This window comes from Rhipicephalus microplus, chromosome 4 (genome assembly GCF_043290135.1).
Source record: "Rhipicephalus microplus isolate Deutch F79 chromosome 4, USDA_Rmic, whole genome shotgun sequence".
Lineage (NCBI taxonomy): Eukaryota > Metazoa > Arthropoda > Arachnida > Ixodida > Ixodidae > Rhipicephalus > Rhipicephalus microplus.
In genome coordinates this window covers 97148094-97270580 of record NC_134703.1, presented here as the reverse complement: position 1 = coordinate 97270580, position 122487 = coordinate 97148094, and the positions used below count along the sequence as shown (strand labels likewise).

The window sequence follows — 122487 nt, the reverse complement described above, 5'->3', positions numbered from 1 at the left end:
CGAGATTTGGCAAATGACTTGTTTAAAATGGTAATATTAACTGCGGTTTTGTTTAAACACCATTCTGTCCTATATCCAACCCCACTCTCCTCCCTCACCTCCTCTTTAAAATTATTCAGTATATCAGTCCATCGGGAAAATTAATGTCGTGACTCTGGCCCCTTGCTGAGGCGAGTTTAAGCCATTCTCACCTAACCATAAGACAACCATCTTCATAACTTTTTTCATAATAAACGCTCGTACATTTTCCTTCTCCGTACTCTTCACTGTACCCATACTCTGATAGGTATGATGGCGGCAGCCAGCACAGCCACAGGGCTATAGTGCGTTACTGCGACGAGCGCTGGCAGGAACCGTTGATAAGATCCAAAAGAGCAATTATTAATTAACTGGGAATATACGCCACATGAAAGTAATGTTCTCAGTACGTGTGCGAACCGCTTAAGCAATCGCGACACCTATATTGTCAATAATTCTTGAAAAGGGTTGCTCGCGGCTACGATTTATGCGCTCCCACGATATCAACGTTCGCCCGCAAATAAGTGAGCCGGGAAAACATGAATTCGGTACTCACTCCTTATATCCATTGATTGCTTATCCATGCATTGCTAATCTGGAATATCTTTTAGATACGCCTGATTAGGGCACACGCAACGACGCTGCCCGCCGCGGTGGTCTAGTGGCTAAGGTACTCGGCTGCTGAGCCGCAGGTCGTGGGATCGAATCGCGGCTTCGGCGGCTACATTTTCGACGAAGGCGAGAATGCTGTAGCCCTGTGTGCTCACATTTGGGTGCACGTTAAAGAGCCCCAGGTGGTCAACATTTCCGGAGCTCCCCACTACGCCGTCTCTCATAATCATACGGTGGTTTTGAGATGTTAAACCACATATATAATAATCAACATCACTAACGCCGCTTTTAATCGTTGCCGCACAATTGCCAAAAGGTGGACCCCATAGAGTTTATAGTGAACTGAAAGACAACAAACTCTTCATTTTCTGTTATCTTCGCCTCTTGCATTCCCGTCATCAACGATGCAGTACCAATTAACACAGACTAGGGCATTCTTAAGTAAGAAGATGCCTTTTTTGAAGCTTTTTCTACGCACGCCTTTTGTTGGTGCATCTATATCGGTTGTTCAGTGCCCATTGCTATAGCTTATTTTGCACTCACTATTCGCACTTGGTACGGTGCTTACATATTAGGAATGATTTCAATAGAATCTCATGCTTCAAGACAACTTACAAAAACTCAGAGAAACAAGGGATGTGACCATCTCACAAGAATATCATGGGCAACCTAGAGGAATGCTATATCATTAGTGAGAGAGTGCCAAGTACTGTAAGTGAGGTAAAAAAGGTACAACATAAAGGTGGTACAGGCCTACGCACCTACATTGAGTCATGATGATCATTGAGTTGAGCGCTTCTATGAAGACGTAGTCAGCCATCATTAATAAAGTGAAGACACAGTATACCATTTTGATGAGTGACTTCAGTGCCAAAGTAGACAAGAAACAAGCCGGAGAGCATGCAGAAAAGGGTGGGGGGTGGGTTTGGCGTCGGCTTTAGAAATGCCAGAGGGGACTTATTAGTAGAGTTTTCAGAACGTAATAAGTTACGGATCTTACATACCTTCTTCAGAAAACGGGCCAACCGCAAATGAACGTGACGAAATCCTAATGGCGAAACTAAAAATGAAACAGACTTCATTTTTTGTGCACACCCCGGCACTTTACTTGATGTAGAAGTCGTTGGCAGAATCCAATGCAGGGACAATAGAATGGTAAGGGCTCGTATTCACCATTCACTTTGGTTTAAAAAATCAAACGCATGAACTGGTACGCAAGAAACCAAATATCGAGCCAGCGGTGAGAAGGAAAGTAGAGCAACTAAGAGTATAGCTTCCGAATAGAGTCGAGGCTCTAAACGAGGCAACTGACGCTAGCGTTGACACAGTTAATGGTAGTCTTACTGGTATAATCGAAGAGGTTGCAAGAAAAGGCGTAGGCCCACTCACTGAAGATGACACTGGAAAACTATCTCAGGAGACGAAAAATAGCATTAAGAGAAGACAAAACATAAAAGCCTCAAATGCAACCGACAAAATAGAGCTTGTGGAGCTTTCAAGGTTAAGCAGTAGGCAGGCGTAAAGTAGCAGAGATCAAAAGGTACAACATGGAGGGACTTGAGCAGGCTGTAAAAAGCATCAGAAGCCTAAAAGCTATGAAGGCAAACTTGCGCATAGGCAAAAATCGGATGTAAACTTCAAGGAACAAGGAAGGCAATGTCATAATCAATATTATTAGAATAGTTGACGTGGCGGAGGAGCTCTGTAGAGAGCGGTACAGAAGCGGAAACAACCAGGAAGGTATCGTAAGAGGTAATATTAGCCCAGAGGAATTCGAGATCTATGGAATGCAAAGAGGCAAAGCCGCTGGTCAGGATCAAAAATAACAACGAACCTGCTGAAAGATGGCAGAGAAATTGCGTTAAATAGACTGGCTACTTTATGGACGAAGTGTACCTTGACGGAAGGGGTACCGGAGTCTTAGAAGAACGCCAACATTATTTTATTCCATAAGAAAGGAGGCGTACAGGACTTGAAAAATTACGGGCCTATCAGCTCCGTTTTCCACAAACTATTTAAAAATATTAGCTAATAAAACTAGGGTGACATTAGAGTTCAATAAACGAACGGACCAAGCAGGGTTTCATACAGGCTGCTACACAACAGACCATATTCATACTATCAATCAGGTAATAAAAAAATGCGTGGAATACAAGCAACCTCTACATATAGCTTTCATAGATTACGAGAAGGCGTTTGACTAAGTCGAGACATCAGCAGTAATGCAGGCACTACAGAATCAAGGCATCGACTAACCCTACGTGAACATACTGGAAGAAATCTAGAGTGGATCCACAGCCACCATAGTTCTCCATAAATAAAGCGACAGAATCCTTGTAAAGAAGGGCGTAAGGCACGATCTCTTCAGTGCTACTCACCGCGTGTTTACAGGAGGTTTTCAGGGCCCTAGATTGGGAAGAGGTAGAGATAAGAATTAAAGGAGAGTATCTTAATCACCTGCGATTCGCTGTTGGGATTGCTTTGATGAGTAACTCAGGAGGCGAATTACAGCTCATGATTAGTGAGCTGGACGCGGGAAGCAGAAGAGTAGGTCTCAAAATTAAAGTATGCACTAAACTAAAGTGCAACAGTCTCGGCGTAAAACAGCAGTTTGTGATAGGTGGAGAAATGCTGGACGTCGTGAAGGAATATGTCTACTTAGGCCAGGTAGTAACCACGGAGCCGAAGCATGAGAGTAAAATAACTCAAGGAATAAGAATGGCGTGCATTACATTCAGCAAAAATTCTCAAATCATGAATGGTAATCTGTCACTAACCCTCAAGAGGAAGGTATATATAAGGTAACAAATAGCGGGGCGAGTTGGTATGCATTATTATTATAAGTTTTTAGGGCACACAAAATACATAAAAAGAAAGAGACATACGAGTGCTAACTCTCAATTAATTTATTTTTGAAAGGAACAAAACAAATAAGTACTTCGGAACGTGGATAGCACGTGTGCAAGTCATGTGACAGGCAAAAAAAAAAGCATGGCCAAACAGAATTCTGAAAAACACTGTACTCCCTATCCGTTAGAACTATCGAAGGTTGACTAATGCATTTGTTTGTACACCTATGTGCATGGAAGGCCTCCGTAAGCTCACGCGTTAGTTTGTCTCTATGCGAGTTTATATCTATGTGTTTTGCGATACAGGTATTTTGTTCTTTCTCACATGATAAACTTACGGAAGCCTTTTATATAAAAAGGTGCACAAAAAATGCATTAGTCAACCTTCAGTGGCTCTAACAGAGAGGGAGTACAGTTTTTCAAATTTTGTTTAGCCATTTACTTATGTTTGACTTTCACATGACTTGCACATACGCTATGCTGGTTCCCATGTACTTATGTGTTTTGTGTTTTTTTCAAAAATAAACTAGTTGAGAGTTAGCGCTCACCTGTCTCTTTCTATTTTTGTATTTTGTGTGCGCTCTAAAGGAGTTATCATAAGGTAGGTATATAACGGCTGCATTTTGCCGGTACTTACTTACGGAGCAGAATTCTGGACGCTTACAAATAGGGTTCAGCCTAAATTGAGTATGTTGTGGCGAGTGATGGAAAAGAGAATGATAGGTGTAACATTAAGTGACGAGAATAGAGCAGAGTAGGTCAGGGAACAAACAAGGGTTAAGGATATCATAATTCAAATCAAGAAGAAATGAACATGGCCCGGACACGTTGCACGTAGTCCAGTTAACCGCTGGTCCAGACAGTCAGGACAACTCACTGAATTCTCAGGGAAGTGGAGACAGAAAAAAAGTTAGGTGGGTTGATGGGATTAAAGAGTTCGCAGTTATAACGTGTCAGCAAAGAGAACATGACCGAGATGATGGGCGGATCATGCATGGAAAAGGCCTTTGGACTGAAGTGGGCGTAGTCGGGCTGATGATGACGATGACGACGAATTCTTGATTGTACGTTCTTTTTCGTCGCTGGCTTTATCACGGCAGTTCGAGGAACAGGATTCTTCTCACGCGCCGTATCCGTAAGTGAGAATGGTAGAAGCGGCACGTTGGTTACAGTCAATAAAGTCGCCGAAATATGTTGCTGAGTTGAACACATTTATTCCGTGCTCACTGTAAGAGAGACAAGAGGAGTATGGTATCTGCACCTGTAATCACGTTCAAGTTAAAACGACTCACTTTTTCTCGCATCTAAACACCTCTGGTAATAAAACCGGAAATAAAACTAGAGGGGTAAGCGTATTTCTTTAGACGTCGTGCATAACTGTGCTCAGGTAGGAGTAGATGGGCAGTTACTCTCATAAGTTGCACGCCTAAAAACACGTCACTCGGCGACACGTGTTGTTCAGTTCATCGCGGTGTGCATTTGCTTGCAAAAGAAAATGAATAAGTGGGGCGAAGCTTCTCAAGGCACAGAATTTGGTATTTTGGTGCCTTTTTTGCTCCGTCACTCTAGCCTATATGTTTTTTTCACATACAGAGAAAAGCGCCCGAAGAAAGGACATACTCAAGCATTTTTAACAACTGAATCGTGTCCAACTCGTACTTTGTCCACAACTTGGAGTTTGGAACGAATAGAAGGTTGGCTTGGTTTGTATACACAGTAGTACCAGACAAACATAACATTCCTCTCTTTATTTCTCGCAGTAGTTGCTGCTATGAGCGCAATGTAGGCGTGATAAGAAAAATAAAAGAATATCTCCAGCGCAGTTGTATGCATATTGCTGTGCGTCTTTTGTTCTGATGTTTTTGGGTGTCATCTGCCAAGACTGTCAACAACACGTGGCGCAAAAACGCAAAACATGCGGGTGGTACACCATCTGGTTCCCTACGACACATGTCACAGCAAGGCTCGCTAGCCTAAAGCAAAACACGGAAATGCTCTTCTGGTGATGAGTAAGCTACGCCTCCAACTTAAGCGCGATATAAAATACTAAGCAGAGCCACACATGCTCTCCGTCGCGTCTCGTGGTGCAGTACAGAGCTATCGTTGCAAGGCCGGCTTCCAAAGGTTTCTCAACGGCTAGCCACTTACACGTTGGTGGAACGCGTTTGTCAACAACAAGGCTTCTATTCATTAGAAAATAGCAACCACCAGCCACATCTGCAACGACTTCGTCGACAGCCTCAGAAATTTTTCGAGGTATGGGCAGTATTTTATTTATTTATTTATTTATTTATTTATTTGTGACATTCTGAGGCCCAGCTGAGACATCAAGCAGGAGGAGTTTGGGAAATACAAATTAAGGTAACAAGAGGCAAACAACATTGTAAGTATGGAACTAAAAAGGGAGAACAATACAAAAGTAGGTTTATAAACTAACCGTATACCAAAAGTAAAAAGACTAACTAAAAAAAGAATTGACATCGTAACTGCGCAATAGTGTCAATATTGGACAAATGTTCACAAGGCAAGTTGTTGTTGTCGGTTACTGTATGCGGAAAAAGTGAATATTTAAATAGGTTAGTTTTAGTGCTATAAAGCGTTACGGATTCAGCTTGGCAACGCCTTATGCGGCGTGCTTCGAGCGGAGTTATGAAAGGCTGCGAGTAATGGGATAAACGGTTATTTTTCAGAAAAAACAAATTTTAGATCGAGAGTTTCACACAGTAGTTGCAATGTTAATTGCAATGCTTTTAGTTGGCATTTTGATCAATGGGGAGTCAGTTGAACGGTATCTGAAGAAAATGAATCTTATTGCTTTTCGTTGTGTCATTTCTAATGCGTCAGTGTTTCGCTTGGTGTAAGAGTCCCACACAGTCCATGCATATTCCAATTTTGAACTGATTACGAGTAAGAAGCTCTTAGTCGAGTGTTGTGGGAAGCCTGTTTTAATTTATGCCTTAAAAAGAAGAACTTATGGAAAGACGACCTAAAGATGTTGGAAACATGCGTATTCCAGGATAAATTGCTAGTTATAGTAATACCAAGATACTTATAGTGATTAAGTTCAGTGAGAGGTTTGGAAGCGATTTTATGAGAAAAGGATAACTTTTTAACCTTTTTGATGAGTTTAATATGGACAGATCTTTCTGCATGCATTTTCATATTCTGTTTACCACACCAGGATACAGTGTTTTGTAGGTTAAAATTAAGTACAACATGGTCGTTCTTTGCAAGTTATTTCATTGAACACCACATAATTATCAGTGAACATTCTGATTTGTACGGGATCTGTAATTGTGTTAGTAATGTCATTATTGTAAATTAAAAATAACAAAGGCCCTGAAAATAACAAATGACTTCTGAAGTTGCTGGAAGTTCACCCGAAAAATTATCCTCGAGATCAACAAACTGCTTACGGTTAGTCAAATAGGCAGAAATTCATACACATAAGCATGCTGGTAGTTTATTCAATTTCGATTTTTCGATTTTTTTTTCACGTTAAAGTTTGAAACAAGGTCAAACGCTTGCCTAAATTTGGATAAAACGACATCGATTCGCCAAGAATTGTCGAGGACAGAAGCAAAGTTGTGAACGATGGAAGCCAGTTGGTTAACCGTAGAAAAGCCTTTACAAATACCATGCTGGTAGTTAAAAAGAATAATTCTACCAGAAAGATATTTGTTAATCTCCTTTGCTATGACATGTTCAAGCAGCTTGCACGATGATGCCAATAAAATCGGAAGATAGTTAATTAAAAGTGTTACATCTTCTCTCTTGGGCACAAGTACGACCCGTGCCCACAACCGATCGGAAGAACTGCAGAAGAGGCATCAAATATGACAACTAAAAAATGGGAAACCTTCTCTGCATATGCGCAGAAAAGCATTTGGTAAAGCATCCGGACCAGGTGATGACTTAGTTTCCAGATTGCGCAGCATAAAAACTACCCCTGTTTGCGATAATACACCAGGTGGTACGATGTGAGGCATACGTTTTATCATTGGCAGATCGCAAGAACAAAAAAAAACACACTGAAAATATTTGTTAAAACGATCAGCAATGCTTTGTTTCTTGACGACCACGTATTCCTCGTGTATAATTTGGTCAACTGACCCTGTTGTTTCTCTAGGTACCTGCAAAACTTTTCAGGGGCATTGCGCATAAAACCTAGCAGGATATGCTGAAAGTGTCTTTCATTTGCGTTTTTCGCTATATAATTTCGTTTAGGTCGTGTCTTTAAAATAGTATTACGAGGTGCACCTTGTCTTAAGGGTTTATACTGTCTTTTTCATTGCAGCACTTCGCGCGTCATCCAGATGTTTTGCTATTTCTTTTGTTTTATTCAGAAATAAGATATTGTTGAGTACATGCACATGTTCATAAACGTTTCGAAGGACTAATAACTTCGACACTGTGAAAACTGTCGAGACAAAAATCCAGGAAGTCCATCACACTCTCGTCTTCAGCGCACAAGAAATCTGTAACAATCATCCTTTTGCATCGATTAGTACTGCAAGACTGTATTAGGCAAAAAGAAAACACCATGTAGTGATCAGATATACCTGGTTCAACCGATACAGAAAAATCACTCGCTGAGAACCACAAGATCAAGCATCGTTGTTGACTAGCCTTGAACACGTGTCGGTTGATCGACAACCTGCGTCAAGTTGTGGTACAATGTGATGGTAATTATGTAATTAGAATTGAAATTTAAGTCGGGACAAAGATAACTATTCACTCAATATATTTTCAGCAGATGTAAATCTGTAACTATAAAAAATTTGTCATTAGAAAATGAAGACATATGATCGCAGAGGTTGTGTAAGAACTGAGGGATTGAATCAAGAGGGCAGTACAAGCCGAACACCAACAACGACATATTCCAGCATGTAGTCTTGAAAGCAACGCATTCTATATTTCCAGGCTGACGTAAAAGCACGACTGAAATATCTTCTTTGACTAAAATAGTTACCCCTCCTCCTCTCGTATTTCTGTCACCATGAAAACCCCGATAAGAAGAAGGGAAAACAACATCATCAATATCTTCCTGTAGCTATGTCTCGCTCATTCCCACTCTGCAAGGGGCGTACTTTAAAAATTTCCCCGATTTGGTCACTTTCATTTACAATACTGCGTACGTTAATATAGTAGTCGTAGTTTTTCACAGATTTAAGGGCCAAGTCAGTTATGTTTAAAAGACCCGTGGATCAGAGTGTTAATTCTTGCGTTTGAGGTTTTGTTGCAGATAAATGTGTCATAATTGACACGTAGTTTGCCATTATTTAGACTAAATGTTTTTCCCCTGCTGTTTTTTTAGATTTCACCCTGTCACTCAAGAGCCAGCGCTTTCTTTATGTGATGTACGAGTAATCATTTTGCGAATAAATGGCAGTCTCTTTGAGTTTGTAGGCATTCTTTAGAATTTGTTGTTTTTCCTTGAAGTCTTGCAAATAAGTTACTACAAGAAGTTTTTCACCGGGTCTACCAAGAAGGTGAAATCTGCCGATTGATTCACACTGAGCGTCATGTTTCTTGGAAAATACATCGTATGAGACATAAAATCGGTCTACTGTGCTTCTTTCTGTATACCGAAAACCGGCAAATCAGAACGCCTACCTTTGTCTTCTTGACTGTTCTTTCTAGAATACCAACACGTGACACTTGCTTTTATAATTCGAAAAACTAGCGACCCAGTTAGCTATGACCTTTTCCATATCATCCTAGAGCTGCCACATCATCAGCTAACCTATTTTTACCAGCTAACAATTCACTTTGCAAGATCTCAGTTGAAGGAACGGGGTTTGACAGTACGTCAACACAAATGAAAAGCAAGCACACACGGAAGACATCATTTGCACAGCTAACTAAGCGTTGTGGGCATGGTAGAACCAAAAGACCCCGTTCATCCCCCTTACTCGAGCTGAAGTAATCACCAGCCTAAACAAGACAAAAGAATGGCTTGTTAAACCACATACTCGCTCCCGGTTCACCACACTTACCGAAAGAGCAGTGTCGATGCTTCCTTACAAGGTGCTCTGTAGCAGTTTTATGGGGGGGGGGGGGGCTGCGTCGGCGCACAGGTGTCAAGACGCACGGATATCGCACTGCTGACGCTGTCACGATGTAGCTCCTCAGATGACGCTTAATATCGACAAAACTTGCCGAATTTGGTTAGTTCAGAATGCGGCTTATTCCGGAAGGCACACGTTCCCGTCGATGCGTTAGGCCGGCGGATCCAAGAACAAGCACCTGAATAAGACAGAAAAATGGCTTGTTGGACCACATACTTGCTCCCGGTTCACGGCGCCCAATGAAACGTGACGAAAAGTTCACGCGAATATGTTTCGAAGAGAGAAGCTTGCTCAGCCGCTGATCTTCTTGCTCAGGCCGTGCTGTTGTGAGAAACGTGAGCTAGAACACATGGGTGCGTGGGAAATAGCCTCAAAACCCAGACAACTTTGATGGTGCTGCCGAAACCGGAGGGAAAAGGAGGGCATTCTTCGCTGACTGTTGGCGCGTATGCATGCTCGTGTCCGAAAAACGGCACCTGATAGCTTGACATCGGCCAGTAGCAATGATAACGCGAAAAGCAAGCGCACGAAAAATAATTGAAAGATGCTCATCAAAAAGACTCAGCGAACACCCCACAGATGTAATATAAGTGGCGGGCTACGTGATAGCCGATATCTTTGTAGCTGCCTATAGCCTGATGGGTCGTTGGTTGTGACTGCGCGTTGATGTGAGCTCACATGACTGCAAACAGCCCCTGACATGCTATAGGCTGTGCTTTGCAGGAAAGATATAGAGGTGGTTGTGCCAACAGTTAACGGAAGCGTGCCACCCTTTCCAATTTGTTTCCAAGTGGCCGCTGCGAATCAGCCGACGTAGGGTTCGAGGCTGTCTGCCACTTCTCCACAAGTTCGAGTGCACTATAGTTTTGAAGGTTTTGCCCGTTTGGAAAGTTTTGGTACCCAAAGTCATCACATCTAGCCAGAGTTCTGCGTGAAGTCACCAGAATCAGTACTGTAGCTTGACGTCAAGGTGGTTCCGATGTCGGTATTTGCGCCATGTAAAAAAAATTACTTCAATATCAAAGTAAAGTATCAGCGTTTTCTGACCTTAAAACGAGCTGATAGTCATCTCTACATACAAGGGACTGGTGTGGCTGAGAAAACTCACTTCCGAAAAATGGTGTCAGTATCCCTTTACGAAATACTTTAAACGCCTTGGCTGTCATCTCATGTCGTCGCTTAGCGGCATGCTCATAGTACAGAAATAGGTATTGTAGTGAATACAAAATAAGTAAGGAAGTATCGCAGTAGTAGTGGCAAAGTGAAAATAATATTACGTGGGCTTTAATACGTCCCAAAACCACCATATGTATATGAGAGACGCCGTAGCGGAACGTTCGAAAATTTCGACCATCACGGGTTCTTTAACATCCACGGGCTACGGGCTTACAACATTTTCACTTCTATCAAAAATCAGCTGCCGCAGCGAATATTCATTCCCGCGACCTGCGGGTTACCAGTTTAACCCCTACACAACCGTGGGGCGTGCCAAGGTGAAGAACGTGTGTGGCTTGGCAGCCTTATTAGTTTCTTTTGGGTTTTCTTTACCTTTCCTTTTCTTACTTTCTTTTGCGATTTTTTCTGTTTCTCTCTCCAGTTCTGTTCATTTTTTGGTCATTATCCATTTTTATATTTATCGCTCTTTTTACTGTTCTTTCTTTTTCGTTTTTTTCTTTTTCTGATTCGCGCTTGCTTCCTCTTTTTCCTGTTTTTATACATGATTTTGCCTGCGTTAAGACAGGTGCATTAGTTTTGTTTTTGCAGCTGATGATAAGTGACCATCATAAGGGCGCTCGAAGCACGAAAGGAAGAAGGCTACACCTTGGTGCGAGCGCACACTCAAAATGCTACACACAGAGTGTTATGCCAAGTGACGACGCTTGCACATGATAGCATACGACAGCACGGCCTCTTGAAGCACTCCGCGTTTGACACGTTGCGCTGTAACACAAACGAAAGTTTCCGCCCTGGTCTTCAACCAGGCTGCAAGTTTAAAACGCCAGCGTCCGTTTGTCGGAGCCAGAGAAGGAATAACAAAACGCCAGCGCCAGCAGCCAGACACAGATCTAGGCAGATGTGTGCCACTGCCCATCATACCACACCCAGCGACGTTGCATGGAAGCCGAGCTTCATTACCTGGATTCAAGGTCACTGACAGAAAAGAATATCCTAGGACCTTGGCCTACGGTTTCGCATATATATGCGCAATGCCGCGGAAGCCCTCGTGTGCTTCTCGAGAACCACCGGACTTAACGGGTGCCTGTTTGCTAACAGCGCGAGTTTGTGTTGTCCAGTTACACGCTAACTGTTCATCCATCTCTTACTTTTCTTCTTCCTTCTATATTTTTTATATTATTTCCCTGTTTGCAAACCCAAGTGTAGGGTAGCCAACTGGATCAAAGCTTGGTTCAATTCCTCTTCGTTTTCTCTCTCTCTCGCTCTCTACAGAAGAGAGAAGAGAAAACGAAGCACTGGCAAGTGCGAGGTAACCCTCACTTTCGAAAGACCCAGACGCGAGCTAAGTTAAGTGCCAACAAAGGCAGGCAATCGCGCAGCTTCGCCTCATATATATATATATATATATATATATATATATATATATATATATATATATATATATATATATATATAAACGCATGCCAAGTGTTAACAAAGACATGCAATTCCTCAATACTGCTGCCGAGTTTGCACACTTTTCGCGGTGTGGAACTGGTGCAATTCTTTTTTGACACGCTCAAAAACACAAAATCGTGTAGTACTAAAATATACGTGATATTCTCACCCTGACTCCAGTATGACAGTTTCAGTCATGGAATTCTCATTCGTCATGCTTGTCTTTGTAAATGGGGATACTTTGGATGACAGGGAAGAGCGGAGTGGTTCGCAAATTATTTAACCATGTTCTTTAATGTTCTAAAGAACATTAAAGAAACAAAAGCAAGATAACTATAATATATATCTTGCTTTTGTTTTAAAGAAACAAAAGCAAGATAACTATAATATGCGCATACCTAAATACGTCCCAGCTAGATCGATTTGCTTTGTCAAACACATAAATACCTATTTCATTCCACCATGAAGCACTACTGGAGTAGCATACATATTTATAAGATGTAGCTATGGATGGCATTTACACCTATCGTCGCGTGCGAAATGTAGTGCATGATTATTGTTTCAGCTTATAGGCATACTAATATTCCGGTTACCAAAAGCTGCTATTCCCAGAATAATTGCTTAGGCTTAACGTCCCAAATCCACGACATGAATACGAGAGACGCCTTAGCGGAGGGCTCCCGAAATTGCGCCACCTTCGGTTCTTTACAGTGCACCTAAATCTAACTTCACGGGCCTCAACCATTTCAGCGGTATTGCGCAGTGCGCACTTAGCTGGTAACGAAAGCACGTGGAAAGTTCTTAGTGTTGAATTCGGTATGTCGATGTTTTTCATTGGAGCTGGCATGCTGTTCAGGTATAGAGGAAAGTACCGGAAAAGCGAATTGTTCAAGTATCCGTTACAGCAGCATTTCCAACTCGTACACTTACTTAAAACATAGAGTTTGGTTAGATAAAAGTGCCTTTACCGCCATGTAACCTTTCTCCATGCGCTCGTCAGTTACTGTTGCGTGCGCAGCTTCGGCGTTACAAGAGTGAGATGAAGACAAGTAAAAATTCGCTGTACCACACCTACGCTCATATAAGCGCAAAACATGCCAGCGGTTGATATGTGGTGTTTAACGTCCCAAAACCACCATATGATTATGAGAGACGCCGTAGTGGAGGGCTCCGGAAATTTCGACCACCTGGGGTTCTTTAACGTGCACCCAAATCTGAGCACACGGGCCTACAACATTTCCGAACATGCCAGTGGTACATCCACTGAAAAGATAGAGCGCATGACACAGCAAGGCTCGGTGGCCGAAAGCAAAACACGGAAATACGGCTGTCATAATAAGCTATCTGCGACTCTAATTTTAGCGCAATATAGAATGTGAAAAACAGCCGCAGATTGTTTTTGTTGCTTCTCACAGCGCCGCGCAACGCTATCGTAGTGAGGCCGGTCCGTGAAGGTCTCTCAGCGGCTAAACCAGCCGCCAGAACGCGTTTCCCAACAATTGCGTATGAGGAGAAGAGAAGAGGCCGTAGAGGGCACTTAGGGTGGCAGTAAAATACATACAAAGGCTGCACAGACCTTGTTATTACGGCGTTTTTGCTTCTCTCTCTTTCTATCTCGCTGCTGGGAAAGGGCAAAGGCACCTCCTCCTCCCCCGAGATACCAAACGACAACACAGCCTTGTGGTTGGATGCCCATTCGCCTTCCAAACACTCTGTAGACGGACTTCTGCTCTGCGGTGTGCGTGTGTGCTGTGTGGAAGTGGGCACGTTGAGAGCGATTCAAGATCGTTGAAACATGGCTCCGACACGTTGGGGAATAGTGGCCGCCGGCCGTATCTGCAACGACTTCGTTGACTGCCTCAATAATTTGCCGGATGATGAGCACCAGGTGGGTAGGAATCGAACACCATTCCTTGTGCAGTAGGTGCTTTATCGCTTCCGACGGAGTAGTGATGCAAGAGGTAAGACGTTCATTATTAGCCCCGAGAACGAACGCTTGCGTCGCTTGTGGTAGCGGTTGTGTGAAGTCACAGCAAGGACTCTACCACTCCTTCGCCGTTTATCGCCTTTTCCTGCAACCACCTCCTACCCGCTCTTTAGAGATACGTCAGTGATTACTCCTCAATTTCGAGACGCAAATATTTCGAGATACAAAGTGAAAGGTCTCACAACTAGTGCAAGCAAGATATCCAAGCCGCAAAAAGTTTTCAGAATTAAGCTTAGGATAGACAGACCTACCCGAACGGAATATTACTGTGCAAATTGTGATGCAAGGTAAGAAGACGTTGTTTTCATTGCATACACCAAAAACTCCCAAGCATTTCCCCGAGGGTGAACATGGTTAAGTGCGAATGCACGGGGTGGTGCCATGAGGGGGAGTAAAGTTAAAATCCGTTGGCATTCGCCAGTGAGTTAACGTTAACGCCCCCGTGTGATCACATTACGATTCAGAGGAACCATTAGACCCTCTCGGGAAATCTTGGTGAGATTACGCGCATATGTGAGAGTAAATTCGCACTATAATGATGTTTATGTCCGCAGCCCGCTTCGCCCGCTTGCGCTCGGCATCACGGGCCCTTCGCCGCGCTGCCTTGTCTTCAATCGGCGCGATATCTTCAACGACGCGTGCAATGCTCGTATTCGATTGCGTTGTACTCGTTGTTGGAGGTATCGCAGTCGAGGTTGATGCCTGCGATAAATTCATACCTATGACGACTTGCCGATCGCGAGCAAGTCGTGGCTGCGCAAGTGCGCGCAGCCATGGAGCGGAGGGCGGAGCGCGCGCAATCACGTGGTGTGTGACGTCGCTGCTCCGTTGCTACGGACGCTCCTCTCCGCTCCTCGCGCCGTTGCTAAGGCAGAGGACGAGGCGCAAAGCGGACGGCGGATTCAGGGTCGCTTATAAAGTGCATTCGCACTTAAAAAATAGATGCTAAAAATGTGCTAAGTTGTGCTAACGTGATTACAATTAGGTTAGACTCCGGCATTAGAACATATGCGTGCCGAGCTACCACAAATTGCATTAGGATGTGTTCTGTTCACTAGATACAATAAGCTTTACCATTCAAGCTATGCTTGCATCTGCGAGTATTCTAAATGATATTGCAGAATTGCGCTTTCCACAACGAGAAACTTTGCATGAACCCAACTATCATAAGCACTCACGTAACATGTATAAAAAATAAACAAATCAATACTACCACATACACAATAATTAGGTAAATGCTGAGATATGTATGTTTACTCGGATCATTTGCGCAGAATTTTTCTCACCAGTTGCCAGCGAGTATGTAGTCGTATACCCGGATTAGCCTAAAAAACTGGTGTGATCTATCAATGCCTCACAAATGGCAATGTTAACTTCACCTGAAACTACGGCCAATAGCAACAATTGCAAAAGAAAAATCAGAAGTTTAATTGAACTGGCACACTCAGCAACTTGGCCCAAGTAATAATAAATGACCCTAACCTCCATAAGCTGATGACTGGTCTGCACGTGATGTCCACTTACAGGTAATGAACTGCTAGAAAAAATTATTTATGAGGTGGCTTTAAACTGGTGACAGAACCATTGGTGCGATTCTGCACGACGACTGAATGGGGCAGCTATAAAAATTTCGGCGCTTAACCTCGACCGCACTTAAGGTCAATAATTTTGTAACAACTTTTGGCGTGTCTATGAATGTTGTGTTCTATCGCGATGTTCTGTTGGATTGTAGTGCATGTTCACTGTCCATGAGAATAAATTTCTCTAAACACAATTTCTCTTAGATGAACCTTAAAAACTATTGCGAGACACACATAAAACTAAAGAACGCGTTGAGTGAGCAAGTACACAAGAAAAACACACACAACAGTGGCGGTGGTATCCTAAGACGAGGGCATTCGACATATTTTGCGAAACACGATACTGCATGAGAACGCGGTGCTTGGCACACCTGTCAAATCACTCTCAGTAGCATAGAGTTTCTTAAATATAACTAGAGGGAACTTTGGTTCTAGTGTCTATGGGTGCTGCTCATAGCACTTCAGTGAGCATGGGAGTTATGGGTATGACATGAATTTGCCAAGTCTTCGTACTTTACGTTCATTCTGGCATCACCTGGTTTGAAGCTGCTTTTTCATGAAAGAACAATCAGCAAATGTTCAGCAGTTACGGTTCACCACCTTCCTCTTTTAGGATCACCATACGAAATGAGGTCACGAAGTGAAAAACGGTGTGTTCTTTCCTTCATAACAAAACCAAAACACAGCAATAAACGAAGTCACAAGTACGTTCATCACTCGCAAGCAGGAGGACCAGGCTAATCCATGTCATACCCGTAATTCCCATGGTCACTAACCAATCAGTGTCCCCTCTAGCTAGTTTTAGGAAACTCAAGCATAACTGCGATTCGGCCTAGTTGGAATCTATCCATCCTGAAAATGTATGCGCAGGCGAACAAGGACAAAGAAAGGAAGACAAACTGGCGCCAGTTTGTCTTCCTTTCTTTGTCCTTGTTCGCCTGCGCATACATTTTCAGGATGTTTAGGAAACTCTATAGTCTTTATATGCATGAATTCCTCCGATACAAATAACCCTACAGAGGACGGGAACCCTCATCTCCTAAAGAACTCACCTATAAAAGAACTCCACCCACATATGTGAATATAGTGCCATGCACTTCTAAATCACATGATTATGCATCATTGAGTATATTTTATCCCATGAGAAGCATGTTCTTGCTTTTCACAACCGTCGGAATGTGCCAGGAATGAAACCCATCGTCGGGGCGTGGCACAGAGCTGTTCACTCATTTGAAGTTGCCTAAGACCGAGCGTGCGATAGCGCAGAAGCAGAAGCAAACTTTTTATTGTTTTACCAAGAAGATAACTGATTTTGTTTTCCTTATTCATCCGCAGCTTGAGACAAGCAAAAAGCGAACGCAAACAGTGGAACAATGCAGGAAGCGAGCTCACCATTATGTAGGGCGCCACAGCGCGCATCGAAGAGCCCTGACATAACCCATGCCTCCCGCCAGGTGGCGCCAAACCAGCTTCTCGGGTCTCATACTATAAAGCACGCGTCGTGGAATATACATACAAAGATTGCTGCAGTGGGGACAAGTTGATGATAACTCACAAATATGCCATTCATTCCAACGTCTTCTAGTTTCGCCCTTTAGTTTTCAGCTTTCATTCACGTGATGCAGGTTTTGGGCCTCTGTTATCCTCGTGTCACTGTCATCGTTTATGGGATAACATGGCGTGGCTCAGCGACTAAAAAATGTTTTGTAGGTTCCACGTACCTTGGGAATTGTTATTATGCGAAGCATGCGCATGAAAGATGACTGTGTTGTAATTTTTTACTGAGCGACATATTACGAAATGGCGTTAAATATATGTACAAGTGCAAGTACAGACACGCGTCAGACAGCTAGACACGTTTTATATAGCTGGTTGGTCGTAGTTGCGTAACGGTCCCAACAGGAACATAGATATTGGCGACACTAGAAGAGGTAAACTGATATGAAGCACTGGTGCTCGCGAGAATGATAGGTCTGGGCACTGTTACATAACCCAACTTCAGCGGATGGCGCTTAAGTAAAATGGACGTTAACCTGACGTGACAGCTGTATCAGAGAAGTACATAGGTAATGTTTATAAATTTGTATAGCCAGTACTGCAATCATAATTGACGTCACGAACATGAGGGTCTGTTTTAAAACTAGTTGCGATCTTTGGCGCGGCTCCGTGGTAAATTATCTGATTGCCACACAAAATTATGGTGTTCGATTCTTGCTGGGCCCTGACATTCCATTTTTGCATTCGTCAGGTCAACGCTGCCGATGTCAGATTTTTGTTGACGCTGGCGCGTTAAAATTACCCCTGTCTGTTCTCGTCATTCCTGTGCATATATATATATGTCAATAATCTGTGGCACATACCCGCCCGCGGGTATGGGCCACACGTTTGGCCGGAAAGCTTCGAGGACGTATGTGACGTGGTGGTGACATTATTCATGTCAGGACGAGCTAGTCATATTCTTCAAAACATCTTTGCCTTCCCTACTAATTTTGGTTTACCACATGTTAAGATTGTGATCACGAGAGCCCCCAGACGTAAGCATATATACAAATAGATAGATAGATAGATAGATAGATAGATAGATAGATAGATAGATAGATAGATAGATAGATAGATAGGCGCTCAAAGGGCTTGGAGTATGCAAAGAAATGCTTCCGATTGAAAAATAGGGCACCTTTTCACTTGTGCTACCAAGCCTCAAGGAAGTACGGTGCTGAACAGCTATTATTTGTTTCATCTAAGAGTATAGTAGGACGCATACCGCCTCTGGGGTACTGGTCAAGAAAGCATAACATAGCCTTTCAGTGAGAACAACTATTTTTATTAATAAAATCAGAAAAACAATAAAAGAATGCAAAAAATGTAAAAATATCCGAGAAGAGAGAAAAAAAACCCAGCAAAAACCGAAATTCTGGAATTTAACCAACAAAACTGCTTAATTTACTTCACTAAACAGTTTAGATTATGTGTTTAGTGCTTAAAAATTTATAGTACTCGGTACTCTGCTATAGGAGAGCATAAAGCCGTCCCATGGGCTTCGCAATTGATGAGTCCCTCTTGACAAAAATTACGCTATGAACGAGCTCCCGACAACCACAGTTACTCATTCGGCCGACGTTAGAGATTGGCGCGTAGCTCGAAATAACTTACACCAAACTCGATCCGCTCACCGTGTCTTTGCGTTTCAAACAAACATTTACTCGTGTAAACGCTACACCGAGTTTCGCTGCGAACCGTTCTTCCAGAACCCGCGTCGACGCCCGTTTCAACCGGGTCAACGCCGCGCACACCGCTGCTGTTTCGAATCTCATCAGGGTTTTCTTCAGAAAGATGATACATAATGTTCTGGCTGCCCTCAGGTTGTGGCTGTCGCTGGAAGAAACTTGGACAATGCCAAGAAGTTTGCTGCACTTCATCGCATCAACAAAGTGTATTCCAAATACGAAGATATCGCAAGCGACCCGGATATTGGTAAGCAAATGGAGACACTCATTAGAGGATATAAATAGTAGCGAGGCTGCGGTAAACTTTCTCTGAACGATGCGTTTTAGTTGCTCGACACTGATAGCAGTGAAAGTGCTTTATTTTTGAGCACAATAAACTTGCACAGTTTTAAGGTACTGAGGTGTGCAAATGTGTTTATGCTACGTTCACTAAAACTACTTCACTGATTAACAACCAAATATATTAAAATGTTAACATCCTTATGTCGCGCAGTGGGTTGGTAAAGCGGCTTAAGGGAGGGCTGTGGATCGTCTCTTCGACTTCTGGTTTTTAAACCACGTGGGGTACGTGGTACGCCAGCTCTTTACACAGGGCAAACCTTCATGAGTAGCTGCACTTCCAAACTTAGGTGGACAAAGAAGTAAGGTTTTCGTGTTGACCGTAAAAAGTATTAGCCATTTGAGTTCGTGTAGCTGATGAAAACAAAAAAGGAAGAAATTGAGTTATTACGCGGAGTTCTAACTTATTGCACTGATTTTTTGATAGCGCTTTCCGAAACTCTCGTGAGAATTGAGGCAATAACTTGGATGTACATTTATGTATGTAATTTGCCTTTCTTCAGATTTCTTGTCTACACATTTCAGTTGTCGTGGCGTCCCTCAGGGTGGTGTACTGAGCCCCGTGCTATTCAATATAACACTAATTGCTCTCCATACGCACCTACCAAACAATATTTATCTATCAACATACGCTGATGACATCTGCATATGGACATCTGCGATAACTCGCCTGCAGTTACGAGCGAGAATACAGAGAGCTGCTACTTCAACTGCTTTGTATCAACGCAATTGAGGCCTGGAAATTTCCTCCGGAAAGTGCGCTCTTCTGGAATTTACGCGCGAACCCATGTCGAATTACAGAGTGTCAATTAACGGTCAAAATATACCATATCGTCGATCTCACAAATTTCTGGGTGTCATAGTCGACAGAGACTTATCATGGAGCCCTCATGTGTCGTATTTGAAAACGCGATGGACAGGCATATGCCATCTTTTCAAGTTTCTCGCTGGAAAGACTTGGGGAATGCAGCCTAATGCTATGTTACGACTGTACAGGGTGCCTTTCCTTGGCTTTTTACGATACAGTCTGCCTGCATTATCAAACGCCAGCAAAACAAGTCGACGCATGATACAAAGCGTTCAGGCACAGGCGCTTCGAATATGTCTAGGTCTGCCTCAGGGTGCCTCAACAATGGCGACTATAGCTATAGCCAAAGACCACCTTGTGCAGACCCATATTGAAATTGAAGCTTTGAGGATACACATAAGGCATGTGGGCCGGAATCCCCATCACCACAGCCTCTCTACCAGTGGATAGACCTCATACTTCCTTTTGTCGAACAATAACTACACATGGTGACTCCCTACCAACTGGTTTTACGCCCGCGGCGAGACCTTCAATTCCTCCATGGTGCCTCAAACAGCCAGTCATCTACCTGACAATACCAGGCATTCAGAAAAAAAAGGTGATTTCTCAATACCAGCCCTCAAGCAGCTCGCATTACTTCTGCTTTACGAGAAGTACCAAGACTGCACCAACGTCTACACCGACGGCTCCGTCCTGCCAAACAGCTCAACTGCGGCGGTCGTTATTCCAACGCACGCCACAACCATCAAATTCAGGACAGCTCATGCAACCACAACAACGGCAGCAGAGCTTGCAGCGCTTCACGCTGCGCTGCGTTTCATTAACGACCAAAGCACGCAACGGTGGACGATTTTTTTGCGACTGCAAGGCGGCACTGCAGTCACTTCTATAAAATCTACGCCGTAGTCCACACGAGCAGTAGGTCTTTGAAACAGCAGAAATGCTACACCATATAACAGAGAAAGGGCACCACGTTATATTTCAGTGGTTGCCAAGCCACTGTGGAATTATCGGTAACGAACGAGCTGATCAAGCAGCCCGTTCAGCCCATACAGAAGACAACGACCAGTCAATACCTCTCTCAAGAACGGACGCTGCTAGGAGGCTCCGAATGCTTGCTCGCCAACGCTCCATGGCTCTTTGGAATGAGCCTCTCTTTACGCATGCAAGATTACAATCCATTGATCCAACGTTAAGCATGCAGCTTCCAAGAAAAATTCGACGAGGCGACGCTACTGCTCTGTGCAGACTATGGTTGGGAGTCGCATTTACCCGGGCGTACGCGTTCCGCATAGGTATGGCCGACTCCGCCGACTGTGCACACTGCGGAGATGAAGAAACAATTCGACATATCCTGTGTGACTGCCCGAAATACAGCCTGGAAAGACAACACCTTTCTAATAAACTAAACAGGTTAGATGACCAGCCGCTGTCAGAAGAAAGGATACTGCACCATCGTCATGACTCATCGTCACAGAAGAAAGCCGTGCAAGCGCTACTGGGCTTCTTACGAACTACTGGCCTGTCGGAACGCCTCTGAGTGGACTGATTTTGTGTGTGCGTGTGTGTCGGTGTTTTTCTCTTATTTATTTTTTTAACTCTCCCTTTCTCTTTCAACCCCCTATTCCCCAACCCCAGTGTAGGGTAGCATACCGAATACTAGCATCTGGTTAACCTCCCTGCCTTCCTTTTTTCTCGTTTCTCTCTCTCTCTCTTGCCTTTCTTCGGTGCCTCAGCAAATTATGTTTATATCCCTGCGATATGGGTTGTTACATTGAGCTACGTATTTGTAAACCTCGTGCTTAAATGGTTGGCCACTTCACAGCATTAGGGAAACTTGTAGCAACGTTGTCGAAACTAAGCGATAGCCATGCTCGTGCGGTCTCAAAGATATGTTTTTTTTGCTTTTAAAGGCAATGTTATTCAAACTCGAGCTGGCTGTTTACACTTAAGCTTGAGCTGCTGTTTACAAAAACAATGTAAAGAAGGACCATGAGAAGACCCCGCTGAAACCACAATCTATTCATAGGAAGGCTAATTTTCTCGATTAATACAATTTCTGTGTATTTATGTGTAAGTACTGGCGATCATCGCAAACTAAATACTTTATTTATTAATACTTCCAGTTAAGGTGGTCTAATGTTCGAGACACAGGGAAAAAAAAGAAATTGCGCGCTTTGTGTGCAGACGTGGCGTACGTGGGCTCCCTTCACCCGGACCACTACCCAACGATGAAGGTCCTCCTGGAAAATGGCAAGCACATTCTCTGCGAGAAGCCTCTCACCATGAACCGCCGGGACACCGAAGACATCTGCCGGATGGCGAAGGAGAAGAAGCTGTTCCTCATGGAGGTATGCACCACACAAAGCCTGTTCCCATATCCCCTCACACATTCGAAAGACCGCTGCACACTTCAGGCAGTATACTTCTGCCGCACAACCATGATCACCACAGTGATTGCTTGCGCTTTCTTCTGTGAAAACTGTGTGCTTGGTATTTTTCGATGTAGAGTTTAATTCACGCTTATTTGTGCAAGAAGCTCGTGGCATGCCGAAAGTAGCGGGCGTGTGGCGCTAAAACAAGCAAATCTACTCAAGCCAGATGACGTCTGTCATTGGGTGACAAAATATACCCCGAAAGGAGCCACGAAGTGCAGTGCTGGTAAGGCTGATCGAATCGAGCATATAACAAGCACTTTGTGACAATCGAGATGGGTGGGAAAGTTAGGCCATCGACCGAGATTTGTATTGAGTAGTGTACAGCCATACACGCAGATCATACGTAGACAGGACGCCATGAATAAGTCACTCGGAGAACCGAAAAAAAGAAGAACTCAATGAAAACGAAACAACTTGAGACCAAGTCTCACGTGATCTCTGATTGTTCTGACGAAAGTTAAACGAGGAAAAGACGAACAAGACGACCCCGAATAAATAAATTGGTAGTACCGCCATACTATACGCATTGTTCGCTCCATCTCGAACGCCCTTTGTTAATTATATATTTATTTATTTGATTTGCATACACAGATACGCAAGTACACAGAGGAAAGAGGGAGAGAACTAGCTGGCAACTGCCACCTGGAGGGGTACAGCAGCATGAATCGACTAACCCAACATAGAGCTCGCATTTAGAACGCCATTGCGTTTGTCAATGGAAAGGCTGGTCATCTGGTCAATGACACGGGGGAAAGTGGAACACACTGCCGTCATTAAACATATGTAAAAAGGATTCAGGGCCCCTTCACTACTGTGAATATATAAGCCTGTAGTGAAGCAGACCCGCAGAGAGAGAGGGGTGTGCCATATCACCCTCCACTTTAGAAGTAAGGGTTGGAGGGGGTGTTTTACTGAGAGCCAATTAGGAAAAGAGTGCATTTCAAGACCACGACTAAGTGCACTCCTTCGAAAAAAAAATTCACAGCTTTGCCACAAAGGCGAGGCAATAAATGTGATAGCCACAAATTGAAAGGTCACGCACAGAATGGCAAGCAGATTGAAACGTGCCCCGAGTTTCTCACGCACAAATAACGCATGAAACGTACTCACAGGTGCAGATGAACGCGAATTAGTGTCTCAGTTGTTACTTCACTGTGTGTGAAAAAACGCGCCCTTTTCGCAAACTGAGACTCTGCAACGATTGCAGGGACCTCTGTGCGCCCTATCACTACAACAGAATCATTCCGGTGGAAGCCCGAAGTCAGTCAAGACGTACGATCCTACCAACTGCGAGATAAGGGCGCACGAGTGAGCGTAAACCTACCTCCTTTCTGCGGGGAAAGTACGCGTAGGAGACGATAGCGTGCGCTGCCGCGTCGTGAAGATTTGGCGACGTGGTCTCATTGTGCCATCTTGCTGGTAATGATGAAAACACGATAGTCCTTTCTACTCCCCAAGATGCCCGTCACCAGTGGTAAGTGGAAGACATAAATCACCTGCCGTTGGAATGTTGAAGGACGAGCTCCTCGGTGGCTCAGTGGTTAGCGCCTCGCACTCACGTCTCATGGGTCCCACGTTCAATTGCACGCGCCGGAGTCTTTTCTGCACTATTTTACTTTCTCGTGTCTTCGCATATAAAAATACGCATACATATACACTGAGTGACGGCGATGCCGGCGGCGACATCTAGCCGAGTGTGTCCAATATAAGTCCTATGGCAAAAAAAAAACAACTTTGGTTGAAGGCGTGCTGCGAAGCCAGAGCCTTCAGCAGCAATTTCGCGTTGTTACCGCGCCCATTCGCAATTCTGTGTGCGTTGGCCGTCCTTCGATGCCCGCTCGTCTTCTTCCAAGCGAACTATGCGTGTCACTTCTGATGCTAGTTCAAAAGCAACAGCTGATAACAGCGTTGGTGCTATCTCTACGTCCCGAGACAAAGCAGCACAACCATAGAGTAATATTTAAAGTTAAGAAAAGACACTTCTATAGGGAGACTCGCTCGCTGGATTCCGTGCTAACCGGTTGTTCCCTCGCGACCTCCGACGACAGCGCAGCTCTGGCCGACTGGGTTGGTCCTACGCCACCCGCTGCCGCCTCTCCCCGACGACGGCGACAGCGCAGCTCTGGCCGAATGGATTAGCTCTACGCCATCTTCTGTCGCCGACAAGAGTTCTCGCAAGTGGTGCCCCGTCCTCCGACTCTTGCAACCGTGTCCATGTTTCCTGTGTTCTCCTTACTTCCGTCGCTACCTGTCGCTGCGTCTTGCTCTCTCCTTCCTCTCTCTCTATCTCTCCCTTCGCTAGCCCCTTCCCTCGTGAGCTACTGTTGAGGTGTGGGGGTTTGTCTTCTTTTCATTTATAATCACCCCCCCCCCCCCTTCCATAGGCCCCTGTGGCTGATTTGGGTTCACAGCGCACCAAATGGGTGTGGGCATAGAGTTTCATACAATAATGCTTAGAGTAGAATCTGGCGCTAGTGTCTACGCAGCCTTCTTCAGCGGCGCTTGTACTCGAATGGGAATGATAGCAAGTACAGGATTCTGATTGATTGATTGATATGTGGGGTTTAACGTCCCAAAACCACCATATGATTATGAGAGACGCCGTAGTGGAGGGCTCCGGAAATTTCGACCACCTGAGGTTCTTTATCGTGCACCCAAATCTGAGCACACGGGCCTACAACATTTCCGCCTCCATCGGAAATGCAGCCGCCGCAGCCGGGATTCAAACCCGCGACCTGCGGGTCCGCAGCCGAGTACCTTAGCCACTAGACCACCGCGGCGGGGCAAGTACAGGATTCTGATCTGCTTCGGATGTATCCCGTTATTTAGATTCGCGACGCTTCTTTTCCTAGATTGAAACAAAGTAATACGAAGTTGTATTAAATTGAAATTTGCTTCAATCTTTTGTGCGCAAACTTTATTGCCAAAAAGGTTTTTTGGCCATGGCATGGAAGTGAAACATAGACAAATTTAACCATCAGGGTATGTATTGCTCGGCCATTACGTTCCAGATTTGGCATTATTTTTTACAACACTTGAAAAGAAACGTGCTTGTTTTTCTCTCATAAGTTCGCATTATCTGTTCATTAAATAACGGCCCAGTATTAAGTGAGAGACACTTATCGTTTACTCTTCTGCGACGCTAGGTGCGTCTGTCCCAGTGGTCTGCCCCCAACGCACCTCTGATTTTCTTTTGAAGTCAAGCAGCGGAGCGTGACAGTGCGTCTGCTTAGCTTCGTGATCGCTTTGCAGTCGATTTAAAACAAGTTTAGGCAAGACGCGCTCGTGAAAAGCATGAAGGCGAGGCAATACCCTGTGGCGTCTCATGCCTAAATCTGGCATGAGACGCCACATTTAGGCGCAGTGGTGAGTGAACGACGTTTCGTTTAAACTGTCAAATACGACTCGCAAAGCTCCAATATCGCAGCAAATGAGGAGGTCTAGTGGTCGTCAGCCTCTTCGAGCAACAAAGGCACTGAATCAGCCTGTTTTACCGCACCCCCCTACCCACGCACCACGAAGAGCGAAACCGAAACTCTATCAAAATGTCTGTAGACAGTTCACTAGCTAACCCCATCCAATAAGAAGCCTGTACTTCCCTTAATTCCCGTGAGAATATACGATCGCAGCGCCAGATTCTTCTCTAGGTATTATTGTATGATACTCTATAGGGTGTGGAAAACTTTGCAGCCTCAGAGATAGCTGACCACAGAAAAGAATGTCTCAGAGGCCATTTTGAGGTGACTAGGAATATTATACAGCCTCCGAGACCACTTTTACAACGTGCTTGTCTCTGAGGCCGTACTTTTTTTAACGCGTCGTTTGCATGCATCGATGAGCTTCGTGTAAGCTGCACCACTAGAGCGGCAAGCACATGATGCCAATGTGCATATATGCACACAATTTAATTAAAACATAAAAACCCTTTCAGGAACAAAAAATTTTATCTTCAAGTAATATTTTTGGCAAGCAAATGCCCACTTTGTTAATGTTCGATGAACGCAAGCACAAAGAGAGGTTCGTTGCACTGCGAGACGCGAAAATACAGCTGTCATATGATTATAAACTACACACATGAAAGAAACATATAGGCAACAATATAACAAGAACCGCAGCAGAATAAAGCTGAAATACACGCACAAAACTACACACACAGGGCACAACGCGACACGGCAGTAGTTGCCTCAGCAATTGACTCCGGCATGAACCGAAAGAAGAAAAGAAAAATGTTGGCTACGTTTTATTTCCCACCTTTGCACTAAGTTTCCCCTGCACATTTTATTTCACTCTTTCGCAAAAAACAGCCACAAGCAGTTGCCGCAGCAAAATCAAAGCAATTTTAGGTGCCACGCAAGCCGTTAACGAAGCAGGAGTGTTTACTCAAAGATTACGTCCTTGCTTTAGCTAGCAAACATTTCTATAGATTTACCACTTCACTTATTGCGCTCGTTCGAGCTTCAAGCTATTTACGAATGGCACAAATAACGATACTTAGCATAGCTGCACTTTTCATGAAAATCTCACTCATGCAGTAAATTTGATTACATGTAACGGCACCAAGAAAACCTAATAATGCGAGTGGTGACTCAATTTCTTGAGCCAATGAAGAATTTTCTCGCAAACTTGCTGTGAAGCATTCCAGACTGTTTTCTTTCGTGTGAAGCAATCCACGAAAACAGTACGTGAAGTGAAGAGCACAAATAAGATCTCTGCGCTGAACAGCACAATGCCAGAAGCGTCAGGCTAAGGCTTCAATGACGAATGCAATACGAAATTAACATAGTATTGACGGCGTTCGTACGTACCCGGAGCCAAGCTGAGAGGCAGACGAAACAAGCGGAGAACACGACACACGCCAGGCACACTATGACACATCTTTTATGGCATCTCCCTGCTGCTGCCTGTACTTCTTCGTTGCCACAAATGCTCATGAACACGGAGCGTGAAAACGTTGCCGTCGAGTCGACGCAATATGGACTTCTCTCGCGTCCGATTCATGCCGGATCTCAGTCCGACGTTATCGCACCGTATATATACAATCGCAGACAATAAAAACGGATTCAGGCCCCTATCACATACGCAAAAACACGTAGACGTATAATGCACAAAAAAGTTACTGTAAGGTTAAGAACTATACGCGTGTCTCCTTGAAACAGTAATTGATGTGTTGCCATGTTACAGCTGCGGTGAAGCTGCGTAGCTCAACCACTTTTTGGCCCGAGTGACCACTCTAGTCATTTTTATGTTACTCTATGGCACAGCGACTGCTGGTAAGTGCCGTCACCGAGTATCGCGACACCTGTGAAGAAGGCAGTGTAAAGGGGGGAGGGGAACCTGTGCAAGGGGGTGAAAGGAGAGAGGAGCCCAAAATGGTGATTCCGTACGCACCTTTCTGCGAACGAAATGTGCAAGAACGTAGCCACAGATGACTTCGCCGTAATAAGGACCCAGTTTTAATCTACATTGGGACCAAACGAGCACAAACAGCGATGACGAGCGCAGAACTTTCAATCACATTTATTGAAAAATCGCACGTATACTTATGCTGTCTGATAAAGATATGCGTAGACGTTCCATTTCTCTACCAATAAGTGTTAGGGATGCCGTGATTACACTATCCTCCATCAGATCCGCAATGCGTTCTGCTTCGATAAGTTCCCGGATGATCCACGTTTTGCTAATTCGTTAGTTAGGGAAAGCAATCTTGAAAGGTTATATATTGACTAGTTAGAAAACCTTCAAAATATTTCCCATAACGCGCGTTTTTTACATTGTTTTGACGCTCCCGTAGGCTACCGTTAACGCATCTCCTAGTGTTTTCAACATGCACGTTTCCACACTTCAGACAATTTTTTAAACCGCCCCTTCTACGCAATCCACAAACAGCCTACAAACTCAACAAATCGAATTCGCCATTTCATTGTACCAACAAGCCCAAATCGACGCATTAATCATTGTATGAGGCGGAGATTATAATGTGGCATTCGTTGCAATAAGGTATGAATGCGCCTCTAGAGACATCATAAGGTGTACAAACAGAATATATTGTACATTGAGATGAACGAAGTTTGTCGCTAAATTCGCACCAAATTGATGAGAAGGGGATTTTTGGGTGTTCAGCTTAAGCATATTAAACTTAAGAAAAAGAATCTACAAAGTCAACACGTTGGGCAAGGACTCACGTTAACATATGTACTATTGCATGGCAAAAACCTACAATCGAACCATACGTCATGCCATGCAAATTGCTCAATGATTGCGCATTTGAAAGCTGCCCACAGTTTATAAAGCGCTAAGCTATAATTCGTCACCGTTGTCACCACACACAACATTAAGAAATTGTGGAATATATATATATATATATATATATATATATATATATATATATATATATATATATATATATATATATATATATATATATATATATATATATATATATATATATATATATTGCCTGACAAACAAGTAATTAGCAACTGTAACAACATAACATCTATACTAAGGGGGGCATAAAATTGGCTTTGCATGACCAGCGACATAGAAAAAAAGAGAAATTTGATGAAAGTGCGAGAAATAATAATAAAAGGATACACGACAAGGTAAATAAATGACGAGAAAAGATTTAGTGAAAGGTTCCTTGAATGGCAAGAAAAACATTTGTGGGAGAATTTATTTGAGGGCGAGGAAGTTAAAGCTGCTTTGGTTTTGATATCACGTGGGACAGGCCTCAGGTGATGATGGTGATGATGACCAGTATGTGTTGCTCATACCCACTCTAGGGAATGGAGCTCGGAAGTTTCTTTCTTTTACTTTTTGTTGTAGTTGGGGGATTTCTAATCAGTTTTAGGAAAATTCTCGCAGAACCTCAGTGAAAAGTTTAACGAAATGTTACCATGGGGGCGGAAACGGCTTGCATCGAGAGGCCAGTATAGAGCCACGGCCGTTAAAAAAATGTGATAGAGTGTTTCCACTCCATGCGGACCGCAGCTAGAACTATTTGATGTGTGTATCGTCTGGAAATAATTAGCAAAAAATGAAAGAAGACGAAAAGAAGAAGAAAACTGCACGCTATTGAGTGCGTAGTTTTCACCAAGAATATATTGTGTAGCTTTTTCTTCACAAGCTCATGCTTTTGTGTCTTTTTGTCTTTTTTGAAAATGGACGAAGATATGCAGATAGTGGTTTACGTACGATCGACAGCATGCCTATACTATTACAGAGAGAAAATGAGAGAGAGAGAGACTCTTTATTATGGATCAGAAATTTTTGCCGACGTCCATGTATCGCTGGCATGCTACTATAGTTATAGGGATGGCGAAGGGAACTGAAGCATTTCAGTAGAGAGAAAAGAAAAATTAAGTTCTGCCAAAGTGAACCTGATAAGACTATTTACAATAATGGTATCAGGTAAATGAAGTCTTTCCTATGTGAGCTACTCTGTCATTAGAGCCTTCCGACAAGGCCGATTTCAGAGAACTAATTGATCAATGACGGTAAGACCCGACGATGTTTTGAACGTACGCGCAGAGGTACTTATATGTTGCACAAAGTTAATTGTTCGTGAGAGTTAATTGTTCGTGGCATGCCCATTTCACGTTGGAACAGTTGCCTCTCGTCGCAGTACGCGGGGCGTTCTAGTAATATCTGCTGCACTGTTTCCTTGTTGCTACTGTTATCCCAACATGGACTCATGCGGTACAAGTAACTGTTAGTGAATGTCATGTTTGGTTGAAGATGACGTAACGTCTCTAGGTGGCGAGGGAATGAGCAGGAGAGTTACGCGCTCACTTTTGGGCCAATAGAATAAATTTATCATCGTGAAGTGGTGAATTCGAAAGGCGGTCTTTTTCTTGGCAGGCATATCTTTGCGCGATGTTCCAAGTGTCGGCTTTTGTGAAAAAGTATTGTTCTTAAAATCACTGTTGTTGAATGTTGAGAAAATAGAGATGACGTTTAAAAAGCCAACACTTGGGGATATTTCTATGTAGGCCTTGTGGAGCCGCTACCTACCTACATACAAGCACTTGGAGGAACTCCTTAAAAACGGCACCATAGGAGACGTGCACTACGTGCATTCAACGTTCGGCTATCCGATGGACAAGCTGAACCGCGTGTTCATCAAGGAGCTCGGAGGATCGGTGCTGCTCACGTTGGGAAACTACTGCGCCAGCCTCGTATTCCAGGCCTTCGGCGCTGAGCGTCCAGTGAAGATCAGTGCGTGCGCCGATCTAACACCCCAAGGTCAGTAATTAACCTAGCGAAACTTATTATCAAGTTATCTCTAAATATGTTCCTTAATTTTTGGCACCTCAATCTCATACCTATAAGATGTGGCCCTTGCTGGGACTATACAAAGTTGATAAGCTTGTGGCTTCTATTCTGCTGCGTAACAGTTTGAAACTGATAGCGCACCAGTAACGAACCCCTTTTGCACAGAACGAACAGTCACGTATTTAGGTCTATGGTGGTTTATACGCTCTTCCCGCAGGCGGACGAGTATCCGTGACTGCGCTTCAAACGTCAGGCTATCTCTTGACCTCTTTCATATAGATGCGATGCAGCTTATGGCAGAGTCACATCCGGTGTGCACGTCTATTTTTACTGAGCATGTGAAATAGCTGTCCCTAGCACTGCTAGTACGCGCCCATGCTCTATATATTGCGTTCGGGCCTGTGTAGCTGGCTGGGTGAGACGCTGAGGCCTCTCCCCCTTACCCTCTTTCAGCAATCATGTGATGGCTTCGAGGAACGAGGCTCTGCCATAGAGTTTCCTAAAATTAACTAGAAGGGACTCTGTCACTGCGATCGTTTTGCGACCCTATGAATGATGGGTAGTACACACATTTGCCCAGTCTTCGTACTTGTGGCTTCGTTTATTGCTGTGTTTCGGTTTTGTTTTGAAAGAAAGATTCAGCCTTTTTGAACTTGGTGACCCAATTCGGAAAGGTAAGTCTAAAAGAATAAAACGGTGAAGTGCTACCGCTGAACATTTGCTGATTTTTGTTTCGTAAGAAAAGAACTCCAAACCACACAAACCCACACAGAGCCAAAAGCAGGCCAGAAGTACGAAGATTAGACAAATGTGTGTACTGCCCATCATGCCCATGCTCAGTGAAGCGCTGTGCGTTGAAGCTCCAATACACACTAGCGCTAGAGTTCCCTCTAGTGTATATTACGAAACCATATGGGCTCTGCAGACACACCATAAGCCCACGTGCTTCTGCGTGGATGAATCCACGTGGCGTGCTCCAACAAAATTTCGGTACGAGTAACAGCAGCAGAAAAATGCCGTCCACATCTTCTCACGGAGAGAACTCAAGTATATGCATCGCAGAGTGGTGGAGGGTATCACGTGAGTGCTGCGTCATTGGGTTTGGTTTGGGAATGCCTAATTGTTGTTTCGTCTTTATTATTCTTATTTACTGAATGAGGGAGAAGCGTTGCCTTCAACGAGTGGTGGGACGTTGATGTACGATCCAGTGCCTACATATGCGGGGGGAGGGGGGGCAGTGAACAGTTGGGCAGCTTGAGCTGTCAGTTTTTACTTGCAGACCCTGCCTGCGTTAGCCTTGCGAGGCAAGAAAGGAGGGGGGGGGGGCATACAGTTGGCATGAGATGTAAGCATGTGGCAATACACGCTAGCATGCGCTGTGGGGGTGTGCACATCACCGCCGACGCAGGAAGTGTGGCATCGTGCGGATGAGAAATATATTAAACTACAGTGAAATCATGATGTGCTCCATTTGCAAGGACGAGTAAACCTCGGGCAAGGTGCTCGGGATGAACAAAATTTCAAGTCGACCCATGCACTACTTCGCATGCTACTCATGGTTCCCTTTAATGGGAGATGGTGTAACTTTTTCGGTACATTGTAAGGGGGCCACGAACACAAACCTACGGACTTGGTGAGAAAACACACCCTGCGAATAGCAGACTGTGTTATAAACAGATAAGTCAAATCTTGCAGTCTTACGTGACAAGAAAAGTTGAAAAGCGGAGTGTGAAGTCCATTTTATCAGGCACTCGGCATCTTCATACCGAGGCCAAGGCCTGACTCCACGTGCAGGTTGCAGTACCTCAGCGCGCGGTTTGTCGACTGGGTGCCGGATTTTTGGCTTGTTTTTTTTTGGCTCTCTAGAGAGAGAGAGAGGGCGAACAGCTTCGAGTAGTCACTCGCGCTCTTCGGTAGGGGAGAGGGCTCAGCAACGAGTCAACACGCACCACACAGGTCAGGCCTTCATTCTTCTCTGAGCAGCCGGCGCCTGCTATTCTACATCTAATAACACATGGGCATGAAACAATAACCTAATATATCCAAGCAACAAAATCTCTTTGTGTGGTTCAAATATGAATTTTTAGAAACGAACAACTTCACGTCTTCTACACTGTGTACATAAGTTCACATGTCCTCTGCTATTCATTGGCTGTAGATAGACAAAATGTGTCGTCACTTGATGAGTCGTCACTTTGAACACGCATACATGCACAGCCAGTGAACCACAACCCTAAGCAACACTATTTTTATTTGCTGTGCAACACAAGATAAAAACATACTAAACATCTCTAAAGTTTCTTTACTATCAGTGTTGAGTCACACACAAATCCTAACTGAAATGATATTGTTGTTCCTCTGGTAAAGTCGACAATATATACTTCACATAACGGTTCATGACAGCAAGCAGTATATGCTCCCCCAACTCATATCACCAGAAATATATGTCAAGTTTTTTTTTTCTTTCAGCGTGTCAACAGAAAACATTAGTTAGTGCGGTAAACTACGAATGTGCGTTGTTTAGCGCATCATCAATCACATTACAGCTGTATGTAGAAGGGAAAGATGCATACCTCCCGGACAGTCAAAAAGGGTAATTTAATACTGTGCAGCTTGAACGGCTCTTTGTGCGCATTTTTATTTAACAGAGCATACATGAAGGAAAAGAAGTAAATAAATGTTTCGTGCATGTACAATTATCACACTTCTGTAGAATCACATGTGTGTTCCAGATTCACAGGAGCACTTTAATCCGCGTTGAGCTGCACCTGAAAAAGAGAGAAAGCGGAGGAACAATAGGAAACATTAACAATGCACACAAAGTTATTATGAACTATTTGGAGTCTTTGACTTTGAATGTCAAAGCTGTATAAGGAGTCATGAACCCTTTTTCAAGCAACAAATGACCTCAGTCCAGATTTGGTTGTCTCGCAGTTGGATTGGCAGAAGAAGTTTCCTAAATCCATGCAGAACAAGCGGAGAGATAAAGGTTCAGCACGCGCTTTAAGGGCTTTCTCTCTATTCGCGTCTCTACACGAAAGGGATGGCAATAAAGAAAAAGGTTACATCAGCGAGTGTCACGAAACGCAATCTATTTTTGCTACTGTAAATTCTTCACGCTGGTGGGGCTCACTATCTAACGTTAGGAGGCTACGGAGAGCCGCGCCATCACACGGCAACAGCCTGTGTCAAGAACCACATCTGATCGAAACGCCGCATTTAATTCATGTCAGCTGTTGGCAAACAACACACTGGCCAATGTTCAAGCTGGCAGTTTCGAAGCCTGTGAAGACGGCCCACTGCATGAAAAGATCGCCTGGAAAAATGGCCACGTCGCACTCTGCTTGTCAGCGCTCCTTGACGGGTACGACTCTTTAAGATTTGGCCAAGATGTTCATAGCAGTGCCTGCTATACGCGAAAATTGTTTTCTAACCAAGCCCAAAACGTGATTTATGACGCCTTCAGATATTAAAAAAAAACGAATGAAAGATTTAGACAATGCTGCTATAAATGTGTGACCCAAATCCTTGTGGCCATACTCTTGGATTACCGAATGTACCAGCCGTATTGGTCATCACCTAAAATTTATTAAAAAATTGTGGTGATCTCTTTTATTGAAAAGAATGAGTTCCCAGAATATTTCACAAAAAAATGACGTCTTGTGAGAGGCTTCCAAATTTTGCAAAACATTGCGTGAGTGATGTTTGTCGGAGAGTTTATTCTCAAAGTTTTGTTTCTCATTTCAATTGTGAATTTGGTGTATACATATAAAGACAAAGGGCTTTGCGCAAAGTGATGAAGTCTGAATGATACTAATGTGATTTTTTTTGCCTCATATCTGCCCCCGAATGTTCTGCCAAAATGTTATGTGACTGCATTTTTTCTTCACAGAATATTGCGCCATATATCAACATCTGAGTAATCAATACTTGCTTTGCAGAAGATATGTAGTAAAATCTCATTATATTAAGCTCTGTTAATTCAAACTAATGGATATTTGAACTTCAGCACAGCCCTGATTAGTTTATATGGGCGAAAACTAAGAGGCCCATGGCTTTCATTTATTCTTTATAAAATGGGCCCACAGTGATCCCAATGTGTTGCAAAACGAGACGAAAACCCAATTTGCTGCAGGTACAAAACAAAAATACAGCAGCGTTTATCCATAGAGGAGAATCCGAACACTGCGGTGCAGCCCTTGGGAAAGCGGCAAACGATACTCATGTAGTCACGACAAAAAAAAAAAACGCGAGCAAATGAAACCTACTGAATACTTTTATTTTCATTGCGTTACTTATGCCTGAGAAATGATGCATTTCGGTAACTTTTGGAGCACAAATGGCGTCATATATTTAGTGATTTAGGCTCATTGCTTGAAAGAACGCATGTGACTGCTTGTTTCTGGCGTATCACTGACTGATAAATTAGTTATGTTCGCTTTTACAGCTACGTGAACTTGATTGACAAATTCATATACCAATAACGTGCGGTACACGGCACCTAATTCATAATAATATGTAGGTGTTTTTTTCAATTCTGCCTACGCAGTGTGCCGTGATCTCTATTCATTCTAACGCCCACCCATTAATTCGCACTCCGTTTTTCTTCAAACTCGTTTACAGTTTTCTCAGAGTTCAAGTTGACAAACTTTTACAGTATTTCACATTAAAAATAATTCACAATCTGCAAAGTTTCTGAATCGTGCGAGAAAAAGAAGCATCATATATCTGAGAAAACCCTTTGATTCACATTGACATGCAATTTACCCCATGTGGTGCTGCAATGAAAAATTAAATTGATACTGCAATCGAAAGTAATCAGATAGCTTTCCTATATAGTAAACTTGGTTAAATATGTGTTTTAAGGAAGGAAACACTTTCTCACAATCTCCATTCACCGAAATGGGGGAACTATGAGGAGGAAGCTGCCATATGAAAAAATGGCAAGACATTCATCACAAACACACCACAGCGCATGTATTTCATCAACATAGTCATGCAGCAACACCCTTGTGCTGTGTCTAAGCGTCGTAGGTGCTGTCACATATAGTCACGCACAACACCGCACCTATGTTCTGTAAGAATGGGGTGATTAAAACTTCGTGACTGTGTTTTACAGTGCCTTCGTTTCTTGTCACATTGTTGCCAAATAGTCACGCAGGAACGCAGCACCTTCTATGTTTGTGAACGTGTCTATTGTGAAGTATGTGACAGTGCCTTAGTCACTTGTGACTTCGTCGTTGCCTGTTAAATTTGCACAGTTGCTTCAAAAGAGCACGTGCAACTAACTAGAGTACAAGTATTTCCTAAGCACCACAATTGCATATCTGCAATACCTAATGCTGTTAAAGACGCCGTTAAGGATCAAGTATGTGCTTTACAGTACCTTTTGAAACGCCTGACGTAATTCTTCTTTAAACATGCCTTTGACGTCTTTCAGTCCATCTTTGATGGCAGCAGAAATAAACTTCAATACTTCCTCCTTGAGAAAGAATAGAAAGAGGCAAAGCAGGTGCATTAGAACTGAAATGCCTTGAAATATATTGCACACATTCAGAAAACCCAAATCACAAAACCCAAGTCTTTGTAAGTTAAACCAATGAGAAATCGTGGCGTGGCACAATTTTTCTTCTTCTAAGCACTCAAACACACAGAATCGACCTTCAAACTTTTGCACTCAGCAGAAGTTAATAAGGGGTGTGCACTTTCTTGAGAATAGCTTATTCAGAAGTTTTTTATGGAAGTGCCGCAGCCGCCGCGATGATTCGAAAAGTGTTCGAACCATTCAAGCTATCACAAAGTGAGCTATAAATATGAACATCACTATAAGCTAATCAGACCCGCCACATGGTGCACAAAATGAAGCAGTTCCTCGCTCCCACGCAACGAATTTGTTAATCAATAAAAAAAGGTGCCCAAATCTTTTAATTGCTTCAATCAATAAATATCAATAAAAAACTTCAGATCGTTTTAATAGAAAGCAAGATGAGATTCTTCCAGCACAGTACACACAAAACTGCAAGGCATTTACATTATTAAATATGCACGCAGTAAAAATCCGGCGTGCAGCACGAAAACGACACAACTCACGTCGATATCGCTACTTCCAGCGTCGGCACCACCTACAAATGAAAAAAAAATGAAGCAATATATAGGGAGAAGAGACGACACGAAAACGTACCAAGAATACTTAGGCATAAAATTTTACATAAAAAGTTTCACTCCACCCCTCTGGCAACAAAAATGTTGCGAAAAAATCCCACTTTCTCGAAAAATGATTGACTTACCACGGGGCGAGTTTAAGTACTGTTCCTTTTGTAAGATTTCTAAAGCTGTAAAAAGCGGTAAAGCAAATGCTTCTTTAGCCTTTTCCTGCAGTTGCAGGTTAACAATGTGAGCTCCAGTCCACCGTTAAAGGCAATTCAAATTCACCGATGACCACCAAAACAAGGTAGAATGACTCCGAGAAAATTCTTCATACTTAAATATAGGCATAGTTAATTACGCCAAGCGCTTTTTGTTGATAGGTCGTAAACAAACCGTTTAACTATACTGATGTTAAACTGGCTCGGTGTTCGCTTCCATAGTGCTCCTAATTACATCCGGTGACAACTGCTAGAAGGACAGTAGATTCATAATGAATGTGAATTCCCATTTTTTGTTTCAATTGATGCTTCAAGTTTAATGTATTACTTTCTAGGTTGAAAAGTACTAGAGGTAAAGTTTTAGACACACTAGAGAGAAAAAACTACAGCAGATTCTATGTGCTTCCAGAATCGACGTTATGCAAATCATGCGGAGAGAGCTTGACTGAGTTGTATCATCATCATCATCATCATCATCATCATGGATACACCCACTGCAAGGCAAAGGCCAATCCCATGATCCACCAATTAACCTGGTCTTGTGCTTTCCTTTGCCACGTTGTAACCGCTAACTTTTTAATCTCATCGGCCCATATAACTTTCTCTCTCTCCTTCATGCATTTGCCTTGCCTGGGGATACAGTCCGTGACCAGTGGTTATGCTGACTACGTACTGCGTGTCCGGCCCATGTACATTTGTTTTTCTTGATTTCAACTATGATTGATATTCTTAACACCGGTTTGTTACCTGACACACTCTGCTCTCTTCTTGTCTCTTAATGTTACACCTATTGTTTTCCTTTCACCGCTCGCTGCAACATTCTCGATTTAAGCTGAACCCTGTTTGTGAGCCTCCAGGTTTCTGCACCGTTGGTAAGTACCGGCAAGATGGAGTTGTTATATACCTCCCTCTTGAGGGTCAGTGAAAGATTGCCATTCATGAGTTGAGAATGCTTGCCGAGTGTCGCCCACCTAATTCTTATTCTTCTAGTTATTTTACTCTCATGGTTCGGCTCCACGGTTATTACCTGTTCTAAGTAGACGTGTTCCTCTACAACTTCCAGCGTCTCTTCACCTATCGAGGAGTTGTAACAACGCCTCCTTTGTTATTTTCAATGCCAGTGAAAACGCGCACTTCTGAACGGGAGCCGTTGATTCGCCCTAATTATGGGAATGGCCGTGATGCGGTGCTATATGAGGGGTCGTGCTGCTCGCATCACACGTGCTTCTGAGCGCTTTCCCCCGGAGATGCGACCGACGTGTTTCCCACTCCAGTATCACACGTCTGTCAGATTTGATCCTTCGGGCTCCTTCTTTGTGGCTCGAAAAAATGTCGCCGCTGCATCACAGTGCTCTCAAAGTCGGCACATGCAGTTGCGTTGCAGTAACGCTTCCCCATTGGTGACCAGCACAGCACCGCGACTGGTGACAGACGGTCTCAAAACACTGCATCTTTTACAGAGTCATGAAGCGTGACATCCAAAATTTTGATCACGGGGAATGCAAATGCGGCCCCACGGTTCTGTATGCGTTTGAACAAAAAAGTACTTCATATGATATCCGTCGTGGGGAGCTACATGATGGCCTCTTTCCTCCATGACCAAAAAGCACTCACGAAGGCTAGGCAATGGCCGAGAGGAGGAAGGGGCTGGAAGAAAGTGTGGTGAACGGCTGGATCGGGAGCATCCGGCTGGCATCGATAATCTAGAGGAGGCGCTGGTTGTAATCTTTTTATTGAGTGAAGCGTCACAAAAATATGTTAAAGTTTTCTACAATTTTTGAACCCACAGACATGTGTTTACCAGTCACATGTGTTTTATATAACCAGTTTACGCTTGCGGAGTGATGCCAAGAGCAACATAAGTATCAGAAACACCTGAAGCGTTAAGCTGATATGCAACGCTTGTGCACGCGAGCATGGTAGTCCTGGACACTGCTACTATATATATAATCAACTCTAGTGTGTGACACTTCACTGTAATTAACGCCAACCCGAGTACACAACTGTATCAAAGGGATACTAGCGTGTGTAATATGAGCTCGAACACGTGAACGTGTGGCCAATAGCCTTGAACACCTCTGATTCGCAGAGGCTCCTGTGGGAAACACAGTGGGAAGGATGGCGCGCTTCTGCTAGCTGTTGACACTCCCGCCTCAACATCGCTGCTACAAAACACAGCTTATAACTAGCCAGTGGCTGCTTGCAGTCATGTGAGCTCACATCAAAGTGTACAGCCTCAACCAATCACACAGCAGGCTTTGCAGCTACACAGATATCGGCTGTGATGTAGTGTGATGCACAGGCCATGGTTTTCCTACATCTATGCAGTGTTCGCCAAGCCTTTTGATGCATATCTTCAACTTATTTTGTTTTTGGTGCATTTACTTTTCATGTTAATACTGCCACCAGCCAATGGCACGCGATCAGCAGCCGTTTCAGAGCCATGATAAGGCAAGAACGCCAACCGTCAGCAGAAGAGGGCCATCTTTCTGCTCCGATTTCGGCAGTGCCATCCACCTTGTCTTAGTTTTGAGTCTATTTGCCACGCGATCACGTGTTTGAGCTCGTAATGCTAACGACAGTACATAAGTAATGCTTACAATGTGGTGTAGCCAGCACTGCAACCACGATTGACGTTTAGCGAACATCATGGTCTATTTGAAAAGTAGTTTTGAGACCTGGCGTGCCTGTGCGGTAGAATTCTTTATCGGCGCGCAGTCTGCTGGGTTCGATTCCTGCTAAGATCCTGACATTTATTCTTTGCAATAATTTAGTAAACGTTACCGATTTCCGCTTTTCTTGGCGCTCAGGCGCTAAAATGACCCAAGTCTGCTCTCGTTGTTCCTCTGTAGTTATAAACTGTAAACTGGCAGTCACCCGTGGCACATACCACGATACTTGTGGCATATTCATGTCCTCCCCAGCCAGTGATATCCACTAAAGCATTATGCCCCCCCCCCCCGTAATAATTTTAGTTTACCCCAAGAGAAATATGGTTGATAAGGTGATCACGAGAGCGCGCACGTGTAGGTGGTAGTCAATATATATATATATATATATATATATATATATATATATATATATATATATATCCTGATGAAGGCCAGACTCTAGGCCAAAACGTCGAAATAAACCACGTTGTGACCGCTCACGGAGGATCTACTGGACTATATGCAACGCTACGGCCACTCAACCACCATGCCTGCCTATATATATATATATATATATATATATATATATATCAACAACAGTGAATAAGATAAGACCGAAAAAGGCAAGACACATGTGATCCTGTGCTTGCTAATGAGTTGATTGGAATAAAACGTGCGTGTAAAAGCCAGATAAAAAGCTTATGTGCATGCTCATTGTCAAAAACCACATTGTTAAGTGCAAAATACCTAACAGACGTGTTGCGTATATTCATGGTCAAAAAATGCTGTGTACTCCTTTAGACAGCAGACCTATCTCTTTAATAGACAAGGCTAACTAGCCCAACTTATTACTTTTCTTGAAATGTGAAAGGCTTTCGCAATTGGTCTAGCATAGGAAACAAAAAAGAACAGATTGCCAGTATGGACAAAGGGTGGTATAAACAAACATTCAAGGTAGTATACAAGTTGGTTGATTTTTTTTGGTAAGGAATTCTGGTGCTCAAGAGGTTTCACATTACGCACCTTACTATTGCTCTTATATGTGCCTGCTTCATCAGAGAACGAACTTATTTTGATGTTTTATTTTACACCTTACACTTTTACCCATTCTTTCATGTTTTCTTTAAACCATGGCTCCCACTTTATCCAATTTTCGGGAGTGCTAGACAGGGCAGTGAGACAAAATATTGTCCTTATTTTCTTAAACACGTGGAAGAGCGCATGCACGTATGGAATCACGACTGTATTTTTACAACCGCCATGCACACTAGTACGTCTACATCATGATTTCTGAAATTCATCTTTTTTTAGAATTTTGCCTGTACATGAGACGAGAATCAGCATGTTGTACATATAGACAAGATAGCCATTTGCCATTAATGGTTACTGATTTGATTCTAAAAGAACCAAATTCTCCCACCCGGTGCCAAATTCTTCCACCCGAACCAAGTTGACAACTCGTAGATAAAAGCTGGTACTTCAGTACACCACAAATGTGTTTTTAAAAATTCGTGCGAGCAATAAAACGGCCCAAGAAGAAGGCAAAACTGATGTTTTGGAGCAACGTGGCGCACTATAGTCATCAGTAAAGTCTGATGAATTGAAGCCGTCTTGCGTATCTGTGCTGGTACCATCCCTCATGGTGTCATCCACTGGCAGATTCGGAATGGCCGACAGACTCTTTGACGGAGCACTCTACTCTGGAGAAGAACAACAGGAGAGAATCTACCAATGTAACACACGTGCTTCATCTGGAGCGAATGACAGGGTCACAATGGAACGTGATAAGCGCGTCTCTCTTCTTCAGTAGTCTTGCTTTCCAAGACATGGGGTGTTTGCGACTTCCGGTCGGATCCACCAATTTTCGAGAAGTAGAAAAAGTTACTCCGTGGAGTAGATCTCGCGACGGAGCTGCTCCAGGTCTGCGACCGGAACATACAGGGCGCACTCTCAATCTGCCAGTGGAATAAACTTGTTCCGCATGGAGCAGAAGAAAGTATTATCGGAAGTGCTCCGAATCTGCCAACGAATGACACCATCAGATATCGACGCTCCGATTAGTCAAGCTCCATCAAAATTCACCCTTTTCATGGAGCACCCGGGACAGGCGTCGATGCCACAACAAATACCACGAGTATTCACCTCAGTGATTGCGGAGACTTAAAACTTTATCTGCGGCGGGAAAAAGAAAATAAAAATGAGATATATAAACTACTGCCTCATTTACGCTTTAAATGACGTTAGTTGCTCAGAAGTGTTAAGCGAACGCCGAGATGTTACCAATAATTCCTTGTTAATGCCCGAACAATGTGAAATATTGCGGTTACAGAATTGTAAAGAAAAATGATTAAGTTTCTTAAAAAACTGTCTCAAAAGATGCACTTACAATTGTTCCTTGAACCGAATTGCGAAATCACAACATGGAAGGCAATTACGTGATGACCATCTTATAATCTCTTTCTGTAGTGGCAAATAGGATGTTAGAAATTAAAAAAAATTGGCAGATCCCACACACAGTGGGAATCAATGTTATGCGAAGCATGAATGAGAAATGTTGGTATGTCACTTTAAAATCAGCGCAACGTTACGAGGTGGAGGTAAATGATGCTGTACATGACTTCCATGTCATGATTATATTTGGCTGCATCGTTCACCTTCGTAATCTATTCACGTGACGTGATACGAAATTTAGTATATGTGGAGCTAGCGAAATGGCCGCGAGCACGCTATGAGCGTGGTATGTTGTCATGTTCTTACATGGCACGCGTGTCAGGATTATCATGTTTGCACCAGTCATATATTTCGTCATCCATTGACGTCACGTAACACGAAACTTGGTATATGTGGAGCTAGCAAAATGGCCGTGAACGAATCATCAAGGGCCCAGTATACTCCAATGTAGCGTTGACGTACGTGCACGCTGGGCACAGCGACGCTACGTTAGCAAAACGCGGGCACTCTTTAGTCTGACACCAGGCGCGACCAGCGTCCGTCGGCGCGGCTCGACGAGAACCGGCGCGAAATGCGTCATGCTGCATTTTACTTCAATGGGTTACCCAGAAAACACCGCGTCTCCCTCTTTTAGTGACGGAGGGACACCGGATGCGCTGAAACGCGCATGCGTCAAAGCAAGGCAGCGCGGCGCGCGCCTGCGAGTATATGGCAGGACCGGCGCCGGGCATGGCAACGCCGGCGTGTCGCGAAGAAATGAACGCTGATTGATTGATATGTGGGGTTTAACGTCCCAAAACCACTATATGATTATGAGAGACGCCGTAGTGGAGGGCTCCGGAAATTTAGACCACCTGGGGTTCTTTAACGTGCACCCAAATCTGAGCACACGGGCCTACAACATTTCCGCCTCCATCGGAAATGCAGCCACCGCAGAAATGAACGCTGGCGAGCATGCTCGCCAAGTCACGTTGAAATGTATTAGCCCTTTGACTGTGAACTGTAGTCATTTCTCACATGCAATGCATCTCATGATTATCATGTTTGCGCCAGTCACATACCTTCGTCATCCATCGGCGTCACGTAAAACCAAACTTTGCATATGTGAAGCTTGCGAAATGGCCGCGAGTGCATCGTGAGCGTAGCTAGTAGTCATGTTGTTACAAGACACGCATCTCATGATTATCATGCTGGCACCCTGCAGTCACATACTTTCCTCATCCATTCACGTACCGTAATACCAAATTTGGTATATTTGACGCTAGCGAAACGGCCGCGATCACACCATGAGCGTGACATGTAGTCATGTTGTTCCACGACACGCATGTCATGGTTTTCATGTTAGGTTTGTCACTTGTGTTCGCCATGCAATCATGCCATACCCTACCAGTTTTGCAACATGCCATGTGAACAAAACCACCGCAAGAGCTGCAGGATGATGAAATGTAAATCATGACATTTATGACACACTTATCATGATTTTAATGTTATTACCAGTTAAATATCTTCTTCATACAGTGACGTTATGCCATACCAAGTTTGTTATCGATACCATTATTGAAACGGCCAGGAGAGCTAAATGCCGTAGGCGGCTAGATAGATAGATAGATAGATAGATAGATAGATAGATAGATAGATAGATAGATAGATAGATAGATAGATAGATAGATAGATAGACACGCTCGAAGTCCCCGAAGTTTGCTAAGAAATGCTTTTTAATAGGCAATACCTACAACAGAGCGTGAACGAGCCTTGAACAGGGGTGTCACAGAAGCTTTTGTTAAATGGCCCGAGGACGAAGTGTATATATACGTGGCGTTGCAGTTGTGTACGAGTATGCAGTGAACGCTGGCGGAGTTTCACGCGTCTCTTCGTTGCGCTCTTTCCTTCGCTAGGCTGCGTTCGTTGGCTCGTCGCCCGAAGCGTAAACGCCACGAGCGCGTACATCTGCTAGCAGAAAACAGGCTTTTTATCGCCTTTTGACGGCGTCTCTAGTACACGGTGTACCGAATGATACAGTTGACGTCATGCCAGCTGTTACCGATAGATAAAAGGCACGGAGAAGTTTGTGGCCTGCTTACCATGCTCACGAGCCATGCTGTAGTTGGGGAGCGATGGTGCCACCGTTGGCTTGGTTGTAGGAGTGTTGAAAAATGCCATTGGCTGTCCAGCTAAGGTGTCGACCACACAGGCATTCGTGGCGCCCTGAAACGCTGTAGTTTCAGGAGAGACTGCAGTGCTGAAAAGGACACAACAACGACAAAATCGACCGGCAATACGCAGGGTTTCGAACAAAAGGAACTGGCAGCTCTTGTGATAGATGAAAAATGAAACAGCGCTAAAAATTGAAAGCGACGACAAATTATCTGAAGCTTATGAAGTTTTAAGTAAGGCGTGTACTTTTATAGCACTGTAGAAACAACGTTCACCGTCTAACTAGAGATGTGCAGTGTAATGTGTCTATACTTACCCACGAAAACGGGGTTGACTAGTTCAGCATACAGACTATGCATTTACACAACCACTGTAAAAATTGTTCACAACAAAAAGCAGGCATCCTCATCTCATATTTTCATACTCTTGTTACCCCTGGCTGTCGTGCTACCACATGCACGACCACAAGCTCTGCTCTCAAGGATAAAGTTCCACTCTCGACAACCATAACTGTTTGACTTTGCGGACAGTGTGACTTCAATTTACGGTGTGGAAACGGTTCATGCGGCGCAAAAAATTACATGACCCCCGATGCCCTATGAGTGAGTGAGTGAGTAACAACTTTATTAATCGAAGGGGTGAGGGGTAAAGGAGGCTAAGCCACGAAGGCTGCCAGGCTGTGCTTCTCGATGACTTCTTCCGCTCGTTTCTATGAAAATGCTGCACAAGTGTCATCACATGGTGCAGCAGGACAAATATAGATATAACTAATGATCACGCAATGATGCATACCTCAAAAGTTTCAAAGGTAGTCAGTCTGTAACAAATTTTTTGCAATGCTCAATGAAAATTGAAACCGCTGTCTTTTGCGACCCGAAAAATGTCCTCTTCAACCCCTTCTGCAACGCACACGCGTAAGCTTAAGACAGCGACAAGTGTATTGCGACAGTAGGCGGACCACTTTTAGCAATCGGTTAAAGGCAATTTAGGGTATTTATATTTACGCATGGAGTCATTGTAACTGTAATGAGATCTTATTCTAGATAATGATAGAGAGCATAGTGAAAACCAAAGCGCTCACTTGTAGATACATTGAAAGGAGCTACTGATGTAATGTCGACAGCATGCTGACAGCTCGCGTCAAATGCAACCATTCACTCCTAGCGATCTAAGAAACCAAACTTTTTTTTAAATTAACGGATGCTTACCACAGCAAGGTAGCGTCAACAAGACCGGGGTCTGTTGTGTTAACTGTACGAGTATCCAGTTCTTCAGGTAGCCATATATGGATGGGCTGGACTACAGACCTACGTTGGACTGTGTTCGCCCAGGCTGTCTTGCTGTTCTCTTCCATTCTCGGATAGTGCTGCTGAACACTGATGGGCGACTTTGCACGAACACCAGATACCTCAGCCGACGTTGCCGCATGCTTCCGTGAGGTCTCCGGACAACTGCTGTGCACTATCACTCTGGTAGGTCCCGTGTAATCTTCGAACACACTACTGGAAGACCTAGGTTGAACCGTGGTAACCCTGGTTACCTGCCATGGCTCTTCTGTCATGGTGTCATGGTTTCGCTGTACGTCGATGCACACTTTTTGGCCGACACTAAATATTTCACTCATCTTCTCGAAATTTTTCATCAAGTGCTTCGGAAGACTGGCTCTGGAGAAGAACGCCCGCTCTGTGCCGTCACCGCCAAAACAAATTATACCACCATCGCCATCAACTGAGTCAATGGTGCCAACTAGGTTTGATAGCTTCTGTAAGTTATTTGCATAAGGTACTGCCGAGGCAGAGGACGAACTGTGCGCAAGCGATGTACCGCTTCTGCAATGTCTCAAACGCTCAACATCGGAATGAATGACATTTGCACTGGTTTCCGTCATGGTCGGGAATAAATTGTGCACAGGCTGAGGCGCAGGTCAAGAAGTGGAACGCGTGCAGCGTCGAAACGTACTCGGGGGCTACAGTTATTCTAGTCAGTGACAAGCTAACAATAAAAAAGTAAAGAGCACAGCTGTCCCTTTATATATTGCGCGTCCAACTGTGGCCACTCTATACTATGACGCAACAGTCACGATGAACCAATAATAAATTCAGCACGACGCCGTTCGCGACGAGAGCAACCTCTGACGAGAGGCGATGTGCCGCTGCACCGAGACCAGCAAGCGTCCATTCAGTTTTTTTGTGTGGTGTTTTTTCTTGCCTACAAGAAGCTATTTTATCCACTCGTACTCAGCGCATCCTCGCAGGCCATCGTTCGATGCTTACGAGTCTGATATTGTAGCGTTCGAAGTGCACCGAAGCGGCAAAGATTTATCGCATTCTGTGGTTTCGGCAGCGTGAAGCAACATCACGGCCTCTGTTTCTTTGTCGCTTGGACGCGCCAAGCATGTCGCCTGAGGGTGACCACTCCCAACGATTGTTGACGTGGTCAATCCTCTCTTGTAAGTTGAAGGGGAAGTTTAAATGTGCGCTTTTGTGCTTTGTGAAGTGAACGCGTCTGCGACCTACCACCCGCAAAAGCCACGGCAGCAGCGTTTCAAAATCTGGGTGTGTGAGTGTTTTAATTGGGTATCGCAACGCGGGTATCTCGGTTGTATTCAGGGAACGCGACGAGCGTCTATACGAACACTCCGTGGCGAAGAACAAGACATCGTCATGGTGCTGATGCGCTGTGCCATGGTGTCAGCGCTGGCATCACAGATACCTCCTAAGAAAAAAAAAGCCGGTAGTGGGTGTAACCGTCCTTTCGATCGCGGGAGTTGGCCGTCCAAGCAAGCCGCCTGCCTCCGAGCTGCGCTGAGACGACGAGGAGTGTTTCCGAGAGTCGTACGTATTCAGAAGCGGTCCTTGAATTTAAATTGACTTGCCGCTGCCTACAATACAGCACAAACGCGTCTCAAACGCGGTGTCTAAAGCCATTACCAAGGCATGAAGCACAAACGCGTTGCAAATGAGCTGCATTGAAGGCGGTGACAAATCAAGTTCATGACAATAAAACGGTTCTGAATACGGGGAAAAGATACTGCACAATTTATTTTCTCTTTACTTTGACGGTGTTTACCTTCTTACGAATACCGCCACGTAAATTGGACACTTTGCTCGAGCTGCTGCGCCCCGCCATCTACCAGCCAAGTATTCCGTGGTGGCCATAGTGCCACAGACCCAAAGGAACGCAATTGTTTGTATCTGGTGGCAGGAAGCCAGCCGAAAAACAAAACAAAAGAAAAAACAAAAGAACAAAATTGAGCGTCGCTGATTGGTTCCAGCAGCTTTGCGACTGCAGTCTCACGACTGAAAAATCCATCCATTCATCCATCAATCCATCCATCCATCCATCCATCAATCCATCCATCCATTCATCCATCCGTCCGTCCGTCCGTCGTCATGACCATGCTTGGCCGCCTATCTGCGTCAACAGCAATGGTCGACAGTAGCAGTGGCGCTGCAGTCTATTAGCACTGAAGTGGTGCTGCGTGGAGTGCAAGAACTGCTGGGCGCGTCGGCGGCACCGGGCTAACCCGGTACTATATTACTGTTGTGGCTTTCGTAGCGTGTCTGTCATCATGATCGTTAGGACTTCTCACAAGCCTCGATGGACGAAATGTCAAAGCATTTAGTGAATTTTCTTCATATGTGTCTTTCAGAGAGGTTGCAAATTAGTTGTTCTGGCCGACGCGGCTGTTGGAGCGTACGCAAAATATAAAATTTAACACAGGTTGAATGCAACGGTCAACATTCATGATTTCAGTGTAATTGAGCTGAACCTAATGCTGGGCTAGTTAGTATATTCTGCCTAATTAACCAGACGACGAATGTCACAAATGTAAAAATACGGAGGAAACAGAAAGTGCGTGCCTCACTATGCTTCCCTTTTGCTTTATTATCCTTTCTTTTAATGTAATTCGTGTGTAGTTCAATTAAAGTGACTGTGCTCGGACAGCTGTGGGATGACAAATATATATATATATATGGGACAGAAGTGTATACCAAAGGGCTTTTTTCCGTGTTTTGACAAAATATTCTTGCGATTTAACAGGCAATAAAGCCAAGGAATGTACAAGGAAAGTTAAAATAACCAATGGGATGTAAATAAAAAGAAAAAGTGGGTGAAAAAATAACTTGCCGTGAGCAGGAATGGAACCTACGACCTTCGAATTACGCGTTCAAATGTGGTAGATTTGATTCCTGCTCACTGCAAATTATTTTTTCACCCACTTTATTTCTTCCTATTTACATTACACTGGTTCTAATAACTTCCTCTAATAATTCCTTTGCAATATTGTCTGTTAGTTCAATTTTTATATATATATATATATATATATATATATATATATATATATATATATATATATATATATATATACATATATATATATATATATATATATATATATATATACATATATATATTCTTTGCTTACTTCACTCATGACACTTTTTTGTTAAATATAACCAAATTTTAATAAAAAACGTTGTCATTGCCAAAAAAAACTTCTTGCAATCGCGAATCTGGGAAGCCGCGCTATGTAAGCTGTCTATAAAAAAGAAAAACTGGCTATAGTGAATTAAGGCTGAGATAAGCACTTACGCGTGAAATCCCTGCCTCGGAGTTGAACGCGCACCTGTGACTCGGATCCCTGGCTCGGCTTCTTGGCATTTGAGGTACGAAAGACCTGTCTTGAGCCGAGGCCTTCACGATTTGCTCCGGCAGCTGCTGAAGCTAATGCTTTTGTCCTACTTCTTTTGAACTTAAAAACTTTTGAACTTTGGAAATGATTGATTGATTGATTGATGGATGGATGGATTGATTGATATGTGGGGTTGAACATCCAAAAACCACCATATCATTAAGAGAGACGCCGTAGTGGAAGGCTCCGGAATTATAGACCACCTGGGGTTCTTTAACGTGCGCCAGAATCCGAGCACATGGGCCTAAAGCATTTCCGCCTCCATCGGAAATGCAGCCGCCGCAGCCGAGATTCAATCTTGAAAATTTGATTTGCTGTACAAGCTTGAAGGAAAACAAGGGAGACAGGAAAGAGCGTTTTTTTTTGTCTTCCTTGTTTTTCTTCAAGCTTGTACAGCAAATCAATTTTTCAAGCTTGTACAGCAAATCAATTTTTCAAGTATGAACCAACTCGTCTGCAAAAAAGTAGAGATTCGATCCCGCGACCTGCGGGTGAGCAGCCGAGTACCTTAGCCACTAGACCACCGTGATGGGGCAGAACTTTTGAAATGAAAGCGCCCTTTCCGCAACTCTTCTTTTGCATTTATTGTGCACCCATTTTTCTGCATTAGGCGTTGCTGTGCTTCTTTCTAGTTTGATAAAGTCCCAAAAATTTTACTCAATCTCTCCTTCTTTCCATAAACTGCATGCTTGCTCAATTTGTGTGGCTTCACTAATTAACGTATTGAAAATAAATAATATTTATTTAAAATTTATTTTTGATTATTTAATTCTTTTTTAGGCACCGACACAGCCGTTGCCGTGGCAGTTGAATTCAGCGGTGGCCGGCTCGCAACGTTTGCCTTGTCAAGCGTGGTCAAGTTGCCGGGAGTAGCAGAAATCATTGGCAAAAAAGGCAAGATCACGGTAAGTAAACGTTACACTGATGGGATATTTAAAAGAGCTGACTTAAATGTGTGACCGCGTAGCACTTCGACTGTAGTTTCGCTTTCGAGTCAGTGCTGGTATTGTCATGCGTGTTAACCAACACAAATGACAATGCTTACAGAGTGTCGCATGCTTCGTAACCCTTTGAAGAGGGCAGATATGAGTCTCCACAGTGTGTTATCGCACTGTGTAAAGTGCTCGGTGTTCAAATAGAAGCCATAGCAACTGAAAACAGAAACACATATCTAAGAGTATGCTGAATGCATGAGACAGAAGTGATTCAGAAACAGGAAACTTGCTTTATAAGCCACGTTTCTGACACCAACTACATGAAGAGAGTTCATGATGCCTCGTGGTGCCCTTCGCGACTATTGACCGCCACCCCTATTCCCATCTCCTGCTTCGAAGCCAAAGGAAACGTCACTGTTAATTGCGCGAAATGAGACTGATAGAACTGTTCATAGCCTGACGTTTTTCAAAAAAGAAAAAATCTGGAAGCTTCGTGGAGCTGCGCAGGAGCAAAACTACATTGACACGGAGCCACGCAATTATCAATAGTAAGTAAATAAATAATTTTGCTTTGCAGCTAGAAGACAATAGATTCTCAGATGTTACTTCATTTGGAATAATAATAAAACATGAAACATTCTTCGCATATGTCTATGAAAGTTCACACATATGTGGCCTCTCAATTCTAACTCGTGACCTTCTAAAAGGGGAAACTTGTAATGTGACAACCTATTCTTGCAGCCACTGATCAAAAGTCAATATGCAGAAACGAAGAAAATGACACGAAAATGTCCTTATAGCTCAAACATTGTTCTGCTGACTGTTGACGGGTGCTGCTGCTAGCTGAGGCGCCTCAGTTCCTTCCAATTGAAACCTATTGCTCTTTATAGGTTTGCGCACTTGGGGGCAGGCGCCACTAGATTGCCGCCCACCCGCGCACTTAGCCGTGAAATTGAGGTACAAAAATGACATCAACGTTTCGCCTACAGCGTTGCCTGAGCTGATATCAGTATAACACCAGAGTACGGTGTGACAATGTGATGAAAATGTGAAATAGCTTGTTTAAAGTGTGACTCCATTTCAAAGGTCATGAAAACTATACAAATCTTTTGCTAACGCGATGACTATAGATATCATAGGCGTCTTACAGTTCTCTAAAGTTCCTGTTGGTATTAGTAAAGTATGTTTTGTAGCCATTTTATAGTTCTTCTTCCTGCTCACCAACCTTGCCTTTCTTTTAAACAAATAAAGGAAAAACACATCCAAGGAACAAAATTTATTGATGATTATACAACAAAATCTTTGAACCCCAATGGCTGTTAAGGTTTGCATACTTTGTGCCTTTTAGTATGAAAATGTGAAATGTATATTTTGAACTCAATGTTGACATCAGAAGGTATCTATCTATCTATCTATCTATCTATCTATCTATCTATCTATCTATCTATCTATCTATCTATCTATCTATCTATCTATCTATCTATCTATCTATCTATCTATCTATCTATCTATCTATCTATCTATCTATCTATCTATCTATCTATCTATCTATCTATCTATCTATCTATCTATCTATCTATCTATCTATCTATCTATCTATCTATCTATCTATCTATCTATCTATCTATCTATCTATCTATCTATCTATCTATCTATCTATCTATCTATCTATCTATCTATCTATCTATCTATCTATCTATCTATCTATCTATCTATCTATCTATCTATCTATCTATCTATCTATCTATCCCTCTTTGTACGACGAAATGGCGACGGGGCACTTAGTAGTTAAAGGCTTAAACTTCTTAAAAAGCTCTTTTTGCCCCACACTGAACCGCCAGAGCCAGGAGGCGCCGTCTGGTCGCGAAGAATGTTAGTGATGAAAGCATACACAGACCGCTGTCATCAGAAAGGTGAAGGAGAGAAAAGGGAGAGAGATGGAGGGGGAAGCGGAAGGAAGAGTGGAAAGGGGGCGCCCGGGGGGAGTCCACCTTATATTATTTTTCTTTTTTTCTTTTTTTCTTTATCATTTTATTTTCCTTTGGTTCTTCTTCTTTTTTTTCTTTTTCTGTCTTTTTCCCTCTTTCCCTCAGATTTGAGATTGTATAAAGCGCTGAGCACCAACAAACTATACCTTCAATGTTGATGAAGGCCAGAATCTAGCCCGAAACGTCCAAATAAACCACGTTGTGACCACTCACGGAGTATGTACCTGAAGATATATATATATATATATATATATATATATATATATATATATATATATATATATATATATATATATATATATAATTCAATCGCAAAGTAGACTTTGTGGTTAGAGTGATTCGATATTGGCAGATCAAATACAGAACAAAAACAGAATGCAAATAACGACACGACACTCGCTTCGGGCTTAACGAAGTTTGTTGCGAATCTACTTGGTTCCTAAATACTGGGTAATTGGGATTCACCATAAGATCAAGAAAACGTGAGCTCTGAAGCACAGTACTGGCACTACGTTGCTTCGGAGTTTCTTAAGTTGCTCATAACTCGCGCTATATTACGATATATGCAGGGTGCCCCAGCTATATTTAGCAAATGTTTAAAAATATGCCGACACAAGCGATCAAATGCATGTTCCTGACTGTTGCGTGGAGTGAGTCATATTATTCTTTGTGTTCTGATAAATTGCCCAGTTGGGTCACGTTTATTAACTACGTTTTTAAGCATCAAAAATGGGCCAGAAATTCCAATGATAAAGTTGTTAGTCGCTTTGCAAAGCGTACAGTTACACAGTTTAGAGCTTTATGTTTGTTATATTTATTATTTTCGTTCTATAACTGTCGATTCTCGCAAAATTTAAAAAATACCACGTGACAAGCCAGCTCGTGCGCCATTGCGCACGATGAATTTAGTTCTCCGAAACGTTCTGAGTACGAACGACCATAGCGTTTGCGCGATTGGGCTTTCTCGACAGGGCCGCAACAAGGGTGGTGGCTTTGCGATGAACAGATTTCGCTGTTGGCCACAAAAACGATAGCTGTTCTGACTTCTTACCGCTGTCATAAACCAGTACGAAGGAAGCGTATCTTTTGTACGTGGAACGTTAGGGAACACCAGAATAACGCCAGTGAACGGGTTTGTCATGAGGTATCGTTTTTCGTATTTCACGGGCACTTGTATTTAGCAGAAAAAGAGTAATAGTTCCAAGAAAGAAAGTTCGAAACTGTCTAATTGGATGTTTTCCAAAACCAGTCTACAGCTTTTTCATTTAATTTTCAAACCCATCTTTGCTCTTTCAGAAGTTGGTGGAAAGGGTGTTAGACCAAGTTATTATCAGAACACAAAAAGTAGTCTGATTCACTCCAGACAACGTTCAGCAAGAAGCACTTGGTCGCGTCGTAATTGCGTGTGTTGGCATAGATTTAAAACCCTGGCGCTAACATAAGATAGTTGGGGTGGGGGCCCCCCCCTCAATATATATATATATATATATATATATATATATATATATATATATATATATATATATATATATATATATATATATATTAAATTGATGTGGCACGTTTCCGACCTCCATGGCCGGCTTGTTCAAAAACGGGGTGCAATCATTACTGTTTTTATTTTCATGTATTTTCGTGTAAAGCTCCATCCACCATTCCATGGGACAACTTGCGTCGAGTCACCTGCGGGAAAATTCGAGATCCAACTTCCTCCAACTTCCGTGCCCCACAACTTTCCCAATACGAGTGGCTTGCGGTACCAGGCCGAGGAAGTGAGGAGATGTTTGCGCGAAGGTGAGTGTCCGAGAAAAGCGACGACTGCATGGATGCTTACCGCATGTATTTTTAAAAGCGCTGGTTTTGGTAAATTAGATTATTTAAAATGTCGCGCTTACCTGCGACTGTGTTTTAAACATTTTAGTCCAGAAAAGTTAGTCGGTGAATTTTTTTATCAATACACTTGGTCTCTGTAAATCCTTGCGCTGACGAATTGCCTAGGAATTTTCGTTAAACTTTAAATGATTTTAAATAGAAATTTTTGCGTGCTTCATTAGACGCTGGCAGCGGTATGTTGCACAAGAAATGCACGTGACCTCTACAAACTCAGGTAGACAGAAAATGAGTGCTCGAGCCGGAATCTAGTGGAAGTATTTTTTATCACAGCCAAATATTTTACCACAAAGCCACATCAGCGCTTCAATACACTTTGAAGGAAAAAAAAAACTTTTTAACTGTTATATCGGGAGAGAAGTCGAGTTAACAGAAGTATTGTTGTGTGGCTGGAGTGTAGAATCTCCCCAAGCGACATGGCATATGGATGGCGTAACATGTGGGTGGTTGAAGGATGTCAACCCATTACAAAAGGCTGAGCTGTATATTCAGTGTCATCGGACACACCATCAACAGAGGTGCTCATGTTACTTGGGCTAAAGTTACACGCACACTCGCGCCTCATTGAAGAAGTAAAAGACGATGAAAACGAAGGTGAGCATAAAGGAGTTGTTGAAAGGGCGATGAAGCTAGGTGAAAAATTTTTACGGATTTTACGGTAATGATCTGGAGGTTTTTGTTATTGACAAGTTTTTCCAAGAATACTTTGTTTGTTTTTATTGGTTTGATTTATTAAGAGATCCGTTTCTTGTGTCTTCTTGACCTGAATACAGATGTGCTGTAAACGTTTTAATGCAAAAGGGAAGCTGATTGTTTGCCAATGGCTGTAACTAAACAAATGCATGTTTACACCTCAAAAATGTTCTTCACACATGATAGGCTGTATTGAAGCAAATATATTGAGAACATAACAGTATATCCCTTGAAGTTAGCTTAATGTCTATAATGCGTTGTGGAGCCTCTGTTATTGCCATAAAGTAAATCTGTCATCGTTAAATAATGTATGTATGTGTTACGAAGTAATTATAATATATTCAGTCATACTTACTTGTTAACCTAAAGTGATGAAAAACATGCATGTGGAGATCTTCATACATGATAAGGTGTTACTTTCCAAGCCTTTTGCGTGTATTGAAATAGGCTGCTTCTTCACGTCTTATCAATGAAACGAACAAACTAGGGCAACGCGTCAATCAGATATGCAATCAACAACCCAGAATGCATCAGCGTTAACATAGATTTATGGCATCAGTTTTAACGTGATATAATACGAACGGTAAAATAGTTGAGTTAATCCGTTCCACAAGTGAGCTTTCTGAGATTGGTTTTACCATTGTGCGAACCATCTGCTCACATGTCAAAATACTTTACATGTCAAACCACAAGAAAATAACAAAAAACGTTTTACAGTTACTGTGTCTCAAAATTTATGCGTTGAAATTCTTGTTTCATTGTTTTGCAGGTCTTCTAGAAAGCCCGACAATGACGCATCATGATTCATTGCTTATCGCAGAAATGCTGGACGAAATCTTGAAACAGATCGGCGTTGAATTTTAAAACAGTGTCTTTCTTCATAGGAAACGTTGCAGTCCACAATCAACTGAGTGGCAACATTGAGTTTTTCTTTTTTCGGCTGTGTGAGTGTATTTTTATTACCCGTTTATTCCAGTCTTTCAACTTTTCGGCAACGAAGCCTTCAGAAATTTCACTTCACCACACGAATGCATTCTAAGCTCGCCGTCAGGCGTTGACCAACCTACTGAAAATGTCGAAGATGTTTGTGAAGCTAAACTATACACGTTGGTGTGTGTTAAAACTATTCGCTTCAATCACTTCAATTTTATGTGGCTAAAAGCTTGAATAAATGCTTAAATGCTTTAGAAATGATCACCATTATTAAACCAAATTTTATGTATGGCCGGTGTGGTAAAACAACAATATATAGAAAGCCTTTGTAACATGTATTAATCATAAAATTATAAAACGTGAATTTAAACCAGTAACAAAGCATTTGAGGCTGCCATGAAACATGGCATGGTGTGTGTATTTTAGTGCCCTTGTTGATGTCTGTTCTGCTCTGTTCTGTTTTAACTGTTTTGCTGTGGAGAGGTTGAGGTGCCTATTGCCTCGGCCACTCCATATCACAAAGTTCTGCAGCGAAAATAAAATAATAATACAGAACGGTACCCAAAAATTAACAATACGGAAAAGAAAGAAAAAAGAAAAAAAAACATAATAGCACACTGAAACCAGTTCAATTATCCTGCCAATACACAGTTTTCTTCACGCAGTTCACACAGTCATAAACTACTTACACGCACACCTTACTACTCTATTGCCAGTATATACATGACCACACTTCACATAATACCCATCTCTGGCTGTCAGTCATAGGCGCTTGTCCAGTCTGGTCTCCACTAAAAAGTCTGTCAGGAAGATTATTGCCTTTTTTTGGAGATGCATCTCTGGCCATGGTTCAAGTATTTTCTTTATTGTGAGGGGCCATCTGTCCAAACTTGCTAATTTGTTCTTTAATTTTTCTCTTTCAATCGCGTATATAACGCACTCCAAAAGAATATGGCGAACATTTTCTTCAGCATGACCACAATGACATTCCGGTGAGTTGGATCGATGTATCTTGTGCAGGAAACTGTTTGTGTATGCTACCTCCAATCTAAGTCAGTGGATCAATGTCTCTAGGTGTCGTGGGAGGTCTGTCGCTATGGAAAATTTTCTGTGTGGATCAACTTCATAAAGTACCGTTTCCTTTGATTTAGGGTTCTCAAACCACTTCTCCATCAAATAATGGTTAGCTCCTTGCGATATAAAATGCCGAATATCCGCCCCAGACATATGGATTGCGCAATCCCGTCCTTCCTTCAATGCTTTCTTCGCGAGACTATCAGCATCTTCATTTATCTTTATTCTAATGTGGCTGGGTATCCATTGGAATACGATGTTGTGACCCTGCGATGAGGCATATTCCACAGTTTCTGCGATACATTGTGCTATTTCACCATTTTTGTAAGGTGATCTCACATTTATGATTAGCTGAAGAGCAGGTTTGCTATCAGTGCATATCACCCATTTTCGTGCCTCAGGATTCTCGCAGATAAGCTTAACTGCTTCAAAGATAGCCACCAATTCTGCTGTCGTCGATGAAGATTTGTGCGATAATTTGTACATCTTCTTTTTCTGAATTTCGGGTATAAAGACCGCACAGGCTGACGCTTCTTCTGTGCATGATCCGTCTGTATATATCTTCATTTTTTCATTATGCAATACATTAAGCTGATGAAGTACCAATTGTGCGGCTACTAGAGGTGCCATGTCTGCTTTCTTCTCTATGCCGTCTATTTCACAGATAACGTTAAGAAGTGGCAGCGTCCAAGGTGGTTTTGAAGGTTTCCATTGTTTAAATTCTGGTACTACTGCTTGAAATGATGATATAGTATCCTGTAGTCTCGTTGCCGTTATTTGTGTTAGTGCACCAGATAAGAAATGACTTTCATGTTGCGTGAAAATTCTAAATAAATTTCGAGATGTTTCTTTAGTTCGGAGTACTGCCAAAGGTGGCTCTCGAGCCTCCGAATACACTAAATCACTGGAAGTTGACCGTGGTAAACCCAGACATACCCTCAAGCTCCTTGCCAATAACAAGTGAAGTCTCCTTTCGGTGGAGGCTGGGAGCCCGTGCAACAGAGGCAGTGAGTAAGTTACGATGGGGCGTATCCAGGCAACATGTAGGGCTAGTAATGACTCTGTAGTACCACCCCATTTGGCCCCGCAGAGAGGCTGGAGGATTCGAATGGCCTGATTCACTTTTTGTTCCAGGGTCTGGACATGAGGCGACCATGTTAGTCTCCGGTCTAAAATTACTCCCAAGAATTTATGAGTTTTACCATTTGAATAAGCTGATTTTGCAGAATAATCTTGAAATTTCCAGGTCTTTTTAATGTAAACGGAAGTATGGCTGTTTTGAAGTATGTAAACGGAAGTATGGCTGTATGGGCGCGTACCATGTTCCACAGTTGAGGCGCCGAGGTAAATGGAGAAAGTGAGGCACATAAATCTTGCCACCTTTTGGTTGAAAGCTTCTGCTGTTGTTTACGCATTGCAGAATGTACTTTCTGTGCCACCTTGAAATCTTGTAAATTACCCACCTGCGATATCTTCTTTCAGATCGGCGACGTATTGCCCGAAGCCTCTCATACTCAGCGTCAACACCCGAATACCCATCTGGAATGGGTACTGCACGAGTTGCTTTTGTTAGAAAATGTTTTATCTTCGATGCATACGTTTCTGCGTCAGAATAAGGTTCAAGATTTTGTCTCTGTAGTTCTCGAAAGATTGCCCAATTTGTAATTCTTTTTGTGCGGTTATTTCTCGTTTTCTTCAACTTTGAGTGATATATGAATACTGGCAAGTGGTCACTTCCTCTTGTATCAGCGTCTGCAGTCCAGTCTGCTCCAGCCGCTAATTCAGGGGAGCACACAGTGATGTCTAGTACGCTGCAGTAGTTAGGCCCCCGTAGAAACGTCGGAGAACCATCATTGAGTATGGTGTAACCATAATCTTCGCATATTTTTACTTTAGCAGATCCCCTTACACTACGACGCTCACTACCCCATAATTCATGGTGCGCGTTAAAATCACCACATATAATTATGGGATCATGGTCAGATCTACACACTGCAGCCAACTCTGCGTATGAAACGTTTGCTTGAGGGTGCACGTAAACACTAACTACAGGTACAGTAACGTTACCAAACTTCACATTGCATCTAACGAATTCTGGAGCATCTGTTTTTGAAGTAGCCACAAGTGTCGACGGAATATCGCGTCTCACACACAACATCACTCTGCTTTTTGCAGCAGGACGTTCTGCTTGGTACACCACATAATTGGACAAACGAAAGTTAGTGGATACTCTTGTTTCGAAAATACACAAAAACGGAAATCCGTGCTGAGCGACGAATTTCCGAAAATCTCCACTTTTATTCTGCAAACCGTTGCAGTTCCACTGGAATATTGCACTTCTTTTGTACCAGTTAGATAGTCCGGTAGCCATGATTACGACAAGAGAAGATGTTCAACATCTAGCAGTAATTTCACTTCTGGTAAAGAACCTGCTTGTGGCAGGGATCGTGGAATTGCTTTAAGAGCCGCAAAGATTATTGGTAAAATGACTTGCTCATTTCCAGCTGTCTCCGCCGAGATCGCATTTCTTGAAGAATTTTTCCTCAGCAAGCTGCTGTGACCCTTCCCTTTGGTAGTCAGTGGCTCCTTGGCTGTGTCTGGCCCGGCAGAAAGTTCCACTTCGGCATGTTCCTGGGCCCGGACTTCTTTGCCAACGCGATGTTTTGGTGCTGAGCGCTTCAATACTTCCGAGTAAGAGTCGTGGCGCCACGGTTTTGCACTTCCTTGGGCCGCAGGAACATCTTCGACTATATCCGCATTGGGTGCTGGACCTCTTTGTATCTTGTGGTACCCTTTTATAACTCTCTCTCTTTGTGCCGCTGATGCCAAACGGTTTCGAGAGCAGCCTGAGAACGACGCCGGATGTGGTCCAGCACAGTTGGCACACTTAGGTTGACGCTTCGAGGTGCATTCTTTGTAATCATGTGCGCCCGCACATACCTTGCATCTCTTGGTTCCCCTGCAAGTCTTAGCCTTATGCCCATATCTCTGGCAGTTGTAACACCTTACCGCCGGCTCAATGTATTCCTCGACAGTGTAAACCGTAAAGCCGAGAGCAACTCTTTTTGGCAATGGCATGTCATGTCTAAACTGGAGTATTACATTACGTATGGGCTGCATTGTGGCACTTCCATCTTCATTTCTTGCCCATCTCTTTTGTCGTGTGACTAAGATTACTCCTGCATCTTTAAGATATTCCAGTAGGTCATACTCACTGTATTCGAGTGGAACATCTCTTATATTTGCTAGGGTCTTCATGTAAGACTGAGGTATCATCACATGTACAGGCAATCCAGCCAGACTCTTGATCAGCAGCAACTTGTTTGCCGAGTACAAAGACCGTACTCCAACACAAAAACTTCCGTCTCTGTTGATTCTTGATGATGTCACTTTCTCATTGATAGCTGAGATTATCTCAGATGCAATGCGATTGGGATTCACCTTCCAGAAGGAGTCCTCGGCAGCGATTGGTCTGAATACCACCGGTATACCCGTAGCTCGGTTCTTGTGATGGGTGACCCCCGTGTAAGCTCCCTCGTCTTCCTTGGGTGCTTCTGTATCCATCTGTGTCATGTCATTAAGGGAGTACGTCGATGTAGCATCATCGTTGTCAACCTCTTGTTCCTCCTCTGTACGCCTCTTCTTGCACTGCGAGGCCTCGATGTTCTCTGTATGGGACGTCGATATTGTTGCTGAGCCTGCAGCAAGTTGAAGTCGAGCGGGGTGAATAAGTGGTGTTCCGCTTGGCGCTAACGACATCTCGTTGTCCCCCATACCCGGGCTTTGCCAGGTATGAGGCACGGGCCCGCTAAGGGGCAATTCTGATCGCGTTGCGTAGTGAAATTCCGACTCACCGATGTTTAGCTGCCACTATGGAGACAATCCACCCACTGCACACACTGTAAAAAGATCCTGAACTCAATATAATAACTGAATTAAGAGAGCGAAATGAAACTACAGGCTTCTTCCATTCACTTCTTCTTCCTTGCGTTGTTGATGTCCTATAGTGTAATGTCTCGGCCGTAACTCATTCGTTTTGAATAAGAAACCGTTGGCTACCCTCTTCCCTATTGTTAACAAGGTAACAGTTTCATAAAATAGCAGCCGTAATTTTTTGTAAATGTTGACTTTATCAATGCAGTAAAGACGCTTCTGAAATTGTGGTTCCATTAAGGTTCACCATTTATTTCATGTATAAAGATGCGTATAGACAATCGCAGAGGTGCTATACATTGAACATACCCCAGTTCTAGGCTCCCTGTCCTTCCTCATTTATTCCTCCTCCTCCTCCTCCAGTCCTTCCTCCCTGTCCTTCCTCATTTATTCCTCCTCCTCCAGTTCTAGGCAGTTCTCATGTCTCTCTCCAAACTAAGAAGTATTATTATTTTTCTGCTGAAGACAAGTACTAGAACGCTGGCAGAACACACAATAAAAACAAGGTTCATTTGTTTCATGAATTTATTAAAGTGACGTTATCAGGATTACTTGCAGTTTCTCAAATAAATAACTAACTACAATAGACAGGTTTGAATAAAATGTATTGGTAAAAAACAAAAAAAACTGTACATGACGACAAATTTGACGTCTAAGCCTATTTCTGTGTAGGACGCTGTAGTTACCAAGAAAAAGCAATGCATGCCCATTTCACGCAGTTTACTTATTTCACACGACGAATATGTACTGGCAAATGAATGAATGAATGAATGAACTAATACAATTTAACGTAGGACAATGTCTATCACGACCCAGGCTTTGGTCTCCATTGGGGGAACGTCAAGGCTTTTCCTCCACGCCGGCTCACAGGCTTGCTGGACTACTCACAATGGGATGGTTCACCTCGACGACCACTTTCCCGTAGTAATTTCAATCATTTTTATAACTACATCATCCTTGCCAACACATGTTTGACTGTTGCTGAACCTTCGCGGCACAACTTGCACGTGTCGACTTGACACTTGTTTCGGTAGATTTCTTTTAGACGGTGTAGGGCTGTAAAAATGCCCGGAAGGCTTTCTGCAACGCATTTATTCCACTGCGTACCAAGCATGTCAGATACCTTCTTGCTGGTTTTAGTGTGCGTCTTGAACATGAGACTTTTAGGTGGGTAACAGCAGTAGCAATGTTTTGTGAACTGATTGACGCTGCTGTCTTCGATGCGTGAAGGTCGTTTCCCAAGTCAATTATAAAGCATTCCGCATCGACCCTCTCGACTGAGCCTACAGTCGGGTACAAATTTTAAGGAGACAGAAGAGGACGCGCCCAGATGACCCCAGTGCCTCGCCCGACTTGGTCCATGGCCAAAGAGATAATATTGCCACGTCAAACAGAGGTCTTGCCATGGCCAAAGAGATGATATTGACGTCAAAACAGAGGTCTTGCCGGAGAGATTGAGACACCAGAAGCAGGTTGGACTTTGGACTTTTAATAGAACGCACAAGCGAGTTCTTCGTTTTCGTCCATTTCATAGTCCTTCATGGTACATGCACAACTGACATCGTCTTTCTTGAGAGAGCACGTGACAATATCACTCACGTTCTATAGACCTCCTGTCGGTAACATCACCAGCCATCTGCGTCTTGATGCCAATCTTGAATGCGTGTCAATCGTGCATGCTTGTGTGTATTAGTGTTAAGCATGGAAGCGACACTAAAGGAAAATATTAGCCCAATGTTGGTTGCTCACATAGCGGTCCTGAAACCTCGTAGTGTTACTTTGGTTCTAAGGAAGTGCCTATTTTGAAATAAAATCACGTTTTAGTAGTCCACATTGAGTTAGTGCACTTCAAATATCCCGCCAGAAAGGTTTCACGTCACTGTTGCCGTGCCCAATGTTGCCTACCTTTACTGCACGGCCAACGACCAGAGTAGTAGCTGAATTAAAAGAGCCGCAGTAGCACTAACGGCAACTGAGCGATTTTCTGCCATGGCCTCCAAGATGACGGGCCGTGGTGTGTTTTGATTGCTTCCATTGAGCCCGGCTAGATGACATCACCTGTCCAGCCTAACCAGGTGAACACGAAACACCCGGAGCTTTTTTTTTATAAATCAAACACAAACGGACTAGGAGGAAATCACAAAGTCTCTTGATGCACAGACTTTTTATTGCATCTAGTTTGATTACTGGTGAATAAATGTGGATCTGACGTCATTGGAATGATTTCGTAACTATCCCTCTCGTGGAGCCCGTTACGTGGTATATCTACCTTGATTTCTCGGTAAGTAGGGCACTGCTGTTGATAACATTGCTGTTTTGCACATTATGATAGATTGCACTTTCACTGCGATAAAAATTGTTATTCGTATTTTGTGTCTCTTCAACGACTTTAACAATATTTCACTGCGAAAGTGAGCCTCACAAATATGCCGGGATGAGTTGTCTTCATACATCATTGCATCACATTTGACGTATTGCAAGACGAGTACTCGTAATACTCTGAAAAAATATTTTCTAGGAACTTACTTCTTGGTAACAAAAAAAAGTTCAGCTTGCACTTGTGACGCAATGTTGGAACCATCAGCGGAGATACAGTGTTCGACTTATCTGAGTTTTTAAGGTAATGTCGAGCTTTTGATAAAGATGCTATGCTTTTCCTAGTAGTACTTAGTATGACTAGATTTGGCTAGATATATTACGTGTGTGCCGATTTCGGTCACATGACTAAGTGTTACTTGGCTTATGGTGATAAATCTTAACGTGACTATAGATAATGCGATGTTGCGTGATTTCATTATTGGGAACAAATGTTACTTGGTTTTTAGTAAAGTGACAAGATTCTGTTTTACGTTATGAACTTTATAGTCATCCGAGAATTTATGTAATGCTACGTGATTATTGGTTACGTGAGCGTGGTTACGTGATGTGTAGTCGCGTGACGTAACGTTAAATGGCGTTACGTGACTTTCAGTCATGTAACAGACCAGCCCATCCTGATGCATACGTTCCACGCTGGAAAATCGGCACGCGTGTTAGGGAAGTCAAGCAGAAGCTCAAGAGGGCGAAGCCAGAACGTACTAGTGAATGATGCTGGTAATTCCTGTTCGCAATGCGCGGTGCAACAAAAAACTTGGCGAGCTTCATTTTTAAAAACACATTCAACTTCCTATAGTGCTGACTTTAGGAAAATTCAACACTTGTAGCTCTAGTTTTGCTCACATCGCCGTAATTAAATTTTCTCTGGCTGCAGGTTCCTACCATGTAGGAACAAAAGGTGATTTTTCATCGCACAGATTCAGTAGATGCATGTTTTTGTTGCTGGTCCCGAATAAATCCGACCAAACACAGGCTACGGTCGCCAAATAACGATGAAGCTGAAATACAAGAACGCTTGCGTTCTTACAGCAAGATTGCAGTTGCTGATGGTTGCGGACGGGTGGAAACAAGGACAGAGAGGAGAAAGAAGTGGTTCGAAGGGGCAGTGCAATAAAGGATGGGCATGCCACGAAAAACAACTTTATGGCGGAGTTCTCGGTCAAGGGCTCGGGAAATTATTACGCGGAAGTTGGGACAAGAAAGAAAAGAAAAAAGTTTGTCTCTGTTCTTTCGTCTTTACTTTTTTCTCTTATTTTGTTGCGTTACATAACGCTACTTCCTAACTTTTTTCTTACTCTATGGCGGGGAATCGAACCTTCACCAAAGCTCTTTGCAGCAAACACTTCTGTTGCTGCAGGCAACGTCAATGGTTGTGCATAAAACAATGAATAATAGACCAATGACAGACCATGATGAAATGTGGCGAAGCGGAATGACCGGTGATTGCAGAAAAAGCGCATTCACTTGTCACATACGTCTGACGAAGAACAAGCTCAGAATAGAGAGAACCTAATTTATTGGAAAACCACCCGTGCAAACAGGCACAAGGCAGGCGTACCTTCAAGTGCGTATTATTAGGTATGGATCCAATTAGAGGGCCAAGTGTTCTTATGCTGTAACCGTCACTTGGCGTTAGGCCGCGAAAACCCCAAATGGCATAGCCAGCTGCAGTGGCATATTGAGTGCGTGCTCATGCTATGGAAAAGACTTCGTCCTTTTGTTGTTCGAACGTATTGATGGTGATGTTGGGTACGGACATTACTGATATGGCTTGAAAAACCCGACAACACAAACCACGCATAAAAATTGAAAGAGGAAATAAGCGAGCAATATAAAAATAGAGGAGCAAATTAAACGAAAGTGTGATGAAAATCAGAAATATTGAGAAATAAGGAAAAAAAAACAAAAAAAGCAGGAAACAAAAAAATGAATAAAGAAATGAAGGGAGGAGAAAATACGAAGAAACCTGAAAGGAAACAAAAGAGGCTGCCCAGCTCCGTATTCCTTCCAGGCTTGGCGCCCCTAGTGCACAGACCCGTGCATATTTCGTGTTCACTACACTTCTGTGCACTCGTCGGGCCCGAGTTTTGCTACGACAGCGTTGAAGGGACACTAAACTGAAACAAAAAATTTGTTTAGATGGATGTAGTGGTCTCTCACAGAACTCTAACGCTGTCATTCGTACCGTTATATGTTAATCATTAAAGGAGAAAATCAGCGACAAAGCATCATTTTTAAATTTCGCGCCGAATTGTGATCGCGTGGCTCCCACGAATGTCAAAAGTACATTCGTCGTAATTTGCCAGCAGCTGTGCAAAGAAATTTGAGGCTACTTGCTACGTTATGTCTCTTGACTCACGAGCACACATTGGGCTACATTTGTACCTAGTAGGAGCTACGCAAGACTTAGTAAACACCATGGGAATCTATGAAATCACGGCATTTGGTTCAAGAATTTTAAAGTGGCGGTGCCACCCGCGTTTTCTGTATAGGCGTTTTCTTGCTTACGAAACGCCTTCTCGAGATAAGCGTGAGAGTAGCGTAGCCAAATTTTTTTCTAGAGGTGGGGGTGGCAGGGGGTGTTCTGTCATACTTTATGCGTGTTCATGCATGTACATGTACGCAAGCAAAAGTGAAATATTTCGGGGGGGGGGGGAGGCATTTGAACCTCTGCCTCCAGCTTGGCTACGCTAATGAAACACGGTGATAATGGTACAGTGAAAGAGTAGTTTATACAGAAAATCATTTTCTTTTTCAGTGACTTCCTAAACAGCTCGTCTCGGAGGAATTCCGGCGACGGTGTCGGTGAGGGTGACGTTGTCGGCTTCGTCAGTGTGATATAGAAAAAAGCATTAGTGACCGCGTTCTTGTATATCTTAAAGAAGCATGGTTTCCGACTCGTACTTTTACTGAGGGTATAGAGTGTCGAACGCCTATATAGCTTTCCTTTACACATGTGTCAGTGGCCGCTGTGTGCGTCGTTTGAGTGTAAGAAGGAGAATAAAAAATGAGAATAAACAAAAATCTGTCTACTGCATTTGTGAAACAAGTGAGCGCTACACCGCCGTGAAGCCTCGAGCGAATGACAGAGCAATGTTCAACGGCTAATAACAAAACACGGAATTGTTGCTTTCATAATAGGGCATAGAAGCACCTATAAATTTAACGCAATATAGAATGTCAAAAAACAGAGCCGCACATAGTTTACGTTGCCTCACGCAGCGCCGTACGTAGCGGTTGCAACAAGGCCGGCGCGTGAAGGTCTCCCGACGGCCTCGCCGGCGGAACACGTTTATCAGCTTCAGTGTGCGAGTGGCCGGTGAGAGCGACTCTTGGCGGCAGCGAAATAACTACAGCGCCTGCCAAGAACTTGGCACTGTGGCGCCCTTGCTTCGCTCTTTCTTTCCCTCTCACTGCTGGGAAAGAGCACAACACCACCCCCTCTCCCGGAATACAAACAACAACACGGCTTTGTGACCGGAAGCGCGTTTGACTTCCAAACACTTCGTCGTCGGACGTCTATTCTGCTGCGTGCCCGTTCTCATTGTCAGCGGTGTGCGCCGAGTGGGTGAGAGGACCGTTGAAACATGGCCCCGACTCGTTGGGGAATCGTGGCCGCCGGCCGCATCTGCAACGACTTCGTCGACTGCCTGAACAACTTGCCGAAGGATGAGCACCAGGTGGGTAGGCTTCGATGACAGAGAGGTGGCTCATCTTGCGCTTTTCGGTTTCTTCTTGAGGGGCGGGCAGTAAGAAGTTATTTTGCGCTCTAAACCAAGCATTCATGCCTTATACTCTCTCTCTCTGTTTCTCTCTCTCTATATATATAAATAAATAAATAAATAAATAAATAAATATATATATATATATATATATATATATATATATATATATATATATATATATATCAGTCACTGCGTCGGAAAGGCTGCCACGCTAATGGCGGGGCTTGCATGAGGCGATTATGCACTTTCGCATAAAATCCCACTGATGTATAAGTGTCCAGTCAACGTGTACGAGAGGCAAAAAGCGTGCGGAGGCGCATTTATTGTGAAGTACGCTTTTTTCTTTCTCGAAATACGTGCTGAAAATATTTGCTGTATATATGGCCAGCGGGCGCTGGTTCATGGGCCACTGGACGCGGCAGCGGCTGTTAGAGCTCCGGAATGTGAGCCCCAACGGACATATCTCTATGTTTCAAATTAAATATTTCTCTCTATGTATATTTGGACTACTTAGAAGTGCGATTTTTCTGCAAGAGATCTACTTGTGCTGTAAACGCATTATACTTCGAATTTTATTATAATCTTGTCGCGAGAGCAAGGTTTCCAGCTTCCGTATCTTCTCAGGAAATTTGTGCAATACCAACTCCTCTGCTTCTTTTTTAAGTCTTTCTTTGTACTCTTCTACCTTTGGGTTTGTTTCTCTGGCCATTACAGAGCTTCGGCTTTTGACTTTAATGGAATGTGGGGTAAATCGTGTTTTCCAGCCTGGGACAGGAGCCTACACGCTGCATTTACGGCTTAAAAACGGAGCAGTCAAGGTCACCCCCGTTCGGGATTCGAAGGGGAAAGCTTACCCGGAAAAGCGTCTAGCAAGAGGCCGGTCCGGCGCCACCGTCTGAGTCTAAGCCATTGTGAACAGGCACGCGTGTCATTGAGAATGACATGGGGACGCGACCACTTAGCCTGACCGAGACATAGTGGCGGCCGGCAAACGACCATATTCCCCCGCGCTCTTGTTAGGATGTCGGGGCGCCTCGCTGTCGCATGTACACCTGATAAGCAATAATGCACCCATCGCTCTTAAAGAAGCTTCTAGAAAGCAACAATTAACGAAAGAACTTACGGGGCCCGAGCGTGGGAACGGCCGCCGACGGTAGTCGGCCGAAGGAGGCAGCACGGCTTGGCATGGGAGAGGCCTCATTCGCGTAGCTAATCCTACCATGTCGCCAGTAAACCTGCTCAGCGGAACAAAGCTTGGATGGGCTTCATCTATTCATGACGCACAGCTGGCAATCACGGCCCCCGAGAACGATCAAGTGCCTCAAGAGTTTGACATAGAGACTGGGGATCACCTACAGCCATCTGAGCGGGATGAACTGCTGTCGCTCATTGAGAAATACCGCCATCTATTTACGAGCAGTGACAACCCCATCCGGCAGACTCATGTCGCTGAACATGTGATCGACACAGGTGATTCTCGACCAATTCATCAGCACCCATATCGTCATTCTCCTTTTGAAAGACAACAGATTGAGCAACAAGTAGAAGAAATGCTGCGCGATGGGATAATTAGAGAGTCTCACAGTCCTTGGTCATCACCTGTCGTCCTCGTGAAGAAGCCAAATGGGACTTGGCGTTTCTGCGTCGATTTCCGCAGAGTCAATGAGGTCACTAAAAAAGATGTGCACCCACTGCCACGAATTGATGACATTCTCGACGTGCTACAGGGGTCAAAATACTTCACCACACTTGATCTAACATCAGGCTACTGGCAAGTGGGCATCAAGGAGGAAGATAAGCAAAAGACCGCATTTGCCTGTGGATCCGGCCTGTACGAATTCAATGTTGTCCCTTTCGGCCTGTGCAACGCCCCTGCCACATTCCAGAGAATGATTAACAAAGTCCTCAGTGGTCTTCTCTGGAGAGTTTGTTTGGCCTACTTGGACGACATCGTTATTTTCTCGAAGACTATGGCAACTCATTTGCAAGATTTGGAAAGTGTGTTTTCGGCTTTGGACGTGGCAAACTTACGACTGAAGTCCGAGAAATGCAGCTTCGCTCGCCAGGAGATCAAATATCTTGGACACATTCTCACAGGTGAAAGCATCCGGCCGGACCCAGACAAAGTAGCAGCGATCGAGAAATTCCCAAAACCACGAAACAAGAAAGGTGTACAGAGCTTTCTCGGAATCTGTAACTACTATCGGCGATTTATCAAAGATTTCTCTCGCATTTCTCGACCTCTGACCAACTTAACCAAAAAGGATGTTCCTTTCGTCTGGGATGCGGCATGCGAAGTGGCCATGCAAACCCTCAAAGAGAAGCTGATCACAGCCCCAATTCTGCGTCAATTTGAGCCGGGAAAGCCGATAGAGGTGCACACTGATGCCTGTGATTACGGCATTGGCGCCGTGCTTGTACAGAAAATTGGAACTCAAGAGAGAGTCGTCGCCTATGCCAGCCGCCACCTTAACAAGGCTGAGATGAACTACAGTACCACTGAGAAAGAATGCCTCGCCGTTGTGTACGCCTGCGGACAGTTTCGGCCATACGTCTTTGGTGCTAAGTTCACGGTCGTGACTGACCAAGCCAGCCTGGCTTGGCTAATGAAAGTAAGGAATCCGAACGGTCGACTTATGCGATGGTCTCTGTTGCTTCAGGAATTTGACATAACGTTGCGACACCGCCCTGGCCTCAAGAATGGAAATGCCGACACGCTTTCCCGCCTTCCTCATGATCCCGCGCCTGTAAGCGAAGAAAACCCCTTACCGTTGCTGGTTCTGGATCAGGTGGATGTTGGAAAAAAGCAGAGGGCAGACCCATGGATGAAAGAAATTATACAGCACCTCGAGCACCCGGATGCGCCCGTTGTCAGGAAAACTAAAAGAACGGCACGGAGCTTTCGGTTGATCGACGGTGTACTGTATCGAAGGGCGAAAGGGTTTCAGGAGGATCGTGCTGCGCTCGTTGTCCCCAAGTGCTTGAGGTCTGAGATTTTAAGGTACTGCCATGACGCCACCACGGCAGGCCACTTAGGTGTCAAGCGCACATGGGAGAAAGTTCGTTGCCGATATTTCTGGCCGAAGATGTTCTCGTACGTAAGCAAGTACGTTCTCTCCTGCCCTGACTGCCAGACACGAAAGCAACCACCGGGGAGGCCGGTCGGTTTCCTCCAACCGATCCCACCTGCAGGTCGACCTTTTCAGCAGGTGGGCATGGACTTCATTGGGCCTTTCACTAAATCCAAAGCAGGGAACCGCTACATCGTCGTGATTACCGACTACCATACGAAATGGGTCGAGGCTGTCGCGTGTCCAGCGGCCACTGCCGCAGAAGCAGCCAGAGCTTTCGTCGAACAAATCGTCCTACGTCATGGTGCCCCGGAGAAAGTAATAAGCGATCGTGGGCAGCACTTTGTCGCCAACTTGACCGAAGAAGTATTCCGGCTCGTGGGTAGCGAGCATGCCACCACAACAGCATACCACCCACAGGCCAACGGCTTGTGCGAGCGTTTTAACCGCACGTTGGCTGACATGCTCAGCATGTACGTTTCCTCACACCACCGCGACTGGGATGAATTCCTACCGTACGTTCTTTTTGCATATAATTCTTCCACCCACGAGACGACTGGATTCACTCCCTTCTTTCTTCTTCACGGACATGAACCGACACTACCGGTGGATGTAGGGTTGGGCGCGCAACGCGGATTCGACTACACCCTGGATGCAATGAAAGTGGCCCGCAGGCTGCGGCAGGCTCGAAAAATAGTAAATGAACGGGAGAAGCGTCAGCAGGAGAAGAACAAGCGCAGCTATGATGCTAGGCGACGAAGTGCTGTTTATCATCAGGGCGACTTGGTGTACTTGTGGACTCCCTCCCGGGCGAAAGGGAAGACGACGAAGCTTCTTCACAAATATCACGGACCTTTCCGTCTTGTGCGCCAGGTAGCCGAGAACAACTGGGAGGTGGTAGACCAAACTGGGAAAAAACGTGACGTTGTGAATGTGGCGCGTTTAAAGCCCTGCCACGTTCGATTGGGCTCCGATGCCGACGACGCGGACGATGAGTCTGATGATAATCATGAGGTGCGCGATCTCGGTGGTGATGTGCGCGAGGGAAGTGCCAGGAGAGATGACCACGGATTGCATCAAAGTGTTGTGCGCGAGTGCGGCTCCAATGGTGATGTGCGCGAGTGCGGTTCGCGAGTGGGTCAGGAACCCCGTTTGCAACATTGTGTGCGCGGGACACAGACCAGTGTTCCAGTACAGCAGTGCGAAAGCTACGACACGGACACTGAACTTTACTCGGACTGGAAGACATTTTCAAGTAATAACAACGCACAACAGAATGTCAGTGCTTACGAAACGGACACTGAATTGTATTGCAGTACCAATGAGTGAACCCATATATTTCTGTGTCCAATGATTTTGTTTTGTTTTTCATCTGTTGTTTTATGTAATTTTTTTAAAACATCTCACACACTTGTTGAATGCAAAACCTTTTGTATAATTAGTCTATTTATTGTCTTTATTTATATAGTATTTATTATTGTATATTAGTCTATTTATTGTCGTGTTTTGCAGATAAAACGAGTGGGGCACTCTTTTTCGTAGGGGGGAGGTGTCGCGAGAGCAAGGTTTCCAGCTTCCGTATCTTCTCAGGAAATTTGTGCAATACCAACTCCTCTGCTTCTTTTTTAAGTCTTTCTTTGTACTCTTCTACCTTTGGGTTTGTTTCTCTGGCCATTACAGAGCTTCGGCTTTTGACTTTAATGGAATGTGGGGTAAATCGTGTTTTCCAGCCTGGGACAGGAGCCTACACGCTGCATTTACGGCTTAAAAACGGAGCAGTCAAGGTCACCCCCGTTCGGGATTCGAAGGGGAAAGCTTACCCGGAAAAGCGTCTAGCAAGAGGCCGGTCCGGCGCCACCGTCTGAGTCTAAGCCATTGTGAACAGGCACGCGTGTCATTGAGAATGACATGGGGACGCGACCACTTAGCCTGACCGAGACATAGTGGCGGCCGGCAAACGACCATATTCCCCCGCGCTCTTGTTAGGATGTCGGGGCGCCTCGCTGTCGCATGTACACCTGGTAAGCAATAATGCACCCATCGCTCTTAAAGAAGCTTCTAGAAAGCAACAATTAACGAAAGAACTTACGGGGCCCGAGCGTGGGAACGGCCGCCGACGGTAGTCGGCCGAAGGAGGCAGCACGGCTTGGTATGGGAGAGAGTGTCACGTGCGGAGGACCTTTCCCTTTGCGTGTTTTCATTTTGGTAAGGAGGTTTTTACAAATGTAGTGCCTTTTATGAAAGTGTTTCTGTGATTGGTTGAGATGCTGCGAGTCCGAACATGTGATTGGTTTTTGTGAAGACTCTTTGTTCGACCAAGGGTTAAAAAGAGGATGTTTGAACTTGAAAAGTGAGCGGAGCGGAGTCGGGAGTAAGCGGCGGATCTCACCACCGGAGACCAGGCCATGCCGGCCGAGGGGTATGCCACCATTTTCCATGTTTTGTCTTTGTGACCCAGTGCATTTTGTAAATATAAGTTGTGTTAGCTAAATAAACCCCCAATGAGTGCTCCCCGAAATCATCGTCTTGACGTCTCATCGATTGCCTCAGCGGAGTTTCACCCACGCTTATTCGTCTCCCTGGTCGTTCGATGCGCCTAACTTGAACAACCCCGACGTTTCGCTACAATCTCAACTTTGACTCTTGAGTCTCGAGCTTGCCTTGTCGGTGAATACTGATCAGTCGTAGTCGTTGGTCTTATTAAAGTAAAGGTGTTTTTCTTTTCGCCGCCATGTTCTCTGTGGAAAAGCGATTGTGGAAACATGACATAAGAAGTCCTGCCCATAAAACGGAAGATTGTCATATCGAAAAACGACTGATCACCGACGATCCCAAGCAGGAGTGACACCTGTTTTTTACGAAGGGGGGGAGGGTATGACAATTGAGTTACTTCAGGGGGGGAGCAAAGGGGGGAAATGTAGGTGTTGTGGTCCGATTATGTTCGCTTTTAGAGGGGGGGGGGGCAAAGAGCGACAAGCGAAGGTTTAGGCGTGTCTGGAAAGGCCACACCTCTGCGTGCGCTTGGCGGCACCGGGTTTAGTAACCTGGAGCCACTGAGTAAATAAGCAGTACTTCACCCGCATTCGAGACCACAACTGAACGGAGTGACGCTTGCTTTTAAGGTTTGCATCACACTGTAGGTGCCATAAATAGGCTATCCAACAAACTTCCTTCATCAATATTATACAGCTTTCAAACTGTAGAACATCGGTTGATTTCAAAAAGTTTGAAATGAAGCGTTGCCTAAATTGTACCTAACCTAACTGAAATTCAAAAAAAAATTGTTACTGTCCTGCGACCACATCATCCTTCGCGAAAACCGGCGAAACAGAAATTGACATTTTCGAAAATCCACGGTGCATTGACAGATGCCGCATCAGTAGTGACTGTGATACAAAACAGCACAAAAATAGATTTTTACATGCAGCACGGTGTGTGCACAGCGGCGACACTGAAATTCGCTCTACTTTTCGGAGAATACCGGCAACGCATCCGCACAAGGTAACCGTGCAAACACCTCAGTATGAGCGCATTACTAAGTGTTACAAGCTGCCACTCCAGTGTCGGCAGGAGGAATAAAATCAGTTTAGTTCGTTTCGTACACAAGCGGAAGCAGTGAAAAGATCAGAGGCGTGCTGAGTGGGACAAAGAAACGGCACATTCAATATGCAGTATGTGGCTCAAGAAATGTAACACTTAAAATAACAAGCATACATATAAAAAGAATATTTGAGTTCACAAGCAACAAGGATTAGGATAGGCACTAAATTACATACAATGAAAGAAACATTCGAATAAATAAAGAATAGCTAAAGACATATGTGAATGTTCACGAAGTATTAATAGGTGGTGGCATACGTGCGATGACCGGCATCGTTGAATCCGCGACGATCGGAAGCGAGAAGTCCTCAAGAGTTCTGGCACGACTGCGATGCCGGCGGCGTTCCAACGCTGACGTTCCGGGAACAAGGGTATGATGGAAAATCCTGGCAGGTTGAACTAACCTGATGTTACAATGTGTTCGTGGCAGACGTTCATTTGATTGATTGATATGTGGAGTTTAACGTCCCAAAACCACCATATGATTATGAGAGGCAACGTAGTGGAGGGCTCCGGAAATTTCGACCACCTGGGGTTCTTTAACGTGCACACAAATCCGAGCACATGGGCCCACAGCATTTCCGCCTACATCGGCAATGCAGCCACCGCAGCCGGGATTCGATCCCGACACCTGCAGGTCAGCAGCTGAATACCTTAGCCACTAGATCACAGTGGCGGGGCAGACGTTCATTTCGCGTATAATCGAAAGGTCAAGTTCAGGTGGCCAGCCGATGCATAGCCACACTAAAATCTTCTACAAGAGATACTCGATGATCTTCTTCTACTTCATGTTGCACCAGCAACCAGACTGCTTAGCAAGACAATATCCTGCGCTTTATTCCCCTTCTGCCCTTCTTACCCTCCTTGGGAGAAAAAGGACCACGTGACATTGGTCAAACCTCCACCCTAAAATATATTCCGACCACGCTGCATTCCACTCCCACCATAATTTTAGAGACGTCATGCGGGCGCGCGAGGCCTATTACACTGTTTTTGCTCAGAGCAAAAGGAGAAGGAAAAAAACATTTATTTGGCACCGCGTACATGGAACTGATGTTCGGCATGCAAGAGTCCACTGTTGGTCCGGCAGCTTGAAGACATTGGTCCCTTGCAGCTACTTCTGCCCGCTCCGTGACCCAATCTTGTGTTGCTTGGCACTGCTAAGGAATGTGTGAATGAATTTACTCTAGTTAAGGACAGCGGCAGAGAATACGGTAAATATTTGCGCCCTCTCTTTGGTAGAGTTTACAAGACCTGGAGTAAATTAAGGGGTTAATGCGTGAGCGTGGTGACGAGAAGGCCAGAGAGAAACCAGCCGGCGTGCCATCCATGGTGAAACTTAAGTACGGCAAAGTGTCATTTGGGGAACATAATTAAAGAAGACTGAAAAAAGATGGGAGATATTTCCCAGAAATGAGTAGAGACTGAGTTGGAGGTCGGTGCGCCCCTGTCCTGGAAAAAAAAAATGGCAGCATATCCACGGAGTGAATGATGGAGAGTGGGGCGAAGAATCCGTCCGTCCATTCGTTCTTGCTCCCATCCGTCCATGCGTGCATCTGTGTGGCCGTCCGTGCATCCTTCTGCCCGTCCGTGCGTGCGTCTGTTCGTGCGTCCGCGCGTCCATCTGTGCGTCCGGCCCGACATTCCTCCATGCATCCACTCCTGCGTCCGTCCATGCGTCCATCCGTCCGTGCAGCCATCTGTGCGTCCGTCCTTGCATCTGCCTGTGTGTCTGTTTGTCCACCTATTCAACAATCCAAGTACCACTATCTCACATCTTTTCATCATATATTCCTCATATAGAAGCACCGCAACCCAGCGGACATTCCAAGGACTGAACTAGAGGAGGCACACGCACACTTTCTTACGGCTTGCGCATCGTGTCTACTTCCCACCTTTAACCACCTCGAGTTCATGGTATATACTAGTTCACTGTATTTATGGCACTGCGGCCCAACGCTTGCTAAACCTTTTTAAAACCAAGGAGCTTACGCCCAGCGAGTGTAATGTAGAAGCCCTTTCTTGTCAGATAGTGCTCAATGTACATGCCAATGGCTGCTAAGGGGGAATGAGAGACAGGAGAACTCGGCTTTTAGTTAACGCACACGCTGCGAATTTTTTATTGTTCAACAACGCACAGAAGAAATCTCCCACCGGCCCCTTCTTGGAGGTCAAAATGTAAAACTGGTTACACACTACTACTAGGACTACGAGGGACGAATGGGTGCCGCTTTAAGGAGCTTCGGCCGTGTTCCCTCGTGGTCGTCGTTAGCGTCTCAGGGCTTCCCTGGGCTGGCGGACGCCCGTAATGGCAAGCCAGCCCCTGAAGAAGGCGCTAGCCTTCGACGTAGTCGTCCCCGAGGGGACATGCCCGAAGACGTCGTTGACGTGACGTCTTCAATAGTATGAATTGAAGAGGTCTACTGTGTACAGCACTTTGGAGGCCGGAATTACCAAGTCACCGTTAACAGTGAGGCCGCTCTGGCTCAAATCGCCTACGCGTCCCACCTCATCATCAGAGGAGAGCACGTTGCTGTCGTACCCTTGAGACCTGAAGTCACTCATGTCACCGTTCTGTTACTGCCGTGCCGCGCCCCAGCGAGGTCCTCGCGCAAGCATTATCTCCCTACGGGAAGGTGCTGCACATCAGCAGAGGACTCATGGGGCCGCGCCCAACCGTGACCACTGGGACGCGATTCGTCCGGATGGAAATGAAGACATCGTAGCCGGTGCCCAACTACCTCAAGGTCTCGGGCCATCGAGTGACCTGTGGCTATAAAGGGATCCAGCGAGTGTTCCGCCGATGTGGAGACAGTGGGCACTTCGGCATGAACTGCACAGCTCCCTTTTGTGGAAGGTGCGGCGTTCACGGCCACTACGGAAAGGGCTGCTCGCTGCCGTGTCGCTGTAGTGGTGACCCGCATGCCACCGTCGCTTGCACCATCAGACCGTCGTATTCCGAAGCGGCCTCCAAGAATTACCCGCCACTTCAACCAAGCAAGAATAAGGACGTCGTATCATTGACGCCAGGCCCGAATATTTGCAAGGACAAAGTTGGGTGCATCACAACGCCACACCAGACGCCACACCAAACGCCCGCAGCGTTTCCAGCCAGCCCCGACCAGGCAGCCCCTCAAGGTGTGATGATCCATCTAGCGGCCCGTGACCAGTGGTGATTCCCGCCGAACCAAAGGTCGAGCCCTCGCCAGAGGAGGCGTCTCTCGGTGAACGCGTCACAGATGATGACGGGATATCTGATCCTCACCCCATGGTTGTCCAGTCTTCTTTTAGTCCTTCTATTATTGAAGAAACTTTGTCCCAAGGTGACGAGGTTTCCATTAACGATGACTCAAGCAGCACTAGGAGTGACACAGCCCTGCAGATAGACACAGACAGCACTCCAAGCGAGATCAGCCGGGGTGGTTTAGACGAATTTCTGCCATCTTCGCTCAAGAGCCTGAGCACCAAGCGGCACCAAATATCCAGCAGCGACTCGGAGGCCCCCTGCCGACTTTGATGCGGCCCCAGAGCCACGCGCTTTCGGTGGGTCACCTGGTCGTAAGAAGTGATTGAGCTGCTTGCGGGGCACTCGCTCCCGCGTCTGTCAGAACTGTGAGTTTAGTATCCAACTTTGTTTTTATTGTTTACGATGGCTACCGCATTGAATATTATTTCTTTCAACGTAAAAAGTTTTCGCAGTCCGGTAAAGCAGGCCGAGGTGATTAGTGTAGCCCGTGCTGCAAATTGTGATGTTTTGTGCCTGCAGGAAACTAATTTCTGTTCACTATCCGACGTTAGGGCTTTTAAACAAAAGTTTAACTTAGATAGTGATTTTTCTTTCGCTACAACTCGTTTTACGGGTGTAGGCATCATTATATTTATTCGGACTTTATTGAGAGGTCACCACGTTGTTTATGACGGCGTCGGCGGATGTATGACTCTAGATTGTACATAATTTTCTTTTCGAATGAGGATACTATGTGTGTATGCGCCTGCACAAACTGGACAGCCTAATGATTCTTTTTGAAATTTGGATGTTTTTTTCCTAGACGGTGTTCATGTAACTCTAATTGGAGACTTTAACTGTGTGCTAAATACCCGATGCGATGTACAAGGTCCTGGCTGGGGTCGGTCTGCTTGGAATTCACGTGAACTGCGACGCCTTGTCCAACATTTTTTATTGCTGGATGCGCCTAATGTCATGCACGGGAATACTTTTGTTTGTACATGTCGCCACGGACCATCCTCCAGCAGACTCCACCGGGCTTGTACTCCACATGCTTTAAAAACGTTTATCTCCGACTTACGTGTTCCGCCAATCCCATCTTCACCTGTGTACATCTCTGACCATCTTCCAATTCTCTTAGAACTAAAAATTCTATTTTCTTTTTCGGAGAAACCATGGCGTCTTGATGTTTGCGTCCTCCAGGACGCATGCTGTCGGTCCAATTTGTCCCGTGCATTATGCGTGTCACTCGCTGCGTCTGATTCATTTGATTGGGATGCGCTTAAAACGCAGTGGCGCTTGCACTGCTCAGTTGAAGGGCGTTCACTTCGTCGTCGTGTTTCTGAGGAGGTGGCCGATACTACAACCAAGTTTCGCATCACCTTGCGCGCTGGAACGCCGTCTCCACTGATGCGAGCTTGGCAACATGAATTACGTGAACGCTTTCAGCGTTTGATTGCCGCCTCGTCTCTAGCGGCGGCTGCATGGCGTTGTAGGCACAACTCTTATGCACACCCTAAGGTGCTACGCTATGCAATGCAATCGTGTTTTGGGCAGTCACAATCACCTGTTTTTACGACCACGCAGACACCACTTACACACCCGCTTCCTACGCGTGATTGATCTCTCTTTCTGGCGCATTTTGAAGCGATGTCATGTTCGGCCATGCGGACAAACTGTGATATAATACCGCTTATGCTTAGAGGTTTGTGTCACGTTCTTCAACAAGCTGCTGATTCTCTGCACGTCCCCTTATCAGTCGAAGAGGTAAAGGCAGCACTATGATCTACGAAACGGGGGAGAGCCCCTAAGCCAGACGGTTTTCCAGTTGAATTTTGCTTGTAATTTTGGGATGAGCTTGGTACTGCCTTAACTGCGGTTATCCAGCGATGTTTCGAGGATGATGTCTTTCTATCAAGTTTTGGAAATAGACGCATTGTGCTTATTCTAAAAGGGGATGCTTCCTTTGTTAATCCTGAAGATTGGGGGCCTATCACGCTTCTTAACGTTGACTATAAGATAATCACGATGGTGATCGTTCAACGTTTAAAGGCTCTGTTGAACACCCTGGTGATTCATGACCAGGCTTCATATAAGCCTGGACGAGAAATACACAGCTTGTCCTTTACCACCCTGGATATCATAGCCTATACTCTGTCGCGATCTGCGCGTGGTCTTGTTGTGTCTTTAGACTAAGAAAAAGCATTGTAAACGACTACAGCACACGTATATATTTAAAATGCTCACACCCCTTGGTTTTCCTGGTACTTTTGTTGAATTAATTAGACATACCTACTCTGGTATAAAAAGCACACTAGTTCTAGATGGTTGGGAGAGTGCTGCTTTTTCTATTACACGTGGGGTCCGTCAGGGATGCCCCTTGTCTCCTTTTCTATTTGTCCTCAGCCTTGAGCCACTTTTGTGTGCTCTAGAAGCGGATTCGCATGTCCAGGCTCTTGCGCTTCCTGGCAGCAGTGCCGTGAAAGCCACAACTTTTGCTGACGACATAAATAACCCTGTACCTTTCAGATGAAGATAGTCTTTCACACAGCCTCCGTTTATTCGTCCAGTATGGTGACATTTCAAGTGCCGCGCAAAACCTCTCTAAATCCCGGTATTTGTTCATCGGCTATTCTAACAGCCGACTTAGCTCCACATCTCTTCTTCAGGCGGCTGCGTCTTTTCGTATTTTAGGAATTCTATACAACCACTACGGCACTTGTAACTCCGTTTGGTCAAACACCCTCGATGAAGTAAAAAAAAATTGAGAACGCCCGGCATTTCGACTTCCCGCTTCTTGAGCGGAGGTACCTTGCGCAGACTGTGTTCTGCGGTCGCATTTGGTACCTTTCTCAAGTGGAACAGCCGCCTTTACGCATCGTGAGGTCATTGCAGTCTGCCTTGGGTTCCTTCTTTTGGTCCGGTGGCACTGAGTTGGTTTCTCGCACGGCGTTAGGACAGCAGCGTTCCCAGGGAGGTTTTGCTTTCCCTTTGGTATCAATACGCTGCCGGCTATTGGCACTGCGCTTCCTGTTGCGCCTCGTACAGGGAGAGGAATCCCCCACCCGAACTCTGGCATAATATTTTCTAGGCACTCACCTTCGATATTTAATGCCTAATGTGCACCTTACTAGGGGCCCACAATCAGTAGTACTTCCTGCGTTTATGCAACAGCTGTCTAGTTTTTTCGTCATATCCAGTCGACTTGCCCTGAGGTAGATGTGTGTAGACAATCCTATCGTTGACACAACAGCCGCTTTATTGCTCCCGTTAGTTCCTCCGGCACACCACACGCGCTCTGATCGTGTGTTTTGGAGCACGCTGACGGCATCATTTCTACCTGGCCACCTCCGGGACTTCATGTGGCGGTTGGGGTGGGGCGTTCTTCCTACCCTTGACCGCCTCGAAACATGGAGAATGGTCCAGTCATCAACATGTCCGAACTGCTACGGGAAACAAATCAGTATGTTTTAAGACAATGCGTCGCGACTCGTGTTTTCTGGAGGGCATGCAGAATTTCGTGGCCTTGGAGTAAACCGCTTTGTTTCTTCTGGACGCTGTTCTCGAGGCCGTTTTGCCTGCCTTCTCATTAATGGTGGTGCCTACTGTCTTTGGCGTAACTGTTGTGAGACTGTTGCAACAGGTCGTCGCCGCCGTGTTTTCTTCCCGATGTTGGAGTGACTGTACAAAGAAATACTAGCTGTTTTGTCGGAGGAACTCTTCTTTTTAGGTGAGGAGAAATTCCTTCGACACTGGTCCTGCCGTTTTGTGTTCGTCTGTGAGAGACGTGTAAGGCTTGTTTTCAGGCCTGCCTGGTATTGGTAGGTTAATCTTTATTTAGTACTCACACAAATACCTTGTAAATACTATGTAAATATCAGACATATAGATCTTTACATTTCATTTGTGTGTTCTTCGTTTACCATGTATTTTGCATATGTAGACATATCTTTCTAATAATTCTTGTGTATTTCTGTATGTTGTGTTCCGTTTACATATGTAAACATATCTTTTTATAACAACTTTTTGTGTGTCTGTGGATGTTGCGTTCTGTCGCGATGTTCTGTTGGATTGTAATTGATGTTAAATGTCTGTGAGATAAATTTCTCTAAACAAAAAGCTGTGTCTGCCCGGTGGCACTTTCAATCAAACGAGACCTCACCCTCCACCTACACTTTTGGAAGCTGCCGTGGTTGCCATTTCACTGCTAAGGTATAAAGCAGGAGGCAAGCGCTCTGTCGGAATGGTGTAGTTGTCTCCGTTTTTTGAACGCGAACATCGATGCGGATCTGCTATGACTCGTGCGTTGAAACCACAAAATCGCAATTTACATGCATCTGTGCGTCACGATGAACAGAGGAAGAATACTAGCTCACTTTACATCATGCTGCTGTTTTGGAACGAACTAATGCTGTAAAGGTTGTCGTTGTCTATGTAAACACGTCAAAACTTTCTTTTCTTTTTTTCTGATTTCACTCAGGTTGTGGCTGTTGCTGGGAGAAACTTGGACAATGCCAAGAAGTTTGCTGAGCTGCACCGCATAAGCAAAGTGTATCCCAATTACGAAGATATTGCAAAGGACCCGGATGTCGGTGAGAAACGGGAGAGGCTTGTTTGGCCACATCAACCGTAAAAGTGTAGTTCTAGATTGAACAATTTGCGGCACATTTTCTGCGGAAAGCTGATTCAAGGTGTCGCGACACCGGAAATCATTTATTTTCCTTCACATATAGCTTAGTGCAGTTTTGAGGCGCAACGTTATGACACATTGTTACAAGCGCCAAGACACACCTTTGCTTGAATACTAATAAGACGATCGAGACCAGGGACTGCTTTGAACGAATACGGTTTATTTGAAGAAGCGAAATAGCGCAAGCTCGCTCCAGGCAGCAGTCTTCTTTCTTCTTCTTCCGGCGTTTGATGATTATATTTTATAAGCTCCCGCCCGCCCAAGTTGAAATGTGATAAGCTCTCGCGGGCTATTTGAAACAACCTTTCATAGGGTATATGTGGTTCACCGATCTTCTTAGAAGCTCTTTGTTGCCTGTGCGAAGGAGACAAGCTCTTGTTATTCCGTCTCGCCCAGGGTAGAGTTTTTCAATCCGGCACATTTTCCAAAATGTTCTTGGAGCCTTGTCCTCAACCAACATGATGTCACCCTGTGAAAGTGGTTTTGCTTGCCGCGTCTTGGCTTTGACCGTAGTTCCTATTTCCTTGATGTATTCTTGATGCAATCTTTTCCACCAAGCGCGCACGAGTTCGCATCTGCTTCGCCATGCGTCTTCAATGTCACCGTTGTACAGTCTAGTTTGTCCGTCTTAAAGCGGCTGCCGTCCACCTATGATATCTGCCGGCGTTAGTGGCATTGGCTCGTCAGGTTCTCCATATACTTAAGTCAATGGTCGGTTGTTCTGTGTTCCTTCAACTTCTGCTACAATAGTGCGCAGCTCCTCTACCGAAGCTGTGCTTTTCGATATTATTTCTCGCATCGACGTCTTCAAGCTTCTTATGAGGCGCTCGTAAAATCCTCCCCACCATGGCGCGCACGCGGCTATCGTATTCCACTGAATTTGTTGGCCACTGCAGTAATTCTTTAAGACCTCGTTTTTAATTGTTTCGAGCGTTCTATTGATTTCCTTTCCAGCTTTTATAAATGTTTTGGCGTTGTCTCTTAGATTACTGCTGGCATTCCCCGTCGAGCTGTAAATCGTCGGAATGCTTGTAGAAAACTTGACGATGACAAATCGTTGGTAACTTCCAAGTGTACTCCTCTCGTTACCGCGCAGGTCAATATCAGTACATATTGTTTCACAATCTGGTACTTGTCCTTTGCGTAAAGATGTCCTATGAAGTCAACTCCCATAACTTTGAATGGCTCTGCTTCAGTGACTCTGTCTGCCGGAAGTGGAGGTATGTCTTGACTCGCCGGTCTGGAGTTATGCCTCTTGCAGACGACACATTTATTTAGAACTCTTTTCACTGCTTGTCTACTCTGCAATATCCAGAACTTAGTTCGAAGTTGCGCTAGCGTCACTTGAACTCCTCCGTGTGATACCATTTTATGCACGTGACGTATTAGCAGTTCCGTGAAATGCTCATCCTTTGGAATTACTGTTACGTGCTTGTTGAATTCTTGGCTGCACTGCAATCGTCCCTTCTGTCTGATGATTCTATCGTCATCAATGTAGACTTCGTGTCTATTAATTTCAAATGATTGAGTGTTCGAATAGTCCTCACCCTTTGTTTGTCTCAGTGATATTCGGGTCTGTCTTATTCAGTATTTCTCGGCATTTGTTACCTCTTTTTCTGTCAACGGCCCTTTGTGATTTTCCTTTCTCGTGTTGTTTATGAATGTGAACACCCATGCTGTCACTCTTATAAGCCGTCCGTATGATGAATACCTTTCGATTTCAAAGATTGGCTCAATTTCGGCTCTTCCCATGCATTGGTGACATTGTGTTTTATGCTGGTCATCCACGTCTGTATTTGTGCCAATTATGCTTACTAAGTTCTTTTCCAGTGATGTTATCCATTCGGGACCGTTTCACCATAACTTCGACGTTATCAATGCCTTAGTACTTATTCCTCGTGTAAGTAGGTCAGCAGGGTTGTCGTCACTTTGAACGAATGACCAGCTTGCTCGAAGTGTTTTCTCTCTAATTTCTGCGATTCTGTTGGCAACAAACGAATCCCTTTTGCTTGTTCCCTTGATCCAGTGAAGTATAGTCATCGAGTCCGTCCAGCAGTGTATTTCCTGAATTCTTTCGTTGAAGTGACCTTTGATGTAGTCGCATAATATTGATGCTACCACCGCTGTCATCAGTTCAAGTCACGCCGATGTCAGCTCTTTAATTGGAGCTACGCGGCTTTTTGCTCTTACCAGCCTTGATTCTTTGCTTCCATTGTGATATACTGCTATCAAGTATGCTGCCGCTTCGTATGCTAATGGGCTCGCTTCGGCAAATATATGCAGCTTGTATGCTTGTACTGGTTGATTCTTGCTTGCGTAGCATCGTGGAATTTCTAGAACTCGAAAGTCCTCCGCTTCAGACATAAGGTTCTTCCATTTGTCGCAGTCAACTTTAGGGAGCTTGTCGTCCCACGTGACGTTCGTTTTCCACAGTCTCTGCAGTCCTATTTTCGCGCGTACTGTGAATGGCGACAACAAACCGAGTGGGTCAAATATCTTCGTTGTGGTTTGTAACACAGCCCTCTTTGTCAAGTACGTTGTATCTGTTAATAAATTCCACTTTTCCATAGGGAAGCAAATCATGTCCTTTGAGTGTTTCCATATCAAGCCCAGAAGCATTGTAAATACTCTAGATCGAATATCTATGTGAAAATCGTCCCTTTCGTTTCCATCAATTATTTTGTTTAATCGCTCTTCATTGGATGTACATTTTCTCAAATTCATGGCTGCCTCTTTGAACACTTGCTGCCTCTTTGTACAACTTAACTGCTTCATTAAGCGTTGCTGCTCCCAAAATGACATCATCCACGTAGATCGCTTTCTGCAGTGTCCTTGTCGTATCAGGAAACCGGTCTTCCACTTGTTTCAAATGGTGTCTAATTGTAGCTGAATGTATAAACGTGCTCGGTGTTGTTCCGAACGTTGCTCTTGTCATTCGCCATGTTTGCACTTCATTCATTAACCTTCGTTCAGCATCATGCTTCCACCATAGAAATCTCATTGCATCTCTATCCTCTTCGTGTATAGAGATTTGTAGAAATGCCTTTTCAACATCTCCAACTAATGCCACCTTTTCTTTTCGGAAATTAATTAGCAGCGATAGCATGTCCTCATTCAAATTAGGTCCTGCCTCTAGGTTCTTGTTTAAAGACATGCCTTCTCGAGAATGTGATGAGGTGTCAAACACTACTCGAACCTTTGTTGTGGCTCGGCCCTCTCTAATGATCGCATGATGTGGCATGTAGTAGCAAAGTGCATTTGGCTGTTCTGATGACTCTTGGACCTCCTCTGCGACTCCTAATGCCATACACTCTGATATAGCTTTGTCGTAGCAATACAGCATGTCTTCATTTTTCTGCAGCCTTTTAGTCAGTTGCTGTAGTCTTTTTATCGCATTTTCCTTGTTGCTTTCCAAGTTTACTTCTTGTTTCCATGGCAAGCTGACTTGATAGCGACTGTTTTGTTGTACAATTTTGCACTCGAATTCTTCGACCACTCCATTTCCGGTGTTATCCAACTATTTCTTGTGATCCCCATTGACTCCAGGCTCCAGAACTTCTGTAGCTTTTGCTGGAGTTCTGTCTCCGCAGCTTCGACCTTCAGAACCATGACTGCTTGATTATGTGTTAGTTTTGTCTTGCTTTGCTCTCACGGCCCTTGCAGTACCCATCCCAGTATAGTTTATACAGCCATCAGTCTGTCCTCGATTCTTTGAGTTCTACCAGTAAAGAATTCTCAATAATAGTCTGAGCTGATCAGTAGTTCTACAGAATCTGTTGCAGTCGTCTTGGTCCTGTGATCAGCCACTTGCATATTTAGCTGTTTCATTTTCTCGCTGAGTTTCTTAGTTGGAGTGGGTATACAACTGTGCGAGTTGACGTCGACTTGTAACGCTTCAATCACTGTTGTCGTGCTTGTTTCTCGTGATCCTACGGTCACTTGCACCACGTTCATTAGCTTGACCTTTTCGTCTCCTCCAAATTAACCAATCGCCAGCCTTTCCTGTCGCAACACTTTCGCCCCTAATTCTTTCGCTAATTCCGCTTCAATAAATGAACGTTAATTCTGCTGTTTAATAACAAACGGCAATGTCGGCCACATGTTTCTCCTTCTACGCATGCTACAGCCGTCTGCAAAAGCACAAACTTATGCTTGAACTTTTCGGTTGCGTGTAGCGTAGACGTCGTCGCTTCGGCTTGCGCTGTCGAGATCAGTTCTGCCTTTGTTTTTTGCATCACCTTTCTACACACTCACGTGGCATGTCGTCCCTTGCATTGCTTGCATTTTACTTGTGCCTTGGAAATGCGTGCGGTGTGGTTTGGTCGCGTGCATCTGAAGCATGCTCTATTTTCGGTAAGCAAAGCTTTTTTTTCATCCATTGGAATGCTCCTACGACAGTTTTCGGTTGCGTGGGTTTTCTGCTTGCAGAATAAGCATATTCTGTCCACTGGGCTATGGAAGCTAGAAGTTGTGCGCATCTGTCCGCGATTCTCTCTTGGTTTTGCAGTTTTCCTCTCTTGTTCACGTTGTGTTTCTTCACGAAAAGCCGCTTGCTCTCTTAAGAATAACATAAGCCTGTCCAGCTTTTCCTCGCACGCTTTTCCCGTTGCGTTGTTTCGCTCGCCGTTTTCTGAAGCTGAGCTGTTTCTCATAGCCTCTTTTGACTTGAACTGCACTGATAATTCTGGTGGAATTGCTCTTTTCAATACTGGTAACAACATCGGCGCATAGCTCTCGGCTTCCACTTTTAGTGACTTGAGTGACAATATGTTAACTTGCACTCTCTGTACTAGCCTATTTAAGTTATTGGTATCTTGAACAGACCTCACTTTCTCCAAACTCAATAGCTCATTCATGTGCATTTCAATGGAATGTTCTCGATTGCCGAACGTGTTTTGCAGTATTTTGATTGCGTCATCATAATTTTCCTCTGCCGAGTACTGAAGTCCTTCAATAGCAGCCGCCGCTTTTCCGGTTGGTGATGCTAACAAGTAACTGAACTGCTGTCCCTTGCTCATGTTCGGTCTCAGGTGAACTGCCGACTCGTACTGAGAACAAAAGCGGTTCCACTCCAAAGCTTTTCCCCTAAACTTTATCATTTTAAGCTTTGGTAGCTTAACTAGTTTCGTTGCTTCTTGTCCTGTACTTGAGGGCGTCACCTGCCTTGTCCTATCGCTTGAATCCGATTATTCAGGCTGTCGAAGTCTGATTTCTATTGCTGATAAGATCGTCGTCAATTTCATGTCGTACTCTATGACGCTTTCGAATTCAGATTCGGCATTGTCTTCTGTTAGAAACTTTTCCATTTGCTCGTTCACGCTCTTGAGACTGTCGCTTATTGCTTTAATCTGCGCCTGCGTTGTAAGCAGCTGCTCCTGGTTAGCTCCATCATTAATTTGCTGCTCGGGTGCGTTAATCAGTCGCGTGATCTGGGAGCGAAGCGCTTTCCTTTTCTTCGTTATCACTTCTTTGCTCATATTGAGGCGGTCAGCAATGACTCCTTACTTGTCAATCGTTCGTTCTGATGCTCGTATTGTCCACCGTGGTCTCGTCGCTCGATCCAGGTCGATCCTCTGCTCCTCCGTCGTTTTCTTCTCTGCTGCTTCGTGGCAGGTTGACCTTTCTTGCCGGTGAGGAGGTAGTATCCTGGTTCACGGCACCATTATTAAGACGATCGAGACCAGGGACTGCTTCGAACGAATACGGTTTATTAGAAGAAGCGCAGTAAGCGAGCTCGCTCCAGGCAGCAGTCTTCTTTCTTATTCTTCCGGCGTTTGATGATGATATTTTATAAATACAGACACCTCGATGCCGTAGTGTGTTGGCAAGGACGCTTATTTGGTCGCTGTGTGTGTTTTTCTCTGGAACCCTTGTGACTTATGTAAAGAGGCATGTTTGAACAGCGAAGTAACAACAGGCGTCACACAATGCGAATTACGTAACGAGTGGGTCGTTGAGTGCTCCAACCTATTAAAAAAAATTGCCCGCAGCTTCCCTCGGGGGAACACTGAGGAGGATGCGGAGCATATAATTGGTTAACGGGGTGTTAAAGTGCGACTTACTTGGGTCGATGGCTAAATTGGTTAACGTGGTTGTGAAATGGGGTGTTAAATTGCGACCTACTTGGGTCGATGGCTAAATTGGTTAACGTGGTTGTAGGAGGGGGTGTTAAATGAGTGAACACGTACACACGTATGCGAAAGGACGGCGCTGGTCGAAGGGACGTCGATCATTGTGTTTGTGGATTCGTTGGAATTCATTTCACCGCGACCTTGGACGTCGACGCGCCGTACAAACCAACCGACGAGCGGCAACTGAGCGAGCGAGCGCCGACCTTGAGTATATATACAGCGCGACGGCGCATGCACTGTCAGCTGTTGAATGTTCTCGAAGGAGAAGCGCGCGCGCGGCACAGATGGCGACGGCGCGACGGCGCATGCGCTGTCAGCTGTCGAATGTTCTCGAAGGAGAAGCGCGCGCGGCACAGATGGTGGGCGACGGCGTGACGGCGCATGCGCGCGCGTCAGCTGTCGAATGTTCGAGAAGCGGTGCGGACGGCGCGGACGGCGCGGACGGCGCACTACAAGGCGCGAGTATAAGATGCTTCCGCATCTAAAAAATGCCGGCATATCCACGGAGTGAATGATGGAGAGTGGGGCGAAGCATCCGTCCGTCCATTTGTTCTTGCTTGCGTGCATCCCTGCGCGCGTCTGTGTGACCGTCTATGGGTCCACCCGTCCGTGCGTGCTTCTGTTCTTGCGCCCGCACGTTCATCTGTGCGTCCGTTCCTGCTTTCGTCCATGCATCCGCTGCTGCGTCCGTCCACGCGTCCATCCGTCCGTGCAGCCATCCGTGCGTCCGTCCATGCATCTGTCTGTGTGTCCGTTCGTCAATCTAATCAACACTCCAAGTATCACCATCTCGAATCTTTTCATCATATATTCCGTATATTGAAGCACCGCCATACTGTGGACATTCCAAGGACTAAATGAGAGGTGGCACACACACACTTTCTTACGGTTTGCGCTTCTTGTCTACTTTCCACCTTTAACAACCTCGATTTCATGATATATACTAGTTCACTGTATTCATGAAACTGCGGCCCGACGCTTGCTTAACAATTCTAAAACCAAGGAGGTTACGCCCAGCGAGTATAGCGTAGCAACCCTTTTTTGTCAGATAGTGCCCAATGTACATGCCAATGGCTTCTAATGGGGAATGAGAGGCAGGAGAATTCGGCTTTTAGTTAAAACGCACGCTGCGAATTTCGTATTGTTCAACAACACACAGGAGAAATCTCCCACCGGCACCACCTTGCAGGTGAAAACGTAAGACTGGTTACACTCTACGACGACTACTACTACTACGAGGGACGAACGATGCCGCTTTAAGGAACTTCGCCCCTAAAATGCCACTCTTTCAGCATTCCCTGCCAAGCTGGAAGAGCCGCAAAAAACTACCAAACCTGCGCTTTCCACGCAGGCCTGGCAGTTTGCCTTTTTTTTTTGCCCACGCGGTTTAGAAGCGTTCGTAGTCCGTGATACGCCAGCCTTTTGCAGCGTAAAGTTTGATGAGTGGTCGCAGCCACTGTCTTCCACTTAGGGAGGAAAAAAGTTGCGTTCGAGCGGAGCAGTTGAGCTTGTTTTAACACCATGACATAATACTGGTGTCACACAGACAGAAATTGTGGTTGCGATTAGAGTCGACACGGATCGAGTTTGGCTCGCACGTTAGTCATATCGCGATTAAAAGTTATCATGCAGCAGAACTTCAGACCGTCATGATCAATTCTGCAATCTAATGTGCCTGCGCCAGTCTGTCGGCGCTGTCAAGTTAATGCGTCGCACAGGGTTGTCCCTACCCACGCGAGAAAAAAAAAATGCGACAATGACTTCAAAAAACGGGCTGTCCCACCGCGACGAAAAAAAAAAAGGGAACGACATAAGATGTGGCTCTGCCCCTGTACTTTTGTGCACATCTGAAAAGGGAGACACAGGTTACGTAGCGCCTACTTAGCGAGTCACTTCAAACTTGTCAGGCAACGTGCGTTTGAAGAATTGCACATTGACATAGGATTAGCTGTCTTATAATAAACAGATGTTTAATGTTAAGAGAGGTTGGCTATTAACCTGTTCCTTTTATCTACATGTATGCGAAAATAGAAATCCACGTTTTCGCACCGAAGATGATTTTGACGTAATTTTTGCACCTAAAAAATAAAAAAAACAATATTTGAAATTAGTGCAGAAATTTTTGTTAGTATGGCCACAATATTTAATAAAATTGGCCAAAATCAACGAAAAAACAACTTTAGACATTTCTACAAACTGGGAACTCATAGACAAAATTGTTGCCACAATAATGGTAGCTGAAACAGCGCTCTGCCTCGTCTCTTCTATCCCGTCCGGTCATTTGCGTTTTGAAGCACTATTTATCATGTTATACCAACACGCCCAATTCTACTGACTCTTAAGGAATAAGACAAGTCATCTACAGTTGAGAAAGTTGATTTATAACACGAATCTCTAAAACTGTACGCTAATGTTTCAGTAGCACTTTTTTTAGAAACTTTCGTAAACGTTGTGACAATATATCACGTGAGGTAAAACTCCATGCATATAATTCATATGTCTTAGATTTCCTTAGTTAGGAAAATTTATGGTGTTCTTGCTTAGTTGAAAACACAGTTATGCTTCTGCGGTTGCTAATGTTTATCTTCACTTTCTGAAATGATAGGTTGCTGAACTTCGGTTATCTCCTTTTACTTCGCATTTGATAGGCTGAGTATTTTACACAGACGAACGGAATAAATACCCCGGAAAGATATTGCGAATACCAGCTTAAACTCGGTTGAACAACTCTCTGAGATTGTGATTTGTCCGTCGTATATGCGTAAATCTGCCCACGAAAACTTGAGTTGATCGTGAGCTGAAACCTTCCTAAAGTTATGGTATGGTCACCAAGAGCTCGAGTGCACAAAACAAAAGCGACAAAAAATGAAACTTTCTGTGCAGAGGTGGCGTACATCGGATCCCTACACCCGGACCACTACCCGACAATGAAGGTCCTCCTGGAGAACGGCAAGCACATTCTCTGCGAGAAGCCCCTCACTATGAATCGCCGGGACACCGAAGACATCTGCCGGACGGCCAAAGAGAAGAAGTTGTTCCTCATGGAGGTTTGTTACTTCACACCCATGACATAGTCCTGTTGCACCTTTCACAGTGCCTTCGTGTTAAACAACAATGATCGTCAACCTGCGTACTTGTGTTTCATCTCCTCAAAACTCTATGCTCGCAACATTTTTTTAATCAAAAAAGCTTATTGCACGCTAATACGCAGTTCGTAACCTGCAGGAGGTACTGGGTTCACCGCGTGAAAGCAAGAAAGTGTACTCGAGTCATATGATCATTATTGCCGGGTGACGTAAAGCATGCTCTGAATGTTGTTATTATTTTTCGAGTATATTGCTGCAGGAGTTAACACAATGAACGCTAAGCACATATAGTAGGACAAGTGAGAGTACAAGACGAATGAAAGACATTAGCCATCAGCTGTTGTTTTTCTTCATAAGCCAAGCTCCTTAGGGTCGAGCTTAATCTGGTACGCGGCGTGACCACCTTTACTGCGCATGTGTGTCCCCTCCCATTTCTCTCCTCTCCTACGCTCCCCACTCTGTCGCTTAGCAACGTCCACGCAGGCAGCATGTGCTAGCCAACGCTCGACTCCCCTCCCTCTTCTCCAGACATATCTCCCCGCGGTATTTAGACCCCATTGCATGCGCACCCCCTCCCCTCCTACACTCCCTCTTTCCTCTCTGGCCTCGCAACGGCAACAAAGGCAGCGTTTGCTAGCGAGTTTCTTGACTGAAAAAAAAGGGCAGATCCCACGTACAGTGGAAATAAATGATATGCGAAGCACGAATGAGAAAGTTTGATATGTCATTTTAAAATCAACACAACGTTACGAGATGAAGGTCAATGATGCCGTACATGATTTCCGTGTCATGATTATCATGTTTGGATGTATCGTTTAACCTCGTCATCTATTCACGTCACGTGATACCAACTTTAGTATATGTGAAGCTAGCGAAACGACCACGAGCACGCTAAGAGCGTGGTATGTTGTCATGTTCTTACATGACACGCGTGTCAGGATTACCATGTTTGAACCAGTCGCCACTTTCGTCATCGATTGACATCATTTAACACCAAATTTGGTATATGTGGAGCTAGCATGTAGACATGTGGCATGTAGTCATGTTCTCATATGACACACATCTCACGATTATATGTTTGCACCAGTCAGATAGCTTCGTCATCCATTGACGTCACGTATTACCAACTTTAGCATGTGTGAAGCTAGCGAAGCGGCCGCGAACGTATCCTGAAGGTGCCATGTAGTCATGTTGTTACACAACACGTGTGTCGTGATTATCATGTTTGTATGTGTCATTTACCTTAGTCGTCCGTTCGCATCACGTAATACCAAGCTTGGTACATGTGAAGCTAGCAAAGCGACCACGAGCGCATCATGAGCTTTGCATGTAGTCATGTTGTTACATGACACGTATCTCATGATTATAATGTTAGGATCTGTCATTTGTGTGTGCCATGTAATCATGTCATACTACACCTGTTTTACAACATTCCTCGTGACGAAGCCACCGCAATAGCTGCAGAACCATGATATGTAAATCATGTCATTCTTGACACCCATGTCATGGTTTTCATGTTATGACTAAGTAAATATGTTCTTCATACAGTAATGTTAAGCCATATCGAATTTGGTATCGATACCATTATCGAAACGGCCAGGAGAGCTCAAAACCCTAAGCGGCTAGATAGATAGATAGACAGATAGATAGATAGATAGATAGATAGATAGATAGATAGATAGATAGATAGATAGATACGCTCAATGTCACCACAGTTCGCATAGAAATGCTTCACAATTAAAAAAAAAACGCCAGGCCTGCGCGGAAGGCGCAGCACATTCACAGCGGAAGCTAGAAGAGCGGCCTTTCAGAGCCTTTTATAACCACTTATTGGGTAACTGCTGTGAACACACTTGCTAGGTGGCCACTACTGCATTGATAATCATAATTTCTGGGTAGTAGGCCGGCAGTCGCTATGCTATTCTTCGTCAGTGTTGTGAGAAGCATGGTATCCGCCAAACACTTGTGGAAAATTTTCTTCGACTTTTTTATGCAGTGGCTGACGACGATGAAGAAATATGCTAGAAGTGGGTATGCGCCACAGTTAATTGGAGATTAAAAACAAGTTTTTAATCCATCGGAGCATTAGACAACCCTGTCGTTACGCAAATAGAATTGTGTGACGCCTGGCTGTTCCTTTGAAGTTCTAGAACACTTTTATTACTCATATTGCCGCGATTTATTTCCTGACATCAAGCCTTCCTAAGGCCAGTTTGAAAGCTACTTCCAAGCACTGATGTGGCTTAGTGGTAGAATACTGGGCTGGTACACAGTGAACCCAGGATCGAATCGCATTGTGTCATGGGTGTTTCTATTTACCGAGTTCCAAGCACTGGCGTGACCCATTGGTAGAAGACTATAGGCCGGCACGCTGGGGACGCGGGTGTCATCGGCGTTTCTTATTTACCGAGTATTTTTTGGTATATACTGATCGCGGACACCGGCGGCGGACAACTACAGCACCGCGCGTGACCCGTGTTCTGATCTCAGAACAGTTTTCGCTGTACAACCGACTGTTCGCGCTGCACAACCTGTCACTTGCCCTACCCGTGTACATAAGCAATGGATCATGACCTCCCAGGTAAACATGGTGGGAAAGTTTTGCTCTGCGTTGTCCACCAAGAAAAAATTACAGCATATTCACAAAATGAATGATGATGAGTTGGGTGAAGCGTCCGCCTATCCGTCCTTGCATTCGTCCGTCCGTATGTGCGCTTTTTCATGCTTCCAACCGTGCATCCATCCATGCGTCCGTCTGTCTGTTCATCCGTCCGTGTATTTTTCTGCCTGTCCATTTGCTTGTCTGTCTCTTCGTTCGTGCGCCAGTCCGCCCATAGGATGAACACTTCATGTATCGCCATCTCGCTTCTTTGTATATTCATCATATACAAGTACCGCCATCCTGTAGACAATTCAATGACTAAACGAAGGCATGTGCCACATTTATGCTGTCAGTGCTTTGTTAACATCGAGAGCGTTATACTGACGCCATGCTACGTTTTTCGTAACATGTGGATAAGTGGATATGTGCCCGAGGGCGGGTATGTGCCACTGGTATGTGGGTGGCTACCTTCTACTACTACTACTACATACATCAGAGGATGTATATACCTACGCATTAAGGAGCTTCGCCTTTAAATTCACAGGGTGTGGTTTAACTAAAAGCGGACAAGGGGTCTCTCAGCCCAATCGGCGTCATTGCCCATTAGCAGCGCTTGGCATGTTGCAGCAGAATACACCGGCCCATCACTGCGTGATTTGCGCCTCCCCATGTTTCTCATGGAGACGTAGCGATGGGGGCCAGCGTGCACACCATCGCCAGTGTAAGCATCAGCGTCCTTTGCTTCGCATCTGCACACGGTCCCTTTTAGCAGCAGCTGGTGAAATTGTTTTACTTGAAATAAATAAACAGACAGACAGACAGACAGACAGACAGACAGACAGACAGACAGACAGACAGACAGACAGACAGACAGACAGACAGACAGACAGATAGATAGATAGATAGATAGATAGATAGATAGATAGATAGATAGATAGATAGATAGATAGATATGCGGGCTTTAACGTTACAAAATCACCATACGAATATCATAGAAGCTGTAGAGGAGGACTCCGGACATTCCGACCACCTGGGGTATTTTAACGTGCACCCAAATCTGAGCACATGTGCCTACAACATTTTCGCCTTCATCAAAAATGCAGCCGCCGCAGCCGGGGTTTGGTCCCGCTACCTGCGGTCAGCAGCCGAGTACCTTAGCCACTAGACCACCGCGGTGGGTCTACTATAATTCGTGTGCTATCGCACATGCATATTACAAAGCGGCACCTTCTAGTCATGCGTTGGTAAAATTACCACGAGGCAATATAAATAATCAAGGTAACTGAAAAGGGAAGTCTCTTAGGACGACTATATCGAGCTGACAAGCGTCAAGCTGGAAAAGGATAGACTCTACGACCTAATAAATTGATCTATAGAACAATGGTTTTCTGCGCATTCTTCACCTAGTCTTGTGTGCTGTTCGCCATGGGAAACCTAAGTTAACTAAAAGGCTTCGAACTCTGGCACTGAAGCGCAGTTGCTTGAGAACTGAGGTAGGACTGAAGGTCAATAACATGTGGGTACATTGAAGACACCGCCTTTAACATTGATCTCTCAAATATAGAAAAAAAATGATTTGGCCTTAAAGCACGCCTAAGCTACAAGGCTTACGATAAAGTGGAGCAATGACTGCTTCAGAATTTACATACAATAATAAAAAGAGATTCCATATCGTCGAGACTAAATTTATCTAATGAGATGGGTGAAGTTTGTTTAGGACAAAATTTTCATAGAGGTTCGTATTGCGAATGTACACTCACGCCGAACAGGAGTTGCAACATTCCACCCTTTGTCAAAGCGCCACTGTGGTGGCGTAGAGAACAATGTGTTACAGAAGCGCTGTTTCAGCTCTTGGTAATTTATAAAACAAATGCCACGTTTGCCGATGTTAAAATATAAAATCGAGCGGCCTTGAACGATGGCCCCCAAGTTGTAGCTCATACCGAATGCCACTTTAAATCAAAATGCAGTGCATAATGAAGGCACACAAAGAATGTTGTAATGCACGATGTAGCCAAAAAAACCAGAGTGATTAAATTGTTACATCGCTGCAACGTATTGTATAATGTAATTATGTGCACGTATAGATTGAGATCAAACAGGTCTGCTCCGACACTGGACAACTCATGCAGGCATTGTGGAGCCGCTACCTGCCCACCTACATTCACATGGAGGAGCAGCTTAAAAAGGGCCCCATCGGAGAAGTGCGCTTAGTGCATTCCACCTTCGGGTATCCAATGGAGCACCAGCCTCGCGTGTTCATCAAGGAGCTCGGAGGATCGGTTTTGCTCTCAGTGGGAAACTACTGCGTGAACATTGTACTCCAGGTCTTCGGCGGTGAGAGGCCGGTCAAGATAAGCGCGTGCGGGGATCTATCACCCCAAGGTAAGTTACTTGTGAATTCACGTGTTTGTCTAGTTAGATTTCTATCAGCATAGTCCACTACATTGTGCTAAGTTGTGCAACTACTTGTCTTTTCTAAATATTTGAATAGTGGTCATATTCATATTGAAGATTTAGAAAAACTAGATAAAAAAGCTGCTTCCACACCACAAAGAAGTAGAAGCCTCCTCGAATTTCGCAAATATATACCTTCACCACTTAGACAAGGAGCACTTCAAGTATGATAGTCGTTTATTACTGTGTGAGTTCTACGCCTGTTAGAAATCTCATTAAAAAATATGGCAGCTTTACACTATATAGGTTCCAATTCTGAAGGAACCATGGTGCTAGGCGGTCTTTATTATTTCTTTCTTCTTGTGTTTATTTTTTGTTTTAGGGGCGAAGCTCCTTATAGCGGCACCCGTTCGTCCCTCGTAACCGTAGTAGTAGTGTGTAACCAGTATTACATTTTGACCTCCAAGGTGGTGCCAGAGAGAGCTTTCTTGTGTGCGTTGTTGAAAAATAAAAGATAGTGCTCAATGTACATGCCAATGGCTGCTAAGGGGGAATGAGAGACAGGTGAATTCGGCTTTTGATTAACGCACACGCTGCGAATTTTTCATTGTTCAACGACGCACAGAAGACAAGAAAGGGTTGCTACGTTATACTCGTTGGGCGTAACCTCCTAGGTTTCAGAAAGGTTCAGCGAGCGTTGGGCCGTAGTGCGATGAATACGGTAAACTAGTATATACCATATACTCGAGGTAATTAAAGGTGGGAAGTAGACACGAAGCGCAAGCCGTAAGAAAGTGTGCGTGTGCCTCCTCTTGTTCAGTCCTTGGAATGTCCGCTGGATGGCGGTGCTTCTACACGAGGAATATACGATGAAAAGATGCGAGATGGTTGCACTTGGAGTGTTGAATAGGTGAACGAACGGACACACAGACAGATGCATGGACGGACGCTTGGATGGCTGCACGGACGGATGGACGCATGGACAGACGCAGGAGCGGATGCATTAACGAAAACAGGGATGAACGCACAGATGAACGTGTGGACGCACGAACAGACGCACGCACGGACGGGTGGTTGGATGCACGGGCGGCCACACAGACGCACGCATGGATGAACGGAAGCAATAACGAATGGACGGACGGATGCTTCGCCCTACTAGCCATCATTCAGTCCCTGGATATGCTGCCATTTTTTTGCTTTGCCTGACTTTTTTTGTAAGCGATTGTTATCTCATTCTTTCTATTTATTCTGTTCTCACGTTAGCTATCTCTCTGACTTGCCCTTTCCGTATTTCTTGCCTTTCTTGTTCTCTCTAGTTTTTGCTCTTTTTTTTCACTCATCTTTTTCCTTTTCTGTCTCTCTCGTTTTGATGCCATCGTGTTCGTTTCACTGTTGTATCTGCTATATATGGTGGTGGGGTTTGCTCAATTCCTAAGGAACACACACACCTAAAATGTTTTGCACGATGGCGCACAATTCACTGATAGCTTCTCTGTAAAAATAATAAAAAACACTTTCGCTGTTAAATCCTTGCAAGAGAAAAGTATTCAGCATCAAACCTATATGCTTTCCTACTGCTTTTCATACTACCAAACTGCACTGATATTAATTAACGCCCTCATTGCAATGCTCGCTCAAATTCGGTTAAAAATTAAATCAGCCACAGAACACGTGGTAATATTATTACGAAGGTTAAATGTTTATTCATTCGTTTCGCTCGCAAACTGCCGTAGACGCGTCAGTTTCAATAGAGTTTCATGGTATTCATTGTAGCTATCATTATAGCTTCTTACTGAAATCACTACTGCCACGACGACTACCATCACCGTGATTCCCTTTGCCACTAACACTTATGACGAAGTAGCGTGCAGGGTCGCTAGTTTAGAATGGCACTTTTTAAAATCCAGTTTCAACATCACAAGACCGTTCCAAAAGAGGTCTGTAAGAATGTACCACAACTGCCCTAATTCCAACTAGGGGTTTTGTAATTCATTGATTTATGGAGTTTGACGTCCCTAAACAACCATATGATTATGAGAGACGCAGTAATGGAGAGCTCCTGAAATTTTCACCATCTACGGTTTTTGACGTGCACCCAAATCTGAGCACACAAGCTTACAGCATTTTCGCCTTCTCGAAAATGCAGCCGCCGCAGCCGGGATTCGATACCGCGACCTGCAAGTAGGATGCCGAGTAATTTAGCCACTATGACCGCGGTGAGACCCGTGGATCTTGTATTGGTCCTTCTTAGCTGTCATCGCTGCCAATAAGTCGCCGCGATCTTCTATTTGTTTTTGAATTGTTCCACAGTATGTTTACCAGCATAAAGGTGCTCTTTTGTGGCGTTGTGCATTTCGGGCTACATCAGCAACAGAGTATACACCTTTGATGTTAGTTCTGGCCACTGTCTAGCACTCTGAGGTCAATGCAGCACAATGTCCTTATAGCACTTATTTTCTTGATCTTGATGTGCTTTTTATGAGTCTCATGAATAACTTTGTTTCAAGCTTTGCATTGTTCTGTGTTAGAATGCATACCACTCAGGACATTCTACTTGACATTTTACCCTTTGCATAATTGCGCTACGATATACAGTGTGCTTATTTCTTCGTTGGTCTATATCTTACTTGTATTATTCAAGATTTTGTTGCATGCAGACACCAACGCTCGCAGCTCACAATTGTTTGAGGGTACACTAACTATAGCTTATTGAATAATGTTAACATTGAAACATAACAGCTTCATTGATTGATTTTATATCTTCTAGGCACCGACCAAGGCGTTGCCGTGTCAATGGAATTCAGCGGAGGTCGACTGGCCACGTTTGCGTTGTCTGGCCTTGTTAAGTTGCCCGGAGTAGCAGAAATCTTTGGCAGAAAAGGCAAGATCACCGTAAGTAAATATCAACCTCATGTCTAGAAGCGAATAGACCCGATACCGACACAGCAGATTCACTGCAGTTCAATTTGTGAATCTGGGCTAGTAGTACAGTCTGAATCACACTTGTTCCGACCGGTAGATTGGGTAGCCCTATAGTGCTCACATTGGCGCCATAGGAAGCTTCTATTTCAGGTTAACTGTAACCTTCTGTTTATGCTTAATCACCACCATCATTATCTATTTGACCCTTAAGAACCCCTTAGGTGCATTACATAAGGGGAGAGAACATTTTACTAAATGGAGAAAAGCAAAGAAAATAAGAAAGTGGTACGAATACACGAGCAATACTTTTGCAGGATCTGAGAACAGACGTGAATAAATTTGCTTATACAAACATAAAACATGCGCACATAAAATCTACACATACAAGAGCACGAACTACAGTGGCGGAGCTTTAATGAGCGTCCAAGTTTAAGTGAGCTGTTAGTAGCTGTTTGAATGCGCATGAGACGCGCTCTGTGAAGATGGCATCCGGTAAGTTATTCCATTTCTTGATGTCGACAGGAAGAAATGAATAGTAAATGCAGTGTTATTAAAAGGACGTTCCAGGTTTCGGGAATTAAACAGCCGCTGAGAGTAGCGGGTGGGAGGAAGTAAGAGAGAGTCATGCAAGCGAGGGAAAGAATAATATAATATGAAACAAAGAAAGTCTAGAAACCATACGTCTGTCAGCTAGATCTTGTAAGTATAAAGACTCCTTTATCAAAGTGATGTTTGACGAGTGATTGTAATTGGACGTGATAAACCGGGCAGCCCTGTTCTGAACGGATTCCAACAGAATAATAATCAGATAGCTTTGGTGAGGGCTCCAGATCGAAGACGCGTATTCGAGCTTCTTACGATCTAAGGTTACGTACGCAATTTTACGGACCGTAGGAGAGGATAGGCATTGAGTTCTTCGGATGTAAATAAGCTTTTTTGGTGCGTCAGCGACTAAGTGATGTGATGTGATCGGACCATGTGAGAGTGTTAGAAATGAGCACGTCAAGGTATTTGTAATTGTTGAAATATCCCAAGTTTCTTGAATTTAAATTGTACACGTATTCTGAGTTAAACTGCTTGCGAGATACACGCATGACTTTGCATTTGAAAACATTGGTCTGCATCAACCACTTTGAAGACCAGTTTTCAAGTAAAGATAGGTCATTTTGTAGGATTTAGTGATCATCAGTGTGGTTATATGGCGGTAAAGGACGCAGTCGTCCGCAAATAATCAAATTGATGATGACATTCCTGATGATATATCGTTCACATATATAAGGAAGAGTAAGGGGCCGAGCGCTGTCCCCTGAGGGACGCAGGACTTAACAGGAGCAGCAGTAAAGTGAAGACCGGCTATCTCAGTGAGCTGAGATCGATTTGATAGGAAGCATCGGATCCACGATAGGGTAAAGAGTCCAAGTTCAGACTACAGAGTTTGTTTATTAGTCGTTGATAAGCGACACGCTCGAAGGATTTAGAGAAGTCAATGCATATCACGTCGGTTCGAAATAGAGATTATAAGTTATGTTGGCTGTCGGTAGTGAAATCGGAAAGCCGAGTTTCGCAATACGAACCAGGTCGGAAGCCATGCTTATTTTGGAAGAATTGGTTACTACCGAGGTGGTGGACAATGTGCGCATAAATTATGTGCGCGAATATTTTACAGGTAATGCATGTCAGTGAAATAGGACGATACTTTGATGGGTTTGAACGGTCGGCTGATTTGAACACTGGGGTTACCTTGGCTACCCTCCAGTCCGCAGGTATAGTACCTTTGGAAAGGGACAGAGAGAATATGATTTGAAGAATGTGGCTCGGAATACCTCCAGTGGATTTTAGCATCTTTGCCGGTATGTTATTGGTACCAAAAGCGCGCGATGTTTTGATTTGATTTATAACATTTAGGATACCTTCAGCATTTATAGTGACGTGTGGCATCTGGGGAAAGTCATATCTGGAAGCAGATAGAATATTGACTGGTGGCTCATGAGCAAAGACTGAGAAAAAAATAAGAATTCATCAAGTCAAAGCGATGCTGTGCTGGTACCCGTGGGCCACCAGGATTGCATAGTGATATGCTATGCGATAATTTGTTGGGGTTGATAACGTTTCAAAAAGTTTAGGGTTTGTAGCGAATGATTTTTAAGAGATCTTCGTGGTAATACTTCTTTTTAGCTTTTTTCAGCGCGCTAGTATATTCCCGAAGTCAAGCAAAATATTTGTCTCATTTCGATGGAGTACTGCCACGTTTTGCAGAGTGGAAAAGGCGTTTCTTTTTTTGCGAGTTTTTTTTTTCACGGGAGTTGTATACCGAGGACTATCATCGTCAAAGCGAACAGACACAAGCAGAACGTATTCTTCTATTAGCTTGAATCATACTACAAGGACGTGGAACGCGGTATGAAGCAACAAGCATGAAAGATGGTATAGTATTGGTATGAATGTTTAATATTATTACGCTATTGGTCTCTACGTAACATTGAATAAACAAAAACAAAATAGTTCGGCTGAAGCGGCTGAAGTTGCTCTAGACAAGCGTGAAACATATTGTAAATACTTTTTTGAGAACTACTGCGCAAATGTGCAGCACAGTAGATATTGATATTTTTCATATATTGTATATGTCACTGTATGTCATTCACAGCAGTGTGTGATCATGACGAGTAACTTATGCCGAACCCCACGCCACAGGGACCTCTGATCTATAAATAACGAAAGCGGATCACAAGGTCTATCAGTGCATGCATTGGAAGCAATAACAGAGGTAAAGACAGGTACTATTTTTAAAGTCGCAATTTTAATGGCAGCCTATAGTGACACACGACAGCTTTCACACCCGTAGATGTTCACACCCATTAAAAAAGACAGCCAGGTCTGCGCGGAACGGGCAGCACAGTCTCAGCGAAAGCTGGAAAGTGGCCTTTCAGAGCCTTCTTTAAACATTATTTCGGAAACTGCTAGAAGCACATTTACAGGGTACTCACTATGCCAAAAATCATCATAATTTTTGTGCAGACATTCACTGGAATTTTCAGTCATTCTTCGGTGAAGCGTGATACCTGCGACACATCTGCTAGGAATTTTGCGCAATATTTTGATACTGTGGCTGACGACGATAAAGAATTATGCATAGTGCTATTGTAATGAGTTGTACCATTCAACGACCAACTTGTTACGCAATTAGCATTGTGTGACGCCTGACTGTTCGTATGCTGCCCTAAATGATTTGTTACACACATCAATGCGATCTCTTTCTCGACATGAAGCATTTCTAGGGTCATATTGCCAAAGAATTCCAAGCACTGGCTCAGTGGTAGAATACTGGGCTGGTACGCAGAGGACCAGGGTTGAAATCTCATTGTGTCCGTGGTGTTTTTTATTTACTTAGTGTTTTCTCGCTTTGCGCAATAGCTTTACAGACACCTGCGGGAGCAGCGGCAGTGGACAACTGCGGTGCACATGATCCGTGTTGTGATTTCATAACAGCTTTCGATGTTAAAGCTCGATCTTTTAGGCCAAGCTAAATGGCATAGTTATTTAGCAAAAAAAAGAACACAAACGGTGGCTTGAAAAGGGGGAGGTGACTTGGCACATAATTGCTTTTTATAGCTGAGTGTTTCCAGGTAAATGAAAACACACCAGAATGTTAGGTGGAGCTGCGTACCAGGAAAAATACATAGAGAGCAAATCATGCAGTAAATATGACAAAATTTCAATAGGCGTTCGCTGTGGACTTACAGTTGAATACGAAGAAAAGTGTGCGAATAGGCAAGCTAAAAGTCCAGAAACAGCGCAACTGCACACAACGTATAATCAGGATAACAAGGAGAAGGACTGCTTGAAAATAAGTGGCGGGGATCATAGGTGGTGGCTCGTAGGCGCTGTGTACAATGACAGCATTACCACATCTAAGCATGCTGTGCCCGTCTAAACAAGAGTGGTTGATATATTTAAATAACTTTTTAAAATTGTACCTCTATTCATAGTTCATTATAGCAACCCTACAGTACTTGTCAATGCCATGGCTGGTAAGAAAACTCACGTGTCCAATTGGATTTTCGTTCTACAAAAGATCATAGTTTCATGGCCATTCATATTTTATCCAGTAAGCACCTGTTAATGTGCCTTTCAACTTCTTTAATAATAATTCAGCAACATGGCCCAGTAGTACCACTTAACGGTGGTTAGACAATGAACGCTTCGATTACTGTAGCCTTTTTAGCTTCACTATTTTACAAAATAAATAACAATATGTTTTTAAGTGTATGTTGACGAAAAGTTCTAACACTTGTACTTGTTATTTGGAAACGAAACAGATGATGTGACGTGCTTAACGTTACAATCACTTAAGGCAGAGTTTTGTGAAATTTTTTTGGTTGGGGCGAGTCGGTACATCTTGCTAAATAATTAATGCAACCCCCCCTCCACCCTAAAAATAGACAGCGAGGACCACCCGACAAACGGACATTTTAGCATTTGCCCCATTGTGTTTGTTCCCTATATATAGTTGTCTTTCTTTTTTATTGTTGCTTCAAGTTACTCGCGCGAGTAAAATTTCTTCAAGGTTTATTTTTTCCCCCTCTTTTTCTATCTAGCGCTATATCGTGACATACGCTGCGACCTTATCCCTTCACGTGGCCCGTGACTGGCCTGCTCTATGGGTTGTTATAAATGCAACAAGTTTTTTTTTGTTCTTCCCCGCACAGCTCCACCCTCCATTCCACGCGTCAACTTGTGTCGAGTCACCAGCGGGAAAATTCGAGATACAACTCCCGGCGCCTTCCGTGCCCCTCAACTTCCCAAACGCAAGTGGCCTACGGTACGAAGCAGAAGAAGTGAGGAGATGTCTGCGTGAAGGTGAGAGATGGGTAATAGCTTCAGGCGCTTTGCGTGCCATGACAACAATATCAGTATAAGCCACAACGTTGTTAAGAGCTCCGGAAATTTCGACTACCTGAGACTCTTTAATGGGCACTTAGGTACACGGGCCCCGAGCATTTAGCTTGGGAGGACATGTGGGTGCCATGGCCTGAATAAAATCCACATCCTTCGGGCCATCAGCCAAACACCATCACCAATGCATTACCGCGGCGGCTCTGGTGAAAACTGACGACAAAGCTATTTCATTTAAAAAAAAAGTACAATGCAGTGTGTCCAAAACCTACTCTACTATACAGATATTGTGTACGTGGGTGTGTAAATGCAAGAAGAGCAACATATATAGATCCAGCGTTTGTAATAAAATGATTTAACTCTTGGTTTTGCTTGCATTTTTGTTTTACAGGTCTTCTCGAAAGCCCGAAGATGACACACCATGATTCGCTGCTGATCGCGGAGATTTTTGATGAAATCCTCAAGCAGATCGGAGTGCAATTTTAAGCACAGACTATCTACAAAGGGAATGTTTAATTCCATGACCCGCTCATAAACAGTCCTCAGCTGTTACCTCCTATAGGTGCTTAAAGAAATATGTGGGGTATAACACCCCGAAACTACCACATGATAATGACAGATGCACTTCCTATAGGTGCTTTTGGTGTTCTTATTATCCAAATATTAGAACATGTTTGCTTTTCGGCAACGAAGTTCTCAAGCCTCATATTCGAGTTATACTATCGCGGTTGTAATGCTGTAAACTGAGCATCAGACGTTGACTGTGCTACTGTAAGGCTTAAATAAGGTCACGAGGCTCTACAATACGAGTCAACCTTATATATAGTCACTTTGACTCCTCCCACTTTACACGGTTAGAACTATCATTACGAACTTTCCAAATGATTACCACAGAACAAACAATGATGCATAAAGCCACTGTAGTGAAACTTAACAAAATGGAACCACTTGGCGTATAGGCAGCTAAAAACCTAGAATAGAGAATGTAAAGTCCAGCGTCAAAGCATTCGTAGCTGTTTATGCCTTATCGTCAGTCACTTCGAAATAAAACCATCATTGATATTACATTTTTACCCTCATTCAATGACCAATGTGCCCAAACTAGCAGCTATAATTGCACTCTGAAAGTGAATTTCGGTAATTTGAGAGATATAGTTCCCAAATTAATGTCTCTTTGACTAATTCAGACAAAGTTACAGCCGTGCTTCACATTAAACATCTGCAGTTCCTCTACAATTACTTTTTTAGTGGTATATGACTCTCCATACAAGCGAAGTCTTCAGTAATGAAACACTTCCAGAAAGGTCACGGCCCCGGCTTTCTGAATATCCAGTGGCCACGCGGTAACACAATATCATTTACACTGTCTTGTAGCGTGCCTACACGTGAGTGGTGATGAGTGACAATTATGTCGGGGTGTGGTGCCGTGAGGTAGAGGTCCAGTACATACTGCATGCGGAATAGCACACAAGGGAACGGCTTATGCAGTGTTATATCGGGCTACGCACGAGTTCTTAAGAGCTCGCTGGCGCTTAGTTAAAAAAAACACGAACAACAAAAAAGGATATTCGTACAACACAACTAAGAAAAAGAAAACCAAGGGGGCGGGGGAAATCGCTTGCAAATTTCGCAACGCTAGAGCCACCTGTACCTGCATCCGAACTTTAATCCATGCTTGCGCTCCATTAGATGCACTCGGCGATCAAGCTTGTCTGTCTAAGCAACAAGGAAGCACATGATTCTCATTTTGTTCTCACTGATACAGCATCTCAGCATTGTAATAATAATGTTATTGAGAATAATTATATTTAGTGACTTCAAACTTAGTGGAAAAGAGTAGCAGATTTTAATGTGTATATTGCTTATAAAATATACTGAACGTACTTATTGGTGCGCCATAACGGATTTGTTTCAGCGGCATAGACCTGGGTATATTGTGTGTCAGACAATCATCAATCAACATTCTTCGTAAATACTCTCATATACGTATGATTTATTACTCAAATGTTGGAATATTTCACTAGCGGAGGACTGCGCAAAAAAGTGTCTTCCAAAAATAAATGAGTATGTTTTATAGTGGGCTGCTAAGAAGTCCACCCAGTTGACCAGGAATGTGCTCAGTAGTTTCTTGATATTGAGTGCGGGGATATAAACCTAACAACAGTCTGGACGGAACCAAAGTGAGTGGGATAACATTCTCATTCGACGCTTTGCAAGCAGGTGGCAAGGTGATCATCACCTTGGCACTGCTTGCACAGCGGTGAGCTAGTACCTCGCCGATATGCAGCGCCCTAATCTACAGTCATCGCCTGTCAGTCAGCTTTACTTTTCACGCGCACTATTTTGTTCCAGAGGCGATTCAGTGGGCCGCACCAAAGGGGATAGAGAGGTCGTGTCTGAACTGAAATATTGGCTCTTATTGCTAAGTAAAAGAAGTTAGATTATGACAGCCGGCACATTATGAAAATATTGTATTTTTATCTCGATATGTTGAGCTGGAGTGAAAGAATTCCTCAAACGATAGTCCAGGACAAAGCCAGGCTTGTATCCAGCCAATTGGAAAGCAACCAAATAACAGCATGAACTTGGAAATATATGGTTGTAAATGTTTTACCAGCCCATTTTGGTATCGGACGCTGCAGGTTCCGTAACACATTACCAGTTTTTATTCAGTTACTTTTCAAGATGGATACAGTCAAATTATATTCAAATGTATCCATAGGTTTTTCCTTGAGAAGAAGACATTCTGTGTTTATGCACATCTGAAATACAATTGTAAGCGTGGTATTTAGTTATTATTACCGTGACCCATACTAAATCACAATTGGCTATACTACTACACTTTAGTCGCTACAGGTTACTGTTGCCCAACAGCTTATTTACTACTTTATATCAGATTTCACTAATCATATGTTCAGTCGTCAGCTGGAAAGGTGAAACACGCCCTTTTGACCTGAATATAACCTGCGGTATCCTGTCAACTACGAATAGGTACACGTACACAGATCAAATCATTAGGCAGAGCTTACATCTTGATTCGCGTCGTAGTATGTGCACTACCTACCGCACCACAGGTACAGCAAACAAGGTACTAAGTTAAAAAGTCGCCGAAAAATTGGTGAGAAGTCGGTTATTTTATGACAAACAACATTGTCAGACAAGCGAAAGTAACGCGAAAGCACGAATAAAAATTAGGCACACGCACGTCGGACAACCTTATTGTCCTGAGCTTTGTAAACGTCTTCGCCCTACGTATGGCTGAAAGCAAAAGCTTAGAAATTCATTTGCTGATTTCATTGGCATGATTCCCTGTCCAAATGTTGGAGGTATGTTCCAAACATAATGAGGTCACAAAAGCGTTATTTGTCTTTTAATCCTCAATGTTTGTCAAAGAATTTATATATCGCACATCGTCCAACATCATGTCTGTCAGAAGACGGTGTATGTGAAGCCACTAATGCTCCCAGCTTGCCCTGACTTTGCAGCCACTGCAGCTCATCTCTGAGGGTTATAACACGTTCAGGGAGCTAGCGCAGCGGCCATTGATGGGCTAGCTGTAAGAGGGTATGACTAACTTGTTCACACCCTACCCTCTTATAACGCCATCATCCACTTGATGTCAAACATCTGCGGCTCAACAATTATTCCTTTCGATGCATGTATAAATATATAGCATTTCAAGTTTCCGTTACTGTGAGACAAAATAACTAGATGATGCGACGTTATTCTCCAGACCTTACCTTGCGCGGAGCGTTTCTATCACACGGAGTACCATCTGGCGCATCGTAGACTGCTAGCTTTTGAGGAATCCAATCGTAGCTACAAGTAATCATGCACCGTTGTAGCTTGTAGTGTGCTAGATGTTCCGGAGGCTGTAATGAAAGTTGCATGCTTGTCAATGCAAATTGGAAGCTTCTTCTTCAGCAAGGTAAATCTCGAAGATCACGATTAGCTTTTTTAACTTAACTGTTGGATTACAGGCGCGTTTGCAACCAACAGTTACCAGTGGCGACGCTATCCTGGGCCAGTTGGAGTGCGGATTGTTCTTATTTGCCATTAGGTAATAAAATCAGAGCTAATCCACGGGGTGAATGATGATAAGTGGAGTGAAGCGTCCGCCCGCCCGCCCGCCCGCCCGTTTGTCCATCCATCCATCCATCCATCCATCCATCCATCCATCCATCCATCCATCCATCCATCCATCCATCCATCCATCCGTCCATCCGTCCATCCGTCCATCCGTCCGTCCGTCCGTCCGTCCGTCCGTCCGTCTGTCTGTCTGTCTGTCTGTCTGTCTGTCTGTCTGTCTGTCTGTCTGTCTGTCTGTCTGTCTGTCTGTCTGTCTGTCTGTCTGTCTGTCTGTCTGTCTGTCTGTCTGTCTGTCTGTCTGTCTGTTTGTAATATGCTGTCCTGGCTACGCGGAAATATCGACATCCATATACGTATCAGGAAGCTTCGCCCGTAACACATAAGACATTTCGCTCGGCTTCCATCTCATCACCTCGCCTCACTTCGAACTTCCAGGCCCCACTCAGCATTCAGCGCAACTGTAGCTCAGCATTGCGCAGTGCTTCCATTGCACTTCACACATGCAGCACAGCCACCGATACCATTATGATGCCTACACCCACTCAAAGCCCTTCTTATAATTCCTGGCATCCAAAATAAGAAAACGTCGTCGCATCTAGCCCTGAAACAGGCCACATTACTTTTCCTGCAAGAGAAGCACAACGGACGCCTTCACATTTACACGGATGGCTCGGTGTCTTCAGTAAGCTCTGTAGGGGCGGTGGTTATTCCCGCGAGGCACATCACAAGTAAATTCATGACATCGCATTTGACGTCGTCGTCAGCTGCAGAACTTGCAGCCATACGTGCAGCTCTGGAGTTTATAGTGAAAGAACCTTCGGGAATTTGGTCTATCTTCTCGGACTCGAAGGCATCTCTACAATGTCTTATGTCACCCTTTCCCCATGGACGTAATGAACAGTTAGTTGCTGAAATAAGGCTTCTTCATCACCAAGCAATCGAAAAACAGCACAGCATAGTGTAACAGTGGATACCAGGTCATTGCGGTATATATGGCAATGACCGCGCAGATGAGGCCGCTAGATCTGCACACGATGGTACCCAAGACACAGCCATCCCGTTCTCAAGAACCGACGCAGCTACAAGACTTCGTTCGCTTGCACATGACCTCACACGGCTACAGTGGAACTCAACAGACTTCACAAACGCGCGCCTGCATAACTTGGATCCCGATCTGCAGCTTCGTCTTCCCCCAAGGATATCTCGAGCTGAGGAGACTCTTCTATGCCGCCTGTGGCTTGGAGTGGCCTTCACGAACGCATACTCTTATCTCATTGGGATGGCCAGCTCTCCTACATGCATTTACTGCAGGTGCGAAGAAACCATCGCGCACCTTCTGTGTGAGTGCACCCATTTCAACACGCAAATACAAGAACTCACTGCAGCTCTGGATAGACTAGACAATCGGCCTTTGTCGAAAGAAAGGATTCTGGGTCATTGGCCGAGCCCATCCTCAGCCCAGAAGGCTTTGAAAGCTTTGCTGCGCTTTTTGCGGACAACTGGCCTGAGAGACAGACTTTAGTGTCTTATACTCTTGGATGATGCCTTTCCTCTGTCACATTTTTTTTGTAATTTATCCCTCTCTTCACAACAATTGTTTTTAACATCTTTCATTCCCCTCACCCCTTTCCCCAGCACAGGGTAGCCAGCCGGTCTAAGAACTGGCTAACCTCCCTGTCTTTCCGCTTAAACTTTCTTCCTTTTTCTTCCTTCGCCCGTAAAACCGGAAATATTTCTTCAAGTCCGAAATGTGACTGGTTTGAAACCTTCTACAAGAGCTTGTTGAAGACGATAGTCTTTCTTGGAATACTTCAACGCAAAAGTATTGGTCTGTCTATCTTTGTGTGCGTCTTTCTGCTGCTGTCAGCTGATTCAGCAAAATAGCGAAAGTTTAGCCCATTCCTAAGCGACAAGTCATCTTGATCTAGATTTGCGTTCATACGTGCTGGTATTGTCTAACGAAAAAATTACTGCGCAAATTTTTGCGCAACGTAAGTAAGGGGTCACTAGATAGTGTGGTATTTTATTTTTAAAATGCATAGATACGTAATTGTAAAGACCACAGTGCTTAAGACGTGGTGCTGGCCATGCGACGCTATGACCGAAAAAAACAGGTCTTTCCCACGCTTCAGTAAAACAACATGGTGCTGCCTCTTCTGCGTTCTAGTAAAACTTCGTTTCTTCAAACTACTGCTAGAAGGCATCCGTATCTAACGAAGCACCTATCCGTCAACGTTCTCGCGCAGAATGCCAAATAAACGTTTTATTCTGTCTCTCTAAAGACAGAAAATTTTCGTCTTTCTGCGAACTTTGCCCGTGAAGCACGCAAATACGCTGGCATTTATTTTTAACTTTGCCCTCTAAGAATTTGCGGAAGTGAAAACCCTGCTTTCGTTAGACTGTAACGCCTAATCAAATTTCGTTTGACTAAGCGTTACAGTCTAAAATTGAAAAGCAGAATACCAGATATTTTAATAGTAAATGTCTGAGTTGGGTCAATAAATTTGAATTGAGCCGATAAAAAAGAAAGAAACGAATTCGGCAGATACCACGTATCTAGGAATCGGCGTTGTGCGAAGCATGCGGAGGGAAGGCGACCGTGTTGCAATTTTTTTATTGAGCGACACGTCATGAAATGACGCTAAACATATGTGCAAACGTTGCAAACGCAGACATATGTTGAGGAGTTGCAAATGTTTTTTTATATATATAACCTGTTATTTGCACTTGCGCAATGATGCCAACTGGAACATGCGTATTAGCAACACCAGGAGCTGATGTGAAGCGCTGATGCTCGCGAGGATACTGGCCCTGGACACTGCTACTAAACACAGTTGAGGTTAACCCGACGTGACGGCTATATCAAAGGAGTACATAATTGATATATATGTGGGGTTTATTGTTCCAAAACCACCATATGATTATAATAGACGCCGTAGTGGAGGGTTCCGAAAATTTTGACTCTCTGGGGTTCTTTAATGTGTTCCGAAATTCGAGCACACGGCCTACAGAGTTTTAGCCTCCATTAAAAATGCAGCCGCCACCGCCGCCGCCGCCACCGCCGCCGGGACTCAATCCCGCAACCTGCGGGTCAGCAGCCGAGTACCATAGCCACTAGACCACCGCGGCAGGGCAAGGAGTACATATGTAATGTGTATAAAATTGGGTTCGCAGCACTGCAACCACTATTGACGTTTCATGAAGATGAGCGTCTATTTGAAAAGTAGTTCCGAGACCAGGCGTAGCTCTGTGGTAAAATGCTTCATTGGTACGCAGAATGCTTGGGTTCGATTCCAGCTCGGACCTTGACATTTATTGTTTGCATTCATCGAGTCGACGCTACCGATGATGGGCATTTCTTAACGCTTGCGCGTTAAAATTGCCCATAAATGTTCTCGTCGTTCCTGGGTAGATGCTAAGCATCTATTACCCGTGGCACATACATTATACCAGTGGCACATACCTGCTCGTGGGTATGTGCCACTGTCCGATGAAAAGCGTTTGACGACGTACGCGACGACTTGGTGGCATTATTCATGTCTTGACCAGCGCGTCATATTCGTCAAACCATCTTAGCCTCCCGTGCTAATTCTGGTGTACATCAAGTTAAGGGGGCGGTCACGAGAGCACCCAAACGCAAGCGGCTAGATAAATACATACTCTCAAAGTCACCGAAGTGCCCTAAGAAATGCTTCGCATTAAAAAAAAAAGAAGTGGACCTAGGTTGCTGATTTGATTGATTGATTTGTGGGGTTTAACGTCCCAAAACCACCATGTGATTATGAGAGACGCCTTAGTGGAGGGCTCCGGAAATTTCTGGACCTAGGTTGCTCAAACCAAGCTGATTATAAGGCGTGACCAATCAGGCACTCGCAGTGCTGAGGCGGAGAGGAGTGGAGCGCAGAGGCACGTGCGTATGTGCAGTGGTGCAATGCACGGTTGGTGACCGAGGTTAGACGCAGTGCGCTATGATGACGTCAAGGTGCATGCGCACTACCACACAGCGGGCGGCGGAGTCGTCTGGGTCGTGTGAAACGAGCGCGTGGCTGCGCGCATCTGCAAGCAGATGCACTTTGGTCGCTAGGGAACGCGAGGTTATTTCATGGCTCCATGTAGTTTTTTTTTGTCCATAACGAACAGATAACGGCCAGTGTTAAAAGCTCCACTGTTAAAACAGGTAATAAAAAATAGACAGATTACGAGACGTCACTTCTGCGTACGCCCTCTAGGCAAAATGGGTGATGGACATCGTGAGATGACTAAGAACTCGCGTCGTGTTTACGTCCCATAAGGGGCACTCTCGGCTAAACAGATAAGATAGTGCTCAGCACGGCTAGCTACGTATCATCGTGTAACTTCAAACAGCGATTGATTGATTGATATGTGAGGTTTAACGTCCCAAAACCACCATATGATTACGAGAGACGCCGTAGTGGAAGGATCCGGAAATTTCGACCACCTGGGGTTCTTTAACCTAACTTCAAACAGCGGAGCTATTTAAAGTGGCTATTAGTCCATGCAGAGCAAACAAAAAACTGTCATCGTTAGGAACTGGCACACACTCCGCTAGACCTATTCAAATTTTGCTTTGATTCCAGCACATGTCAGCCGAATAGTCCGGCGTTGTATCCAGTAACTCTGATAGGTGAAAGAACGTGTTCATATAAAAAAACAAGCAAAAGAAGGAGTGAGAAAGGGAGGGAAGCGATACAGAAAAATAGAGACACAGTCAGAAAAATAGAGAAAAATATAAAAAGAAACAGCTACAGAAAAGATTAAAAAAAAGAGAGAGGGTGACACCAAGAAAGAGACAAGTAATGAAAGAGAGAGCAAGAAGTAGGGAGCGAGAAAAGAAAGAGTGAAATAAGACAGGCCACCCAGTTGTGTACGTTAAGCTTGACACGACCAGTGCGAAGTGTGGCGCACTTTGGCCAGGTATGGCCCTTGCGCCCTTATAATTGACATATGATAACAAGTGTGAAGCTGCTTTTTCTTAATTTTTAAGTTATCTCGCAAGCTTTCTCGCATTCGAAATTCATCATTACGAGGAAACTGCAGCAGATACTTGATCTAAGGTGGGCGTTATAAGCCATAAATATCCTTATCTAGTAAACCACTCAGATGTAACAAGCGTTAAAATATGCAGTTATTTAGAGCTTTCGCCAACTACTGCAACGGAAAGTGATCCCAATAGCCGGCGCATTAAGATTGAAATGAATTTTTTTTGCCACACATATTTCTCTCTTCGCAAGAAATAGTGGTTATGCTATAAGTATCGCAAGTCTGTTGCACATTTCATTCTTTTAGTATTATAGCTCCGCAAATATTTGTATCTTGTAGCAGTTTTTACGGAGAGGTCACGTAAACATTGTGAGATACAATTTTTGTATGTGACGGATGAGTGTAACATTCTTGGGTGACATTTATTGGAGTTATTGATACCATTGTTTTGATTATGTGACTTTCTTTCCGGAGTCAAATATACAGATTCATTAATTCACCCCCTCCACTCACCCTGAAGTCGGGTAACTCGTAAGGAGATAAGAGAGGTCCGTGGAGGTCAACGAAGAAACATCATAAAAACATGACACAGTGCCACTATTTCTCAGCCAAGTTCCTTCTCAACAAGATTGGCGGCCGTCTGGCTTGTGAGGTCAAACGAGAATGCGAACAAATTGGGGGCATGCTTGTGTGCATTCGCCTTTGAGATGAAAATTGGGCGGCAATCTACAGTGCTTCCTGACTGCAAAAGTATTCTATTGAGAAAGCAAACTTTTTGCAACTTCGAAGTATTCCGAAAAACGTCTCCTTGAATTCAATTTTTAACGTTTTATCTACCACAGTACGTGTACTTATATAATGGCCCCCTCCCCCTTGAAGTTCCCTCAACTGAACTCACTTCTTTGTAAAAAGCGCCCTGGACTTCCCGGTACCGACGTTGACAGAATTCATCCAGTGTCGGTCTCGTTTTATTAACATCGTCGTAAGTAACGTTCCTTGTTTTCCTTATTGTAGCATTGGTGAGACAACGTCCAGCTGGGCTTCTGTTAGGAATGAGAGCGGGTTGAAGAAACGTGTATATATATATATACACGAGATACCAGTAACAATAAGCATATAATAAAACGCACTGTAAGAGCGGGCTAGATGGTATTCCATATTTTGGGTTTCAGCTGTGAAATAAAGAAACACGCCGAAATATTTAGTGCCAATGCAGTACGGGGCCACCACATAAAACAAAGGGAGGAAGGAAGTTGCAGAAGGGAAAGGAAAGGCAGGGATGTTAACCAGTCTGGAAGGACCGGTATGCTACCCCACATTGGGAACAGGGTGAAGTAATTCGAAAGATGGAAATAGACAGAGAGGAGAGCACACGCACACAAAGTCGTACTTCACACTCATCATGACAGTATTACAGTCTACAACCACCAGTACAAGTCTGTTGCCATTAAAAAACTAAGGACTTCTTTCGTCACCTTCACGCATGATAACCTCTCTAGACGACAATATAGAATCAATTCCGCCGTCATCGGTCAGCAATCGATGCGAGCTAGCGTGGCTGGAAGTGTTTTTCTCTGCACATTGTAGCCAGGTCTGTCGCAAAAGATGTGCTGTAGTGTCTCGTCGCTACCGCAGTTACCTCAGAAAGAGTTGTCAGCCGTTTCGATACGAAATGAGAATGACAGTGGAATTAGAAAAGCAGACTGCGCAGTCAATGCCACTAATGCCCAAACACTTGACGTCTACAGACACCTATTGGCTACGCTGGAATGAAGTCACTAAGCCGTTTATGGCTAAGAGTAACTTTGACATCAAAACAAAAACATCAATTATTGTAAGGGCCTGAGTGTAAGCATCTGTGAGTGCGTACCGTGCAGTAAGAATGGACTGTCTACACTTTCTAGTGCAATTGATTGCTGCTACCAGATATTCGCAGTAGAATTGATTGATGATTGATTGATATGTGGGGTTTTACGTCCCAAAACCACCATTTGATTATGAGAGACGTCGTAGTGGAGGGCTCCGGAAATTTTGACAACCTGGGGTTCTTTAACGTGCACCCAGATCTGGGTACACGGGCCTACAATATTTCCGCCTCCATTGGAAATGCAGTCGCCGAAGCCGGGATTAAACCCCGCGACCGGCGGGTCAGCATATTCGCAGTATAAAAAATACAATGATGGTTGTAGCAGTTAAAGTGCACTACCTCGTTGCTCATTTGCGCTTCATAAAATGCTTATCTGCATCCACACTCCTTAAAACGGCAACTTTAAACATGCTCCGTTGGCACAGCAACACTTTAAAAGCACATTCGCTGGTAGCTTAGTGGTAAATACGAGAAAGTACTGTTACTTCAACAGGTAATCTTAGATACCTTATTCAGCTTTAGCGACTTTGATAGCCACGACTTGGAACAAAAGTACTAACTTAGCGAACAGTGCCGGCATTATTGAAGCAGAAAGAAAGAAAATATATAATTCATCTCATTTTGTTATGTGTTGTAATGCTAAATCACTGATAAAATATGGTTACAAAGGCTCTGAGCCCAAAAACTGAAATAATTGAATCAAATATTTGAAGAACAAAATAACGAGGCAATTACAGCATAAACTGTACAAACTGCAGGAGAGTGCAGTAGGAGAAGCTCGCCTGCATTCCGTTGGTCAAGAGGGGTGTCATAAGATGCTTTTCTTGAGGAGAGCACGCGCTGGGGTCTGCCTCGTGTGGTTTCCTTCCGTTAAGTATGGATCCGTCATGGTGTGCACCGAGTCTGCCGAAAAAGTACGAAGCTTAAACTATTTTTTAATTTACTCTTCTCCTAACTACGATGTGCAACAAAATTCTTTCTTTAAAAATATACTTTTTAGAGTGAAATTGCCCGCGATTGGTCGTACGAAATTCACGGCTTGTTAAACTTTGCGGGTATATCGGTGCTGAGTTTCGCAACACTAATTGATGCGGCGATATGATTAGTTACCTGCGTATGCAGAGCATTTACAACACTGCGACGGACGTTAGTTTACATTCGAATCATTAAATGGGCCTTGTAAGAGGGGATTACAATTTGTGAAGACGTTTGCATTTTCTTTTTACAGTCGCGGCGCAAGGACATACTTGTACGGTGAATTCAACTCTCGTAAGCACTCGAAACTAACCATAAATGCACTTGAAACTGACCATTGACCACAAATGCTGACGGACGTAATCTGAGGACACCACTTCTGTTTTTCTGTCGCTGCGGCTACATGCATGGCCTGGACCGTGGCGCCCACCTGATCATCTTGAGAATCCTCAACATCACTTAGTGACCACCTGTGGAACCCTACACAGTGTGTGTGTGGAGTGTGTGTTGTGTTGCAATGTTTATCTCCTCCTGCTTCCCCCTCTCTCTCTCTCTCTCTTGTACTTCCTTATTCCCCTGTTCCCAAGTGTAGGGTATATTGGACTTAGGCTAGTTAAATTCCCTACCTTTCTTATATTATTTCTTCCTCTTTTTCTGCTGTGGTTCACTTTCTGTAAACTAACTGTCTAGGGAATATTTCAGAGAAACCTGCGACCGCTTTCCAGCCACTTGTCCCGACGGCCCCACGTTTTGCCGGCGGCAACATCGCCCATCAGTCACGGTCTAGTATGTTGCTCGAAAACATGCCGAGCAGCAGCCCACTTACGCATTCTTGGGCAGCGATTTCTAAGTGAGGAGTATGACAACATGCACAGTTCAGTGGAAGAAGGTCTGACGGGGTCACGAAAGCCCGCAAGTGTAGGAAGGATTCTCTGGTTTCGCTGTCATTTACAATTATAATTACTAGACACCAGTTGTAGAGAAAGTGATTAGTGAACAGTTTCAAGCTGTGGCGAAAACACCGTAAGCCGCCACGGCAATCCATGGTGGAGAGTGTCGAAATGTCGAGCTCAGCGTTACGAACTTGCTTCCTGCTGCGACATACGCATTCAATTGGGGTGGTACACAGAAACGCTTGTGCGCCTATATGTTAGGTGCACGTTAAAGAACACCAGCTAAATAAAAAGAAATTCCAAGTCGCGCGCTGTGGCACCTCCCATCTGGCCATAGCTTCACGCATAAACTATAACTTGCTAGAATGAAGTAAGAATGAAATATTGCGGTGATAAATACCATCAAATCACAGGTTGTTTACGAGCCGTCTAGCATATTTTTTGAACACCTAATCGTGTTTTTCAAACAATGGTAATAAGCGCGCTTTTGCTGTGAGCTGAAAGGGAACATCTAGTTCGGGAAAAATGTCCACGGACATTCAGCCGCACTTACAAGTGCCCGATCTCGTGCACAGTGGTATGAACACTGCTGTACGTCAACGACTTGTCTTCCACAAGCGCCGCCTTCAACCAACCACATGCCCCTTTGACGGAAGCCAGACCTGGGAGTAGAAAGTTTTCAAATAGCCGGGGATTCAGCTGAGAAAACAAAAACAAAAATCAGCTCGTAACACTGCCAAAATCTCTAAACCGAAGTAGAAACACATGAACCGGCAAATGATAGGGCAAAAGCTAGGTTGGGCATAATGACTTCGTAAGCCTTTTTGAATGTTTGACCTGTATAGTGCAGTCGAGCTAAAGTTTTGCAACGCAAAGATATTTTAAGACTTTCTCCACTAGCGTTGACTGAGAGCGTTTTCGTCAAGGAAGCGATGTTAGTAATAGAGCAGGCAAATCTCTCTCTCTCTCTCACACACACACACGCACACACGCACGCACACCAAATAGTCAGAAGGAAGCTTCTTCGTATCGAGAAATCGAACCTCTGACACCTCCGTCAACGGACGTAGCTGCACGTTGCGCTGACAAGTACACCTACTCCCAGTTTTTTTGTTTGTTACGTGCACTTATTGATTACGAAGCATGCGGCTCAGGCCATTACAGGATGACAAGCATGGGAACGGTGGGCCTCGAAATGCTGTGATTTTGCTTGACCTTCGCTGTATATGAAAGTAACAAGTGGCGGTGTATCAACAGCAAGTTCGCGAGTATATAGCTTCACCAGACGAACACTTTCTAGAAGACTGTATAGAGACGCCCAACAGCAGAAGTTCTCGAAAAGCGTGACCTACTTGTGTGCATGAAAGATTCTTAATATCTCTCATGCTTCTAACGTGAACGGGCAGTACCTTTACCGCTGCATGTACTGAAGCTACTTTTTTGCTACCATTACGCTTCTTGGGAACAAACTATGTTATGTTGTTATGCTGCTTGAACGTAACTCAGTTTGAGCTTGGATAAAAAAAACCTGAACAAGAAAGGAAGAATACAGGTGACAAAATGAGTGACAAAATAGCTAATATCTTGGCCGTTGTCTTCCTCCTGTCTTGCTGATGTTTCTTTTCTTCATATCACACAGAGTTTGACTAAAGCGCCTATGTTTCACCGATTAAGAAATCTTACCCAACTACACCCTTTTTTTCCTTACTATTGACCGAAGCAATGCCATCATGGGTGTGCTATTTCTATGAAGGGCGTCAAGGATCTGTTCAGTGAACTACTGTGCCACAACACTAACGAAGCCGGGCACTTAGCGCCGTTTGAGTAGCTGAGCGCAGTAGCTTTGCGTATACATGGCACGCTTGCTCGAAATATAACAATGAACAACAAAGCTAATGCGTTAAGCTCTGCAGAAATACATCGAAGTTGGCATATAAATGTTATAAAAATTTACGCAATGAACCTGAGAAAGACACGCAAACTGGAAGCATCATGCTTTTGCGAGTCCTTGGCACATGGAGCGAACTATGTCCTTCGACTTTGCTGTGAGTTTATTGGACTGCCACTGACACTTCTGGAAGAGAGGGAGACACATGAAAAGGAAGGCCATGAAGTTAACCAGATATTGTGGCATTTGCTTGTGCAAGTTTGTAGTTATTCATTGCTACGTTATAGCACACCACTAAAAGACTAACATTTGGAACATGTGTCCATCTAGTCATCTATCAAGTGTTCATCTTTTAGCGGCACGCAATGACGTAACAAATATTAGGATACAGTTCGCTTGCTACCGAGTTGTGAGGTAATAAAGGGGCAAAAATGAAGATGTAGAGGGGAGCCCGACAAAAAGGGTTGTGCCGTCTTCGAAATTATTCGAGACCATAATTTCACACGTCAAGTGAGGGTGCAAATGGTCTATACGCACCACATCTTAGTCTTCGAAGACCGATTGATTGATTTGTGGGGTTTAACGTCCCAAAACCACCATATGATTATGAGAGACGCCGTAGTGGAGGGCTCCGGAAATTTCGACCACCTGGGGTTCTTTAACGTGTACCTAAATCTGAGCACACGGGCCCACGACATTTCCGCCTCCATCGGAAATGCAGCCGCCGGAGCCGGGATTTGAACCCGTGACCTGCGGGTCAGCAGCCGAGTACCTTAGTTACTAGACCACAGCGGCGGGGCAGTCTTCGAAGACCGTTGGCGAGCGCCCGTGGTTGCGGCATTTATGATTGGCGGTGCCTAGTTGTTGACGATTAAATTTAGCTACCGTAACATTTCAATGGCCGATAAGTGTATCTGCCCGCGCGTGAGAGCTGTAGCGCGAGAGGTCAGTGAGCTCGCACAAACGTAGGTCGTCGAGTAGGCGGCCATCTTGTTGTCAACGCGAGTTGCGGCAGCTCTTGCTAGGATGGTGTGGGCGGGACAGCGCACTGTGGTTGTAGGATGTACCAGATGCGTCAAAAGTGAAGCGAAGGCGTTGGAGTTAAAGAAAGATCGTGCTACTTCTCACAACCACAAAATGCACGATCGCAACAGTGCCGTTCGAGGGTGAGCTGTTGCTGCGTGTTTCCCCGATGCCGGCTCTACTCGCTTTAACAACAACACCACCACCTGACATGGCCGCCTAGCACACCACCACCCGAAATCAGTTCCCGTTGTAAGAAAATAGTCTAAGCGTCCTGTTAAGGCGAAACTACTACCATTTTTATTGTTATTACTAATTTATATTAAAGTCGAATTAACCATAAATATTTAATTACATAATGAACTCACCGAGTGCACTTCTTCGGGGAGTTGGCGGATTGGAAGATGTAATAGCAAAGTCTCGGCTGCAAAATGAGTTAAAAAAAGGCACTTCAGAGAGTGGTGTCTAAAAGCGTGGCCATTGTTTAAATAAGCCGAAAACATGTACTTTGATGGCATTCTAAATAAACGCAGGCACTTCAGTTTCTGCGTATCACGTGGAGCCCGTATAGTTAATCAAGCACTCGTTCTGAAAAGCTCCTTTCGAAAATGCTCCGTCCCATTATTTAATACAGATTTCCTCTGTAATGCTTTGGAATATATGAACGCTTAGAAAAACAAATATTTTTACAGCTGTAAACCATTCAAAGTGAAAATTGACGTATATATTTTTTGCTGGCCATTGAGAATAACTGTACGTAGAGACTAGTACCTATAATTTGTGTCTGCATGTTGATGCGGTCGTTAAACACCTGCGATGCCGGTAAAATATGAGCCGCACAAAGAAAAACAGAACGAACACTGCCGAAGAAGCTTAATACCAGAGCTTCTTGACTTCCTTCCTCTCAGACTGGTGAACGCAGTCAGTGAACATGCGATCTGTCTTGCTGCAGAGTATTCTTTCATTTTTAAACGGGCATAGATTTGACCACGACTCTTGAATGTGTGTGATTGCGTTCGAATATCATATAGCAGTTACCAGATGACCCCTACTATATTGTTTACTCAATGTGAAAACATGTGCGCCACATTTAATTGTCTTGCTGGTGGGTAGTTCTGACTTTAATGGCGGAGTGGTCGAAGCTAGAAGTCAGGCCGATGTCGTAGCTGGTAAGTGACAGTAAGGCTAGTGTCGTAGATTCAAGTGGTATAGACGTCAGACTTTCCCCAGGCGGCGCTGCGAAAAACACCGCCATCAGCGCCCCCATCAACGCACCCATCATAGATGGGTAGTGCAAAGTAAGCCATTCGCAAGTGAACGTGCATGGACCCTCCTTTGCTTCCGTTTGTGTGTCCATGTCACACAATTCTTTAGTCATTGTTCGCTAATACAATAGCATGGCCGCCATATCTTTCCAAGAATTAATTTCCAACTCGCCCAAAAACAACACTCAAGATGCCTTAATATCCGTTTTTGTTGAACACCATGTGCTGGCGCTGGAAATGATGATGATGATCCTCTTATACTGCTGGCACTAGCCTACAAAGGGTGATCGGCCAAGAACCAAGCCGAAAGATGTTTAAGTTGGCATATCATGTATTTAAAAGCATCTAACAAAATTTCAGTAAAAACATTAACGAATCGTAAATGATGTATAAAAATGCTACACAAGTTAGCGGTCAGGCAATCAGATAGCCTCGGAGCCGAAAATAATAACGATAGACTAACAATGTAATCTTTTTGTTTCCATTATGTAAGCACACACAGCAGAGCAAACTTTCCAGTGGCTATAACCTAATGTAATCCCTCCAAAGAATGAAATTACTGCCATGTTTATTTAGTTACTGCCATGTTTACTTAATTACCATGCTTGAAGCTATTCAGAATAGGGCGGCCCGTTTCATTTCACGCAATAATGACTATCGCAGCAGCATAACGCAAATTAAAAACAATCTTTTTCTTCAACCCCTGAGCACTCGTCGCGACATTTCCCTTCTTTGCCTCTTTCACAAATACGTGTACACCAACAGACCCCTCCCACTCCACCTCGATGTTGCTTCCATTACTTCACGTAGGTTGCATAATCACTTCAGTTTCAAGCGATTATACGGGGCAACTGATTCATTCAACTCATCTGCTCTTCCTCGCGCCATACGTTTGTGGAATGGTCTTCCAGATAACATCGCATCTGTATCAGACAATAATTCTTTCCGTCAGTTGCTGCTTACTCTCTTCTCACAATAGACTTGCCACTGTTCTGCACGTGTCGGATTTTGTGCCCAAATATGTTTGTTGCACACTGGAAATGTTTTCTGTATATGGGCATAGGTTCTGCGTTTTTTGGTGCTTTTTCTATTGTATGTTCTGCAACTTATAAACAAATAACGGCACGTCGTTGAGGTAAACCCAGGTGGCTATCTTTGGCTGATGTCGCCTTCATATGCTATAATGACTGTATTCAGTTCCCACTGTCGTGTGTGCACTATGAAATCGCCTTTTCTTTTTTCTTGTTATCGCCTGTTAACTTCAACTTATATTGCAATCCGCGTCATACTTTCATTGTGCTGATACGCTTTGTAACGCGTGAATTATTTTGTGTGATCTGTAAAACTTCACCAATTACCCCCCTTACTCAATGCCCTGTAAAGGGCCTGTAAGGATTTTTCAATAAATAAATAAATAAATAAATAAATTTCTAAACCTAGCGTCTCAATCGGACCGACAAGGTATCTTTCTTTTTGATAAGAATATTGGCGACAGAATAAAACGTAATTATCTATTGTTTCTATTTTCTTGAAAAAGAGACATAACGGAGATGCTGAGAGTCCAGCTTCATGTAAGTAATAATTCAGGTGCGGAATTCTACAGCCAAATCTGGTGATTGTAATTTCTAACTGCCGAAATACGCACCACTGTTTATTCCAGCAGAATCTCAGATGTACTAGGTCTCTGACTTTATCTAATGACAATTGATCTATTTCCTTGTGCACAAAACATTTCTGTATCTCAGTGCTGTTACGTAAGCGAAATCAAGTAAAGGGAAGACTGGTCCGCTTAAAGATACTTTGGCTAACGAGTCTGCCATCTCATTCAGATGAATCCCGCCGTGGCGAGGTACTCATAGCAAGTGAAATTTTTTCAGGTTTGCTGACGATAAACTACATACTCATTAATGTTAACTTTGTTGCTGCATAGAGTGCAGTAAATCAAGTTAACTGTCAATATTTGTTCTTTTACTTCACATTTCACGTTACTTTTTGTAGAAATACGGAGCAACTGAAGCAAGTTCTAAGGAACAAAGGGAACTGACACAACTACAACAAGTGGCACTAAAATAATAAAAGCACCACCTACATTGTAACACGGCCTTTTGAGTGCCCAAACAAGAGCAAGACATTCGCACTCTGTAATGGAGTAGTTGCGCTCAGCAGCTGTGAGGAGGCGGCTAGCGTAGGC

General features: G+C 44.2%; 3 protein-coding genes across 3 annotated transcripts; 2 read left to right on the top strand and 1 right to left on the bottom strand.

Annotated features, from left to right (window-relative positions):
- Positions 1–13851: 13851 nt before the first annotated feature.
- LOC142814508 (trans-1,2-dihydrobenzene-1,2-diol dehydrogenase-like) lies at positions 13852–55827 on the top strand. Its single transcript, XM_075893321.1, has 7 exons — positions 13852–14051; positions 19090–19201; positions 22289–22452; positions 30531–30783; positions 49911–50035; positions 53697–53847; positions 55406–55827. The coding sequence occupies exons 1-7, from the start codon at positions 13959–13961 to the stop codon at positions 55498–55500; spliced, it is 993 nt and encodes a 330-aa protein (XP_075749436.1). The 5' UTR covers positions 13852–13958; the 3' UTR covers positions 55501–55827.
- LOC142813961 (uncharacterized) lies at positions 33453–46366 on the bottom strand. Its single transcript, XM_075891916.1, has 5 exons — positions 45643–46366; positions 44362–44519; positions 36904–36935; positions 36200–36295; positions 33453–33581 (listed from the first exon to the last, which is right to left on the bottom strand). The coding sequence occupies exons 1-5, from the start codon at positions 46320–46322 to the stop codon at positions 33561–33563; spliced, it is 987 nt and encodes a 328-aa protein (XP_075748031.1). The 5' UTR covers positions 46323–46366; the 3' UTR covers positions 33453–33560.
- Positions 55828–66429: 10602 nt separating the features above from the next.
- Positions 66430–104360, top strand: LOC142814507 (trans-1,2-dihydrobenzene-1,2-diol dehydrogenase-like). Its single transcript, XM_075893320.1, has 7 exons — positions 66430–66632; positions 81055–81166; positions 90279–90442; positions 95216–95468; positions 98248–98372; positions 103109–103259; positions 103687–104360. The coding sequence occupies exons 1-7, from the start codon at positions 66540–66542 to the stop codon at positions 103779–103781; spliced, it is 993 nt and encodes a 330-aa protein (XP_075749435.1). The 5' UTR covers positions 66430–66539; the 3' UTR covers positions 103782–104360.
- Positions 104361–122487: the final 18127 nt, after the last annotated feature.

Excerpts from the sequence above, each read along its gene's own strand:
- LOC142814508 (XM_075893321.1), top strand. The coding sequence starts at position 13,959 with ATGGCTCCGACACGTTGGGGAATAGTGGCCGCCGGCCGTATCTGCAAC. Across the intron at positions 14,052-19,089 it reads TGCCGGATGATGAGCACCAG|GTTGTGGCTGTCGCTGGAAG; the intron begins GTGGGTAGGAAT and ends GGCTGCCCTCAG. Across the intron at positions 22,453-30,530 it reads AGAAGCTGTTCCTCATGGAG|GCCTTGTGGAGCCGCTACCT; the intron begins GTATGCACCACA and ends ATTTCTATGTAG.
- LOC142813961 (XM_075891916.1), bottom strand. The coding sequence starts at position 46,322 with ATGACGGAAACCAGTGCAAATGTCATTCATTCCGATGTTGAGCGTTTG. Across the intron at positions 36,936-44,361 it reads CAGCATGGCTCGTGAGCATG|GTGGTGCCGACGCTGGAAGT; the intron begins GTAAGCAGGCCA and ends TTTCATTTGTAG. Across the intron at positions 33,582-36,199 it reads TACGTCAGGCGTTTCAAAAG|GTGCAGCTCAACGCGGATTA; the intron begins GTACTGTAAAGC and ends TCTCTTTTTCAG.
- LOC142814507 (XM_075893320.1), top strand. The coding sequence starts at position 66,540 with ATGGCCCCGACTCGTTGGGGAATCGTGGCCGCCGGCCGCATCTGCAAC. Across the intron at positions 90,443-95,215 it reads AGAAGTTGTTCCTCATGGAG|GCATTGTGGAGCCGCTACCT; the intron begins GTTTGTTACTTC and ends CAACTCATGCAG. Across the intron at positions 103,260-103,686 it reads GAGGAGATGTCTGCGTGAAG|GTCTTCTCGAAAGCCCGAAG; the intron begins GTGAGAGATGGG and ends TTTGTTTTACAG.